The sequence below is a fragment of the Anabrus simplex genome, chromosome 6, assembly GCF_040414725.1.
Source record: "Anabrus simplex isolate iqAnaSimp1 chromosome 6, ASM4041472v1, whole genome shotgun sequence".
Lineage (NCBI taxonomy): Eukaryota > Metazoa > Arthropoda > Insecta > Orthoptera > Tettigoniidae > Anabrus > Anabrus simplex.
In genome coordinates, this window is record NC_090270.1 from 110,237,165 (window position 1) to 110,381,343 (window position 144,179).

At 41.1% G+C, this 144,179-nt stretch overlaps 2 protein-coding genes across 2 annotated transcripts in view; both read right to left on the reverse strand.

The window, feature by feature from the left end:
* Nucleotides 1-23,133: 23,133 nt before the first annotated feature.
* LOC136875883 (lactosylceramide 4-alpha-galactosyltransferase) lies at nt 23,134-104,133 on the reverse strand. The gene is made up of 4 exons (XM_067149503.2): nt 103,997-104,133; nt 74,743-75,305; nt 47,063-47,273; nt 23,134-23,682 (listed from the first exon to the last, which is right to left on the reverse strand). Exons 1-4 carry the CDS (start codon nt 104,027-104,029, stop codon nt 23,413-23,415), a joined length of 1,077 nt encoding a protein of 358 aa, XP_067005604.2. The 5' UTR covers nt 104,030-104,133; the 3' UTR covers nt 23,134-23,412.
* A 36,113-nt stretch (nt 104,134-140,246) lies between these two features.
* LOC136875522 (lactosylceramide 4-alpha-galactosyltransferase) overlaps nt 140,247-144,179 on the reverse strand; it is a 125,992-nt gene continuing 122,059 nt past the window's right edge. The window contains exon 4 of the mRNA XM_067149071.2: nt 140,247-140,921. Coding sequence (XP_067005172.2) covers nt 140,652-140,921 — 270 coding nt within the window. The 3' untranslated portion in view covers nt 140,247-140,651. The remainder of the gene's footprint in view (nt 140,922-144,179) is intronic.

Genomic DNA, 144,179 nt, shown 5'->3' on the forward strand with positions numbered 1-144,179 from the left:
TAGAAACACTAACCTAATGTCAGCATAATGTATGTTACTTAATCAATTTATGGTGAAGACCGTCGAGATACGGCAAAACCTCAAATAACCAAAATTGTAGGTCGTTACATTATCGTCCAGCGTGCCAAGTTTCAAGAGTGTAGCTGTCTGCTAAGTTGGCAAAATCATTTTTCAACTTGTCTAAAGCGGACGAAATTTGACATGAATCGAAACGTTCACCTCTTTCTTTCGTCAAAGTAGGCAAGATACCAGAAAATGCTTAAGACAGTAATGTAGACGACTAAAGGCGTACTTTGATAGTAGGTACCGTTTTGCCGCAATAAATTTCCAAATCAAAGTCTGCACTCTTTAGCGTGCACATTGCCTGGCTCTATATTATATATATAAAACCGTTTGGCTCATTGGCTGACATAAATATTTACCCACGTTGGCATGAGCTAGAAACTTGAAATTTTGGCAATATGATATCTATTAGGCTGTATTGTGGAAAAGTTCCAAATGTTGATTTTTGTTATTTTTACTTCCCTTCCCGTAAAATAAATTGTAGACGATATGTTGCAATGCGCCAGAAAATTAAAATTTGCCGCAGTTACAACTTTGGCCTGCAACCAACGGAGATACTCGAAAGAGCTCCATTGTTTAACGTTTTTATCTCCAGAAAATATCGAAATCTGGAAGCAATTTTCATTATGGTGCTAACTAACGTTTCGAGGATTTTTGTGGCTAAACTGTAAGTCCTACCGCCAATTGGATAAGACGTTCGGATCCCATCATGAAGAGATCTACAACTTCTCACCCGGGAATTTTAGTCGTATCTTGATCCCTTATGCCTTAGATAGAGCTGCATTTTTCAGATTTAACGTCAATTTTTTACATTTTCCGTAAATAATTTTACTGTGTTACACACTTATAAGACCGATAGATTCATGAAATTTAGCAGGCTCACTGGAACGTTCGTGCGTCACAGGTGAGCAAAATGCATGATTCTAGCACCCTGTAAAAATGGAAAAACGAAAGTAAAACATAAACACTGTACTCCTAATCCAAGGTTCTAAACCAATCTACGGTGAACTCGATGCAGATACGACAAAACATCAAATAACGGAAATATAGAGCGTTTCTACCACGATAAACCTAGCAAGTTTCAAGACTATAGCTCCCCGTTATATTAGGAAAATAATTTCTTACCTTGTGAGAATCGTACGTAATTTTCCCCACGTCGAAACGTTTAACGCTATCTTTTCTATAAATCGTGAATGTACGGTACGAGAAAATATTAGAGGACCAAACATGTACGCGAATATATGGGCCGTCTGGTGGCGCAATCCGTTTTTCGTAACGAAGTACCGGTTCGTCACAGTAATTTTCCACGTGAGCACTTATAATGTACAGGAATTGGGGGTCTTTCTATATATATAAAGACACAAGGCTAACTGACTCACTGTCTGACTGACATTAATGTTTGCCCATTTCCAGGTGAGCTAGGAACTTGAAATTCGGCAATCTGATAGCTATTAGGCTGCAACCCAAGTAAAAATTCCAAAAAGTTTAAATTTTTCATATTTAGCCTCCCTTCCGCCCAATCAAAATATCGGACTGAAATTTCGTGTTAGACCCTTCCAGACGAGCTAGGAACTTGAAATTCGGCTATCTGATAGCTATTAGGCTGTAACCCAAGGCAAAATTCCGACGAAAAGTTCAAATTTTTTATACTTAGCCCCACACCGAATCAAAATGTCGGACTCAAATTTCGGGTTAGACCCTTCCGTTCCAGATGAGCTAGAAACTTGGAATTCGGCAGTCTGATAGCTATTATTCTATAACCCAAGGAAAAATCCAGAAAGTTAAACTTTTCATAATAACCCCCACCAAATCAAAATATCCGACTAAAATTTCGTGTTACACCCTTCCGCCCAATCGAATTATCGGACTCAAATTTCCTGTTAGACCCTTCCAGGCGGCAATCTGATACCTATTAGGCTATAACAAAAGGAAAAATTCCGGAAAGTTCAAATTTTTAATATGAAGCCCCGCTAAAAAGGTCAACTTAAAAAAAATGATAAAACATCTCCGCCCAAAAAAATTTTATATTTAAACTACCCTCTGAATTTTAAATTTAAGAATTACCTTACCTTAAACTCAAATTTCGTGTTAGACCCTTCAAGCCGGCAATCTGATACCTATTAGGCTGTAACCCTAGGAATAATTCTAAAAAGTTCAAATTTTCATATATAGCCCCCCCCCCTCACCGAATCAAAATATGGGACTCAAATTTCGGGTTAGACCGTTCCATATGAGCTAGGAACTTGAAATTTTGGCAATCTGATGGCTATTACGCTACAACTCAAGGAAAAATTCCTAAAAGGTCAAATTTTATATATTTAGCCCCCACCGAATCACAATATGGGACTCATATTTCGGGATAGACCCTTCCGTTCCAGATGAGCTAGAAAATTAGCTCTTATTCTATAACCCAAGGAAAAATTCCAAAAAGTTCAAATTTTTCATATTTAGCCCCCCTCCCCTCCAAATCAAAATATCGGACTCTAATTTCGATTTAGACCATTCAAGATGAGCTAGGAACTTGAAATTTGGCAATATTATAGCTATTAGCCTGTTACCTACGGAAAAATTTAAAAAAATCACATTTTTATTTTTGCCCCCTTCGCCCAAACAAAATGGCGGACACCGTGATGCAGTGCCCTGCAAAATTAAAAGTTTGGCAAAGTTCTAGCTCCTAGCCTGTAGCCGACGTAGAAATTGCAATAAGTTAAAATATTTAATATCTTATCCAATAAAAATTCGAAATATTAAGCCAAATTTAATGACGGTGCAGGCTTTCGTTTCGAGCTCTCTTGTGGTCGAACGGTAATTGTTATCAATAATTGGACTGCACCTTCTCTTCCTAAAATGAAGAGATCTACAACTTTGTTCCTATGACTTTTTGTCGTATCTCGACTCCTACCTTAGATTGAGCTTCCTTTCCCCGGTTTTGGTCAATTTTGTTAAATTTACATAAATTATTTTACTGACTCACACATTCATAAAACAGATAGATGCACGAAATTCAGCACACTCCTTGGCACGACCATTGGCCATATGTAGACCCACCATCATTATTCTAGCTGCCTTGAATGTACGTAAAAACGGAAAGAATTGGTGGAAACACTAAGAAAATTGCAGCATAATGTATGTTTTTAAGCAATTTATGGCGAAGCCCACGGAGATACGGCAAAACCTCAAATAACCGGAATTGTAGGTCGTTTCATCGTCGTCCAGCCTGCCAAGTTTCAAGACTGTAGCTGTCTGCTACGCTGGCAAAGTAATTTTTTAACTTGTGAAAACCAGACGAAATTTGACATGGATCGAAAAGTTCACTTCTTTCTATGGTATAAATAGCGGAGGTACAACAACATCCAGGAGACATTAATGTAGGCTACTAAAAGGGTCGTCTGATGCCGCAATCCGTTTCTCGATACGACGTACTGTTTGGCCGCAATAAATTTCCAAATGAAATTATGCAATATTTAGCGTGCACATTACCTGGCCCTAACGGCAATCTGGTAACTATTAGGTTGTAACCCAGTGAAAAATTCCAATAAGTTTGATTTTTTAATTTTTACCCCTCCCCGCCAATCAAAATAGCGGATGCTATCTCCAGGTGCACCAGAAAATTGAAATCTGGAGAAATTGTAGTTGTTATGCTGTAACTGTTACCTTTTACCTCTCAAAAGTATCGAAATATTCAAGCAAATTTCATGCCGTTGCAGACCTTCATTTTGAAATACTTTCTGCCTAAACAGTAGTTCCAATCAAAACAGGATAGCACTTTCTGTCCCGGCAATGATGCCATCTATAAATTTGGCCCTATGAAAGTTTCAAGACTGTAGCTGACTATTAAGTGAATAAAATAATTTTTCAAGTTGTGAAAGATGCCCCAGATTGAAAACTTTACTCGTACCCATACAATAAATCGCCAATATACGATAAAATATATTAGCACCAAACACGCCGGCGGGTAAAATGTCCATCCGTTGGCACAGTGCGTTGGTCGATGCGACATACCGTTTCTCCACAGTCTATTTCGAAATATCCATTTGTAACGTGGGGTACCCGGGGGTACTCGAAAGCGAGTTATGTATATAAAACCGTTTGGCTCACTGGCTGACATAAATGTTTACCCACTTCGGCATTAGCTAGAAACTTGAAATTTGTCAATATGATAGCTATTATGCTGTATTGTGGAAAAGTTCCAAATGTTGATTTTTTGTTTTTGTTATTTCCTTCTCTTAAGGAAAATTGTGGACGATATATTGCAGTGCGCCAAAAAATTAAAATTGTTCGCAGTTACAACTTTGGCCTGCAACCGACGGAGAAATTCGAAAGAGTTGCATTGTTTAAAGTTTTTATCTTCAGGAATTGTCGAAATCTGGAAGCAATTTTCATGATGGTGCTAAGTAACGTTTCGAGGATTTTGGTGGCTAAACTGTAAATCGTACCGCCAAATGGACAAGACGTTCGGATCCCATCATGAAGAGATCTGCAACTTCGGTCCCGAGAATTTTAGACGTATATTGGTTCCTTGTGCCTTGGATAGACCTGCATTTTTCAGATTTAACGTCAATATCTTAAATTAATTTACTGTGTTACACACTTATAAGAGCGATAGATTCATGAAATTTGGCAGGCTCATTGAAAAGTTCGTGGGTCACATGTGAGCAAAATGCATTATTCTAGCACGATGTAAAAATGAAAAAACGAAAGTAATACGTAAACCCTGTACTCCTAATCCAAGGTTCTAAACCAATCTACGGCGAACTCGATGCAGATACGACAGAACATCAAATAAAGGAAATATAGAGTGTTTCAACCACGATAGACCTACCAAGTTTCAAGACTATAGCTCGCCGTTACGTTAGGAAAATAATTTCTTATCTTGTGAGAATCGTACGTAATTATCAGCACGCCGAAACGTTTAACGCTATTCTTTTCTATAAATCGTAAATGTACGGTACGAGAAAATATTAGAGGACAAAATATGTACGCGAATATATGGGCCGTCTGGTGGCGCAATCCGTTTTTCGTAACGAAGTACCGGTTCGTCACAGTAATTTTCCGTGTGACCACTTCTAATATAGAGGAATTGGGGGTTTTCGGGCGAGTATATATATAAAGCCAGAAGGCTGACTGACTAACATAAATGTTTACCCACTTCGGCATGAGCTAGAAACTTGAAATTTGCCAATGTGATAGCTATTAGCCTTCAACCTACGGAAAAATTAAAAAAATAATAATTTTTTTAATTTTGCCCGCCTCCCCACAAACAAAATGGCGGACGCTGTGATTCAGTGCCCTACAAAATTAAAATTTGGCAAAGCTCTAGCTCCTAGCCTGTAACCGATGTATAAATTGCTAGAAGTTCAGTTATTTAATATTTTACCCACTAAAAAATTCGAAATATTAACCCAAATTTAATGACGGTGCAGACTTTCGTTTCGAGCTCTCTTGTGGCTGAACGGTAATTGCTATCAATAAACGGATCGTACTTTCGTATCCTAAAATGAAGAGTTCTACAACTTTGGTCCTATGACCTTTTGTCGTATCTCGACCTCTTCCACCCTAGATTGAGCTTCATTTCCCGGTTTCGGTCAATTTTGTTAAATTTCCATATATTAGTTTACTGATTCACACACTCGTAAGACGGATAGATGCACGAAATTCAGCACGATCCTTGGCAACACTATTGGCCATATGTAGACCGAATTTAATTATTCTAGCTGCCTTAAATGTATGAGAAAACTGAAGCTATATGTGGAAACACTCACCTCATTTCAGCATAACGTACGTTTCTTAATCAATTTAGGGCGTAGCCCATAGAGACATGGCAAAACCTCAAATAACCACAATTGTAGACCGTTTTATCGTCGTCCAGCCTGCCGAGTTTCAAGACTCTAGCTGTCTGCTAAGTTGGCAAAAATCGTTTTTCAACTTGTGAAAAGCGGACGAAATTTGACATGGATCGAAAAGTTCACCTCTTTCTATGGTATAAATAGGGGAGAAGCCTTAGATGCCTCAGGGCAGTAATGTAGGCGAATAATATCGTCGTCTGATGGCGGAATCCGTGCCTCGATACGACGTACCGTTTGGCCGCAAGAAATGTGCATATGAAACCATAGATTATTTTACTGATGCACACACTTAAGACAGATAGATGCATGAATTTCAGCAGGCTCAATATGAATATTTACGGTAGTTTAACCGCTAATAGTTTGTTGCCAGAACAGCATCACTTTATGTATACTCTCTTTCCGATTGCCGTGACAAAATTAATCACCCTGAAATTTCTTAGCCTAACACGACTGTAGAATAGACGCCGTCGTTTTTCCCACATATGTTACCGTATCTTTGGCAGAAATCGGTCGCAGGAACATTTGTACATCTATGAAGGCATGAGATGTGACTCAATCGTGGCAGGTTTCAACAGTTTCCTATGTTAAGGTGTAACAGTTCAAATCCCGTTACAAGATGATATCTGTATTTTTATTATTGTATGATTTTATCTGTATTATTATTATTATTATTATTATTATTATTATTATTATTATTATTATTATTATTATTATTATGTCAGTATTATTATTATTATTTTATCTGTGATATTGTTACTATTATTGTAATTATCCGTTTTATTCAATTCGATTTTGCAATTGCCTGTTGCTTGCAAGATTGTACTTAGATGTATACATATATACGTATGTGTAGAATACCACTCAATACCTGTACAGTGAGAATTGTTGTATATATCAGAGATTGGGTGTGACGTTGGGACATTGTGCAAGATTAGTGGCGATTCTGCCAAGTCATCGCCGCGCCATGGCTACGGCATTGTATTTATTTAGATATGCGCTCACGGAGTTAGCCGCCTCCGGGCTATTTCACCACTGTATGTAATATTTGTCGCGTAGGTGGGAGTATGTCATTGTTATTTCTGGAGATTACGTAGCGGTGTCAACCAACGTCTATATAAGGTGGATGCATATTGTAGCGTCAGTCATTACTTATACGGATGCAGTACAGTGAAGTAGTCTACTAGATCAAGAGGCCTTAGTTGGACAGTCAACCAGTGTGAACGAGAGATGGTGAAGACTCAGTGAGCCATTATTGGTCATTGAGAGAGTGAGACCAAATGGTTGGTCCGTCACTTAGTGGAAGACGCGGACGAAAGGCTTACGAAGGAGTCAGAGAGGGCAACCCTGGACCTGCCAAGAGGTCATACCATATTGACTTACAAAGAAGTCAGATGATATGGAGAAGAAGCAGTCTCAAGGATGTATCACCACGTTAGGCGTGACACATCTACAGTAAACACCAGAGCAATGGATTACGTCGTAATTACACTTAAAGTGTTAAAGGTACAGTCAAGTGAATCAGTGAGGGAAATATTTCGTATAAATTGTTAAATGTCCGGTCAAGAAGAATTCAAATTCATGCCTAGTTTCTTTCAGTTGCAATGTCATAATTTCACATTCTCATCTGTTTTATCGCAACAAGACTCACTATTTTTTGATATATTATTTAAAGAATATATATTGTTCTATCAAACGAATTCATGGTTTCATTTCATTGACAGTAAAATATCTTAACCTCAAAATTAATGGGGAAACCGAACGCCAATCTCCTTTTCCCAGAACTTATATGGTATGTTGTCAAAAGTAAGCTTATTACCCCACACCCTAGAGATAGTCAAGAGTCTCATTCTATTATTGCTGTACTGAGTGACAGCTGGCGCCCTTCAAATAACGTATGTGTAAGTAAGCAGGTAACAAGTAAGTGTCAGTACAGGGTTCGACGAGTGTGTATTTTATTTAATGAATGTTAATTTTCAGATTTTCCATTATAAATGCAGATATTAAGATTTTTCAATTTAATCCAGTTTTATATGTTTGTAAAGTAAGTCAAACAGTTAGGAAGTTCTCAAAGGTCTGAAATTTTAAACGATCTGACAATCCACCTGCTAAACCTCCACGTGGAGAACAACAGATAGTAAACTACAATACCAGTTTCAATTTTAGAAAAGTGTATCGTTACAGAGAAAAACCGCCGTAGTTGAAATGATACGTTTCGAGAGACATGAAGTCTGTTAAGTAAGAGGAAAGGGGGAGAGAGAGACTATAATAGTCTAATTTTGCTTACTTCTACATCTCACATGAGAATATGGGAAGGTGCAGAGGAAATAAGGGAGGCTAAGTGAATCGTATGAGATGATGCAACAACTCTCCTCGTTACGCTGTTTCAACAGTAGATCAGCTACTCCAAAATATAATGAAACGTGATCTTGCTTCGTGGACACTTCCGGCAGTACCCGCCAATTATTCCTCAGAATGACAGAGCAGCTCTTCTCCAGTCAAGTTTTAACTTTCAGATACTGTAGCCCAAAATTAATGTTTTTAAACTACAAAATAATATATGAGCTGTAGATTTAACTTTAGTGTATGGCTCCTAAAAATCGGAAACGGAGAACTAGGTTAGTAAATCATTATCGAAATCCTACAAAACCATGTCGAAAAATATTGTATGGGATTTATTTACTTATCATCAAAGTGAGCGCTCGCGTTCAAGAAACGAACAAGTTAATGTCAGCAAGCCACAGGTTCTCAATAGTTGGACAGATGACCAAAAAACGTAGATTAGCACTTGCTGTGTGCAGTACGGTGACTTGAACTGACTTAATAAACGTTGTTTGTGCAACGAAACAAGATTGACTGTACTAAAGCTAGGCAAAAGTAACGTTCATTGCGAAATTCAAACGAAATTAGCTGCATGGAGAAAGAGTTTTATTCCAAGAATAGGTTTATCTTCTGATAATCCCCATACACCATTCTTTCTTAAACGGAGGCATTTTCCTCTAAATTTAGCCATCTCTGTTGTAATGTATAAGTCACAAGGACAAACTATATTAAAACAATGGAATAAATTTCTCCACTCCCATGTTGAAGTTAAGAGCAGCTGTATGTAGCTTTGTCAAGAGTACACAGATCTATATATCTCAAAGTACAACTTCCATCTACAACTGCACAGTTCCTGTTCTGATTCCATTCAAACATCGTATATGTAATATGGGAAGTGTAACTTTTATTCATAAGATCTATTAACAGACTATTTATATTATTACTTCCTAGTAATTACAATTGCCCATCTTCTGTAAGTCGTATTGATAAGATACACTACCATGTTTCTTATTTCCAGTTACTTAACACATAGTAAATTCGACTGTCGAAGACAGCCTTACGTTATAATTTAAAGCCCTAACCATGAAAGATTGCCCACTTGCACGTGACCTAGAAACTTCAAATTTGGATAAGTGATACCAACTACCATGTAACCTACGGAAAATTTCCAATATCTTCAAATTCTACATTTTTGCTGCACCTTGCACCGAGCTCGATAGCTACAGTCGCTTAAGGGAGGCCAGTATCCAGTATTCGGGAGATAGTGGGTTCGAACCCCACTGTCGGCAGTCCTGAAGATGGTTTTCCGTGGTGTCCCATTTTTACACCAGGCAAATGCTGGGTCTGTATCTTAATCAAGGCCACGGTCGCTTCGTTCCCACTCCTAGCCCTTACCTGTTCCATCGTCCACCATAAGACCTATCTGTGTCGGCGCGACGTAAAACAAGTTGTAAAAAAAATGGGAATCCACGAAAAACCATCTTCACCACTCCTGACAATGGGATTCGAACAAACTATCTCTCGAATACAAGCTCACAGCTGCGCGACTCTAAACGTATTATCTGCGCACTTTTTAGTGATAGATTTACACCCTAGTGCTGAAGCGGTCGACTTTGGTTATCTTCGAGATTCGTATTGGCAACCTTTGAAACACAAACTAAGAATCGCTTATCATCGCTGTGCGCCATCTGGCGTACACTTTAAGTACTCGTACTGTTGTTGTTTACACAGCAAAGCTAAACTATAGAATTCATGCTAGGAACACTTTTCGCAACGGGAAATGTTATATAGTATTAAATATTGTGTGTGTGACACAGTTGTTTGCTTAAAATAATAAAGGTTTATAAAATTCATATCGATCGATCATATTATCGATTCAATTCAGATTTCATTTCCATTCAGGTGGCAGTATTAACGGAACCCTTCTTACTTCTCCAACGAGTACAAAAATCTATCACTAAAAAGTGCGCGGATAATACAGCCAACTCGCTTGGTAAAATTATTTATTAAACTATAGGGGACATATACTTTTCATCATACTGGGATTACTAGCTGAAAGGTAACTTTGAAAAATGCCCATTATTAAATATAGCCTGATTTTAAATATTTATGGGACTGACGTCAACAATAAAAGTTTCTTTTTACAAGTTGCTTTACGTCGCACCAACACAGATCGCCAGGCTACTACAGCAAACACGCACTATCAATTAAGAAGGATCGAGGAAGGCCAGAAGGAGGAGTAACCTGCATGTACAACAACAAAATGGGTAGACTGATAGATACAATAATAGATGAAAACTTAGTAATCTTGAAAGCAGAAGAAATTACTATAGTAGGAACTTATATTAGTCCGTTGAAAAAAGTGGAAGACACTGTCGAGCAAATAGCCAAAATTCTAGCACTTACTGATAAGGACAAAAATATAATATTAGCTGGAGATTTTAACTGTCGTCTGGATAAACAGACTAGCAAAACAGATATCGTATTAGAAATGCTGCTCACGGAAGGATAACGTCTAATCAATAAAAGCGAAGAAGTCACTTACTTGGCTCCAAACGGTTCCAGTACCATTGATTTAATTTTCTACCGAGGAAGAAATATTAAATTGATAAGACATCAGATTATGAGAAATCAAGGTATTGCCGCACAAAGGAAACATCTACCAGTATCGACAAATTTCTTAATCAGACAAGAGGTTCCACACGAAACAGAGAATATACGCATAAGATCAAGAAATATAGACGAAAACAAACTCAGGGAAAACAGTCAAAGAATAGAAGAGACTCATCAGCTCATCGAGGAAGGTAATCTCGAAACAGCTCTAGATGCCATCAATGGAATAATAAGGGATTCTTTGTTCCACAAGAAACCTCGGAAGTCCAAAGAATGGTTTGATGAAGAATGCTACATAGAAAGAAGAAAAACGCTCAACTTGCTACATATAGCCAGAAGACTTAAAACTGTAATCACCTTACAAGCGTACGCGATACAACGAAGAAACTATAAACAATTACTGAAATCGAAAAGGAGCAACTATACCGAAATGCAGGCACAACAGAAAGCCCAAGAAGCTTTAAGAGATCCTTTTGTAGCTCTAAAGAAGAAAAGGGTGAATCCATCGAATCAAATAAACATGAATAATTGGGAAATCCACTTTAATAATGTACTAAATACAGGAAGACGAACATTAGCACTAGAAGTCGCAAAATGTTCGACAAAAAATCTAGAAATAACAATAGATGAAGTGACGAGAACAATTCAAGACACTAAAAAATACAAAGCAGCCGGTCCGGATGGAATTTACAACGAGAATCTAAAAGACACTCTACAATTGCTAGCACCTTATTGGACCAAGCTATTCAATAAATGTCTAGAAACAAGTAGAATTCCGGAAAGTTGGAGGACGTCCTACATAAAAATCTTATACAAGGGAAAAGGAGAGCCTGATGACGAAAACTCGTATAGAGGGATAGCGCTAGAGAACAACATCATGAAAGTATATACAAAAATCATTAATCAAAAACTTAACGAACTAATAGATGATCATCTTCCAGAAGAACAATTCGGTTTCAGGAAAGGCAGAGGAACTCTACAAGCTGTCGCTAATTTACTAATGAGGTGCAAGAAGCACTTAGGCACCCAAAAGGAAAATTTTATGCTATATTCATTGACTTCAGCAAGGCTTTCGACATGCTCAACAGATCAAAATTAATGGAAAAATTAGACGGCATGATTGGAGCAGACAACGAACTTAAGATTGTAATAAATAACCTTCTAGCCTATAATAGCGTGAGAATAGATGATGGGGTATCACTTTCTTCCCCCATCACTCAAACAAACGGTGTGTTACAAGGAGACCCCATTAGTCCTACGCTTTTTAACGTAGCTACAACAGACATCACAAGAATAACAGATAATTTGCCAACAGTACTGTATGCATACGCAGATGACATGATAATAGGTTCGAGAAACAGAGAAGACCTTCAGATCGCAGTAGATAGACTACAGGACTGGGCCGAAACAAACGACTTCCAGGTTAACAAGAACAAGACAGTCTGTATGGTCTTCAGAAAAGGAGGAAGAATAGCAGCGACAGATAGAATTTCATATCCAGGGGTAGATTTAACTACAGTAAATAATTTTCGCTACCTTGGCATCACTCTACAAACGTCAGGATCCTCATTCAAAATACATGTGAGGGAAAGAGCAGCAGCAGCAATAAGAGGAATTTACGATATGCAAGACCCAACCAAAATATCAATAGGCTCAGCAATGAAACTTTTTCATGCAAAGATACTACCCATTCTGACATATGGCATAGATTTAATCTGGGACAAATTATCAACATCTGACATAACTACCCTTGAAAAAGTGAAAGCTACCTTTCTGAAAAGAATATTAGGTATTTCTAAGACATCTCCATCTAGACTAGCTTATGAACTAGCTCAGGAGCCTTTCCTTATCGAGGACCTTAGATATCTTTCTGTGCCATCGACACCCCAAGCCACTGCTCACCTAAATCTAAGGTTAAGCAAAAGAGAAGAAATCTGGCCGGAGTTCTACGTGACGGATGCTATGACAAACAGAGACTGGATGGGCCCAAATAAGATCATGCGCAGCGCTATCAACAGGCTGGCAGTATATGGTTTCCATCATAAGCTATGCGTAAAAGGGATATATCACGATCCAAGCGACGAATGCGTGTGCAAACTGTGTGAGAAAATATGTGAACGATACCACTTCAATAAGTGTAGCAAAAGAGAAAAGTCCTTACATGAATATAGTAAAGAGTAGAAAATTTACATATGGCCATTGGCTGCAATAAAACTTTATTTTATATTTATGTTCTCGCGTCAACTCGCTTTGTTACTCGAAACATGGCTGTCCTTTCTGAAACTGCCTCCGCAAGGATCGCTGATGTCAGATATACAGCCGCTCTATGTTATTCTAGCTCGTTGCTTCATATTCTTTGTTCAAGATATACAATTTCCTTGTAACCTATTGATCTCGAAATCACACAGCAGCGCTGAAATTACATTCACATTATTTTTTGTATATATATATATCGTCTTTGTAACGAATAAGAAACTACATTCTTGTACGACGCGCTGTGAGCTGTTCCTTGGAGTTTTAGAAGAGAGGTTAATATTGCTTTACAAGAGCAGTGTTTTTATTAAAACTACATTTATTATCGAGGTAATTTAATTGAAACAAATCGGCCTGGAGTACAACTGACTGCAGACACTATCAACTTCTTCAATGATGTATTGGCAGCTGACTCTGAATTCCGCCCCCTTAGCTTATTTACCTGCCGGCCCCGTGGTGTAGGGGTAGCGTGCCTGCCTCTTACCCGGAGGCCCCGGGTTCGATTCCCGGCCAGGTCAGGGATCTTTACCTGGACCTGAGGGCTGGTTCGAGGTCCACTCAGCCTACGTGATTAGAATTGAGGAGCTATCTGACGGTGAGATGGCGGCCCCGGTCTAGAAAGCCAAGAATAACGGCCGAGAGGATTCGTCGTGCTTACCACACGACACCTCGTAATCTGCAGGCCTTTGGTTGAGCAGCGGTCGCTTGGTAGGCCAAGGCCCTTCAAGGGCTGTAGTGCCATGGGGTTTGATTTTTTTTTAGCTTATTTACCTATTGAATCCTTGTCACCTCTTCCTCTTAACAGGAAACATATTCAAATAATCCCTGCCGCTATTTCTAGCGATATTCCTGACATTGTTACTCACTACATTTGTGCGTACTACGACGGCACTATCATTCGCATATACGGCAGTCTGAATACAAGGACTTTATCTCCGATACAAGCTCAGTACATAAGACAGCTTTTCCCCAGCATAGAAGTTGTATTTGAAGATGTACAGCAACAGCACAATAATACCGATTGTGGATTCTTTGCAATAGCTTTCGCTGTATCACTTGCTCATGAAAGGAATCCCCCTGTGGGTGCGGGCGGTAGAATAACACCCACGGTATCCCCTGCCTGTAGTAAGAGGCGACTAAAAGGGATCCAGGGGCTCTAAACTTAGGAGCGTGGGTTGGCGACTACGGGGCCCTCAGCTGAGTCCTGACATTGCTTCCACTCACTTGGGCCAAGCTCCTCGCTTTCATCTATCCTATCCGACCTCTCTTGGTCAACTCTTGTTCTTTTCCGAGCCCGACGCTATTAGGTTTGCGAGGGTAGGGAGTCTTTCATTTTCACGCCCTTCGTGGCCCTTGCCTTCCTTTGGCCGATATCTTCATTTTTCGAAGTGTCGGACCCCTTCCATTCTTCCCTCTGATTAGTGTTATAGAGAGGATGGTTGCCTAGTTGTACTTCCTCTTAAAACAATAATCACCACCACCACCACCACCACCACCAATCATGAAAGGAAACCGTGTGATGAACGATACAATTGTTTAAAGTTCGCCGAGCATCTCCGCTACATATTGAACACTCAGCACATATCCCCTTTCCCTGTGCTTTCAGAGAATGTTGTTTCGGCCCGTCAATGTTTAACTAAGGCCTGTGGGGTGGAGCCGGCCTTCCCGTGTATTGTTCTTGGCGGCCGGCTTACCTGTGAGTTTCTGTGAGATTTCCCGGGAATGTTCTGCCTCCAGTGACATTGTGACATTTCTGGATCAAATTACGCGAGCTATAAAAAGGGAGACGAGCACCGGAGGGTCAGTCAGTGTTGGACTCGGAGTCAGTGTTGGACTCCGTGTGGGAGTCAGTGTTAGAGTGAGCAATAGTTGGGCTCCGAGGTGGAGTCAGTGTGACACTCAGTGAGTTGGAGTTCGGTGGCTGGGCTGAGGACGACAGAGGAGTTGGCTGTCGCTAGTGTCCCATCGAGGTCTGAACCAGGAGCTGTTGTTGTGGTGTCGGAGTGTCCAGTGAGTAGCTGCATGGGAGACGGCGTACGGGACAGAAGACTGTGTACTGCCCTAGAGTACTCTGTGTGTGTACTTCTGTGGATTGAGGACAGCTGTGAATCAGCGATTGAAGCAGTTATCGTGAGTGTGAGGATAATATTCGCGGTCGTGAGTATCGTCCTGCTGTTGGATAGTGTTGAGCTGTTGCTGTTTGTTGTTCACTTCATGTGATTGTATGAAGTACCGGACTATCATTGGAGTCGAACCCACGAACAGTCATCGTGTGTTGTATAGCCAGTGTTCAAATCCAGCTGTCTACGCACAGTGGCTGTAGGAGGTGACTGGACTTGCGGGAAAGTAAAAGTAAGGATTATAGACGTTCCCAGGTAGCGACCGGCCGCGACTCCCGGGTGTGTGTACAGGAGAGAGATTTGTAAATAGACTGGTAATTAGTGTGTGGCCATTCATAACTGGTTAGAATTGTTTGTGTTTAACTATGAGTGTGTGTGCGTTCATTAGGCCATCCTGAAATAAATTAGAGTAATGAAACAGATGGAGTTATGCATGTATGTTTAGTCGTCAGCCCTAAGGCTGGTTGGATCCTCAACAGCTCCGCCATCAGCTGTCATAAATTGCCTAGGCATCACTGAAGAGGCGTACTAGGGAAATGAGGAGTGAGGTAGTTTCACGTTGCTTTCCTCACCGAGCCAGCAGTTGCTATTACATATCAGTCTGCCCAGCCCCTGAAATCCCCCTGTGGGTGGGGGCGGTAGAATAACACCAACGGTATCCCCTGCCTGTCGTAAGAGGCGACTAAAAGGGGCCCCAAGGGCTCTGAACTTTGGAGCGTGGGTTGGCGACAACGGGGCCCTCAGCTGTGTCCCGGCATTGCTTCCACTTACTTGTGCCAGGCTCCTAACTTTCATCTATTCTGTCTGACCTCTCTTGGTCAACTCTTGTTCTTTTCCGACCCCGACGCTATTAGGTTTGCGAGGGCTAGGGAGTCTTTCATTTTCACGCCCTTCGTGGCCCTGGTCTTTCTTTGACCGATATCTTCATTTTTCGAAGTGTCGGATCCCTTCCCTTTTTCCCTCTGATTAGTGTTATATAGAGGATGGTTGCCTAGTTGTACTTCCTCTTAAAACAATAATCACCACCACCAGCCCCTGAAATGCATGCATTAACCGACCCTATGAGCAACATTTTCACGCTATTCATAGCAGGGACTGGCTGCATAAGGAATGGCATTACTAGTATCATTCATACCTCAGTCACTTTCATATTGTCAAAGCCAACGATGAGACTGAGACAGGTCAATCAAAGTAACAAAATTGCTCTAGCCTATACCAGAAGACATAGTGAACTGTGAACACTAGGTCCCGCCAGCAAAGGCATATGAAGTTATATTCGTAACAATTATCTTCAATAGTTGCTGAAGCTAATTTCAGTGACAGAGTCGTTATTCTCCGATTCCCAAGTTATATCGGTGGCCATCGAAGGAAATAAAATGCGACAAATTCGGATGTTTTCGCTTCTGACACGTTTAAGAACTCATACAGGTCAACATATCAACAGTTCGGGGTCTCTTTATCGAAGAGACGTTAAATAGAATTACTATTTATTGTCATTATTTTGTTATCATCCGAGCAATATAGAGGTAACATGAGAATGGGCTGAAAGTTGATCTGTCCGTATAATAACAATACTACTACTACTACTACTACTACTACTACTACTACTACTACTACTACTACATACATTATCATTATAGACTGTTATGCCTTTCAGCGTTCAGTCTGCAAGCCTCTGTGAATTTACTAAACGTCGCCACAATCCTCGATTTGCAACTAGTGTTGTGGCCTTATTTAGTTCTATACCTCTTATCTTTAAATCGTTAGAAACCGAGTCTAACCATCGTCGTCTTGGTCTACCTCTACTTCTCTTACCCTCTATAGCAGAGTCCATTGTTCTCCTAGGTAACCTATCCTCCTCCATTCGCCCCACATGACTCCACCACCGAAGCCGGTTTATGCGTACAGCTTCATCCGTCGAGTTCATTCCTAAATTAGCCTTTATCTCCTCATTCCGAGTACACACCTGCCATTGTTCTCACCTGTTTGTACCAGCTATCATTCTTGCTACTTTCATGTCTGTTACTTCTAACTTATGAATAAGATATCCTGAGTCCACCCAGCTTTCGCTCCCGTAAAGCAAAGTTGGTCTGAAAACAGACCGATGTAAATATAGTTTCGTCTGGGAGCTGACTTCCTTCTTACAGAATACTGCTGATCGCAACTGTGAGCTCGCTGCATTAGCTTTACTACACCTTTATTCAATCTCACTTACTATATTACCATCCTGGGAGAACACACAACTTAAATATTTGAAATTATTGACCTGTTCTAGCTTTGTATCACCAATCTGACATTCAATTCTGTTGAATTTCTTACCTACTGACATCAATTTAGTCTTCGAGAGGCTAATTTTCATACCATACTCATTGCACCTATTTTATAGTTCCAAGATATTAGACTGCAGGCTTTCGGCGCAGTCTGCTATTAAGACCAAGTCGTCAGCATAGGCCAAACTGCTTACTATATTTCCACTTAACTGAATCCCTCCCGTCCATTTTATACATTTCAGTAGATGATCCATGTACACTACGAACAGCAAAGGTGAAAGATTACAGCCTTGTCTAACGCCTGTAAGTACCCTGAACCAAGAACTCATTCTACCATCAATTCTCACTGAAGCCCAATTGTCAACATAAGTGCCTTTGATAATCTACCTTTAATTCCATAGTCCCCCATTATAGTGAACATCTTTTCCCTCGGTACTCTGTCATATGCTTTCTCTAGATCTAAGAAACATAAACGTAACTGCCTATTCCTCTCGTAGCATTTTTCAAATACCTGGCGCATACTGAAAATCTGATCCTGACAGCCTCTCTGTGGTCTGAAACCACACTGGTTTTCATCCAACTTTCTCTCAACGACTGATCGCACCCTCTCTTCCACGATGCCAGTGAATACTTTGCCTGGTATACTAATCAATGAGATACCTCGATAGTTGTTGGAATCCTTCCTGTTCCCTTGCTTATAGATAGGTGCAATTACTGCTTTTGTCCAATCTGAAGGTACCTTACCAACACTCCACGCTAATTTTACTACTCTATGAAGCCATTCATCCCTGCCTTCCCACTATACTTCACCATTTCAGGTCTAATTTCATCTATTCCTGTTGCCTTATGACAATGGAGTTTATTTACCATCCTTTCCACTTCCTCAAGCATAATTTCACCAACATCATTTTCCTCCTCCACATGAGCTTGGCTGTTTGCAACACCACCAGCAAGATTTCCCATTGAGAAGATGTTCAAAATATTCCCTCCACCTCTCCAGTGATTCCCTGGGATCTATTATGAGTTCACCTAAATTACTCAAAACACTGTTCATTTCCTTTTTCCTTCCCTTCCCAAGATTCTTTATTACTGTCCAGAAAGGTTTCCCTGCTGCTTGACCTAGCCTTTCCAGGTTATTACTAAAATCTTCCCATGACTTCTTTTTGGATTCATCAACTATTTGTTTCGCTCTGTTTCTTTCATCTACGTACAAATCCCTGTCTGCCTCGGCCCTTGTTTGCAGCTATTTCTGATAAGCCTTCTTTTTACGTTTACAGGCTGCTCTCACTTCATCATTCCACCAAGATGTTCGCCTTTGCCCATCTTTACAAGCAGTTGTTCCTAGGCATTCCCTTGCTGTTTCTACTACAGCATCCCTGTATGCCACCCATTCACTTTCTATATCCTGAACCTGCTTACTGTCTACTGTTCGAAACTTCTCACTAAACCCCCTGTGGGTGGGAGCGGTAGAATAACACCCACGGTATCCCCTGCCTGTCGTAAGAGGCGACTAAAAGGGGCCCCAGGGGCTCTGAACTTTGGACCGTGGGTTGGCGACCACGGGGCCCTCAGCTGAGAACTGGCATTGTTTCCACTTACTTGTGCCAGACTCCTCACTTTCATCTATCCTATCCGACCTCCCTTGTTCAACTCTTGTTCTTTTCCGACCCCGACGCTATTAGGTTTGCGAGGGCTAGGGAGTCTTTCATTTTCACGCCCTTCGTGGCCCTTGTCTTCCTTTGGCCGATATCCTCATTTTTCGAAGTGTCGGCCCCCTTCTATTTTTTCCTCTGATTAGTGTTATATAGAGGATGGTTGCCTAGTTGTACTTCCTCTTAAAACTACTACTACTACTACTACTACTACTACTACTACTACTACTATGTTTAATAAGACACCTTCACATAAGAAGTTTTGTTGAGTAGTAAGTAATCAGAGCAGGGTAGAGTAACTAAGAATAAGCCGCATCAACCCGTGAGGAATGGCAGAATTCTTTAAAAAAACGTTTACGTTCACACTGGGCAGAAATGTCTGCTGAAGATGAAAGAAAGAACAAAAATAGTTTTGAGAGCTAACCACAAGAGTCCTCCTTCAACATGGTATACCAATATGGCGGTCTTTGAATTTAGGTGATACAGCATGTAATCACAACTTTGCATAATGGTAACATAATTTCATTTTTCACGCACTAGGTTGTTCGGAAATAAATGGCGATCGATGGAACTGAAATACTTCTAGAAGGTCACCACATTATAGTCAGCTTTTACGCCATCCGACATGTAGCTGCAAAGCTAAGACGTATTTAATTGCTTTGTGCAACATGATGGACCAGTGTGAACATATCGTTAAGTAATAAAGCATACTGAACTTTTGAATAGATTACGCAATTTTACGTTTGAAGAATTTGTAGTTGAAGATCTGATTTTCCAAGATGAGGAAGGCAGAGCAAATGACGACGTTTAGAAGGAATATGTAGAGGCAAATTCATACACTTCTGGAACTTGTCGAAGAGTTCAGCGTCTATTACAACCACTTCTTGCCCTAAACAACAACAAAGAGAATTAAAATGGACAACTTGGTACCGCAGGAACAGACAGATCGTTATGAACAGCAGCGAGAAGTGAAAGTTCCAACTTGGTCGCATTATGAAGTATATTAAAAGTGGATCCTAAAGGTTGGATACTGATGAAAACGCCGAACACATTCAAAACCAAAACTGACGTCACACTGGAATATTGTTAATTATCTTGTTATCCATTATAAGTTCTTTCGTTCTGATGAACCCAGTACCGCTGCTACACACTGTTCTAAAATTGATGAAATGCAAATGCAGTTATGTAAAAAAAAAAAAAAAAAAGCAGGCGCCATCGGTCGGTAGGAAACGCCTTCGAATCCTACCAAGCAATGCTGTAACCCGACGTGACAAAAAGGTATGAAGGAAAGTAACCTGAAATATGGAATATTTCCGCGCTCTCTGAATAACCCTGACTGAGAACCAACAGCATGCCATTTGTATACTCATAAAGTCGCTCCGTCTAAGAATGAGTGCTCCAAAATAAGGATGCGCAATAAAGTGCTTTTCAGAAATTCACAGGCACACGGGAGCCACGTTTCTTCAGCGACTGGAATGTGTACCGATGGGAGATATATACCCCTCTCTGGGTGGGGGCGGTAGAATAGCACCCACGGTTTCCCCTGCCTGTCGTAAGATCCCTACTGTCGATCTCGTCATCCGCTTTATGTATGACAGTGGACTTATCAAGGGTATATAAATTACAAGTGTACTTTTACTCAGGGAACGTACATTTCCTTTTGATACCCTAGTAATCTTTTCCGCCTAATTCTATAATTGTATTTTGTTTTATTTTGTACTGCGTTTCAAAATTCTTTCGTTGAATAAATAATTTTGTTTTATATTTTAAATTTCTTTTCCACTAATTTGTTCAGAGAGGATGATTACCTTGTTGTGAAAAAATGAAAATGAAAACCTACGACCTGTTTTCCAGTCATTGAACGGGTCAGGGATGTAATGAATGAAGCAATATAGGCTGTTAGTACGATGGGGTCGCCACTCCCAAAGTGATTTATTAATGAATGATAGATGCTATGAAATTAGAATGGAGAGTGTTGCTGGAATGAAAGATGACAGGGCAAACCGGAGTACCCGGAGAAAAACCTGTTCCCCCTCCGCTTTGTCCAGCACAAACCTCACATGGAGTCCCCCCTGTGGGTGGGGGCGGTAGAATAACACCCACGGTATCCCCTGCCTGTCGTAAGAGGCGACTAAAAGGGGCCTCAGGGGCTCTGAACTTTGGAGCGTGGGTTGGCGACCACGGGGCCCTTAGCTGAGTCCTGGCATTGCTTCCACTTACTTGTGCCAGGCTCCTCACTTTCATCTATCCTATCCGACCCATCTTGGTCAACTCTTGTTCTTTTCCGACCCCGACGCTATTAGGTTTGCGAGGGCTAGGGAGTCTTTCATTTTCACGCCCTTCGTGGCCCTTGTCTTTCTTTGGCCGACACCTTCATTTCTCGAAGTGTCGGATCCCTTCCCTTTTTCCCTCTGATTAGTGTTACATAGAGGATGGTTGCCTAGTTGTACTTCCTCTTAAAACAATAATCACCACCACCACCTCACATGGAGTGACCGGGATTTGAACCACGGTATCCTGCGGTGAGAGGCCGACGCGCTGCCGTCTGAGCCACGGAGGCTCTTACCTCGTTGTACTTCCTCTTAAAACAAAAATCACCACCACCACCATGTCGTAAGATCACCCTGTGGGTGGGGGCGGTAGAATAACACCCACGGTACCCCCTGCCTGTCGTAAGAGGCAACTAAAAGTGGCCCCAGGGACTCTGAACTTTGGAGCGTGGGTTGGCGACCACGGGGCCCACAGATGAGTCCTGGTATTGCTTCCACTTACTTATGCCAGGCTCCTCACTTTCATCTATCCTATCCGACCTCTCTTGGTCAACTGTTGTTCTTTTCTGACCCCACGCTATTAGGTTTGCGAGGGCTAGGGAGTCTTTCATTTTCACGCCCTTCGTGGCCCTTCTCTTTCTATGACCGATATCTTCATTTTTCGAAGTGTCGGATCCCTTCGATTTTCCCTCTGATTAGTGTTATATAGAGGATGGTTGCCTAGTTGTACTTCCTCTTAAAACAATAATCACCACCACCACCACCACCTGTCGTAAGAGGCGACTAAAAGGGCCCCAGGGGCTGCCCCAGGGGTTCTGAACTTTGGAGCGTGGGTTGGCGACCACGGGGCCCTCAGCTGAGCCCTGGCATTGCTTCCACTTACTTGTGCCAGGCTCCTCACTTTCATCTATCCTATCCGACCTCCCTTGGTCAACTCTTGTTCTTTTCCGACCCCGACGCTATTAGGTTGGCGAGGGCTAGGGAGTCTTTCATTTTCACGCCCTTCGTGGCCCTTCTCTTTCTATGACCGATATCTTCATTTTTCGAAGTGTCGGATCCCTTCGATTTTCCCTCTGATTAGTGTTATATAGAGGATGGTTGCCTAGTTGTACTTCCTCTTAAAACAATAATCACCACCACCACCACCACCTGTCGTAAGAGGCGACTAAAAGGGCCCCAGGGGCTGCCCCAGGGGCTCTGAACTTTGGAGCGTGGGTTGGCGACCACGGGGCCCTCAGCTGAGCCCTGGCATTGCTTCCACTTACTTGTGCCAGGCTCCTCACTTTCATCTATCCTATCCGACCTCCCTTGGTCAACTCTTGTTCTTTTCCGACCCCGACGCTATTAGGTTTGCGAGGGCTAGGGAGTTTTTCATTTTCACGCCCTTCGTGGCCCTTGTCTTCCTTTGGTCGATACCTTCATTTTTCGAAGTGTCGGATCCCTTCCATTTTTCCCTTTGATTAGTGTTATACAGAGGATGGTTGCCTAGTTGTACTTCCTCTTAAAACAATAATCACCACCACCACCGGAGATATATATCGCTGCAGACGGAGACTAATTGGAATGAAGCAGTTGAGTTATCTCTCATTCAAAAAGTCAGTAGTAGTGTGAGGCAAGAAGAATCATTTATTTCCGAACAACACCGTATCATCATTTCCGAAGGACATGTTTTAACAAAGAATTATAAGATAAAATTCCACAGTGTCAGTCAAATTAAAAAATAAAGATTTTCGGAAGAATATTAATGTGCGTATTTCAGTAACTTACATTCTTATTGGTCTTAAAATAAAATAAGAAAACCCCCCAGAAATTTCTTGAGTAGAAAACCTAGCTATATAAAACAACAAGTGTATAGGCGCTGCATTGTAGCACCAGTGATGTGCAAACACTCATCACTGCATCTTCCTGGATCCGACATAGAATAGATGTGGATGAATCTGAAAAACAGAAGAACTTCGTAACGACGTGTGTCCAATATGTGAGGAAGGAAAGCACCGCCGCTCTCTTCAAAAGATTTTACCACAGTGCGAATACACTTTAGGACAAAATTTTTTCGCAATTTGGGCATAAGGTTGCCGTGACCCGACAGTGATGTTCTTTGCCACACTGAATTTGTTCCACAGGTGGATCGTCAAACTCTCGTTCAGTTTGGACATCGTCCAGTCTGCGTGCTTCTCATCGAAGTACAGGCTCCATTTCCGCCAATGGATCGGGTAGATCGCCGACGGCGGATGAACGGTGAATCCCCGGCATCGCTCGGGCGTCATGAGGCGAATCTGAAACAAGAATGTTCCCAATTTAATATTGAAATATTGAAATCTATCTTATATCAATAGGTACAACTAGGTACTTGGCACGTCCTTTGACAGGAGGGGAGGGCACGACATAGGGCAAATATAGAACAATTAAAGTATTTATTTATTTATTTATTTATTTATTTATTTATTTATTTATTTATTTATTTATTTATTTATTTATTTATTTATTTATTTATTTATTTATCTTCTTTCAAGGGGCGAAGTTCGGCAGCATGTCCCTCTTTTACACTCAACCACATTTACAATACTTTTCTGCTGAAATACAAAGGGCACTAGGAACGTTTTGCAGTACGCATAAACGGTTGGCTGGACACCCCTGTTATGGTGAGGGATGAAAAGGGAGGGGAGAAGGTGAAAACCGATCTAGAAGGCTGCAAGGAGCGACCTTCACACCAGCTGTTACCTCCCCCTGTGGGTGGGGGCGGTAGAATAACACCCACGGTATTCCCTGCCTGTCCTAAGAGGCGACTAAAAGGGGCCTCAGGGGCTCTAAACTTTGGAGTGTGGGTTGGCGACCACGGGACCCTCAGCTGAGTCCTGGTATTGCTTCCACTTACTTGTGCCAGGCTCCTCAATTTCATCTATCCTATCCGCCCTCCCTTGGTCAACTCTTGCTTTTTTCCGACCCCGACGGTATTAGGTTTGCGAGGGCTAGAGAGTCTTTCATTTTCACGCCTTTCGTGGCCCTTGTCTTCCTTTGGCCGACATCTTCATTTTTCGAAGTGTCGGATCCCTTCCATTTTTCCCTCTGATTAGTGTTATATAGAGGATGGTTGCCTAGTTGTACTTCCTCTTAAAACAACAATCACCACCACCACCACCAGCAGTTACCAAGCAGTGGGTTTGAAAGCAAGTTAAGATTAAGGTGAATATCGCGTAATTATCCGCTACAATTTTGCTAGTGGATTAACTGTTGATCAGTGCCTGGAGGAAATGACTCCTGTGCTGGGGAAAGACTGGCCACATCAGACAAGAATTTTCCACTCGTACAAAGAGTTCCAGAGGGGAAATTTTGGGGTTGAAGGCGATCCTCGTTGTGGGCGAAATTCTGAATCAGTGACTGAGGGAAGCATTGAAGCTGTGAGGAAAATGTTGCAGCAAGAGAGGCGGTTGACATATCGGCAGGTAGAAGAAACCCTCCACATCCCTGCACCAGCTATTCATTCAATTCTACACGACCATCTCCATGTTGAAAGGTTTGTTCCCTTTGGGTGCACCATTCACTTTCAGAGGAACAAAGGGTACATCGAGTGAAATGGTGCCGAAAAATACTATAACACTTTGAAAATGGGACTTCGCGTAACGTCAATAGCATCGTTACAGGTGACGAAACTTTACCCCCCCCTGTGGGTGGGGGCGGTACAATAACACCCACGGTATCCCCTGCCTGTCGTAAGAGGCGACTAAAAGGGGCCCCAGGGACTCTGAACTTTGGAGCGTGGATTGGCGACCACGGGGCCCTCAGCTGAGTCCTAGCATTGCTTCCACTTACTTGTGCCAGGCTCCTCACTTTCATCTATCCTATCCGACCTCCCTTGGTCAACTCTTGTTCTTTTCCGACCCCGACGCTATTAGGTTTTTGAGGGCTAGGGAGTCTTTCATTTTCACGCCCTTCGTGGCCCTTGTCTTTCTTTGACCGATATATTCATTTTTCGAAGTGTCGATCCCTTCCATTTTTTCCCCTCTGATTAGTGTTATATAGAGGATGGTTGCCTAGTTGTACTTCCTCTTAAAACAACAATCACCACCACCACCACCAGCTGTTACCAAGCAGTGGGTTTGAAAGCAAGTTAAGATTAAGGTGAATATCGCGTAATTATCCGCTACAATTTTGCTAGTGGATTAACTGTTGACCAGTGCCTGGAGGAAATGACTCCTGTGCTGGGGAAAGACTGGCCACATCGGACAAGAATTTTCCACTCGTACAAAGAGTTCCAGAGGGGAAATTTTGGGGTTGAAGGCGATCCTCGTTGTGGGCGAACTTCTGAATCAGTGACTGAGGGAAGCATTGAAGCTGTGAGGAAAATGTTGCAGCAAGAGAGGCGGTTGACATATCGGCAGGAAGAAGAAACCCTCCACATCCCTGCACCAGCTATTCATTCAATTCTACACGACCATCTCCATGTTGAAAGGTTTGTTCCCTTTGGGTGCACCATTCACTTTCAGAGGAACAAAGGGCACATCGAGTGAAATGGTGCCGAAAAATACTATAACACTTTGAAAATGGGACTTCGCGTAACGTCAATAGCATCGTTACAGGTGACGAAACTTTACCCCCCCTGTGGGTGGGGGCGGTACAATAACACCCACGGTATCCCCTGCCTGTCGTAAGAGGCGACTAAAAGGGACCCAGGGGCTCTGAACTTTGGAGCGTGGATTGGCGACCACGGGGCCCTCAGCTGAGTCCTAGCATTGCTTCCACTTACTTGTGCCAGGCTCCTCACTTTCATCTATCCTATCCGACCTCCCTTGGTCAACTCTTGTTCTTTTCCGACCCCGACGCTATTAGGTTTTTGAGGGCTAGGGAGTCTTTCATTTTCACGCCCTTCGTGGCCCTTGTCTTTCTTTGACCGATATATTCATTTTTCGAAGTGTCGATCCCTTCCATTTTTTCCCCTCTGATTAGTGTTATATAGAGGATGGTTGCCTAGTTGTACTTCCTCTTAAAACAATAATCACCACCACCACCACCTGACGAAACTTGGCTTTATTATTACGATGTCCCAACAAAATCCCAGATAAGGTGCGGCTGTTTGAAGATAAGGGTGCTCTTGTGACTGTGCGAAAGTCAAGGTCAGTGAAGAAAGGGGTGATTGCAGTATTCTTCACTAAACGGGGCATCCTGACTCGAGTTGTGCTAGGAACACAAAGGACAGTTACTGCGAAGCGGTACAGTGAGACTTGTCTGCCTCAGGTCATCCAGGCTCTCAAGCAGCTCCGTCCAAGGTCACGGCTCAATACTTGGCTCTTGCATCACGACAATACTCCAGCACATCGTGCTAATGTAACAATGGATTTTCTTGCCAAATCAGGGTTGACTGAACTTGATCACCTTCCATTCAGTCCTGATCTTGCCCCATGTGACTTCGCACTCTTCCCAGAAGTGAAGATAAAGCTGAAAGGGCGGCGTTTTGCATCCGACGAGGAGCTTCTAGCAGCATGGGATCAAGAGTGTGAAAATGTAACCGATGAAAAGTGGCAGAGTTGGTTCTGAGACTGGTTTCGACGTGTGGAGAATTGTATTGAGTGTGGTAGAAATTATTTTGAAACGTCTAAAGCGTTCACTTACATTGCAAAACTTTCCTAGTGCCCTTTGTATCACCTTGTAATTTAGCAGATGCTAACACACACGCTCTCACTCACACCTTTAAAGCAATTAAAATATTACACTGTACATTAACCAATATGAAATAATATTGCTCACGCACACATACACACACAAAACAAATGCAGTGTTGTATTTTTGTAACAGTTTGATTTATTTGTCTCTATAGCATGAGTTCTACAAGGCGTTTCACTCAAAGTGGGGCCGGTCGGCGAAGCGCAGCGGGTAGATGGGTGAGCACATGGCAACTCGCTTTGGGGCCGGGAGAGCGCCCGTATGAATCGCATGTAAATAACAACCATACATAATAACGCATAATCAAAGTATAATTTCTCACCTTGTCAAGATGTTGAAGTCTCTTACACCTGCATCCCCCCCGCCCTGTGAGTGGGGGCGGTAGAATAACACCCACGGTATCTCCTGCCTGTCGTAAGAGGCGACTAAAAGGGGCCTCAGGGGCTCTGTACTTTGGAGCGTGGGTTGGCGACCACGGGGCCCTTAGCTGAGTCCTGGCATTGCTTCCACTTACTTCTGCCAGGCTCCTCACTTCAATCTATCCTGTCCGACCTCCCTTGGTCAACTCTTGTTCTTTTCCGACCCCGAAGCTATTAGGTTTGCGAGGGCTAGGGAGTCTTTCGTTTTCACACCCTTCGTGGCCCTTGTCTTCCTTTGGCCGATATCTTCATTTTTCGAAGTGTCGGACCCTCTCCATTTTTTTCACCCTGATTAATGTTATATAGAGGATGGTTGCCTAGTTGTACTTCCTCTTAAAACAATAATCACCACCTTACACCTGCATCTACACATTTCTGGCTTCAGTGTGAGGGTTTGTTGATAAAGCTTATTTTTCAATTTTTTTTCCATAAATAAAAATCACGAACCGTAAGATCTGGGGATCTTGCGGGTCACAACGGTTTACTAATTACTCTATTGTCAAAAATTTCCTCATTTATACTTAATGACTCGTTAGGCGTATGCGCGGTTGCCGAGTCTTGCTGGAAATATCCAGACTGGCATTCACTGTCCATCAATTGTTAAAGAATGGTACGAGAATGTCATTCCTAAATCTCTGCCCAGTGATTGTGGTTTCAAAACGATAGGCCCTATTATCCTGTCTGCAGTTACTGCCACCAATACTCCCATTTTCACACTGTAGATGAACTCAAACAAAATATCACAAGAGAAATTGAGGTTATCTCGGTTGATGAACTAATGCATATGAATGAAAATTTCCTTAGATGAACTGTGTAGATGCAGGTGGAGGACAATATTCAATATCTTCTGTGACATGGTGAGAAATGATTATGCGTTATTATGCGTGCTTGTTATTTACATGCGATTCATAGGGGCACTCTCCCGGCCCCAAGCTCAGCGAGTTGCAATGTGCTCGCCCATCTACCCACTGCCGACCGGCCGGCCCCACTTCGAGTGAAAGACCCTGTAGACCTCTAGATGCTTTTATAGTCTTAAAGCAATCATGTGAAGCCCGTTATGTGCAAGTCTTTGTTAATATTCTGTCATGCGAGTGTTCAATAATACTGTTTAGTGATCAACGATCAGCATTTGGAAACATTTGACAGTTTAAACAATTCAGTGTTGTGAATTAACAATGTCCATAGATCACATTCGTCAGATTAAATGTTTAGTTATAGTATCAAAAGTGCCGTTACGGGAGGGGAAATAAAAACCTTGCCTAGGTCCTAGGTCTCTTGACCATTGTAATGGTAACGAATAATATTGTCTCAGTAGCAGTAGACCGACAGCGAAGGATAGGTGACGCGAACCGGTACACTCACAGATTTCAGCAAGACTGACTTAATTTTGACTACGTTACGCACAGCACCCGACGACCTACCATTACACTCTTGGTCTTCACTATCTCCAGACACCACATCATGTAGTTTCTTCCTATGGGGATGCGTTGAATATTTTAACAAAAACAGCCATTAATAACCAGAATGTGTAGAAACATTTTAGTGTTGGAGGAGATTACTGTGCCTTTCTTTAGTTCACATTAAATAATAAACGCCGTACCGATATATCTCCGTCCTGTTCCTGACACAACCTTCTTAACGGTACACCACAACCACGAACAGCTCCGATATCGCCGAACCGTTTGTGGGTAGCAGTAACAACACTTCTCGGGGCAGCAAACTGCGAGTCTCTTGACTCCTGGCCAGAGAGAAGGCGTCACCTTCTAAGGGGAGGGGAAATAAAAACCTTGCCTAGGTCCTAGGTCTCTTTACCAGTGTAATGGTAACGAATAATATTGTCTCAGTAGCAGTAGACCGACAGCGAAGGATAGGTGACGCGAACCGGTACACTCACAGATTTCAGCAAGACTGAGTTAATTTAGACTACGTTACGCACAGGACCCCACGACCTAGCATTACACTCTTCGTCTTCACTATCTCCAGACACCACATCATGTAGTTTCTTCCTATGGGGATGCCTTGAATATTGTGCTTACGTTCCACCATTATCCGCCTATGTGGTTGAGCTAACAACCAGAATTCCAGCCGCTGCGCATTTTGTAACTGAATATACTCTCAGACGCATTGGGGATGAATTCTGTTACCATCTTGATGTTATCTATGCTGCAAGTGGAGGAAACGTTGAACGCTTGTTAATTGTGGTGAACGGAACTTGAGGACTTACGTAATAGTATGCAATGTGTTTGGAAATGCGAACAGATTTGCATTAGTAAATATAAGTTTTGGAAGACGGGTAATTTATTTTGAAACGTCATGAATTATGCTCATTCAACAAGAGCAAATGTAAAAATGGTCATAAGAACACACTGAACTAAAGAACATAATCTGAACATTATATGAACACAACACATCCGGGTAATTTCAGAAATTTCAATAATTAAAATGAACGTAGAGAATTAAATGATGTAACTTGTTAAAAATACCGGTGTGAGTGGCTTAGACGGTTGAGGCGCTGGTCTTATCACCCTAACTTGGCAGGTTCGATCTTGGCTCAGTCCGGTGGTGAAAGTGTTCAAATACGTCAGACTCGCGTTGTCAGATTTACTGGCAAATAAAAGAACTCCTGCGGGACAACATTCCGTAACCTCGGCGTGTCCGAAAACCGTCAGAATGTAGTTTGTGGGACGTAGAAACAATAACATTATTATTGTTAAAAATAAAGAGCTAGGGTCTTTGGTGACATGTAGGGAATTCAGTATACGTACATAGTAAGAAATTTTTTATTTCTGTGCTTAAAAAAGCCGTGATGCCGAGGAATGATTTGTTGCACAGAGTGAGAAAAATGTCCATATGACCCCCTATTATACACTATGTATCACGAAAGGTGGAATGCTAATTTAGGGATACAAAACACTGGTATGTGTTTCGCAGTAGTCTCTGCATAGACGAATGAAACGCCAAGTTATGCTCTGAGTAAAGTTTGGCTCCATGGCTAAATGGTCAGTGTGCTGGCCTTTGGTCGAAGGGCTGCCGGGTTTTATTCCAGGACGGGTCGGGAATTTTAACTTCCATTTGTTAATGGTTCTGATTTCGGGACTGGATATTTGTGCTGTCTTCCATCATTAGAAATCATCTACGGTAGGGCCCAATCCTCATAGAAGCGCAGATCGCCTACAGGGCGTTAAATCTGCACTAGGTCCCTCCCTATACGCCAGTTTAAAATGTGAGTGATTTCATTTTTTGCTATTGGCTTTACGTCGCACCGACACAGATAGTTCTTATGACGACGATGGGATAGGAAAGGCCTAGGAGTTGGAAGGAAGCGTCCGTGGCCTTAATTAAAGTACAGCCCCAGCATTTGCCTGGTGTGAAAATAGGAAACCACGGAAAACTCTCTTCAGGGCTGCCGACAGTGGGATTCGAGCCCACTATCTCCCGGATGCAAGCTCACAGCAGCGCGCCTCTAACCGCACAGCCAACTCACCCGGTAAATGTGAGTAAAGAGCTGGAATCAGAGCTAAGGCTTTTTTGTGGATGATGTTATTCTGTATAGAATAGTAAATCATTTACAGGATTGTGGGCGACAACAAAAAGGAATTAGGAACACTCTCGAAGTAACCACTTTAGCTGAAATATTACTTTAAATGGTGTACAACATGCCGCGGTATGGGAAATATTTGCCGCATCTTCCACAAAATCGAAGTCTATATGACAGGAGCGAAGTCATTGTGCATACACATTTGATATGCTTTGAAAGCGAGTGCAGGAAACGTTAACTAGAATGTCCTGGTCTAAAAATGAATGTCCTGGAATCGATGTACCGTTGTGTCGGCGTCTTTTGACGGAGAATCTTGAATAATACACATCTACGAGGGCAGATCAGAAAATAAGTTGCACTTCCCAGTTATGCCCATTTATTACACCACCTATACAACAGCAACACGACTATAACGACATACACTGTAACGTCACTTTTCCACATAGTTTCCAAGAGACTCGAAACATTTCTGCGAACGCACAACCAACTTGTCGATGCCGGATGCATAGAAATTTCCTCCTGCGTTCTGCAACCACTCGGAGACAGCGGCATTCACCTCCTCATCGATCTGGAAACGTCGACCACCGAGCTCCGTTTTGAGCTTACCGAACAGATGAAAGTCACATGGCGCTAGGTCGGGACTGTAGGGTGGATGTTGCCAGACCTCCCACTTGAAACGATGCAGCAGTTCTCTCGTTTGGCGGGTCTTGTGCGTGTTTCGTTATCGTGCAACAAAATCTCACCGGCGCTCAATTTCCCCCGGCGCTTCTCTTTAATCGCTTTACGCAACCGGTGCAACGTTTTACAATGCTACGCCTCGTTCGGCATGAATTCCACGTGCAGCAAACCCTCCATGTCAAAGAACACTGTCGCCATAACCTTACCGGCTGAAGGTTGAACCTTGGCCTTCTTTCGTTGTTGTGATGAGGGGTGCACCAATTCCATTGACGTTCGCTTCGTTTCGGGGGTGAAGTGGTGGACCCACGTTTCGTCGCCTGTGACGATTCGCCGCAGAAACCAGTTGCCGTCTGCGGCATAGCGTTGCAAAAATGCCAGGGAGGATTGGAAACGTTGTCCCTTGGGCTCGTCGGTGAGAAGACGTGGGGCCCATCTTTGACACAGCTTACGATATCCAAGGTCCTCGTGAACGATGGCGAACACACTGCCATACGACATGTTCAGCTGCTTCGCGATTTCTCTCTTTAATGCGCCGGTTCTGTCTAATGATCGTATTCACACTGTTGACCCTTGCACGGGTCCTGGACATTGCGGGCCTGCCTTCGCGATGGTTGTCCGTGATATCCGTGCGTCCGGCTTCGAATTGCTGACGCCACTTTACGATACCTTGCCGGGGAATGGCCCGCTCCCCATACACAGCACTAATTTCGCGATGAATGTCCGTGCAATTCTTCCTTTTGGCCGATAGGAATCGGATTGTCACACGCACCCCATATTTGGAGTGAACGTCCAGTTGACGCGCCATTGCATTTGGGCGCTATTCACACAATACTAGACGAGACACCACAGCGACCTGCCTAACAGACGTGTGGGCAGTGTCTGTCCCTTTCTCCGCTGTGCCCACGTTTGCGACACACAGCGCGCTGCTGCGGCGCGTTAGTGCAACTAACCTTTTGCTACACCTACGTTCAGCCCAGTCTAGAACGAATACATCGACAAACTCCATCCATTAAGTTGGGTTCAGAATTGGGAACTAAATCATTACTGAACTACGGACTTTGGGTTGCATCGACACGGAATTCTTATTTTAAAACACACTTTCATGTACAACGTGAAGTACACAAATTACAAAGATATGGAGCGCGATTCCATAGAGGAATACCTCACATACAAATAATTAATAATAACAACAACATTAAACAAAAGTGAAAAGTGAAATTCATGGAGAAAATATCTAGATCCTTTGAGATTAAGAATGGCGTTCGTCAGAGCGACTGGCTTTCGTCCATTCTTTTCAAGTATGTTCTTGAAAAGGTCACCGTAAGAGGAGAAACAGACTGTCCAATAAAGATATCACTTATCCGAGCGAATCACAACATAAGTCAAAACATTCAAGTACTCAGGGGAAGCATTTTTTTTAACAATACGAATTCACCGATTTTACCAAATGTTGTCAAACCAGTCTATGGTTATAGAAACGGCGTTTCAAATAATGGTTTTGGTTGGCTTTTGTTTAATTCAAAACACGAATATCTGCTTTGGATTGCGAATGAAACTGACCCTATACCGACCAGGCATTATTGTATATGTAGTCCAGTAAAAACCAAAGCGTGCAAGACACATTTCTGTATTGTTAGCTAGTAGGATTGAATACTTCTCTTTAACAAATGCAGCTATCTAAAATCGCTACCAGTAATTCATTTAGAAGACAATAATGTTCACGTCCACAATAACAACAGAATTCATAGTATTACACATAAGACAAACTGACTTATCTGGTTGAAGCCACTTTATTCACAATATTCAAAATATTACGTAGCGCATACCTATCTACGAAATGTCACTGTAACATTTGTCCCAAATGGAACATAATTCCTTTTACACAAATAAAGTCGAAAATCTGCGGTAAATTAAGAAATAGTAAGGCAGCCCTGAAGATGGTTTTCCGTGGTTTCCCCATTTTCACGCCAGGAAAATGCTGGGGCTGTACCCTAATTAAGGCCACGGCCGCTTCCTTCCAACTCCTTTTTTTTTTTTTTTTTGCTATTTGCTTTACGTCGCACCGACACAGATAGGTCTTATGGCGACGATGGAATAGGAAAGGCCTAGGAAGTGGAAGGAAGCGGCCGTGGCCTTAATTAAGGTACAGCCCCGTCATTTGCCTGGTGTGAAAATGGGAAACCACTGAAAACCATCTTCAGGTCTGCCGACACTGGGGCTCGAACCCACTATCTCCCGATTACTGGATACTGGCCGCACTTAAGCGACTGCAGCTATCGAGCTCGGTAATCCAACTCCTGCGACGTAAATCCACTAGAAAAAAACAAACAAATATTTTACTTGTAGAGGATGATATGGATACATACTTTACTACCTCACAACATTTTTTTTTCTTCTACGTCGCAGCGCTTCCGTATGTGTTTTGTTTGTCTTACACTTCCGTGTGTGTAGTCTTTGCTCACTGAAGTTGTTTGCATTAATTAGGTGTCGTTTTCTTCATGTTGCTCACTCGTTTTGTGTCCTAACTCATTCATTAAATGATATATTTATTGGTCCAGGGATCATGCTATTTTCCTTTCAACAAAAGAGTAATATAGTTATTAGTCCAGGGAACATGCTATTTTTCTTTTTGAACTGCCCGCGCTAGTCAGATGGACAAAGATAATGATAACTCACAGACATAACACTCCCATTCGTCGGTGATCGCCCTGGACCTCAAGAAAGAAACAAAAGACGGCACGAGCAGCGGAATGCAACATAAGGGAGTCCTGTCTACGGCCCGTAAGTACGCATACATATTCTCTAGTTATTTCTCTAGTAACGACGATATTTCTTAATTTACCGCAGATTTTTCCACTTCATTAGTGTAAAAGGAATTATTATGTTCCATTTGGGACAAATGTTACAGTGACATTTCATAGACAGGTATGCGTTATATAACCCTTACCTGGTTCTTACCGGGAACTGTTTTGTATTCTTGAATAATATGGAAGTAACATGTGGCTATTTCTTCAGTATCATTACGAAATGACTTATCTTGTTAGTGTCAAAGGGTAGAGAGCACTGATCTTAACAGGTTTCTGCAAAAATTTACAAAACCGAAAAAACTGACTTATCTGACTCTCCCCCGAGATGAGTGATGTTAGACTGGGCACTGGATCCAAAACAGTGGACACCGACTGCTTAGCTTTTACGGCTGATGACATCATTCGCCTGTAGGTTGGAACATAACAAGAAGCAGCTGAAGCTCTAGGTCTCTAGAGTTTTTAGAAAAGAAGTGGGGTAATCACGTATGACGGTCATAATATCACTGCATTTCTTTCTTTCTTTTTCTACAGATTTTCCCACACCTGTGGCGTCGCGGGTGCTAACTGTGTGGCACATGTGGATTTGGCCCTGTTTTACGGCCCGATGCCCTTCCTGACGCTAACTCTATATGGGGATATAATCACTATTGCGTGTTGCTGTGGTAGTTGGTAGTGTAGTGTGTTGTGTGAATATGAAGAGATAATGCCACTGCATTTCTCGATAAAAAAAATACGGATAAAATCAAACTTTTCCTTTAATTTAAGTATAATTTTCTCTCATTGCATCAGAGGAAGAAGTCCTGAAATATCGGGTCAAACACACGAAAACAGCTTTTCACCGTTGTAATCCCACTCGTGAATCCAAATGAATAACCTCAATAGAGCAACTACACCAAATAATAGCCTGTGTCCTGAAGGTGTGGTTGTGGTGATTATTCTTTTACGAAGAAGTATAACTTGGCAACCATCCTCTATGTAACACTAATCAGAGAGAAAAAATGGAAGGAATCCGACACTTCGAAAAATGAAGGTATCGGCCAAAGAAAGACAAAGGCCACGAAGGGCGTGAAAATGAAAGACTCCCTAGGCCTCGAATGCTCTAATACCGTCGGTTCGGAAAAGAACAACAGTTGACCAAGGGAAGTCGGAAAGGACAGACGAAAGTGAGGAGCCTAGCACAAGTAAGTAGAGGGTAATGCCAGGACTCAGGTAAGGGTCCCGTGGTTGCCAACCCACGTTCCAAACTTAAGAGCCCCTAGGGCCTCTTTTAATGGCCTCTTATAACATTCAGCCTGTATCGTTGGTGTTACTCTACCGCACCCACCCACAGGGGTATTGAACCCGGATGCACAGATGGCGGGTTGATGCATGCTAACGGAAGGCATGTTAAACATTTTATGATTGTGTGGGAACGTCCTGTTCCTGTGTGTTTCCCATGATCAATGTACAATGTAGAGTTGTAGAAGATTAATTCTAACATGGAAATAAACCGTTTCCGGACTCATGTCCATATAACATATTTTCTTCTTCTGCGTGTGAGGGATGTGTCCTGAAAGTTTGGCCATAACTTATTGTTACACCTCTATGTATGTATGTATGTATGTATGTATGTATGTATGTATGTATGTATGTGGCACGAGGTTTCTAACACGTCCATCTACAAGTGTGTGTGACATTCTTTTCCAGGCTGAAGGGAAAATTCATTAAAAACTGAGCTCGTTTAGGTCGATGTGAGGCAATAATTTTTATGAGTGCCTTAACTCGATTGAGGCGATTTCAGTAGTGCCATCAGGAGCTGGCTGGTGTATTGAACACACTTTGGACATTATTCCTAAACTGGTCTACCACTATTTAAAGTGCCGATTCTTCCTCAGAGCGAGAGAAATCCGCAGAGATCTTCAAGCTCGACAATCTGCTAAGTCTACTTATAAACTAACAAAAGTGGCCTCAAACTAGTCTTGGGGGTAATTTAAGTAATTTACTTTATTTGAGGAAAGTGTCAGTGTTATTTGCAATCTGGTGTATGTTTAATGTTTTATGTGCTCTGTTTACAAACTTTTTTTAAGTATGTAAAGCACAATATTCCTTTCGCTTTTCGTAAAGTTCCATTTTATCTCGTGTGTTCTCTTATTAAAGTTAAAGGAATTGGGTGTTGTATTTGGTTATTTGCGTATCAGCGTAAAACAGCTGACCTTGGTGTTAGGCTCCACTAGCGCCGCTCTGCGGGAGCGCGCTTGAACTCGGTGAGTGATCTCACTAGGTATTCTATTCGTCATGGTTTCACGTAGCACTGGAGGCTGTAGTTTATTAAGTGGTATATCAGCTGGAGCAGGTCTCTCATCTTGCATTTCGGGAAGCAAACGTTGAGTCGACTTCTTTAGTGTTATGTTGCGTAACTTGCGAACGAATATCTGCAGGTAAAGGGTTTCACATAAAAGTTGCAATATAATACAGTTCTATCACTTTTTATGTAACACTCTTCAAAATTTTGGGACGCATCTTATTCGTTAAAAACGAGAACGACACACTATCTTACAAGCTTTCCAGACTTCTATTTCATGTAAAATTTTCTGTTAAGTTACGGACTAGTGGAAAAACAAAGGAGACTTAATGAGACTGACGGTTCCAGTCCCACCGCTGTCCTTAATGATCGGGCAATTTCTGTCTCGAAGTAGAATACAGTAACTAGGGGGCACTGATGAAAATGAGAATCTAATTGATAGAAGTGGTAAGGATGGAAAATGTGGAGAGGAGACATCTAAGAAGTAGAATACAGCATACCGCCGAATATAGGAAATATGTAAACAAACAAAAATAAAACATACTTGGTTAAATAAAAAATTAAGCACATAATTAATTATCCGAGGCTTAATGATGAGTCTTGAGTGCAGGATGGTGTGCGACATAAGGTACGCAGATAGGTTTTCAGATAAACGTGAGTTCTATTTCAACTGTTGATTTATTCTCAATAAGTTTGTTCACTATCGCCTCTGCAGTTAATATCCTCGTCAGCTTGTGCAACAATGAGGAAATTAACACCCCCGAGCACTACCTAGACCACTCACAGTTACCAATAACCATGGACACCACGTAGTCCAACCAGCGTAACCAATGACAATATAAACCGTAGTTCTAGCAGCATTCACCATGGATACAATGACGTTCTGTAATGAGTCACCGAGTAAGTTGTACTCCCCAGCCGGAAGATCGAAGATGAACGCAGTTACAGATGTTCCGTTTAAACAGAGTCCACAAGCAATGATGAAATTGTCTCTTGTCTCTACAGAGAGTCTACAAGTAAAGCTTGAACGAAGAACATTTCATTTACAAGTTATTAACACTCGGAGTACGTAGTTTAAGTTAGTGAATAACTAGCCGTAGAAATAAACACAAGTCCGTCGATTCTACAGAAAAAAAAGAAAAAAAACCCAACAACAACCGATTAGACACAACAAAAATAAATGCAAAGTTCCAAATGCCGTCTTGACCAATTAATGAGTACTCGCTGCAGTAAATTATCTGAGTTCGATGTTCACACCGCAAAATAAATCAGTCACAGCGCAAAAAGATTCACAAGTCCCAAGTAAGGTCTAGGGGGTAATAAACTAACACTCGTAGTACAAAATTACAAACTTAAATATTTACTCCGTAGATATAAACAAGTTCTCAAATGTAAGTCTCTAGCACTGTCTCGATTAGTTGTCGAATACCGACTTGGAATTCTTCAAACACTCCAAGCAGAAATAACGAATGTTAAAGTCGTAAACGTAGAAATAATTACAAAGTCCTCAAGTTGGAGATATTTACAAGTCCCCAACACGAGATATTTTTTTTATAAGTCCTTGACGTAAAATTATTACAAGTCTTCCACGCGGAAATATTTTTGGTCCTCGAGTACTGACTTGGAAACTAATCGAAGACTTCGAGTGTTACACGCCATGAAAACTTTTTATTCACGAAATGACACTGCCGATCGTTCACTTTGTTTCTCGCGCTAGCGGTCTGGCTGACAAGCGAAAAACCGAATGAATGCTCTCTTTGAGCCCATATTTCTTTCATTATTTTAGAGTGGACTTCCTTTCTTTCTTCAGACCACGTTGTTCCAGCCTTCTTCTTTAGTCTTTCATCTTGGTTTATTGTTATTTGCGAATAAGATCATTAGTAATTATGAGGCGTGCATTTTCCTTCCTTTGCGCTCATATTTCTTTCATTATTTTAGAGTGGGCTTTCTTTGTTTCTTCAGCCCAGGTGGTTCCAGTCTTCCTTTGTCTTTCATATTGTTTATTTGGGAATAAGCCCATTAGGATTACGCAAAGTACTTAAAATGCGTGTATTTTCCTTCCTTTGTGCCCATGTTTCTTTCATTATTTAAGAGTGGGCTTTCTTTCTTTCTTCAGACCACGTTGTTCCAGCCTTCTCTTGGTTTTATTCTCATTCTTATTCTTATTCTTATTATTATTATTATTATTATTATTATTATTATTATATGCGAATGAACCCATTAGTACTGCGCAATGTGTTTAAAAGGCGTGCATTTCATTCTTTTGCAGCGGGCTTCCTTTCTGTCTTCAGACCAGGTTTTTCCAGGCTTCTCCTTTGATCTTTCATTTTCGTTAAATTATCGATCGATTAACAATTTTGTTCGTTTAACAGAATGCCTTTAATCGATTAATCGAATTTTAATCGGATTCACATAGCATCCTTGAATGCTTTATTTAAACTTAGTTGTATTGAGGTGGCTGCACACCGAAAATGGCCGTACTTTGCTCTCTCCACTCCTAGAACGATATTTCTTGCTCTGACAGTGGAAACAGTGATAACTTTATCTTCCAACTCCCATTCACGAACTACGTATTCACACTCTTCTGTGCAGTTAGCGACATTGCGGTTTTCTCTGTGATGTTTAACGTGTAATGTTGAATGACGATAATGCACATTTGAATCAATCAAATGAGCTGTAACCCCCAGGTAGCTACGGTTAGATATGGAAGATCAAAAATCCCTCGCGAGATTAACAAATTCTGCTTGTTTCAGTAAATCTAATAATTTGACCTTTCTACGTCACACAACTTGTGCCTCCTTTTTTACCGTGTCTCTAGAGAGAAAATTGTAAGTGAGAAACGAGAGCTTCCCGCAAAACCTCTTCACTACAACGATCAGAGACATCGTGATATCCTATCCTGCACAATCATGCAAACATGGCGTCTACTGTAACGTACGCGTACGAGTGCTCTGTCTATATCTCGCAGAAACCGCATAACTGGTAGCATATTTGTCCTGCAAGTATGTACTAAGTCATCTAGTACAAGTGTGGTTCGCGTTGGACATAAATAATAACAGATATCTTAGAAGTGAAGCTTCCACGGTGTGAAGAATTATTTAATTTATTTTCCGGGTTGAACCGTGTTGTACTTGTACGCATATCACGTACAGTTTGCCGACGTTTCGAATACATTGCAGTATTCATTGTCAAGGCGACTGAAATACCCCTACTCGATCCGAGGTAATCAGTCTCCCAGGCAGAGTTACACTACTAGAGTGGCCTTGATCTTGGCCTTTTATATCCTAGCCTATCTGGCTGGCGTAAGCCCTGGCTGTCTCGCGAGGCTTCTGGAAAGTTTATGTCACAGCCAGGTAGTGGGGGCTTGCCCGCGCTGTTATGTAATGGGGTTGCGGCCCGTGTGTTTATGTTGTGGTCTGTATGTCTTAAGCTATGAATGATGGGCATCCAAGAATTACTGATTTTGTATCCTTCTTCTAAATTTATGTTATTCGGATGTTTCTTGATTTCGATAGCCTCGCGGATTTTTCTTTCCAGATTCCAAGGGATAGCTGCTAGGATCTTGGTCTTGTCAAATGATATTCCGTGCCTAGTTTCGCAGGAATGCTTGGCTAGTGCTGAAATATCTGTGTTTTTGTTCTTGGTGTGACGGATATGTTCTTTTAGGCGGGTGGAGATCAGACGTTTTGTCTCACCTACATAACAAGCTCCGCAGCTACATTCAATGTGATACACTCCAGGGGCCTGTAATTCTGTTGTGTCTTTTACTGGTGGTAGATAACGGGCTAGCTTACGGTGAGGTTTATAGATAGTTTTTATGTTGTATTTGTCCAGTATCTTGCCGATCCTGTCTGTAGTGTTTTTAATGTATGGCAGTATCGCTGTTTTCTGGCGGGTCAGTTCTTCTTTCCCGTTGTTTTCTCCTGCGGCGGTCTTTTCTTTCTTCTCTTCTGATTTTTTAAGGACTCGTCGGATGTTATTGAGCGAGTAGCCATTTTTCCTAAGGGTTTCCGTGAGGTGTTCTTTTTCTTCCTCGAGGTGCTCTGCGTCAGATATCGCTATGGCCCTGTTTACTAGTGATGTTAGGACAGCCTGCTTTTGTGATGGGTGATGATGAGACGAGGCGTGTAGGTACCTGTCTGTGTGAGTGGGTTTCCTGTATACTGCGCGACTCAGCGTCCCATTGGGGTTACGTATTACTAGCACATCCAGGAACGGTAGTTTTCCGTCTACTTCTATTTCCATGGTGAACTGAATATTTACGTGTATGGAGTTGAGATGGTCGAGAAATAGCTGTAGGTTATTGCTCCCGTGAGGCCAGATTACAAAAGTGTCGTCTACAAAACGGAGAAAACATTTCGGTTTCAGGGCAGATGTAGCTAAGGCTTTCTGTTCGAAGTGTTCCATATACATGTTTGCTATTATTGGAGAGAGTGGCGACCCCATCGCGGCCCCTTCAGTCTGTTCGTAGAACTCCCCGTTGAAATAGAAGTAAGTGGCGCTAAGGCATTCTTTAGCTAGTGTTGACAGGTCTTCTGGAAGTTTCTGATCTAATAGCGGAAATACTTCTGTTAGCGGCACCTTGGTGAAAAGTGACGTGACGTCAAAGCTTACTAATAGGTCCGTACTTTCAATTGATTGGTCCTTAAGGAGCTGGATGAAATGTCGGGAGTCCTTCACGTAGGTTTCAGTGTTTCCTGTATGTGGCTGAAGTAGTCCAGCTAGGTAGCGGGCGATCTCGTGCGTGGGAGAGCCTATAGCGCTCACGATAGGTCGCAGAGGTATGCCTTCTTTGTGGATTTTAGGCAGGCCATACAATTTTGGAGGTATCGGGTCCGAGGATATCAGTTTCTTCTGTATTTCGGCTGGGATACTGGAATTTTTTACTAGTGTGTGGAGTTTGTTCTTAATGCGGTTGGTAGGGTTCCTAATTTTTCTGTATGTAGAATCGGTGAGTAATTGTTCTATTTTCCGAGTGTAGTCTGTGCGTGTCATTATCACCGTAGCGTTGCCTTTATCTGCGGGTAGGATAATTGTTTCCGTATCTTGACGTAGTGTTTTTAGGGCATGAATTTCTTCTTTAGTCAAATTGGATGGCGGCGGCTTTGCGGATCTCAGTAGACATGATACATCCTGTCTGATCTCCTCTGCAGATTCGGTAGGAAGGTGCCGGATTGCAATTTCTACTTTGCTAATTATTTCTTCTACCGGTATACTATTCGGAGCTACTGCGTAGTTGAGTCCTTTTCTCAAGACCGAGGTAGTGGGTTCACTGAGTGGCTTATCTGTGAGGTTTACTATTACATTCTTCTTCAGTGGAGCAGGTGGTTCCGGTTTCTGTTTTTGTAAGAGGCGGTTGAATTTCTTGTTTTGCTTGGCAGTGGCTAGTTCCAGTGTACGCTGGGATTGTGTGTTGCTAATGCTGTCTAACGTGGTCCAATCATTGAGCGACAGAGTGCTGGCAAGTTGCAAGTGGAGATGAAATAATTTATTGTTGAGGTAGTCCAGAGTCTGTGACACAAGACAGACTCTGGACTACCTCAGCAATAAATTATTTCATCTCCACCTGCAACTTGCCAGCACTCTGTCGCTCAATGATTGGACCACGTTAGACAGCATTAGCAACACACAATCCCAGCGTACACTGGAACTAGCCACTGCCAAGCAAAACAAGAAATTCAACCGCCTCTTACAAAAACAGAAACCGGAACCACCTGCTCCACTGAAGAAGAATGTAATAGTAAACCTCACAGATAAGCCACTCAGTGAACCCACTACCTCGGTCTTGAGAAAAGGACTCAACTACGCAGTAGCTCCGAATAGTATACCGGTAGAAGAAATAATTAGCAAAGTAGAAATTGCAATCCGGCACCTTCCTACCGAATCTGCAGAGGAGATCAGACAGGATGTATCATGTCTACTGAGATCCGCAAAGCCGCCGCCATCCAATTTGACTAAAGAAGAAATTCATGCCCTAAAAACACTACGTCAAGATACGGAAACAATTATCCTACCCGCAGATAAAGGCAACGCTACGGTGATAATGACACGCACAGACTACACTCGGAAAATAGAACAATTACTCACCGATTCTACATACAGAAAAATTAGGAACCCTACCAACCGCATTAAGAACAAACTCCACACACTAGTAAAAAATTCCAGTATCCCAGCCGAAATACAGAAGAAACTGATATCCTCGGACCCGATACCTCCAAAATTGTATGGCCTGCCTAAAATCCACAAAGAAGGCATACCTCTGCGACCTATCGTGAGCGCTATAGGCTCTCCCACGCACGAGATCGCCCGCTACCTAGCTGGACTACTTCAGCCACATACAGGAAACACTGAAACCTACGTGAAGGACTCCCGACATTTCATCCAGCTCCTTAAGGACCAATCAATTGAAAGTACGGACCTATTAGTAAGCTTTGACGTCACGTCACTTTTCACCAAGGTGCCGCTAACAGAAGTATTTCCGCTATTAGATCAGAAACTTCCAGAAGACCTGTCAACACTAGCTAAAGAATGCCTTAGCGCCACTTACTTCTATTTCAACGGGGAGTTCTACGAACAGACTGAAGGGGCCGCGATGGGGTCGCCACTCTCTCCAATAATAGCAAACATGTATATGGAACACTTCGAACAGAAAGCCTTAGCTACATCTGCCCTGAAACCGAAATGTTTTCTCCGTTTTGTAGACGACACTTTTGTAATCTGGCCTCACGGGAGCAATAACCTACAGCTATTTCTCGACCATCTCAACTCCATACACGTAAATATTCAGTTCACCATGGAAATAGAAGTAGACGGAAAACTACCGTTCCTGGATGTGCTAGTAATACGTAACCCCAATGGGACGCTGAGTCGCGCAGTATACAGGAAACCCACTCACACAGACAGGTACCTACACGCCTCGTCTCATCATCACCCATCACAAAAGCAGGCTGTCCTAACATCACTAGTAAACAGGGCCATAGCGATATCTGACGCAGAGCACCTCGAGGAAGAAAAAGAACACCTCACGGAAACCCTTAGGAAAAATGGCTACTCGCTCAATAACATCCGACGAGTCCTTAAAAAATCAGAAGAGAAGAAAGAAAAGACCGCCGCAGGAGAAAACAACGGGAAAGAAGAACTGACCCGCCAGAAAACAGCGATACTGCCATACATTAAAAACACTACAGACAGGATCGGCAAGATACTGGACAAATACAACATAAAAACTATCTATAAACCTCACCGTAAGCTAGCCCGTTATCTACCACCAGTAAAAGACACAATAGAATTACAGGCCCCTGGAGTGTATCACATTGAATGTAGCTGCGGAGCTTGTTATGTAGGTGAGACAAAACGTCTGATCTCCACCCGCCTAAAAGAACATATCCGTCACACCAAGAACAAAAACACAGATATTTCAGCAGTAGCCAAGCATTCCTGCGAAACTAGGCACGGAATATCATTTGACAAGACCAAGATCCTAGCAGCTATCCCTTGGAATCTGGAAAGAAAAATCCGCGAGGCTATCGAAATCAAGAAACATCCGAATAACATAAATTTAGAAGAAGGATACAAAATCAGTAATTCTTGGATGCCCATCATTCATAGCTTAAGACATACAGACCACAACATAAACACACGGGCCGCAACCCCATTACATAACAGCGCGGGGAAGCCCCCACTACCTGGCTGTGACATAAACTTTCCAGAAGCCTCGCGAGACAGCCAGGGCTTACGCCAGCCAGATAGGCTAGGATATAAAAGGCCAAGATCAAGGACACTCTAGTAGTGTAACTCTGCCTGGGAGACTGATTACCTCGGATCGAGTAGGGGTATTTCAGTCGCCTTGACAATGAATACTGCAATGTATTCGAAACGTCGGCAAACTGTACGTGATATGCGTACAAGTACAACACGGTTCAACCCGGAAAATAAATTAAATAATAACAGATATGTCCGTCGAGAAAGTAAATAAGCTGATTAATGCTTTTGAAGCAACGATTAATGACTTTGAGGCGCGCCTTCAGTTGTTATCCAGCTCTGCCAACCCCAGGGAAGAGTCCCTAGACTTGCTGAGTCAGGATTTTCGAGACTTCCGAGGCGCCATCTCCTCCGAACTTGCCGTGCTGAAAGAAGAGCTGTGCAGGTTAGCACGGCAGCTCGACCATCAAGAAGAACTCATTGATGAAGGAGAGCAGCACAGCCGTAGAAACTGCCTCCTAATCTATGGAGTCTCCGAGGAACCGCGGGAGAACATTTACGAAAAAGTGAGGGAAACCTTCCGAACGAAGTTGAACGTGGACTTCACGATGGAGAGCTTCGACCGGTGCCACAGGATTGGGCGGCCTCAGCGCTCAGCAACTGACGTGGTATCTACAGGCAGGCGCCCTATAATAGTTAAATTTACCCGTTGCCACGAACGTGACCGAGTGTGGAAGGCGAAGCGGCTCCTGAAGGGCACAAAGGTACTCATCACCGAGTCCCTCACCAAAACCCGAAAGTGCATATTAAACCTTGCTAGGGATCACTTCGGGCCATCCCGCGTTTGGACCCAAGACAGACGTATCGTGATTCACCTTCCTAATGGGACGAAAAGATCCATCACCACTGTCGCGGAACTGGACAGCATAAAAAATCTGCGAGATAACAGTGACAATTAACATGAAACAGCACAGCTCGATAGTGCATCTGCTTGTTATTCATAAGTGTTTTTGTAAGTGTATTATGTGTGTGTGTATGTGTGTTTTAGTGGTAGTCAGTGTAAGCATTTATCAGGATGTCGAGGTAAGTTGTATGCTATTTCTGTTATACTATTTCGTTAACATTCCGTTATTCAGCTGATCCAGAGCTCTGTATCTGACACTGACCATGGCAGCATCCCCCCTCTCACCCCGTCACCTCTCACCAACGGCTTGCTCCTCAAACAGGCATTATCTCCCTCTACCAACTTACAGTGCTGCCATGTCAACGCACTCTCCCTGGTAGCGCATTTCGACGAAATTCAAGCCATAATGAGGGAAAATAATATCCATATTCTTGCTATTAGCGAAAGCCGGCTTACACCGAGCATACTCTCTGGTATGGTACAACTTGACCGGTATTCCCTCTTACGTCATGATAGATCCGATGGCAGAAGAGGAGGTGGAATCCGCCACTCTTACTTGGATCCATGGACGCTCATTTCCTGCTTAGGTATTCTACACCACCTAAATTCTGGAAGTTTGGACACCTATCAAAATAAAATTCTGGATGAATGCCCCCCCCCCTCCTCCAAACTGAAACCCTGGCTACGCTACTGGTTCGACACCACTAACTTCCGAATGAAAGCTGACAGTTACGTAAGCCTGCGCAGCCACTCGCTCGGTGCAGGAAAAATGCTTTTTCACCATGTTAGAGGAGGATTTCGAGCATGCGGTACAGGAAAATAGTCCTTCCCAAGTTCATAAACTATTCAAAGATCTAGGTCCAGCCGAGCAATCGAGTAAACTGTTTCACTGGACGCGCTTTAAAGACCTTCAAAACTACCATGGGGCATCTGAAAGCTTTGTTCGGTGCTTTTCACCAGAGCCACTGCAAGGAGAGTTCCTCCATTCTCATTTGTGTATGTTGCTCCTCATCTTCCCCAGCCTTTTCTAATTCGGTTTAGAATCCTCCACTGGCGACTAGGTCGGTGGAATCCAGGAAGCCGCTCGCAAGGATTATCCATGATATGATGATGTAATAAATTAGTTTGCCATAGGTACTGACGTTCCCAGCCATCCGTTATGAAGATGAATATAGTTAACTCGGTAAATGTATTCCGTGTTCTGGCATAGTTCTCTCAATTTCCTCGTTAACGATCGGCGAATCTAACATTAAGCAGTACCAGTCCCCAACAGTAACCAGATTTATGACTGTCTACAGCCGCCTCTACTGTGCCGATAGCAGATAACTCTTGACCAGTAACATGCTTGCTTTGTCAGTGATAGTCCACGGGGAGTACTTCGAAAGCGTGCCGGTCCTGGAACCGGCTCGCTTGTCAGTCTCCAGTGTTGCATAGCTGCACGCAGTCCTATCCAGTCTCACTGCTCGCTCTCAGAGGCTATATGGTTAAAACTGAGAGTTCACAACGCTGTGTCTCAAGCTGGGGAAATTCTGGCGCACCCCGCGGACAAGGAATGTAAACACAGCCAGCCAGTTAGGCTCCAAAAGCGTGCCGGTCGTTAACGAGGACATTGCAATAACAATGAAATCACAAATCGCACTCTGTCATATACTGTAGATCTTAAGACTCACCTCGTGCACACGGCACACCTTTCGGAGTACACGCGTGATGACGCCAGGACCATTATGACCCCATATGTCACCTCGAAATTCAGTTCGGAGATCCTTTACACATGCTGTCGCTATCTCATGACCTACGCCATCATGAGCGAAGTTCAACACTCCTGCAGCGATGTCCTGCAGCGACTCAGCGCCCGCGAAGTTGCTCATGCCACTCAGCGACCTGCGACACAAAAGAACAAAAATCCCAACATTAATTCTCAGTGATTTAGTTTATATTTGACACTAGCTGCCCTACTAGTTGACGGATTAGTTTATGTACAAGTGCTGCAGTAATGTCATCTAGTGGGGAAAAATGGCAGCTGAAGAGTCAGTGACTGTAATGTTATTGCTGATTAGTTTCAGGGGATCCCTGTAAAGATTAGTGGTAGAGTGTCGAGCTCCGGATCTCAAGATCGCAGATTCAAAATCGATAGCGGTACCATAAGTTATTCACAATTATGCCAGGCAGGGTTGGTTCCATCAAAAAGGCCGTCATGACCAAGGAAGGATTTATCATAATCGCACAACTTCGGACCAGGAGCTGTACCGTACACTAAATTCGGAAATCATCCTCATTCTCTCTCGGCTTTGTTCAGCTTCATCATATTTCATCATTTTGCCAAGCACTTTCGTATGAAAATACAAATTTAACATGTCTCATTAAATGTTACTTCAAATAAATTCCGGAAAGGGACATGTACTTCACTACATCCGTGCGAAGAATGGATACAAATGTTAGTATGGAGATAAAGTTGGAATTAAAGAGGACAAATTGCGGCAAATATTCATTTATAGGACGAGGAATAAGGGATTGGAATTATTTATCAAGGGGCATGTTTGATAACCTTCCATGTTCTTTGAAAACATTTAACAAAATGCGAGGTAAACAGCTGATACGGAATCTGCCATCTGGGCGCCAGCCCTAAATGTAGATGATTGATTGATTGATTGATTGATTGATTGATGTAGGGGACTCGTCTCACTGAATCTATTGCTACAATTTCTAAATAGACTGTTATTTTGATCACAATCAAACCATGTTATTAGTTCTCTATTTCCAATAAATTTAACACATTATATTCACTTTCAAACTCAGCACAATTACTGGAAGAACTTTCTCCGAGCTTGAGCTGTATCTGTGACTTCATCGTATTTGATGTGATTCAAAGCATTACTCTCAATGTACAATATAAAACTCGAAAGAAGTCGAAATGCGTTGAGAAAGTGTTGATCGCAGACAGGTTTTTAACTTCCTTGAAAACGTAAATGATCTCTCGCCACTTGTATTAGAAATTGACGACGTAAACAAACGTTTGAGATTGGTTTCCACAATTGGACATATTTCTTTCAAACCATCACTTTCCATAAGTAGCTATAGAAGTATTCCTGCCGAACTGAGGACTGGTCTTGTTCCACGAGACTCGCCAAACGACGGCTATAGTTCATCACAAAACTGTTTTCCATATCACTTGAATATAAACAAAGACGTATATGGTGTTTTAAGGCGAATACAAATAACGATTTCATCCTTAACCATCCAGCTGTACTGCACTCGACAAGCAAAGCATCCTGTACCGCATGCTCGAAATCCTCCTCTAACATGGTGAAAAAGCATTTTTCCTGCACCGAGCGAGTGGCTGCGCAGGCTTACGTAACTGTCAGCTTTCATTCGGAAGTTAGTGGTGTCGAACCAGTAGCGTAGCCAGGGTTTCAGTTTGGGGGAGGGGGGGGGGCATTCATCCAGAATTTTATTTTGATAGGTGTCCAAACTTCCAGAATTTAGGTGGTGTAGAATACCTAAGCAGGAAATGAGCGTCCATGGATCCAAGTAAGAGTGGCGGATTCCGGAAGCTGATAGTAATCTTCTTCTTATTATTCTACTTCTTCTTCTTCTTCCCCCGCCTTTCCCACATCTGTAGGGTCGCGGTTGCGAACTGTGTCGCACATGTGGATTTGGCCCTGTTTTACGGCAGGATGTCCTTTCCGACGCCAACCCTATATGGAGGGATGTAATCACAGTTATGTCTTTCTTTGGTGGTTGGTAGTGTAGGATGTTGTCTTAATATGAAGAGAAAAGTTTAGGGACAAAAACCCAGTTCCAGAGCCAGAAGAATTAATCAGACGCGATTAAGATCCCCGACCCGACCTGGAATCGAACCCGGGAGCCTCTGAACCGAAGGCCTCAACCCTGATCATTCAGCCAATGAGTCGGAGTCCGGAAGCTAATATTAATATACATTATATTGCACCCGCTCACCTCCTGATTCCCAGACTAGCCTTAATCTCAGGGGTGATCGGTTCATAAAATATAAAAGAAAATTAATAAAAAAAATCAAAATATATATCGGCGCACCAAATGAACACAGGGATGAACGGGACATGCAAATTAAGGTAACGAGGGACGGCTCATTCATGGATATAAATTATAGACTCCACAATATGGCTGGGAAGTCACAACTTAAATTTCATGGGCATACTGGACTAACTATAAAAAGATAGGGAAATTGTTTCCTATTGAAATTGCAATGAGGAGCAATTTATTAACTTATTTTACAAACTACACATGATGACAATTATTACATTGGGACACTTCCATCCTGAAAAATAAATGCCATTCTACTTGGATTTACCTCACTACTCTGGTAGTGTAAAACATTTGGTGAATTCGCCCCAATCGGTTACTGCGGTCGAATTCACATCCGTATGAGTGGACGTTTCATCGCTGGAGATCTTTCGGAGACGAAGGCATGACAGTAACTATTTACTGTCATCTCCTCGTTCCGTTTGGACATGAGACACTTCCAGTATGTACATTCTGGTGAGCCGGACACCCACCGTGGAAATGTTATCATCTCGAAAACGGGAATTTATAGTACGGACAAACTCTAGCCTATTATTTCCAGATTCACAAACATGCCAGGTAGAGCTCATTAACTCAAAGCCTATTTGAATATTTACACTTGTCAATACGACAAGACGTACGGAATTTTCATTACTATGCTCTGACAATGAAGTCATGTGCCGTCCGTGGGTTAATTCGTATCTACCGCTAACTCTCTCCCCCGTGAAAACCCAACATCTGGTTCTGAGCAGTTCGACACATGACGACTGTCCCTATCATATCCTCCTATGATTATTAAACAATATCATTATCATTCTTTACCTGATCATTATCATACCATTAATTTCAATTATAATCCTATATTTGATTATTAACATTTGTCATCTGGGATGATTATATGCCAACCGTTGCCGACGTTTCAAACGAAGGGTCGTTCTTCCTCGTAATTTATCCGCACAATTTAATGATCAGTTTCCTAATAAAATATTATTATTATTATTATTATTATTATTATTATTATTACAATGAATCATCGTCCAAAAAAATCTCAATTTCCTTTCATCAATTATTATTATTCTCAAAATACTATTGCAAGTTCTTCATCTTCTGCTTCTTCAACTTTTCATTATTATTATTATTATTATTATTATTATTATTATTATTATTATTATTATTATTATTATTATTATTATTATTGTTACCGTATTTTTGTGGTAGGTCGAGGTGAAAGAAGGTGCGGGGGTGAACGGGTCTCAAACTACGAAATTAAAGTTAATGTAAAATTTAACAAGGTTATATTCTCTTTTCAAAATCAAGAAATAACAAGCATGGAAGGTACAGAGTAGCAAGGCAACAAAAGAGCAACAACAGTATTTACAGGCTTTTGGGCTTCGAGCCCCGAACTCACAATTCTTGAGCAGTTAGCCCAAGCTTACATGTACATAAGGTTTAACAAAGGGGCAGAAAACCCCAATCACGCCCAGGAGCACTTGCTCCAAATTACACAGTAGACCTCCTAGAGGCACGCAGAAACAAATTTCAAAAGAGCGATCCGCTCTCAAAACTTTTAAGCCTATCAAAAGGCCACACCTAACTCGACCTTCAAGCTGTCCTCTAAGGACATAAACACAGGGGTAAAATACCCAACCTACTGAGGCCTATTAAGCGAGAAAAGGATAATTACATGGCCTCTAAAATACCAATGTGAGAGGAGGCGAACTGCACTCCTAATACATTTTGTTTTAAAACCTAATCCGGCTCTAGGCCACAAATGCAAGGGCTAATCCCATACTAAAGAGGTGACTTTAGAAAAAAACAATTTACATTACGTTAAAGAAGAATAGGTTGTGAAAAAGTAAGTTCACCTCAAAACAATATGAGTGGGAGCTCGAGAGGGTTAAGCACTCTCTATCCCAATATGAAGCTTAAAAGAGAATAGATACTAAGAGTCTTTACATTTTAGGGAAAAGTTACATGGTGGAAACGCTTCGGACCCGCCCCGAGAGTTAAACTGCTGAGCTAGCAAGAAAAGAAGTTATTAAATGGCCATTACCTGGTTGTTGAACTGCTGCCCGAAGAAAGAGGCGCTTCCCGCCCCCTGCTATGTACTTTACACACTGAAAGATGGTAGAGAAATGGCGCAGAGACCCTAAAATCAGCAGTTTATATACTCTCGCGGAAAGTTCGAGGCGTTTCAGGAAAGAAAACACCCGCCCACAATCATTTATTGGTTAGGGTTAAGCAGCATATCCAATTTGAAGAAGAAACACCTTATTGGTCGTAAATTAATTAAAGAAATTCGGGATTGGCTAAATACAAAACAAGGGGAAAGAAAGGGGTATACAGCCAACTTAAACAATAACAGAAAGAAATTTAACAAGAAACAAACTTTTGAAATAAAAATTTCTCCAAAAAACAGTTCTTTCACTTCGCACTAGGGTGCACTTTTGTAGTTCTTCAGTAGTGTCCTCTAGAAGAGAAAGTTCACACTTCTTACTACAGGTAAAACAAAAATACGTCAAAAATGACCCAGTTCAAAAACTCCAAAATTTCCAAGTAGTGACATCTTCTGAGAAACTTGAAAATTAATACCGTAGATAAAGTTCAGACTTCCTCCAGCAGATGAGTTTCAACTGGCGCAAATTTTAAATAAGCGGCGTGGAGGTGTACCGCCCGGTACAGACCTCCCCCCCCAAAAGTCCCTCCAGGGGTGACACCTGAAATTTGTTTGAAAATAAGGTCCAAGTTATGATGTTGATATGGAGATTAATTGCAGAAGCATTTATAAAAATTTTCTAAATTTGGTTTGATCCAGTTTCAAAATCCTTGTAGTAACCGTTGAAGTAATGTCTTTATGTTTGTAGGAATTAAATTCAGAAGAAAAACTTTTAATACTTGAAAGTGAAGAAAAATTTTCTAAGTCCACCAAATATTGCAGTAGAATTCCCAGGTGTAGTAATTGCTGATAGTAAATGTCCATGTAGTTGATTAAATTGGATGGCCAGACCGGCCGCTGCAGCTTGTGTCCAGAGGAGGCCGCTCGGGCCCCTCAAGTACCCTGAGATACCGCTCGCCCGCACTATGAGAGGAGTAGAGGTTTTGAAGCACGCCGCGCCCGCGGTGAACATATACAGGCTGCGGGCCGGTAGCAGATCGTGCGCCGCACATCAGCCTTGGCCGGGAGGAGGGCTCCGGCTCGCCGTACACAGGTTGGCCTCACTGGGGAAGGGCGGGCCCATACCCTGCCTCAGGAACGGTACGGCGCCGCGCTGCTGCAGGGGCACTGAAACATTAAAGCTCGGCGGCAGAATTTTGTTTGACCAGAATGATTTTTAGGGTACAGTCTCAGTGGAGGAGATGAGTGGCCAGCGGCGTGGAGATATTTATTTCATTCCTCTAAGACACTGTGTATTGTGGAGCAGGAGACGGGAGCGTGGTAATGGCCGTGACAAGGACAGGATGGCAGTTTAACTAATCGGGGAAGGTTTACAATCAATGGTTACAGACAAAGTAAACACATTCCAAGGGCGGAAGGCCTTAAAAGTGAAACCCCTCAAAAAATATAACATTCCTATTTCTTTCAAAATTATATGAAGCAAGTTAACACAGAAATTACACCGGTTTCATCTGTGACAGGTGAACCCTAAATATCCTCTCGGTGGCTGGATTACTTAACAATAAGGTAACGGGAGTAAGGAAATCGAGAATGATACACGGCCCATGAAATCTGGGGGCAAGCTTGCCCGCGGGAACAAAATTCTTGACCATCATCTGGTCGCCTACCTTCACATTGGTGGGTCTCCGTCCACGATCATATCTTTCCCTAACCTTTTCATGAGAGACTTTAAGATTGGCTTTAGCCTTCTTCCAAAGATCTTTAATGTTGTCTGGGTCTATTGTCTCAGGTAGAATGTCACTCAGAGACCAGAGGTTAGAGAGCGGCGTGTTGGGAACGAACTTAAACATCAAAGAAGCTGGGGTAAACTTGTGAGATTCATGAATCGCCGAATTCAAAGCAAAAGCTAACCAATGCAGGGACGTGTCCCATCTAGAATGATCTTCATGATGGTAGGGAATAAGCGCGGACCTGAGATTACGATTAACCCGTTCAGCCAGAGATGGTTGGGGGTAATAAGCAGAAGTTGTCACATGAAAGATGGACAGGTCAAAACAGAATTTACGAAAAAGATTTGATGTGAACGCCTTAGCATTATCAGACACAATATATTGGCACGGACCAAAAGAAGCAAAAATAGAATTTAGGCAAGTAATGGTGGACTGAGCGGTAGCCAGCTTAGTCGGAAATAACCAGGAAAATCTTGTAAAACCGTCTACGCATACAAAGATGAACTTGTTGGCATTTCCCTTTGACTGGGGGAAGGGTCCTACATAATCAATATACAGGCGTTCCATGGGGCGCGAAGCCTGATGCGAAGACAAAAGGCCTACCTTGGTGGATATGGTGGGTTTACTAAGCAAACAAGATTTACAAGCTTTTACTAGTTCACGGATTTCACCGTCCATACCCTTCCAGATGAACCTTTCACGAATCTTTTCACGAGTTTTAAAGATTCCAAGATGCCCCCCTAATGGGGTCTCATGATAGTACTTGAAGATCATAGGCACAAGAACCGCTGGAACGACAACCTTCATCATCTTATCATGCCTCGGAGGGCAACATAGAACACCATTCCTCAGTACATAAGGGACAACATGTTCCCCAGAAGAAAGGGTTTCCATTATCGGAGCCAGCGTCGGATCTTCACGTTGGTATTTCTCAATATCCCTAAAGAGCATGGGAGCATCTGTTAAGATGGCATTAACATCAAATAGTATGGACTCGGTAGGTGATGAACTGTCGACCGGTTCATGGGTCTCAACGTCGTTGGAAAACATACGGCTGAGTCCATCAGCAACAACATTTTCGGTACCTCTGATATGCCTGACATCGAATTGGAAGGCAGAAATACGGATGGCCCAACGGGCTATACGACCAGTACGACGCAGCCTACCAAAGACCCAGCTTAAGGCTTGATTATCTGTCTCCAGGTCGAATTTAACATGTTCCAGATAGAGACGGAACTTTTCTAAGGCAAATAAGACTGCCAAACCTTCGAGCTCATAGATGGAATACTTGGCTTCTTGAGCCGATAGAGTCCTAGATGCATAGGTGATGGGTCGCCTCCCTAATTCAGTCTCTTGAAGAAGGACTGCAGCTACTGCTGACGACGACGCGTCAGTTTGGACGATGAATTTCTTTGAGAAATCAGGCATAGCAAGGACAGGGGCATTACAGAGAGCTATTTTAAGATCTTCAAAAGCGGCTTGTTGAGAAGGTCCCCACTCGAATTTGATGCCTTTCCTACGAAGAAGGTTCAAGGGCGCCGCTCTATTAGCGAAATTAGGAATAAACTTCCTGAAGAAATTCACCATACCAATGAACCTGGTGATACCTTTAATGTCCTTGGGAGGTTTAAAATCACGGATGGCCTCTGTTCTAGAATGATCGACGGCAACACCATCAGGTGACACAATATGCCCTAGGAATGACATAGAGAGCTTAGCAAAGGCAACCTTGGACAACTTGACAGTTAACCCAGCCTTACGAAGGCGATTGAGAACTTCTCGCAGATGATCTAGATGTTCTTCAAAGGTCTCCGAAAATACGACGACATCATCCAAGTAGTGATACAAGTACTCAAATTTGATGTCGGAGAAGACCCTATCTAGCAGCCTAGTGAGTACAGCTGCTCCCGTGGGGAGCCCGAAAGGCACCTGGTTGTATTCATACAAATTCCAATCCGTGGCAAACGCTGTAAGATGTTTAGACTTTCCGCTAGGGGAATTTGATTATAGGCCTGATTCAAGTCCAAGATAGTAAAGAACTTGGCCTTACGAAACCATGAAAAGCAAGAATGAAAGTCCGGAAGAGGCACAGATTGTAACACCACCTTCCGATTCAGAGCCCTATAATCAATGACAGGCCTGAAGCCCCCTTGGGGTTTCGGGACTAGAAAAATAGGTGAAGAATACGCCGACTTAGAGGGCCTAATGATACCATCCTTCAACATCTGATCGATGATTTCTTTCAGAGCCTTCATTTTAGGTGGAGATAGCCTATAAGGTGGAAAACGGACAGGAATCGAATCCGTGACCTCAATTTTGTATTCAATAAGGTCAGTAACACCAAGAGTATCAGAGAACACCTCTGGAAACGACTGACACAACTTACGAATACTATCAGCCTGCTCCTCAGGTAGATGTCTAAGGTCTAACAACATCTCATCCTGGGTAGGCGAAATAGATGAACATGATGCAGAATTACATTTTAACAAGGGGATTTTACAATTGGACGCAAATTTGAATGTGCACGACTTACTCTGAAGATCGAGCACACGATCAGTGTGAGAAATGAAGTCCGCTCCCAATATTATGGGGCAAGACAAGTGCTTGGCCACAAACAATTTGATTTTCCATGTAAATTTAAAAAGACGAATACTGACCTGTAAAGAACCTAGAATTTCTAATGGAGATGAATTAGCCGAAACATATGGGATCGAAGAGGAACAATAGTCAGGAAGTTTACAAACAGATTTCAATTTTGCATACCATTCAGCCGAAATAATAGAACAAACACTGCCTGAATCTAATAGAGCTGTTATAGGTTCATTATTTAACTCAATTTTGAGAAAGGGGACCGGTGCGGGGGTATCCGCCGCAATCCTAAGACACTCTTTGGGGCATTCAAAAGATGGATTTGCAGATTGAACGTTCCCTGAATTTTCGATCTGTTTACCAGGGGCTGAGCCTCGGAAAGATGGATTAGTCGACTCAGCCGAAGCCACTAGTCACTTTGTATTATTGACATTGGTGGAATTTGCACCAGAGGTTGAGCAGGATGTGGTGCTATTTGAATTTGGGCAATTCTTGGCGATATGTGAGAAAGCCCCACATTTAAAACAGCCTTGCGATGAACCAGCTCCATTATTTGCCCTACTAGTTTTGACCAATGGACATTTATTGCGAAGATGGTCAGGCGACCCGCAAGCATAACATTTACGGGGTGTGACTGGTCGGCGATGTGGAGGCCGAGTATTACTAAACGAAGGAGGGGGTTCTTTCGCGACACGCAAGGAATCGGCGTATCTAACTCCTTCCGCTGAGACGGCCAATGCTTCAAGTTCGGAGAAGGTTTGCGGGCACGCCGCGAAACACAAATATGACCTATAGTATGGTGAAATGCCTTCCACAATAGCTTGTACAATCTGATCCTCAGGGAAGTGAAGAGCAAACACCCTAGTATAGAACTTAATGTCTTGTATGAAATCAGCCAGATTTTCATCCAATCTCTGTACTCGATAATAGTACTTCTGAATCAGAGATGACCTCGCGCGAACAGGAATAAAATTTGCAAGCAGATGTGCATGAAAATCTTCAATAGATGACTGTTCGTCAATGGCTCTTACTATTTTATCTGAGAGAATACCAATTGCATAAGGATAAATTATCTGTAAAATTTGACACGGAGAAAGAGAAAAAACAAGGGCATGATCTTGAAATTCAACTAAAAACCTTAAGAATGAAATAACTTCACTGGTGGTATTAACAGAAATCTTAGAGATACCTCTGAGCAACATTGCTAATGGATGAGGCAAGCTGCTGAACCCAGGTGACATAGTAGGTAAAGGTTTCAGTGGCAAAGAAGTTAGTTCAGAACGTACATTATTCAACGACGTACGGCGTTCAGACTCGTTGTCCGATGGGGCAGAGATAGTTTGAGCTCCAACGGTTTTCCTATTGACTTCTCCCTTAGGAGGCTCTTCCTCGCTACCTACATTCACCGTAGCGGGTTGATCAGTTTTGGGAGGAACTTCCCCAGTTAACAATTGAGTGACCTTACTAGATAATTCAGAAATATTTTCAAGCACCGTACTAGCTTCCTTCCTCTGAACGTCATTCAACTTCAGAGACAACAGATCGTTAACTCTATTTGAAAAATGAAATATCCTGGCTTGCACACGCTTAATTTGATTAGGAGAAGGATCATTTTCGTCAAAAAAACTAACTACAGATGCTAGCCCAGTAATATTCTCGATGATCGTGGAAAGAGAGTCGTCAATTTCTTTCTCTCCCAAAGTGGAGATGGAAATGGGCAAATCAAGGGACTCTCTAAGCTTGTTTGTGTCTACCGCAACCGTGCCTCCAGATTGCACATTTCTAATAGTCAATTCATAGATCAACTCCTCCTTGCGCAAATAGTTAAGATGGATAACATCGCGAGGGCCGGGCATGATGACAGAACAATTTTGAAACAGGACAAATCAAAAATTCCAGCAACTGAGAAAATTGTTAGAGTTCGGATCAAAGCAATGTTTAGTCGTCAAAAGGGGCTAAATTGAGACCCATTCAACCACGCTCTGCTACCACTTGTTACCGTATTTTTGTGGTAGGTAGAGGTGAAAGAATGTGCGGGGGTGAACGGGTCTCAAACTACGAAATTAAAGTTAATGTAAAATTTAACAAGGTTACATTCTCTTTTCAAAATCAAGAAATAACACGCATGGAAGGTACAGAGTAGCAAGGCAACAAAAGAGCAACAACAGTATTTACAGGCTTTTGGGCTTCGAGCCCCGAACTCACAATTCTTGAGCAGTTAGCCCAAGCTTACATGTACATAAGGTTTAACAAAGGGGCAGAAAACCCCAATCACGCCCAGGAGCACTTGCTCCAAATTACACAGTAGACCTCCTAGAGGCACGCAGAAACAAATTTCAAAAGAGCGATCCGCTCTCAAAACTTTTAAGCCTATCAAAAGGCCACACCTAACTCGACCTTCAAGCTGTCCTCTAAGGACGTAAACACAGGGGTAAAATACCCAACCTACTGAGGCCTATTAAGCGAGAAAAGGATAATTACATGGCCTCTAAAATACCAATGTGAGAGGAGGCGAACTGCACTCCTAATACATTTTGTTTTAAAACCTAATCTGGCTCTAGGCCACAAATGCAAGGGCTAATCCCATACTAAAGAGGTGACTTTAGAAAAAAACAATTTACATTACGTTAAAGAAGAATAGGTTGTGAAAAAGTAAGTTCACCTCAAAACAATATGAGTGGGAGCTCGAGAGGGTTAAGCACTCTCTATCCCAATATGAAGCTTAAAAGAGAATAGATACTAAGAGTCTTTACATTTTAGGGAAAAGTTACATGGTGGAAACGCTTCGGACCCGCCCCGAGAGTTAAACTGCTGAGCTAGCAAGAAAAGAAGTTATTAAATGGCCATTACCTGGTTGTTGAACTGCTGCCCGAAGAAAGAGGCGCTTCCCGCCCCCTGCTATGTACTTTACACACTGAAAGATGGTAGAGAAGTGGCGCAGAGACCCTAAAATCAGCAGTTTATATACTCTCGCGGAAAGTTCGAGGCGTTTCAGGAAAGAAAACACCCGCCCACAATCATTTATTGGTTAGGGTTAAGCAGCATATCCAATTTGAAGAAGAAACACCTTATTGGTCGTAAATTAATTAAAGAAATTCGGGATTGGCTAAACACAAAACAAGGGGAAAGAAAGGGGTATACAGCCAACTTCAACAATAACAGAAAGAAATTTAACAAGAAACAAACTTTTGAAATAAAAATTTCTCCAAAAAACAGTTCTTTCACTTCGCACTAGGGTGCACTTTTGTAGTTCTTCAGTAGTGTCCTCTAGAAGAGAAAGTTCACACTTCTTACTACAGGTAAAACAAAAATACATCAAAAATGACCCAGTTCAAAAACTCCAAAATTTCCAAGTAGTGACATCTTCTGAGAAACTTGAAAATTAATACTGTAGATAAAGTTCAGACTTCCTCCAGCAGAGGAGTTTCAACTGGCGCAAATTTTAAGTAAGCGGCGTGGAGGTGTACCGCCCGGTACAATAATTATTATTATTATTGTAACTTAACTGCTCGTGTAACACTACCGTTAGCGATATTTATGGTTAAATGCATAAGCTTTTACAATTTCGGTCTACATTGGCACTAAGCAATTGATTTAAGACAAGATTCACTTGGATTATTATTATTATTATTATTATTAAAATGGGAAGTTCGATATTTTAATCTCCACTCTTTAGAATTCAGTCACATATGTTAAATCCCGTTATGAACCACCAAGATCTGCTTTATATCGATTGGGACAACACGGTATTCGGTACCGCAACCTTCAGTTTCGTACTGCCGTTAATTTTATGGGGATACATGTCCTCCCAAGACACATCTCACAACCTATGGCACGTCGCCGCTGGGCAAATACCTCCAATGCCGGCGATTGCTAACTATTCCTTCCTACTCATTTGAAATCCAACTTTTTTTTTTACTGGAACTCTTCAAACATTTAATTCGTAAATTAATCCTCGGTGCGAGGATTCTACCACTCATAACACCGGAATCGGCATTTTATATCATCTTAGCCCTTGAGATTCATCTAATTCATCATTATAAATAGTACGGCTCAATTTTATTTCATGCCGGATTTTCGTCCATCATGACTTCCAACTCTAAATATGGGCTCAAACCACTCTGGGCTTTCAACATATCGTGACCATTCTAATTCACGTGCCTTTATCGCTTTGAAACAAATTTTAAAGGATAATATAAAGTCCTAAAATGTGAAATCAACAATTTATGTAAAATCAAACTGATTACCCGAATTAAATTCTTTAACGCTACATGTCATCTCCACATTGATTATTATTTGCACTAGCCAACTCACGAAGCACTATCATTATTACTATACTTTTAGTTGCAAACGCAGAAAATCTTATTATTATTAATAATAATAATTTACGTTCCTTTGCCACTCACAAAGCACTGCCATGATTATTATAAAACGCACAAATTATTATTATTATTATTATTATTATTATTATTATTATTATTATTATTATTATTATTATTATTATTATTATTATTATTATTATTATAGAACTTGCGAACACCCAAAGCAGATAGAACAGTATCATTATTATATTTATGACCTTCCGTACGCAACACAAATCTTACATACTCTGGCACTTTCATAATCTGGCTGTCTGGTAGCAAATATTCCTAACTAAAATTCAAATAATCACCGCAGTGATTGAAAATCAAGTAAATGGCGTAGCACAAAAATGAATTTAACACTTGAAATGAACTTAAATCAAAGTATTACAAACAGCATGCATTAATTGAAAGAAATATATCCCATATTTACAATATATACAACAAACAAATACTCAGTTAATTAATCTAACCCATTATTACGTTAATATACATTAGTTCGTCCGTCTAACAAAAAATAAAATCATGGATTCGGGAGGCGGACCATGTTAAGTAACCATAATTAATCTACATTGAACCCCGTTTAGTCGCGATAACATCCCCAAATATTAAATTTGTGTACTCATTCCTATGTAGAATTCCATTGCCTCGTAGCGGATGAGGAGCATCATGGCCCCATGGTAATTTTACTCGTACTTCATATCGCACTTTATAAATTTAACACAATAAAACACTTCTGGGCGACTACCCATGATTAATACCTTACTAGAGAATTTACACTAATTTATACAAGAATAAAAACACTTATAGGTGCCTCTAGACCCATTACATTTGCACAATTATTCTTCCTTGAGCCCGAATCACACGTCGTGACACATTACGACGAAGTGTCTTTTCATTCGAACCGGCGCGTATCGCGTTCTTCAATCCGCACTTCCTGAAGTGTTCGAAACCGTGTCGTGATCGCCTCGCACCTACAGTTCCCTGCTACAATAATTGTTACACCGTCTATCATGAAATATTTATTTCAGGCTCTGAACACTGCCTTCAAAAAGTATTATCGCCGTTCCTGTCGATCCTTTAAATTCCAACACATGAAATGTTGAGAAATGTATTAATTTCACATACAGTGATACTGATAATTTACACTCGATATACTGAATAATTATCACTTTCGTCTTCACCTTCATGACTACTAACGTATTTTCAACTCTAACAGAATCTATAATGCGTTTTCTAGTACTGAGTTAGAGAGTCACCGTGTCAGCGTATCAAATTATTTCAAACGACTGGTTGATGTGAAGCTCGACTGGTCACAACTGGTGATTGGTAACAACTGGTGACTGGTAACAACTGGTGATGTGAGGTCCCACTGCTGGTTATTTATAGACGATATGGTTTCTCCCCGGAGTCATCCGTGGTCGTCTCATAGGGAGGGGGGTTGGTTATCCTAAATCGGCATATTCAGGTGGATTTGGATCTCTTAATTTATCCCACTTAATAAACTGGCGATACACATTAATGTGTCGTATTCTGAACTTATATCGTTCGGTGATCATGGAAATATCACTTAATTCCTGTCCTCCACCTTTCACGCGCTAAATCGGCGTCCCTGATGGCGTGCTCATCTTGACCAATGGCGAGATAGCGTGGGTCATTTCCAAGAACTCATTACTTTAATTTATTACAATTACAATTAATCAACATGGAATGATATCACAAAAATCCCCTCTATTCAATTCTGTGGTTGGAATAATTTAATTATTGTTATCGGAGAAGCTAACTGGAGTTCACTCTGAGTTTCTCTTATGTTGGTTTATCTGCGAGCCTCTGATAAATTTTGCCATTGGTCAACACCGCATCGGTTACTTTAAAATCTCTTCGTTGCCACTTGACAACACAAAGTGCCTCGAGGCGTTGGAAATACTGGTACGTCATATTCTTCGTATCGGTGATGCACCTGGCCTCGCTCTTGTTCAGAAATAAATGCTCTTTCACTTCCTTGTAGTCATTACTTCTGTTGTTGTGAGCTCTAGATTTAATCCTCTTAACTTTTGACCAAGAATATTCTCCCCATAATGACAGGCTTAACTGTGGCGACGGATTGTCGTGACCACGTCTGGCAATGTCGAAATTCTTCTTTCCACACCAAACTGACACTGTACATAATTTAATATTCTGCATTTATCTTATAAAATTAAAATCATGAAAAGTAGGGCCTATATCATCCGGGTACAATATATACATTTCTTAATAAAAGTACATTCGTTAAAACTCCTGGAGTGTCTGGACTCCTTGGACGACACCCCCCTCCCCCGGCTACCTCTGTTAATCCCACCCCAACACAACTGCAGCATTTCATATATTCCGAGTACAAGTGAAATGAATGCAAGAATAAACAGTTTCAGCAAAAGTGCAATATTCTGGTTTAGAATAAATACGGTAATGTTATTATAATAATGGGCATGTGATAAGCAATAAACACGTGACATTTTATACAAATCATGCGGCAAAGAATAACACACACACACACTTCGAATACAGGTTCCTCACCCTTCTTGTCCATGGCTTGATGATGAAGCCAAGAGAATGATGGCCCACCGTGACTCGTTACTTCGACATTATAAACAAACCCTAGATGACACAAACTTCGAATCTTACCGCATCTTAAGAAATCGCACAAAGCAATTAATCAGAAATAAAAATGTATATATTTCCGGAATTTAGCTAACAACTTAAATTCTAATCGCGCATGGGACCAACTTAAAGCTCTGGGAATAGGAAAACATCAACAGAGACAGACAACTCCTGACAATCCACTTGACGAACTGAACGATTTCTTTAGTAGAATAAATATTCAACGTACCCCAATTAACTTCACCGACTCAGCGCCCTCCCCTCCAGCCAATCCACCATTCACATTTCACAGTGTCACTGATAATCAGGTTAAAAAGGATTTGTACTCGATTAAATCAAAGACTATATATGTAGATGATATTCCTATTACTTTTATACATAACATTATGGGTGCTCTCCTGCTTATACTGACGCACATACTGAAAGGATCCTTGGCGTGCGCGTTCACCGGACCTCACGCCCATGATCGCACGACAACTGGCCAGCCACAGAACGCCCCTGGTCAAAACGTATGAACTTTGGTGATGCATGGGAGAAGCATAGACAGAGATACCACGGACGAACATTCATAGTCTCTTCATCTCAACAGTGCGTTGTGTAGCGGTTGTTATTGCCGCTCTTGTTGGGTCCATCCACAAGTTATACATGGTACAGTGTGCCGAATCGAATATCTAAGTTGAAAGACTATTAATTTGCTTTAAAAATATGTTTTGTTTTAAAGGATCGAGGTCACTGACTTCATTTCTGGCGTCGTCCATGCCAGTTGGGATACGGAATTTTCATTTGCGCAAGCCTAAAAAACGCCGTACACGGAGTACGGCAGGACAGACCGAACTGCAATACACAACAAAAGGAATTAAATTTGTTTCATCCCCTTACTTCATTATAAAGTAAAAAAAATAAAAAAAACTTAATCCATTTAATTGAATTTGCTAATGAAGTGACGATACTTCATTATGTACAAAACTGTGAAACACGAAGTAATCTACAAAATATTTATTTGTACTACTACTTTCTTGGAATGGACATAGGCTTCGGCATAGGAATGTATTGATGGAAATTTTGGAAGGTAAAATATCAGGGTAACTACTCGTGAAAGACCAAGAAAGACATTCATGATGACATTTCTTGTGAACTCAGGATGCAGAAGCTATGTAGACGCAAAACGTACTGCACAGGATCGACGCAGCTGGAGAAGACTGATCGCAGGGACAAACCAGTCATTAGACTGAATTACTCGAAAAAGAAGAATAAAACTCATTTAGCTGGATAAAAACCTATAGGTTCCTTCTTTACTATCCGACTCCTCCGTAGAGGACAGACAGAAATTTAGAGAACATCCAGCAACTGCTTGCGTTTATCATTCCCGTCCGACCTTTCTCGATTAACTCTCGTACTCTTCTCAGCATGCCGGTATCATAAAGATGCTTCAAATATTAGGTAACAAGAGCATTTTTATTTTACGCCCCGACCTGGAACCCAGTGACTTCCATGTCTTCGTACCGTTGATGAAAGGCCTGGGTGGTAAGTAACGCAACGCCGTTTAGGATGCCGTCATAACGTGACTGGACGTGTACTTTTTGCATGCTGATATCGATGCCTTGGTATATCATTGGAACAAGTGCTTGGATAAAAATAATGACTATGCTGAATAGTAATGTGTACCACTGCAGTATTATTGTGCATCCTTATAGCTAAGTTATTTCCATACAGGCCCTTGGAGGGGTTGAAGGTAAAGGCTTCCACTATGCGTAACTTCGGCACTTAGTGGGAAGTGTGGTTAGCTCTACACTCGGCCGCCTTTGCTCCCAGGAATTAACCTGGTATTCATTTATGGCGCAGGCTTTGTGAACACAGGGCCACGTGCCACTCCAGAAGTAGAAATCTCGTTCCTTAAATTTTTCGACTTCCTGACAGAGAATCATAACCACATCCTTCCGGGTAAAGCCAGCACTCCTCTGTTGCCTCGGCTAGCCCTGTGTATCCTTGCAATGAGCTTCCGTTACCTTAACGGTTCAAGCTGTGTTGTAAGTTTGCAAGACAGGAAGTCTTACCTTAACTGTTCAAGCTGTGTTGTAAGTTTGCAAGACAGGAAGTCTTGATCCCTCGTTTCCTTCACCGATAACTCCGTTCTTCGAAGGGTCATCGATCTCTTTATTTTTCGCCCTTCTAATTATAGCGTTAAGAGGGGAATGTTAGTTACTTGTACTTACCTCGAAAAAATAATTACGGAGCGAAATGGCTGTGCGGTTCGGAAAGTGCAACTATAAGCTTGCAATCGGGAGATTGTGGGTTTGAATTACACTTCGGCAGCCCTGAAGATAGTTTCCCATGGTTTCCTAGCCCATCTTCGTGTTAGAGAGACATTGCACCATTAGGAAAAAACAAACAAACAAACAAACAAACAAACAAACAAACAAACAAACAAACAAACAAACAAACAAACAAACAAAAAACAAACAAACAAACAAACAATCAAACATTACAACTATATCAGAATTCCGACAGAATTATTTTAAATGCTATTGCAACTTAAGGTATATGAAATAAATAAATAAATACATAAATAAATAAATAAATAAATAAATAAATAAATAAATAAATAAATAAATAAATAAATAAATAAATAAATAAATAAATAATAAATAAATAAATGAATAAATAAATAAATAAATAAATAAACTTTCTTCAGGTTATCGCAGTTATTTTTGGGGTCGCTGGAGGTACCCGGGCTCACATTGGTTTCCGTCGGGGGATTTAGGTCGGGTGCTCTTCGTCACGTCACGTGATTTTTGACATGAAAATGTCAATCCAGAATTGACCGGCTTCGAACCTCAGCCTTCCACGTGGGAAGCCAGCAGCTAAGCCACTGAGATAATCACGCCCCATTAATAATAATAATAATAATAATAATAATAATAATAAACAATAATAATAATAATAATAATAATAATAATAATAATAATAATAATAATAATAATAATAATAATAATAATAATCGTATGGCCTCAGCTACCGTGTGCAGACATTTCAATTTGACGCCATCTGGCTGTCTGCTCGTCAATTTCGACGTTCCGTTTTACTCTAGGCCACCACTAGATGGCAGACCGAGTAAACCGAAACTCTCTTGGGCGTCTATGGCTGAGATTTTTAATGAATTTTGTCGAGTAAACACCAAATGTGTCACCAGAGATCTTTTACATGCCGACATCGTACGACATGGAGTGTCGAATGGACTTTTTTCCGCCCTTCAAAAATCCGACTACCTCTGCCGGGTTTGAACCCGCTATCTTGGGATCCGGAGGCTGACACTCTACCGCTGATCCACAGAGGCAGCTATAATAATAATAATAATAATAATAATAATAATAATAATAATAATAATAATAATAATAATAATAATAATAATCTAAAAGCAAGTCGGTCTGGAGAGATCTCTCTATATATAAATGTATAAAAATGGAAATAGACGTGAATTAATGAGGCATTTTCAGAAATTTCAGAAATTTTAAATTTGGTACCGGAGAAGCTAATGACCCGGTATCGAAAATTCTCAAAATTCCCCGAAGGGGGCACGCTGGGAGCCTTCAAATTTTTGGCTCAGAATAAGAACGCCGTCGTATAATTTATCCACAGCGACAACCTATAGGTTTAGTGGGCTTAAAATATTCCCCAAATCAAGATGGCGGCACAATTTGCCAGGCGAGCTAGAAAATTGAAATTTGGCGAAATTATAGCTTTTAGCCTACAAAGTACGGAAGAATTGGAAGATGTTCACATTTTTCAATTTTTACCCCCCCCCCCAAAATATCGAAATATGGAGGCAATTTTTAAATGACTGTGCAGACATTCCTTTTGAGCTATTTGTTTTCTAAACGGTAAGTCGTATCACAAAACGGATGGCACAACCTCCGTTCAATTAGGAGTTATCTATAACTTTGGTCCTACGACATTTTGTCGTATCTCTCTCAATTATACGTTAGATTAGGCTGTATTTCTGGATTGTTCGTAAATTTGATGATTTATACACGTATATTTCATTGTTTGATACACTTATACGAAAGATAGAGACATCAAATTTGGTGCGCACATTGGCACGATCGAAAGCCGCAAGTGGACCAAATTTCATGATTCTAGCTTATATTTACGTGTGCAAAAAGTAATGTAACGTGTTAAAAGTGTACTCAGTTTTCATCCTATCCGAAGTTTCGAACTGAATTTAATCCATAAATATGGGAGATACGAGAAAATGATTTCGACCCAAACATGTAGAAGAATGAAACGGAAGTCTAACAGAGCAAACCGTTTGTTAATATCATGTACCGTGTAGGAGTAGTGAATCTGGAAGTGGAAGTCTGCACTTTAATAAATTTAATGAAATCTCAATTACGGCGTGTAAACTAATTTATTTAGAAATCCTTATACGATGTAATAAACCGTAGCGAAGCACGGGGACATTTGCTAATAATAATAATAATAATAATGGCGTGTGGCCTCCTAAGAGGCTTAGTGCAGGTCTTTCGATTTGACGCCGTATAGGCGACCTGCGCATCTGTGAACATGGGGCCCTACCTATGATGAATTCTAACGATGAAGACGGCACACACTTCCAGCCCTCGAGCCATCGAAATTAACCAATGAAGTTTAAAATCCCCGACTCGGCCGGGAATTGAACACAGGATCCTCTGGATGAAGGTCAAGCACGTTAACCATTTACCACAGAGCCGGGCATAATAATAATAATAATAATAATAATAATAATAATAATAATAATAATAATAATAATAATAATAATAATAACTAATACGGAAACATTGTGGAACAGATAGGGGGTAAAGATGCCGGGGTGAATGGGTGGACAAGGAAATGACCAGAGCATTTAAGCTAAAGCACTAAATTTTGAAATTTTATTTATTTCCTTCTTTTTTCTTTTGATTTTAAAATTTGATAGATAATCTGAATGAAAAACAACAATTGTAATGATGAGCTCGTCAGCTCCCACAACAACAATGGCAAAGTAAAAAGTCAGGTTCAAAATTAGAGAGAAATTATCCATGTGATAATATACAAGGGATGAGCATAATCGTTCTGAACCAGTACACTTCTAAAAGAGCATGTTTGCTCCACTCATTTTCATTCTAGGAGACTTAGCTCCGAAAGGTTAGTGTAGTCCAGACTCTAAGAGGCACAAGCTTCTTACAAACTCCAATAACTGTATTTGCAATCACTTCTGTCTTTTACACACTCGTCTATCATTGACTACAATTTAAACGGAGGCAATGAGTGCCCATACTAAACGGCCTTAATGCAAAAATAAAAGATTTAACAATTTGGGCCATGAACAAAGGCTAGGAGACGAAATAATTGCTCTCCTTTTAGACAAACACTTAAACCCTAAATGGGCTTATGGCCCGAAGTTGCAGAGGAAAAGCCTGTACTACGGAGGGGTGACGAACGAGAATTTCATATGACGAAAGGAAGTGAAGATTTTAGAGGTTTAACAAATTTTAGTCACCCCCTTCCAAGTTGAATGGGAATCAACAGAGGGTGAACACTCTTTGTTCCCATAATTTACATGTTTCCCAGCAGAGATTTGAACAGAGTTCTCAGACTTGCCCAAAATTTACATTTAAACCATGACTTTAGGACTTTACATTACGAAAAGAAGTTTGAAAGCTTCGTCTCAAGTTCTCTGCCTGAAGCTATCACATGTTAAGAAATTTGTGCCATTACTCTGAGTAGTTCGGCCTTCCGAAAGACGACAGGCAGCCCTTGCCTCCTATTAACACGACGCACTCACTATGAAGATGACATTACGGTCCAAAAGCGCCCAGCTTTTATACTATCTCAGAGGATAAGTTCCAGAACTGTCTATAAATAGGCTGGATGCCTGTACACACTCCGAATTTTAATTGGCTAGAGAAAAGAACACAAAATTCCTGATTGCTTATTAACTATGGAAGAAGGAGCCCGTAGGAGTGTTGACAACTTTAACACATTAAAAAATCTACCAAAATTTCCTCTAGAATTAATTATCCTTAATCCCGCCAGAGGGGGCACATAGGCCGATGATAGAAACATCTAATGGTTGAATGTTGAAGTATCTTGAGTTATATTAGTTTGAGATTCATAGCACTGCCTTCTAGAAGGCGCGCAGTTCAACCGGAGGGAAAACGTGTACCCCCGGTACAACAACAAAACAACAACAACAATAATAATAATAATAATACCGAGCTCGATAGCTGCAGTCACTTAAGTGCGGCCAGTATCCAGTATTCGGGAGATAGTAGGTTCGAACCCCACTGTCGGCAGCCATGAAAAAGTTTTTCCGTGGTTTCCCATTTTCACACCAGGCAAATGCTGGGGCTGTACCTTAATTAAGGCCACGGCCGCTTCCTTCCCACTCCTAGCCCTGTCCTGTCCCATCGTCGCCATAAGACCTATCTGTGTCGGTGCGACGTAAAACAACTAGCAAACAAAAAATAACTTTCTCCCAATTATCCCACTTACTTTGAGCAGGAAGATTATTATTATTATTATTATTATTATTATTATTATTATTATTATTATTATTATTATTATTATTATTATTATTATTACTATTATTTTAAGGACGCTGGAAATCTCGTTTTTATCTTTAACTAGCTGTTACCCACAGCTTCGCTCGCGAGGATTTGGTAAGTTGATAAAAATTAATAGTTCCTCGGTACTGCACTAAGATATTATCTGAAAATCCCTAAAGTATAAAAACTTACCGAAAAATTGCATTTCATTTACCCCAGGAACCTCTTTGTAAACCACGTTTGTGGCATTCCCTTTGGGGGCTAAGATGACCTGACTACTGACAGAGCTAAATCTGGAACATACGACATGGAACTCTACATGTGAGAAACAGTCCTCTTTAAAGTCGAAAAAGAAAGGGGGTGTTTTTTCATTTCTAAAGGCGATTCCAAATACCTAATTCCACGTCTGTAACATCTTAGTTTTTGAGATATGAGTATCCTCATAAAGATAATTCAACTTCTCCTTCATTTAATTTCGACCTCCAGCTTAAGCTGACTTTCCGAAAACAAAAAGTACGTGTTTCTTCATTTTTTAAAGGGGATTACAAATACCAGTTTTCACGTCTGTAACGTGTTAAGTTTATGAGATATACTAATTTTAAAACTGCCCCACTCCTTGGCTGAGTGGTCAGCGTTGAGACCTTTGGTTCTCAGGGTTCCGGGTTCGATTCCGCACTGGGTCGGGGATTTTAATCACGTGTGATCAATTCATCTGGCTCGGGGACAGGTTGTTTGTGTTTGTCCCAACACTCTCCTCTTCATATTCACTCAACACACCACATTACCAACCACAACAGGAACATGCAATAGTAATTATATCCCTACACACGGGGTTGGCGTCAGGAAGTGCATCCAGCCGTTAGAAAAGGGTCAAATTCACATGTGCGACACAGTTTACACACGCGAACCCACAGGTGTGGAAAAAGCTGTAGAAGAAGAAGATACTCATTTGAAAAATTCACCCGCTTTTTATTTTATTATTTTACTATTTTTATTTTATTATTTCACCCCCTTAAGTGGATTTTTTTTAAAAAAGTGTGTTCATTTATTTTTAAAAGAGATTCCCAGTACCAGTTTTAACATTTGTAACATCTTCAGTTTCTGAGATCTATGAATCCTCATATAAAGAATTCCACTCCTTCCTCACTCCCTTTCACCCCCACCCCTGCCCTCACCCCTTAAGTGGATTTTCTGAAAAATAAATTTGTGTTCTTTTATTTTTAAAGGAGATGCAAGATACCAATTTTCATGTCTGTAACTTGTTAGGCTTTTGTGATATATCTTTTTGTAGATAATCTCGCTGCTGTAAGAATACTTGGAGCTGATGTTGCCATGATTATGGCAGTTCATTCCTTTATCCGATTCCTAGAGCACGGGTAGTGTGGTGCGAATATGTCCATAACCCGCTAGATAGGGCTTACCGAGGTCTGTTATTTGCGTCAAGGGGCTTAAATTGTGCTTTGTCTCGTCCTTGTACGACAAATTCGATATTTCGCTTATGGTTGTAGAGTAGAATAATGTTCGTGTGGCTATCGATAGCCATGCGCAGCTCTTATCAGGCAGACCCTCCAACGTAGCGGGGAAGCATCTGCGCGTTAGTTGGTGTAGGTTTGGTGTTCTGCATGGAGTGTAAATTGCAGGAATGTTGAGGACTAGAGGTGTGCAAACAGCCCAGTTCGTTCACTCACGCTCATTCGAACCTCATACGGTTGACTTGGAGCGGGTTGGCGGGTAAGGCGGGTGATGCCTTTGTGGACAGTATCAAGCAAGTTACGACGAACAAATTTAAAAAGGAGCAACGAAAGGAGAGTGGCTGACTGAAACGTTGGACACCATGCAAATATTTTAACGAAATATGCGTTGAAGTGAGCCCCCGTGGCTCAGGCGGCAGTGCGCCGGCCTCTCACCTCTGGGTTCCGCGCTTCAAATCCCGGTCACTCCATGTGAGATTTGTGCTGGACAAAGCGGAGGCGGGACAGGTTTTCCTCCGGGTACTCCGGTTTTCCCTGTCATCTTTCATTCCAGCAACACTCTCCAATATCATTTCACTTCATTTGTAAGTCATTAATCATTGCTCCCGGCAGGCTTCGGCAGCCGGCACGATTCCTATCCTCGCCGCTAGATGGGGCTTCATTCATTCCATTCCTGACCCGGTCGAATGACTGGAAACAGGCTGTGGATTAGCATTATCATGCATTGAAGTAATGCAATTACAAACTTACTACAAACATTGTGAAAACAACATCACACATCACATTAGCAGACACGGAACATTAACTTTCACCGTCTTTCACATGGTCACAAACATTCATCATTATTGTGTTGTCTGTTTTAGTACGGAGTGAATCAAAAGAACGTCTGTTACTCTACTTGGATTAAGCGAGCTCTTTTTGTCATTAAAAATGTTACCAGCTGAACTGAAATGTATTTCAGTTGCCGCATTGGAGGCTGGTATAGACAATATTTTCTTCGCTAGCAGAGCAAAATCTTGGATATTCTGTGCTGTTATTTCTCCACCATGCAAGGGGTTCATCATCACAAAGGCGATCTTTTAATAAACAAATTGTTGTAGTATAAATATCGACAATGTTTATCCGTCCATAGTCTGCGCTAACATTAACTTGTTTTTTAACATAGATCTAGGAACCTCTTCTCGAAACAACTGACACAGAAAACAGTTTGTATCTTACGCACAAAATACATCATTCCAGTTCAAAGTTAATTCTGAAGTCCCTCAGGGCTCAAATCTTGGTCCATTGTTCTTTTCATTATTTATAAATGACTTACCGAAAGTAATAAAATATTCAAAATGCTTACCCTTTGCTGAAGACCTAAAGATTTAAAAGCAAATTACCGGGTATGATGATGCTATGAAATTGCAAGCCGATCTGAACAACTGTTACAAATGGTGTGTTGCAAACAGGCTTTTTTCAATATTAAAAAGTGTTTTGTGATCACATTTTCTCGTAATACGAATATGACTGTGCATAACTACAGTATAAATGGTGAGATTTTGCAGAGGTGTAATTTAGTAAATGATCTGGGTGTTATGCTTGATTCAAAACTTTCATTCAACAGTCATATTCACAAAATTACAAATGATGGATTTAAACAATTAGGGATTATGATTAAAAATACTCGGGAACTTAGGGATGAAAATACTTTAAAAATCTTATTCAGTCATCTTGTTAGAAGTAAACTTGAATATGCATGTGTAGTATGGGCTCCTCAGTACATGCGTACAATTAACGAAATAGAAAAAATACAAAACAAATTTTTTCGATATTTATATTTTAAAAATATAACCGATCATCATATCATCGAAGAGTTTCTTATAGAACTCTATTAAATGAATTTGGTTTAATCTTAGCTCAACAGATATTTCCTTACAAGACAGGTAATGGAATATTAGATAATCAAGCGTTTCTTAAAAGAATCAACTTCAGTACCAGGAGGGTAACTCTTCGTTTGAGACAAACCTTTTACTGCCCCTTCTCAAGCACCTCAGATTACAAAAATCCACCTGTTGTAAAAATGTGTGAAGTGTCTAACAGAATATCTTCAGACAGCAGACAAATAGATTTTACTTTATCACTTCCTTTATTTTCAAAAATGTTAAAACAATATTTAAATTATAATGAATAATTTATTGGAGAAAATTAATTCAGCACTGAAATATGACGTATGTAATGCCACTATTATTTTTTAAATGTATATGTGTTTGTGTATTTGCTGTTCTTATGAATATTTTTCTTTTTTCTCTGCTTATTTGTTTTATCTTCCTTAACTTTAATATTTTATGTTTGATAGTTTATTGAAAATGTGTTTAAATTATTCGTAATTTAGTCAAGGCAATCTTGGTTTTTTTAATTGCTATATATTATTTTGTACATATAGGTACCATTTTTATGAAAATGAAAAATGAAAACCTACAACCTGTTTTCCAGTCATTGACCGGGTCAGGGATGTAATGAATGAAACATATCAATGGGTCGCCACTCCCAAGGTGATTTTTATTAATGACTGATAAATGCTATAAAATGATAATGGAGAGTGTTGCTGGAATGAAAGATGACAGGGAAAACCGGAGTACCTGGAGAAAAACCTGTCCCGCTTCCGCTTTATCCAGCACAAATCTCACATGGAGTGACCGGGATTTGAACCACGGTATCCAGCGGTGAGAGGCCGACGCGCTGCTGTCTGAGCCACGGAGGATCACAGTTTTTATAGTGAATGTATTTTGTACCATTCATTGTAATTGGGGATATACCCTGTTATGGATGTATTGATAAATAAATAAATAAATAAATAAATAAATAAATAAATAAATAAATAAATAAATAAATAAATAAATAAATACATAAATAAATAAATAAATAAATAAATAAATAAATAAATAAATAAATAAATGTATTTTGACGCACTTCTGTAAAATGTTTGGTTCGATATCACGTGGTCCTGGTAATCCGTACTGCTTCTACTCAGGTTTTGCTTTCACCCTGTCTTTGGACATGTTGGAAACGAATGTCGTAATGACAGCGAATGTGAACCAGTCGGAGCGAATGTGGTGGGTTCGCTCAGACTGTCCGGCACCAAAGCGGTCGGAGTACAGTCTGCTTAATTATTTTGGCTAGGGGAATGGTTGTTTGCGTTTGTCCGAACACTCTCCTCTTCGTATTCAGACAACACACCACACTACAAAGCACCACAGCAACACGCAATAGTGATTACATCCCTCCCTGTAGGGATGGCATCAAGAAGGGCATCCTGCTGAAAAGCAGGGCCACATCCACATGTGCGACACAGTCGCACGCGACCCCCACAATAGTGGGAGAACAAGAATAATAATAATAAGAAGAACACTATGTTACACTGGTTTCTTAATGGTAGAGTAGTAGAGTGCGAACAGGTACAGAAAACAGCGACTCCCTACGCCTGACAGCACACGTCCAGCTATCAGCATCGGAACTGTTATAGTCGACGTCAACGCTAGTCGTAAGCGGCCCCTTTAATGTTATACCAGTACTCAACTGTAGATATGAGGACGATATCCTTCCGCATTTGAGCACCTCCCCTCTTTTCCGTTCTCCATCTCTGCTCTTCTCCTGAACCTGGCGGTTAACGTAAGAGTCTTCTATATAACATCAAAGGGACAGCTTAGGACTTGAGTTGACTTAGAGTATACTTACTATGACCGGTGTGGACTTGGTCCAATGTGGACTGTACTTAACAGCGAACTAAGATAAAAAAATTACCTTCCACACCTCCCTCTCCTGTTCGGGCAATGAGCGAGTATCAAATTACACTTCTTACCTCATGACGACGACGTCGAGGTCCAAATAGGTTCCTCCGTATTTCCACAGCAAGGCATAGCGCATTACGTCGCTGGTGTGTTCCGCGGGGTACCGACTCCGCAACAACAACCCCCTTTTTGACAATTCTTCTAGAGGCGTGTCCTTCAAGTGACGCAGCAATTGCAGCTGTGATAAGTGCACTTTAGGGTAGGTGAATAGTTCACGAACATATACAGGACTTTCCAAGATGCTCTCCGTTTTCAATTCACACGCATGTAAAAGATACACTGAGGCACTCGGGTTCATAAGCGTTGCAGACTCCATCGCACAAGCCTGGCGAGGATTCAACAGACGCATACCCTTGTCCTCACTACATTTGGTCTGCACAAAGAAGATATTCTCCTCTCCTGGCACAGGCTCCTTAAACAAATCCTCACGTATGTCACTGACTGCTCTGATTACATTAACTAAACTAGCCAAATCGATGTTCGCGAACCACACAAATGTCAAAAGAAACACAAATACGACGAACACCGAAGCAATGCGTAATGTTGTCATCATTCTCCGCCACTTTGAACGACCCTGAAATGAAATAGAACATTATTATAAAATCTTCGGTAGAAGAAAATGCTCCTTACTTCTACGTTCGGATCACCAGAAATTGAGAAGAGAGTAGGGGAAGTCCGTGTAATTTGGATCTGCGTGTAATTTGGACCGATAATATTGGTATTTGCAAGTTTGGTCACCCCCTGTCTGAGGCAAGGTCAGAAAGACAGCCGAGGGTAAATTTCTTCTTGGAAGTTGTTTTGCTAATGGCCTTGAAGGGGGAAAACGAAAACAATCTTAATACTCACATTCCTTGTAACCTTATACGGTGACAAGTAAGGGTACTGTGAAGTAGTTATTTCAGCCAAGAGGGTGCTTAGCTTTTGCAAGTACTGATGAAATACCCAGCTAAGTGTTAACATAGTTTAATTCATACATTTCAAATGCTTTCTATCTTATTTAGTCTTTGATTAAATCTTTTTTGCATGTTGTTTAATTTTGGATTGCCCGAGTGTGTGTAATTTGGACCGTTGAAACAACTGTAATAATTATGTTTCTTAGTGGTTTTACTGGTGATTCTAAAAGAACTTGTCTTATAATTTGAAATGGGCCCCACAGTGTAGGGGTAGCGTTCTGCCAAGCGGAGGCTCTGGGTTCGACTGCGACCGGGTCAGGGATTTTTACGTGGATCAGAGGGCTGGTTCAAGGTCCACTCAGCCTACGCAATTTCAATTGAGGAGCTATCTGACGGCATTCTATGTGACAAGTATTGTGATGTAGATTGGTTTCAGTGCAGTAGTTGCAAAAAGTGGGCTCATGTAAACAGCGCTAAAGTTCAGGATGAATCGTTTTGCCATTGCCCTACATACGAAAAGTGACGATCAGAGTTCATAGTGTCGTTATTGTATAGCTTAGTATTTAATATCAAATTCATTAAATAACTTATAAGCGTTTATATTTAACACGTTTATAAATTACATGATCACCTGCCCCAAGTTACACGCTATTGGTGCAAATTACTTGATAACAAATTTTAGAATACACATTACTTTTAAACAAATCCTACAGATAATATTAACATTTATTTTCAACAAATAATTTGACACATTGTACTAAATGTCGTATATAAACATTTTCATTAAGGTCAATAGAGTTATGGACGTTTGAAGTTAAGTGGTTCATATTGTATGGATTTCCCCTATTAGTTTATTGTAATCCTGATTGTTTTGACACCAACATTTTATAATAACCCTTATAAATTTATGTTATGTCCGTCAAATCTTCAGCCCGCAGGCTGGTAGGATCCTCAAAATAGTAGCACGTAAGGCTATACTGTTGAAAGTAGTGCCCGGATATTTATATAATATCGAAATGCGTCATATGTGCATGAAATGTAGTGAATAACAGTGAAATATGTATTTAAATATGTAATAATCACAAAATATGTAATTAAATACGGTATGTAATCATCACAAAATATATCACTAAATATGTAATCATCACAAAATATGTATTTAAATATGCAATAATCACAAAATATGTAACTAAATATGTAATAATCACAAAATATGTAATTAAATATTTAATCATCACAAAATATGTAATTAAATATGTAATAATCACAAAAATATGCAATTAAAATGTAATCATCACAAAATATGTAATTAAATATGTAATATTCATAAAATATGTAATTAAATATGTAACCATCACAAAATATGTAATTAAATATGTAATAATCACAAAATATGCAATTAAATGTGTAAAATCACGAAATATGCAATTAAAATGTAATCATAACAAAACATGTAATTAAATATGTAAAAATTGCAAAATATGTAATTAAATGTGTAATAATCACAAAATATGTAATTAAATGTAATCATCACAAAAAAACATGTAATTAAATACGTAATGTTAATAAAATGTGCAATAGTAGACTATTAAAGCACTAAATTTACAAATATGTTCGTATATTCCTTTTATTATGACTTTTGGTTATAATAATGATGTATGCAATTCAATTTGCAACTCAAAATAAACACTTACAGACTATTTATAGCTAAGCACTAACTAATTAGTACTTAACTACCTCTATATCTACTATGTAGCATTTTGCACATGGGCTGATCGCCAGCTCCACATGCAACACACTACCTCTACTTAAAACTAAACTAACTACTTAAATACATTAAATATATACTAACTCTATCCTAAATCTGTCCCGCCGCGACATCACCACTGGTGAGGAACTCCTACCACCCTTCCCTGAGATGTCACGACCAGACATGTCTTACGAGGCTCGGAAACCGATACCTCACAGACCCCTTAAGCTGCCAATGTTATTTCCTCACCACTCCTTCATATAACAGCCCACATGTGTGCGCATTGCCCAGCTCTATATGTAGGCTGACACGCCTGTATTCTACTGCCGAGGCGGATTCCATAACTCGGTTCATTTTCGCTGTCTCATTGACAACTTACTTCCTCTATCCTAACACTATTCACTACCTTACTCTACTATACACGTGCAGACGTACCGAATCAACACTTTACCTTGAGATAGGTCAGGCCTACCTCCCACTCTTCCAACTCTACTGTACGTCAGCAGCCAAAACAAACTAACATAAACCAAAGTAAAAAGAAAACAGGCAGACAAACAACAAACAACCTCATTAGATGGAATACAGTACGGCTTACATATCAATGAAATGAATCTACTAATTAGAAATATACAATACCTAAGGAACAAAGGAACAAAACTGAACAAATATAAAAACGAAACAATATTCTAAACTTATAATTATTGGCGCCCTTACTTATTAGTGACTTAAACTCTATAATGTTCCGTGTCTGTGTATCAAAGTTGTTTTATGTGCATACATGGTTGCGAAACTTCGTTATTATTAACCCATAAAGAGATGATACTTCAGAGAGAAATACTTTCCGTATGTATTCTTTTACTGAATATAATCAATTTTAAACTTCCTATTCAGTGTACGGGTATGTGTGGTTTTTGTGTCCCATAATATCCCTTTAAACATGTGTACTCGTGCTGATTTCGCTCTTTCATTTTTTAGCAGCATGTGCCCCTTCCCTCATTCACCACTTTTATTTTTTTCTCCCACAAGCTTTTTACAATTGTCAATAATTTCGATAGTTTTCCTGGCCATCTCCATTCCCTGTTTATTAATTTGACAAGAGTATAGTACTCAGATTCTCTTTCCGTTTCATTTATCTCTTTCGCTTCCAAGTATTTAACCCGTAATGCTCTTGTACTTTCACACTGTCTCAAAAAATGTGCATTTCCTAACTCCTTTTCACACAACAAACATGTATTTGCAACTTCTGTAAATGCCTTATTTTTATAAACTCCCATCAACCACCATATTATTCCCCTGTATTCTCTTTTGGTTAATTTATCATGTATTATTTATACCTGGATATATATAATAATGAATTCCTCCAGAGCTTTCCTATTATTACCCTCAGCTCTTAGTCTTTGTATTTCTATATCTGCTACCCTCCGTGCCACTCTTCCACAGACTTTTCTTTCTTCTAAATCGTTGTCCCAATAGTTCCCCATCCCAATTCCTTCTAGTAATTTCTTAAGTTGCCCGCCCAGTACCCATCCTGATACCTCATTTGGTGTCGGTAAGCTATATCTAGAATTTCTCCCCCTCCTCCCCCTTTTAAAACTAAACCAATATTTCATTAGTCTCTTAATTATATCCACTTTTATATTAATGCCTGTACACATTAATCTTACTCCACCATTCGCTGTACATATTGGTAAGCCTGTAATTATTTTAATAAATCTACTAGTGACTGAATCGAGCATTACTATTTCCTTTTCTGTGCCCCAACTTCTGCACCGTATAGCATTTTGGATTTAATCACAGCGCTGAATACATTTCTTTGTACCCTAAAATCAATATTAGACATCCTGTTATCTAATATTCTTATAGTAGCTAGAGCTGCTACACCAATCAGTTTTGCCCTCTTGACGTTTCAGACCAATTTCCATTTCCTGATATGATAATTACTAAATATTCTAACTTTTTAACTACTTCCAGATTCACTCCTTCAAGATACCGTTTTTCATTTTTGCTAATTTTTTCCCGTTCTTGCGCACCATTACTCTAGTTTTCTGTGCGTTAATTATATTCCATTCTTTACAGTACTTCACGATACCATCAATACTTTTTTTAAATTGCAACTGGCGTTAGTGTGAACAGTAGTATGTCGTCAGCAAAGACAAGACCAGGAATATCCAGCTGTTCTAAACATGGCAGTGCTAATCGTTCCTCAACTTCAAATTCTAGTATATCGTTAATGAACAACAGAAATAAAATCGGTAACAATTTACACCCCTGCTTCAGACCCATTTTAGTGATAATCTCTCCTACTACTACTCCTCCTTCTTTGACTCTCACAGTACACTTTACTTCAGCATATATCTTTTCTATAGCCCTTATCGTTTTACACGGGGCGACCACGTGCTCTTGTTGGTAAAAAAACCACGTGCTTTTTTAACAGCGCTATCATCTTGACGGACCCTAACCTCACTTTTAAGGACAATAGAGCATCGCTAACCTCACTGCTGCCATCTTTACGGCGCTAAACCTCAAGGCTGCCACCGTATGCATGTCGTAGCGCGGAATTTAAAATCCAACAACAAAACATCGCTAACCTCACTGCTGCCTTCCTGACGGGGTTAAACCTCACTGTTGCTACCTTGGTTATACGCTTTTGTGTTAGTTTACTGTTAATCGCTAAGCTGTTAGCATCATCGAAGTAGCGAGTAACAAGTGTCTAGCAGATTTAAAGAAGAATGTGTTAGCAGAAGATAAAAGTCCGTCATAGAAAACCCTACTTCTAGGCATATTTGCAAAGAGTGTGGAAAAGCATTTTCCCGAAGCTATCACAAGGGACGTCATAAGATATCACGTAGGACAATTTTTCAATGCAAGCATTGTAGAAGCGAGTTCAAGAACGCATACAACGCTCAACGTCATGAAGTCGCGTGTAATGTACCTTCGTCGAGAACAAAATACAAAGAGTTCAACCGTATTCAAGCGAATACTGATTTATTTTTAAAAAGTACTCCTCTGCGAGAGATTTTTAATTTTCCCTTGTTGTCTAGGCCTGCTACAAGTTCTGTTACGAAGCACAAACTTCAAGATAAAGAGAGACAAGGTCATGATTATAATAAGGATAATGATTTTGATCAAAACAGTAGTAAAGGGAAGGTAGAAGAAGAAGAATATCTCAATGTTTTATTGCCATTACAGCTTGATGATTTTACTTCATTTCCTAAGCCTACTACACGTTCTGTCGCAGTGCAAACATCTCAAGAAGAGATGCAAGATGAAGAAGAAGAAAATTTCAACGCTTCATTGCTATCGAAACAAGTTAAGTTTGTACCTAGAAACGCTACTGCTAAAGCACGTGTTACATCAAAACAAGTCCCTACACATCATCTGTCTGCATATAGGCTCAAAGTTCACAACAAGCCTCTGTTACCCTATGTAGCATAAGATACTGTGAAGACCCCAACGTACTGGTAAAACTTTTGCAACTGTTAAGAGCCTATCATGCTGCTGGTTACACATAGTACAAAGCAGATATTTTTGAAATAGAGCATGAATTACGTCGTGTAGGTATTATTAAGTGATGGCTCTCTCTCGACAGTACAACAGCTTAAACACCTTCCTACAATCCCAGCGCTTACCCTCTCCTAAGACATCCTTCTGTAGTTTATAGTCGATCGAGTAGTTATGTTCGTATAGATTATTTTCCAACATTCTCCCTTCTTTAGGGTGTTAACTCCGCCTCTAGATGTAGAGCCGGTCTCAAGCCCGGATAAAGAGAGGAGAGGCACCCTAGCCCATTAGCCCTTTAGCCCTTTTGCCCATTAGCCATTTATCTTATTAGCCTATTAGCCCTTTAGCCCTACAAGGAATGTGCGGCAACCTGATCTTCTTACAACAAAGGTATCCCTGGCATGTTCTAAACACATGTTGTGTCGAGTGCAGTGTTCGATTCTAGTCTTGTTATTACTTATTTAGTGATATGAACACATCAAACAATGTTCTAAACGCATGTTGAAGTTAACAACATCGAGCACACTGTTCGATTCTAGTTTTGTTATGTTTCATTCACTTCTTTTGAAATCTTCACATCTAAACGTGCACAACTATGATGACGCCATCGCTGCAGCACATGCACACTCTTGCTTTCATGATGCATACTTATTGCATTCCTTTGCCTCCTGACTCTTGAGAAAACGATCAAGTCTAAACATGTACAATAACGTCATCACTGCAATACGTGCTCACTCTAGCCTTCGCGATGTGTGTTTAAACTTGTACCTTAACAGAGAAGGTCATAACAGCAGCCACCATCTTGTGTAGTAAACTCTAAGTGCTAATTAGCGTCGGGAAGGGTATCTTGTCGTAAACTAAGGATAGTCTCCTTCAAGATGGTAGATGAGAGGTTAGGTTCTCGTATGCACTAGAGTTGATGATAGTGAACGGATTTTTTCAAATTACCCGCCACCACATTTCAAAGGTATGTAGCTAAAGATAGCAGCACGGTGCCCTGTTGGTTAACGATGGCAACTGGATACAATTTAAAATTACCGCCACCACATTTCAAAGGTAGTAGCTAAAGATAGCAGCACGGTGCTCTGTTAATTAAAGATGGCAGATGACAGCTGTGTAGAATTTTTCAAAGTGCCCGCTACTACGATAAAGATGGCAGCACGATGCTCTGTTGATTAAAGATGGCTGCTGTCAGCTTGTCAAGAAAGCACGTGGGTTTGTTTCCAAAGAAGAGCACGTAGAAATTGCCGCCACCACATTTCAAAAGTAGTAGCCAAAGATAGCAGTACGGTGCTCTGTTGATTAAAGATGGTTGCTGTCAAAAAGCATGTCGAATTTTTCAAATTGTCCGCCACCACATTTCAAAGGTAAGTACATAAAGAGGGCAGCACTAAGGTTAGCGATGCAAGATGGCGGATGACAGCTGTCACGTGGAAATTGCCCACTACTACGATAAAGATAGCAGCACGGTGCTCTGTTCATTAAAGATGACAGCTTGTCAAAAAGAACGTAGCTTTGAAGAGCACGTTGACTTTCAAATTGCCCTCTACCGCACGCATAACAGCAGCCTCCATCTTGCACAGTAGCTTTTAAGCTGGCTTTCTTGATAAGAACCGCCGCCATCTTGCGCTAGCACCCTTAAGGTGTCTCATAAGGAGCCATGTATAGCCGCCATCTTGTCGCTGCCATCTTGTGCAAGCATCCCTAGGGCGTCCCATAAGAGCAGCAGTCATCTTGTGCAAGCACCCTTAAGCAGTCTCATAAGAAGCTATGTATAGCCGCCATTTTGTGTCCGCCATCTTGCGCAAGCATCCCTAGTGGGCCGTCTCAAGCCATCTTGTGCAAGCACTTTAAGCACTCTCATAAGAAGCTATGTATAGCTGTCGCCTTGTAGAATTAGATAGCTGTCAATGCCAAAGGGCCTAAGTAGGAACCGAACCGTTGATCTCATCATTAGACTACTTTTTTCTTATGCTATCATATTCCTGATACTGCGAACCCGGGTTTTAGGCAGAAAAATGTTGTCCGTTTTGTTCTACGACGCACCGTTTTCGAGATATTTAACATTTTGCATTTAAGCCCCAAATTTAATGAATCGAACCAGCACGGCACGTTAGCCTCTAAGCTAGCTTTATTGATAAGTGCAGCAGCCATCTTGCGCAAGCACCTTTTAGGTGTCTCATAAGGAGCCGTGTGTAGCCGCCATCGTGCGCAAGCATTCTTAGGGCGTGTCAAGCCATCTTGTGCAAGCACCCTTAAGCCGTCTCATAAGAGCAACCGCCATCTTGCGCAAGCACCCTTAAGGCATCTCATAAGGAGCCAATTATAGCAGCCATCTTGCGCAAGCATCCCAAGGGTGTCTCATAATAGCCTATGTATAGCAGCCATCTTGCAGCCACCATCTTGCGCAATCACCCTTAAGGCGTCTCATAAGGAGTCGGGTATAGCCGCAATCTTTTGCAATTGGCGTCAGGATGGGCATCCGGCCGTAAACTGAGGTTAGGCTAGCTCTCTTACGCATAAAAAGTTAGAATAAACCCCTCCAAGTTGGCGGATGTGAGGTTAGGGTCGCGCTCTTAGCCAGCGTGAGGAGGAGGCCTCTCCCGAGCGCGTGTGGCGGTGGTGATAGTGGTTGCTTCTGCGGGGAGCCGGTGGCGGTGGTGCCGGCGGTAGCCTCTGCGGTGGGCCTGCGGCGGTGGTGGCGGCTGAACCGTCCACTTATACTACTTTCCTTTGGTGAGAGTTTTATAGCGTTGAATCATCATCATCATCATCTGTTTACCCTCCAGGATCGGTTTTTCACTCGGACTCAGCGAGGGATCCCACGTCTACCGCCTCAAGGGCAGTGTCTTGGAGCTTCAGACACTTGGTCGTGGGATACAACTGGAAAGAATGACCAGTACCTCGCCCAAGCGGCCTCACCTGCTATGCTGAACAGGGGCTTGTGGAGGGATGGGAAGATCGGATGGGATAGGCAAGGAAGAGGGAAGGAAGCGGCCGTGACCTTAAATTAGTACCATCCCGGCATTCGCCTGGAGGAGAAGTGGGAAACCACGGAAAACCACTTCGAGGATGGCTGAGGTGGGAATCGAACCTACCTCTACTCAGTTGACCTCCCGAGGCTGAGTGGACCCCGTTCCAGCCCTCGTACCAATTTTCAAATTTCGTGGCAGAGCAGGGAATCGAACCCGGACCTCCGGGGGTGGCAACTAATCACACTAACACTAACCACTACACCACAGAGGCGGACAGCGTTGAATCAAAATCTTAAAAAAGCAACTAATATTACCGCACTTAAGTTAATGCACTGGATTATGTTTAAAACGCTGAGATTCTACGTTCAACATTACATGGGTATTTCTTCTTTTCCTCCCAGGTTCACAAATGTCAAATGACTTGACGGCGAGATCGCTATTAATTGCAGCGGCGGCGATTAGAAGAGGGGGCCGGCCCTCCCCCTCACTTTGTGGAAAACACACATTTTTATTCCATTTTAGCCACCTGAAACTAGAAATTATATGAATTATATATTTTTAAAATTATTTATACAAACTCCTTTGTCTTATCACATAATTCTTTCCTTTAATTATTACAAAAATGCCTAGTGGAGACACGCATAAAATGTCATTTGTCGCATCTAACCTATTCTTACAGCGCCACAGCAAGTACGTAGAGCAGCAGCGTGTACGTAGTAACGTGCTCTGAGGAAGGGTAACAGGGGTATATTTTTGCCAAGTCCATGGGCACTGAGATATTATTCACACGCTTGCAGAGCTTATTCATCAATATGGCGGTCTTACTCGGTCAATGTGTCTGTTACTTCGCCAGTACGCCTCCGTAGCGTAACGGTTAGTGTTATTTGCTGCCGTCCTCGGGGGCCCAGGTTCGATTCCCGGTACTGCCAGGAATTTAAGAATGGCAGGAGGGCTGGTATGTGGTTAAAATGGTACATGCAGCTCACCTGCAACGGGGGTGTGCCTGAGAAGAGCTGCACAACCTGAGGATGAGGACACGAGTTTACTTTACTTCGTCAGTGTGCAGTCATATACTAAATGACATTTTATTGTATAATCACGCCGTAATTGTATTTAACTGTAATACATGTGAAAGTTTTATAGCGTTGAACCAAAATCTCAAAAAGCAACTAATATTACCGCACTTAAGTTAATGCTCTGCCAACCTTTACTTCCTTGTCAAAATTCGCTCAGAGGACATCAAACACCATTTTTTTTTCAGTTGTTTATCAATTCTGATGCCCCACCCCACTTCTGATTCCCAATTGCCACCACTGATTATTTGCTTCATCCTTCAAGTGTCCAATCAACGGGAAAATACTGTAGGCGTTCTTACTCCAATTATGCTGTTTAACTTTCCATTCAAACCTTCCACAGCGTTGTTGGTGCGGTGGCGCTGCCCAACATTCCAGAGTTCTTTCGTCATATTTACAGTATGTTGTTCAACTCCTGTTCTAAAAAGTAATCGAAGAATGATGATAATTTCTCGTTCTGTGGAACCGTAGACATTATTTCCAACCAGCCAACAAGGTGCACACATCTTGCACGGAAGTTGCATATGAGTTCTCTCTGCAATCCATTAATCCAAATTCTTGAGTTTTTCTTCATACAACTGATTGAAAAGAAAGTTGCAACCAGAGAGCCGTATATTTGGAAACACATAGTAGAGTCATTAAGGTCGTAGACTGGCCGTCTAGTGTCGCTGTGGTGCCCTACAGCGTACAGTGACTCCATATGTACAGTGCGGCCAAGTCCAGTCCAGCAGCCATGTCTTAGCCAAGTACTCAATTAGCTAATAGATGAAGGAGAATGATATTATTATTGTTTCTATAAAGAATAGACTAGGTCAATGTTTTAAGATGTTATTTGTTTTGTTTATGCTGTATGTATATAGGCCTATCAGTATTTGTTATATTCAGCGTCTGACTACCTGAAGTAAGACTTCAAAATATAGATTTGTACGTGATATAGGTCTACAAGCCACAATTATTGCAGAGGTTAGAAATTCTGTGTCGGTAGGTATGCCTAGAATATTTATAATAACTGTGGCATAAAATAGTATGGTCATTGTCTTGAATAATCTATGTGATGACTGTAAAGTTAGCCTACATTTCAATTTTAAAAAGTATAATTACCATATTCCAGGTTACATGGTTTTACATATCAGATTATACAACGCAGTATTATCAAAGTATACATACAAATGTACTTCTTAAATACGACTTTTCGGTATGTACATAATCTTAACACACGCAGAAGAAAGAAAATAATATGATTAGTTAACCGATGGGTAGACCAAACTGTATTAACTAGCTCATATTTAAGTTAACATAATATAAGTTAGCATAATATACTGTACGACAGTCTTACCTAAGCAGCGGACGGAAGCAGACGTTCGGAACTGACAGTGCCGGTAGAGCGGGAGCGCAGTGTGTGCGGCGAGTGGGAAGAAAGACGGGAGGGAAGAGGAAGATGATTGGTGTGGACCAATATCGGGTGGTTATTGGAAGATGGCAGGGAAGACGGAAGATGGAAACAGCTTGGAGTGAAGGAGGTAAAGTAGAAACGAGAAAAATGGGTAAGATAATACAGGTGGCAGCGGTGATTATGGTACTGTTAATTATAGGGGGTTTGGAAACAAATCCCGGTCCGACTCACAGTGGCAATATGAACTGGGAAGACGTGGAGGTCGTAAGAAAAGTGGTCAAAGAAGTTGTAGAAAAGTTTGCCCGTTTGAACAGATTAAAAATGAGATGAAGGAACAAGTGAAAGAACTTGAAAATATAAGGCGATGGATACAGGGAAAAACGGAGGAAACAATGACCAAAGTGGAAACTAACGAGAGAGAAATTACATCACTCAAGACGAAAATAAGGAAGATGGGGGAAGAGATGGTAAAGTTGAAGTCGGCTGTAGAAAATGGTAAACAAGAACGCAGGAATAAATGTTTATTCATATATGGGGTGCCGGAAGAAAAAGGTGAGGACAAAGTGCTGACTATATACAAAGTGGTGGAAGTCATCCAAAAAATGATGAAAATCAATTTTAGCGAAGCTGATATTGACGATGTGGGAAGGGTAGGTAAAGCACGGGGTAACAGACCGATAAAAATGAAGTTGTTTTCCACCCTGATGGCGGAAATAGTGATAAGAGGAGCGGATAATACACAGGGAGTAAAAATTCGGATTAAAAGAGATATGGGAAGAGATGGGATCAAGAATATAAACACCCTGAAAAGACATTTGGTCCGGGCTCGATTGCAAGGGTTAAGAACCAACATCAACGGTCAATTATTAGTGGTAACCAATGGTCAATGGATCAAATATTGGACAGTCACGAAATTACGTGAAATGGAGCAAAATGAGAAGGAAGTGGTAATGGGGAAGAGGGTGGAAGAAATGCGAACTACAGATAGTATAGTAGGTGAAGACGGGCATGGAAACAAAGGAAAAACCAAGAAAAATAGGGCATTAGAAAAGAGCTCCCAACGAGAAGGAGACATCACGGTAGAGAAGATCCTACAGGTTATCGGTGAAGAGATGAGGAGGGAGACCAAGACGAGGATTGAGGAGATGAGGTTGGAGTTTGGTGCCAGAGACGAGAGGAAGAAACACGGAGTGAACGGGGGGGAGGAGGAACCACAAGACGTGACGAGTGCACACAAACGGAGTGAAATGGAGAAGACAGAAGCACGAGGTGGCTTGGCAAAAGGGAGGAGCTCGAGCCTGAAAGAAATGTGGGAGAAGACGAGTAACCTGGACGTAGGTGTAATGACAAGAAGTAAAAAAACAAGCAGTAGTAGCAAGTAATTGTTTAAGCTAAAGGGAATAGTGGAGGATGTGTGTTATTTGCAGATGCAATAAGAGTGAACAAGTATTAAATTAGCAGGAGGTGAACTGTGTGTGGATAAAAGTAAACAAGTGTAGCGAGGCAGTGGAATTCAAGAACGGACAATAGTAATGAAACGTAAGGAGAAAAAGTGCACAGCGACACGGCAGTGGAAGTAACAATGAAACGGGAGGAGAAACAGTGCTCAAGGACACGGCAATGGAGGTAACAAGATAGCTGGGTTTGCAATGTAAGTAGAATTACAGGAAGGTCAGTGCTCAGAAAAGATTGTGCTGAGTAACATACCAGGCCGGAAGAGATACGCCGCGTGTTTAAAGAACAGTCACCGTCTGCTTAAACTATTGTATCCTACATAGCAATATGTTATTGTGTAGGCACACTCCACAGCAATGTGTTATGGGTTTAGTTCGCACTCTACATAGGAATATGCAGCAATGTGTTATTGTTTTAGTTTCTGATTATTATACTCCCAGACTACATTTTTGCCACGGCCATCAGACTATGAATAAGGGTTGATCTCGGGTCAGGCGGCCGTGTTTAGTCTGCCTATTGCCATTTTTTTAATGATTATTATTATTTGTTTTTGTTCATGTGTCTGTTTGTTTACCAGGTGACAGTATTTTCCTTTTCCTTTTGTGAGCTGGTTTAGGTAAGATTTGTTATTTTTTCTCCACATAAATGGATCATATACATATTATGTAGATCTGGAGAAAGAATAAAGAATATTCATATTCATTCATAATATACTGTACCATTTTACTCGTTGTACTAATAGAAATACTAACGAAAACCTGCTACTCTTTAGTGGTGAAAACAAGAAACGGCCATGATCCCCGGGTGCTGTATAGTACTCCTTTAATGATGGCTACGGTTTGATCCCCGCAATGAGCAATAAATATTTATATCACTATACAATATAGTTTGAGAAAATACTACTTCCTGCTCTGTGAAAAGAAGCAGATTTCCTGGTCCCGGAGTACTTGTATTTAGGGCTCAATTATCGACCACCTGCGATGTGCGCCTAATTCTGTGCTCGGGTTTGGTTAGTACCGGTAGATATCCGCTGTATTTTAAACATTCTATTTGCTACTATCGGTTTAGCTAATGCATTGTTATTACTGTTATAATTAAATTCTTCGTTTTCTACCGTTCTTTCCAAAACTGTGGGGTTGGGGGTGGGAACTGTGTCACACATGTCCTGTTTAATAGCCGGATGCCCTTCCTGACGCAAATCCTATATAAAACCAAACCAAACCAAACCCCATTGCTCTACCGCCCTTGAAGGGCCTAGGCCTACCAAGCGACCGCTGCTCAGCTCGAAAGCCTGCAGATTACGAGGTGTCGTGTGGTCAGCAAGACGAATCCTCTCGGCCGTTGCAAATCCTATATGGAGAGATGTAATCACTATTACGTGTTTCTGTGCTCATTTATAGTATGGTATGTTGTCTGAATATGAAGAGGAGAGTGTGGGGAAAACACAAGCACCCAGTCCCCAAGCCCGAGCTATTAAAATATCCCACCTGACCGGGAATCGAACCCGGGGCACTCTGAACCGAAGGGCAGTACGCTTATCATTCAATCACAGCGTCGGACTGTTATTGTTATCATTATAATGAATGGGAAAACTCAACTTGATGCTAAGCGGCACTTATATCCACGCCCTCTGAGAGATGAATAGGCATAAATGCTTGAATTCGAGAATACATCAATCATAATACCTCATGCGGTGAAAATGATCGGGAATGACCTTTCCTGTAACCTTTGTTATGTACAGGTTTTAGATAAAACAGATATTTCGGGGATATTTGCTACACGGTAAAATCGCAAAAAACGTAAAAGATCGAAAATTATATCCTAAACAATTTTCGTTATGTACAGGTTTTCAATACGGCGAATATTAACGGAGAAATTTGACATATATTGTCTTGGCTTCCATTAAATTACTGACCCATTTTGTTATTTTTCTTATTACATTTGTTGTTTTTACGGAAAGAAAATGCTTTTTTTTACGGCGTTTGGAGCACCAAGAGCTCGCATCACTTGATGAGAACCAGGGGAACTCACGAAAGCGCCGGCCACAGCTCGATAGCTTAAGTGTGGCCATTATCCAGTATTCGGGAGATAGTAGGTTCCAACCCCACTGTCGGCAGCCCTGAAGATGGTTTCTCGTGGTTTCCCATTTTCACACCAGGCAAATGCTGGGGCTGTACCTTAATTAAGACCTCGGACGCTTCCTTCCCAGTCCTAGTCCTTTCCTGTCCCATCTTCGCCATTAGACCTATCTGTGTCGCTGCAACGTAAAGCCAATAGCAAAAAAAAAAAAAAAAAAACAGTACGGTGCGTGAGATTGAGTGAAAACGAAATATTCCGCAGCTTGCTCTACCTCCCAAGTGCTCCCTCGTACCGCGTGGCCTTGGCGGTTGCCATGACAACCGTAACGTCACCCGCGTACTTTCCTCATAGCGCATTGTGCTAGTGAAGTTGCCGGAAGATCGGAATGTCTCGTCTTGCCTCCGACATTCTGTGTGAAGTACGAGTACTTACGCATCGTGGTTCACTCGTAGTGTTGTGCCGTTTTATTTAAATATGTATCCTGTTTATGACATAGTGTGTATTTTATTATAAACATCATTTTCGCGTTGGAGAAACGAAGATCAGAATGAAGTTCTATGTTTTGGTCGCCCTACTGAATCACTGCAAATTTGTGCTACAAAAGAAGTGAAACATTCCGGTAAATCTTACAGCCTTAGTTTAAACGATCGTGGTTTAAGGAATTTCCATGGCTGTCCTCCTCTGCAGCTCTACAGAAGTTGTTATGTTGGCCCTGCTTGCTTTTTAGCAATAAAAATAACGTTTGGAATAAAGAAGGATTTTCAGCCCTTTTGAACATAACGCGTTCTTTACATAAGCACTCAGACATTGCAGAATATATAAAATGCCAGCTAGATTTGAAGACTTTGCAAAGAAACCAAAATACGATCTCTGATGCTCTGAAGGAAAATGCTACACTGTATATTGTACAGTTCATTGAAAATGTACGTTTAAAAAGGCTTTTCCTTTAGTTGGTAATTAATGCAGTGCTCTATTTAGGTAAGCAAAAACTAGCTTTTCGTGGTCATGACGAAACATTAAATTCAATAAATCGTGGTAATTTTAATGAATTGTTAACATTGCTGGTATCAAGGAGCCCTGCAGAAATACAAAACCAGTATTCTAAGATAAAAAAGTGTTTAGTGACGAATCAAAGAGTATTCAAGATGAGTTAATCGAGTGTATTTCAGAATAACTTACATCGATGATTTCGTAAAAAAAGAATTGACGTGTGCTGATTGTTTTCTGTTCGGGTGGACGATACGACAGATATCAAACAGGTGTCTCAGTGTTCTGTAATTGTGTGGTTTGTTAATGCTGACGGGGCTATAGGGGAACGTTTCTTAGGTTTCCATGATGTAAGTGCTGACAGATCTTCAGATGCTTTGTTTGATTTATTGGACAAAATTTTGGGACCATTCGATCACGAGCACAAATTAGTAGAACAATATTACGATGGTGCTAGCGTGATGTCTGGCCATTTAAATAGACTCCAGAGAAAGATGAAAGAGAAAGCTCCTCTTGCAGTATTTTTACACTGTTTGGCGCACAGATTAAATTTGGTCTTAAAACAGAGTTGTAAAACAATACGAAAATGTATATATTTTTTCATCAATTTCTAGAATACCATCCTTTTTTCCATCACTCGGCGAAGAGAACGTACGCCATTTCTGCTGTATTGGGGCCACGCATTCCAACCGTGACTCCTGTCCGCTGGAGCTCGAACTCCAAATTATTGAGTGTAATTGTGGATGACTGGGAAAAGCTGAAAGAAGTCTTCGAAAATATAGTTACCAGTGAACAGTACGGTGACAAATGTATTCTATTTGCAGAGGCTTTTTTCAGGACATGAACAGTTTTGAATTCACTTTTCTGGCAGTAGGGTTTCATGACTTTTTGTCTAACTGATATTCCTTATGATATTTTGCAAAAGAAGTCATTGGATGTGAACTACTGTATATCAGAAATAAGAACAACATGTGGTCTTCTAAGAAACAAGAGGACCGATGAGCATTTTCTAATTATATTTGAAAAGGCCAACAAAATGACGGATATGCGTTGAATCCGAGTGTATAGCGCCTTTACTCAGGACGAATGTGTTCAGATGTATCGAATTTTATATTTTGAAATTTTGGATAACATTTTGATGGATATTGATGGGAGATTTCGCGATTGTGAAAAAATTAAATTTGTTTGCTTAGCCGATAACACAAAATTTGAAGAATACAACACGTGCTTTCCTTCTAGCGCTCTTGCAAACGTGCAAAATTTCTTTGGATCTGTGTTTTCCAAGATGCATCGCTTAAGAAACGAACTCTGTATTGCACCCGATAGGTGCATGATCCAAGGACCACTGTTTAAGACTGGTCATTTAAATTGCAGACGCAATGCTATTTGAGGAAATAAATCACGAAATTAATTAATATCAATATCATTGAGATAGATGAAGTAAGTCTTTACAATTTATTCTATAGAATTTCATTATTTGCGATCTATCGCGCAACATCTTTCCTTGTCCAGCGGTGAGCCCGCAGAAGAGTGAAGCCCGTGAAGTCATGGGTGGGGCTGCAATCGGTGGTTCACTGTGACGTAACTTGAGAGAAGTCATCCCTATCTCACGTTCAAGAAAGCGAGGGGAGGCAAACTTTTTCGAAGCGAAATATGGGAGCCATCTTTAAATCAGCTTGACCAACTTGATTGTCTACGATTTGAAAATTAATAAAATCTGAATTTTGGCGTCGCGTTTCAATTTAGAAGAGATCATTATAATTGGGGCATTCATTTAGAGTGTATAATGTCCTCTTGGGTGATAACTTACGGATGGAGAAAGAATACTTCGTTATATCTGCATGAAAAATTACCAGGGGCCATCTAGTTAGTGTCAAAACACCTCATTGATGCGGGAGTTTATCCCAGAGTAGAAGGGGGAAACAGGAAAAACTTTAATTACAGGAGATCCTACGAAAAATAATCGCACGGATGTGTCTCATTCACATCAGGTGAATACTGGTCACCTAGTTGTCGCACTATTTGACCTCTAGTGGGCCATGGATAGGCCATATGCATATTTTAATTGGGGGAACTGCCTTCTTATAAAAAGCACTGCCAAGGGTGCAGCTTCTCATTCGGAACTCTCAGCTCACGGAGGGCGAAGCTATGTTTAGCTTAGCTCGTAGTAATTCTTCGTTTAGTGAATTGAAACCTAAAATTCAAGCGCAGGAGAGTAATTCGTGTGAATACTACATAGAGCTGACATACGTGACGCTACTAATTAAATATTTAAATTGTGTCGAATTGCGAACACTCAGTTCGACTTGTAAAATTATTATTACACGACCGTGTCGGTAGTAATAAATGAACAGTGGCTGAGAGATACAAGGTAATTCGATGCTGAACCACGGACTACAAGGTACTAATCCGAAATCGCGGCCGGACACCCGCGCTGAACGCAATCGGACGTCTTGTGGAAATAAAATAGTGACGTGTTCTGTGCCTAGGGAACTGCAAGTGACATCATCAATCGAGGACATGGATTTCCGTCTTGATGGTGAAATGGAGCTACCAGTGATCGCTTTGGTGCCAATGGATCAGCACTAAACCCCGATATGGACCATTCCAGCTGACAAGATGTCATCAGATGATAGAGAGAGTACTTTTCTAATTAAATGGCATGGATAGAAGGGGCGGAAATTATTTGTCATAAGCTGTCGCTATAATGCTAGGGATGTAACCTTATTTGAATGTAGAAGTGCCAAACATGAGCACGTAGTTTTTATTTTATTTTTATTAATAACAGGTCTGAGTGATTTTAATTGTAAATAGGGGAACTTTTGATTCTGAGAAATTTGTGTGCGGGAGAGGATTCATTTATTTAAATAATTTGGGAAAACCGTAGTTAGTTAATTCATCATAAGACCATTAGTTTCGTAAACTCAAGGACTGATAATTTAAGATAGGTGTAGTTAATCCAGTATTGGTAATTTCATGAATAGTAAGTATTGTAATTTAAGCTACGTAAGGAGTTCCAGAATTTCGAGAGATGCTCACAGGTCTGATACCCGAATCCCTCCTTTGAAATATTTAGCTAGGGATTGTTTTAACTTAAGTTTGGTTGTTTTGATCAGTTTGTTTTTAATTTAATTATGATTTAATAACCGTGTGATAATTTAAGTATGGTTTAATTATGAGTTAATTAGCGTGTGAATATTTAATTATGAATTAATTAGCGTGTGAATATTCAATTATGTGTTAATTACCGTGTGAATATGTAATTATGAGTTGATTACCGTGTGACAATTTAATTATGGTTTAATTATGAGTTAATGAGCGTTGAATATTTAATTATGAGTTGATTACGGTTTGACAGTTAAATGATGAGTTAATTACCGTGTGAATATTTAATTATGAGTTGATTACCGTGTGACAATTTAAATATCGTTTAATTGTGAGTTAATTATCGTGGGACTATTTAATTACATGGTAATTATGAGGAAGTTACCGTGTGATGATTTGATATGATTTAATTACCAGGTATGACCTAATTCCGATCTGATTGCGAGGTGTATTGCATCATTATTGCGTGCATGTGGAAGGTAAATCACGTAAGGAAGTCAGTGGACAGCTGAAACCAATAATAATGATAATAATAATAAAAAACAATAATAATAATAATGACGATAATGATAATAATTATGCAAATGTTAGTATCATAAACCGATGTCGTAATGTGAGATAGGTGTGACATACGAAGTCATGGGTTCGGCCATGAGCAAAATACGTGTTGAATTGAGGCTGTTTTATTCGAATTTGAGGCGGTTTGATGAATGAGGAATTGACCTCAGTATTATCGAGGTGTACCCCGGAACGACGTGTCTTTAAACAGAAGGTTTGTTTTGCCCGTGAAAGGTGAAGTTAATGACCGCCCTAGCAAGTGGGGGATGCTTGACCTTTTGCCTGATGTGGTTTTTTTTGTGTGAGTACGCCTCAAAGAAGGGGAAACTTTGGGCTGAAAAGCAAGGCCAGAATGAATGTGGCTAGTAGTTGGAATATTCAACACGGCAGAATAATATATTTGCTAATAAGCGACACGGTAATTGTTACTGATATTTGTTATATTATTATTATTATTATTATTATTATTATTATTATTTATTTGAGTCTAAATTAACTAGGGTTTTCAGCGCCAAATGTTCATCTTTGGGGTCATCAGATCAGTCCTGGACGAGTTCAATGGTATTCCCCAATGTTGGGATGAAGGAGGTATGCCTCACGTGATTTTTGTATATAATGTGCGATTATTATGATGCTTTGTGTAACATGATGTGTACGTAATTAGCGTCGGCGGTGGCTAAATCCCATCGGCAAGGCGAACTGTGTATTCCAGTGAGTCAATAAATAATCCACAACAGACGTAAAATCAGTTATGTACTTCATTTGTGTATATATGTTTCATTTCCGTAATCATCAGGGTTTTCATAAACCGAATGAATTAATTTAAACTGTATAGGAATGTGTTCTCATTATAGTTAGGTATGCCCCGTTTCTCCTACCCTGTATGCCGCTAAGATAATTTAAGATGACCGCATATTTGTTTTTACCCAGTATCGCTCTGTAGATTTCTCGCCGGAGCCATTTAGGGTAGGGGGTGGGTACACTATTTTGTATGCCGATGAAAAGTACAGACATGTTTCTACTGGAAAGATGTTCCAAATGCTTTACGAAGGTAAAGACGCTTATAAACCCGGGTGTTTGATCCATGTCAGTATAATTTATCTCATGGTATTCCGTTAGGGAAATAATTCGTGTGTTTTAGAATAGGCATCACTCAGACTTGTATGAGTGTCAATTTCATTTGTCTAATAACATGAGATAGCTTCAGTGTTTATGGTAAATGTTTCCGTTCACATTGCGTCATGGCATCTCACATCGCGATAGACAGTACTCGGATCTATCACACAAGACTAAAAGTCAATAAATAATCCACAACAGATGTAAAATCAATTATGTGCTTCATTTGTGTATATATGTTTCATTTCCATAATCATCAGGATTTTAATAAACCGAATGAATTTATTCAAACTGTATAGGAATGTGTTCTCATTATAGTTAGGTATGCCGCATTTCTCCTACCCTGTATGCCGCTAAGATAATTTAAGATGAGCGCCTATTTGTTTTTACCCAGTAAGATCCTGTAGATTTCTCGCCGGAGCCATTTAGGTTAGGGGGCGGGTACACTATTTTGTATGCCGATGAAAAGTACAAACATGTTTCTACTGAAAAGATGTTCCAAATGCTTTACGAAGATAAAAACGCTTATAAATTGTTCTTCCTTATTCTATCCATCTCATCTACTACTGCGTCAGTGGAAAGAAGCTCTTCTTGCCTAAAACGTATAAAAACATACCTCAGAAACGCAATTTCAGAAGAGAGATTTTCTTATTGGTGAATATTGCTATTCTGAAAGAAATACTTTTGCAGTTAATGAACAAACAACCATTCTATGAAGACATTACCGACTAGTACGCAGTTTTAAAGGACCGGAGGATCGACTTGATGTACAAAAAATAGGTGAGTTCAATTATTAAGAAAACAATTAATGGAAATATATACATATTCTCTACTACTATAAATTTTTCGGTTTCTAGCGTCAGTAAACAGCTGTGCGTCATAAATGAAAACACGACAAAATGTCCAGCTCTTCTCGAGTGTGCCGCGCTTCTAATTGTTAGTCTCCCGGTCAGATCTTATCTCTACTTTGCGTTGTAGAGCAAAGGCAGCCACATGGTTGCCGCGCTGTGACGTTACACAGCGCTCCGGTCTGCATACATTTTTGGTCACGTTGTGGACCCTCCACCAGTCACAGGTTCGAGGTCCGAGTACAAAACAACCAAAAAACACGTAGTATCTAAGTCTGTCGCTCGAAACCGAACGGGTTATAGCCCTTCACCATACTTTACAGCCACGAGCCGCCACTGAGTTACAAGAAGGATATTCCAGCAATCATTAATGAACAAGGGGAGTGTGTATGCGAGGATCTTCAATAGCCAGAAGTATTCAGTCAGCAGTATGTAAAGATTGTTGGTTACCAGGATTATGTCCAGATAGAGGAGTGACTAATACTAAAGGAGTATTAAAATTTACCTATGACAGCTGTGACATTTACAGTAAGAAAAGCAGCTGGAATTGATAAGGTTTCGGGGGATATACTAAAGACAAGGTGTTGGGATATAGGACGATATCTGGCATACTTATGTATTATTGTTTGCATGAAGGAGGTATAACAAATGAATGGAGAGTTGATATAGTATCCCCTGTGTATAAAAGAGAGGGTGATAGACATAAAGCTGAAAATTACAGGCCAGTCAGTTTGACATACATTGCATGTAAGCTTTGGGAAAGCATTCTTTTGGATATTGTTTGTAAAATTAATAACTGGTTTGATAAAAGGCAGTTTGGGTTTAGGAAAGTTAATTCCACTGAAACTCAACTTGTAATATTCAAGCAAGATATAGCAGATATCCTGGATTCAGGAGTTCAATTAGACTGTATCGCGATATACCTATCTAAGGCATCTGATAGGGTAGAGCATGGAAGACTACTGGCAAAAATGAGTACAATTGGACTTGACAAAAGAATGACTGACTGGGTGGCTATTGTTCTAGAAAATAGAACTCAGAAAATTAGAGTAGGCGAAGCTTTATCTGTCCCTGCAATAATTAAGAGGGGACTTCTTCAAGGCAGTATTACTGGACTTTTATGTTTTCTTATATATATCAAAGATATGTGTAAGGAAGTGGCATCAGAGATAAGGCTTTTTGCAGATGATGTTATTCAGTACAGAGTAATACATTAGAAGATTGTGAGCAACTGCAAAATAACCTCGATAAAGGTTTTATGATAAACGGGGTTAAAAGTCAGGTTGTGTGTTTCACAAATAGGAAGAGTCCTCTCAGTTTTAATTACTGCGTTGATGGGGGTGAAGGTTCCGTTTGGGGATCGTTGTAAATACCTAGGTCTTTATATAAGGAAAGATCTTCATTGGGGTAATCACATAAACATTATTGTAAATAAAGATTACAGATCTCTAAACATGGTTATGAGGGTATTTAGGGGTTGTAGTAAGGGTGTAAAGGAGAGGGCATATAGATCTTTGATAAGACCTCAACTAGAGTATGGTTTCAGGGTATGGGACCCTCACCAGGATTACTTGATTCAAGAACTGGGAAAAATGCAAAGAAAAACAGCTCGATTTGTTCAGGGCGATTTCCGACAAAAGAGTAGCGTTACAAAAATGTTGCAAAGTTTGGGCTGGGAAGACTTGGGAGAAAGGAGACGAGCTGCTCGACTAAGTGGTATATTCCGAGCTGTCAGTGGAGAGAGAGATGGCGCTGGAGGACATCAGTAGACGAATACGTTTGAGTGGTGTCTTTAAAAGTAGGAAAAATCACAATATGATGATAAAGTTGGAATTCAAGAGGACAAACTGGGGCAAAAATCATTTAATGGAAAGGGAGTTAGGGATTGGAATAACTTACCAAGGGAGATGTTGAATACATTTCCAATTTCTTTGCAATCATTTAAAAAAAAAATGTAGGAAAACAAGGGGTAGAGAATCTGCCACCTGGGCGACGCCCTACATGCAGATCAGTAGCGATTGATTGATTGATTGATTGATTGATTGATTGATTGATTGATTGATTGATTGATTGATTGATTGATTGACTGATTGAAATTGACGCTTGAACGTAGGGCGTAGGCTTCTTGATTGTGGGCGGAAGGCAAGAAAACCAATTTAAAAAAGCAGTTGTGGACATCTGTCAACAGTAGCGGCGATTGAGATTTAGAAGTTGGGTGGTGGGAGGGGGTAGAGGAGGAAGGTATAAGACTGCATAGACCACAAAGTCTACCGGGAGTTTGGAGAATATATTGTAGATCACCGGAGGCGGGGGTTGGGGGGGGGGGTTGGATGGTAGACAACAACATTAAAAACTGCAAATTTCTTTATGCTCTTTGAGCGAATTTCAACAGAGAGGTAAGGGTTTACAGTTTATCAACTTAACTGCGGTAATAAACTTTTTCTTGAGATTTTGATTCAATACTATACAATAAAACTTTCACCAAAGGAACAATTCAGACGTGCGCAACTAAGGTTTTGTGTATCAGATATTAATCGCTCTTGTACAGGCTGCTTCGCGAGTCTGCACAACTGCATTAGCTGTGGCATTGTACGAATCGGTTAGATGCGTCGAATTACATTTTGTGCGTATTTTCGCTAAGTATTTTTTATATTTTAATAAATGAAAGGAGTTAGGTAACAGAAGGCAGGGTCTATATAAATTTCTTTTTTTAATAATTCCTAGTTTTAGGTGGCCAAAATGGAATAGAATTTGTATTTTTCTCCACAAACTTTATGTCATGAAGAAACACGGATGGCTTGGAAAACAATCTTGGAGCTCCAATGCCTGGAAACATTTAGTGATGAGTCACATATTATTGCTCAAGATTACAGAGCAAGTGTTTTCAGACGAATCGTTCACGAACGAGTGAGAGCTGAGCATCTTGAACAGACTGTGAAACACCCTCCCAGAAAATTGTTTCGGGCGTTCTTCCCTTCAAGAGCCCCGTCTTTCCAATTGATGGCAATACGAATTAGGCACAGGATTGTTACATTCCTACAGACCTGTGCAGATGGTGAAAGATCGCCCTATGGGTGGGGGGCGGAAGATTAACACTCAGGGTATCCCCTGCCTGTCGTAAGAGGCCCCAGGGACTCTTAACTTGGGAGCGTGGGATGACGATCCAGGGCCCTTAGCTGAGTTCCGGCATTGCTTCCACTTACTTGTGTCAGGCTCCTCACTTTATTCTATCCTGTCATATCTACCCTGGTCAACTCTGGTTCTTTTCCGACCCCGACGGTATTAGGTTACGAAGCTTAGGGAGTCTTGTATTTCCACGCCTTTCGCGGTCCTTGTCTTTCTTTAACCGATATCTTCATTTTTCGAAGTACCGAGCCCCTTCGATTTTTTCCGTCTGATTAATGTTAATACAGGATTGTTGCCTGGTTCGACTCCATGGCTAAATGGTCAAGCGTTGAGTCCTTCAATTCAGAGGGGTCCCGCGTTCGATTCTCGGATGGGTCGGATATTTTAATCGCGTGTGATTAATTCTTCTGGCTCGGGGATTGTATGTGTGTGTCCCAAAAATGTCCTCTTCATATTCAGATAACACACCACACTACCAACTACTACGGAAACACACAATCACGATTACATCCCTCCTCATAGGGTTGGCGTAAGGAAAGGCATACGGCCGTAAAACGGAGCCAAATATACATGTGACACAGTTCGCGCCCGTGACCCTACAAGGTGTGGGAAAAGTGGTAGAAAAGGGGAGAGGATGGTTGGCTAGTTGTACTTAATCTTAAAACAATAATCACTACTTCCCTTGGTCAACTATTTTTCTTTTGCGACCCCGACGGTATTATGTATGCGAGGCTTAGGGAGTCTTTCATTTTCCTGCCCTTCGTGGCCCTTGTCTTTTTTTTACCGGTATTATTCTTCGAAGTATCGGATCTCTTCTCTTTCCCTTCTTATTACTATTAACGGGATGCTTACCCAGTTGTACTTTCTTCTAAAACAATAACCATCACCACCACCTCCACCACCACCGCCACCACCACTAAAATGTTTTCATTCCTCCCCTGAAGGCGCTGGCGGGCCTCTTAGACGGCGACTCTGTCTCTCAGGCCGTCATAATTGTTGCGGTGAAGGAGATGCTCGGAGAAGGTTGGCGGCCGTGGCCTATACTAGGAACTGTTGCGGCATTCGCCTTAGTGCAGCAGAATGGAAAACCACGGAAAACCATTCTCAGGACAGTCGACGGTGGGAACCAGCCTCTCTCCGTCTTCCGAATACAGGGGCGTAGAGCCACGGTAGAGCCGTAGCCACCGCTTCTCTGCTCGGTCGGAGTGCAGAGCTGTCGGTTCACGCACCAGCCGTGGCCACCTGTAGGCCGAATCCTACTCCTCAACCGCTGACACCACCACCACCACCACCACCACCACCACCACCACCACCACCAGGCATCATGAAGCCCTGACCAGAGTATTCATGAAGGTCGTTTTACGGAGACTGAACTATTTAATTTTGCCTGCAAAACATTCCAACGTCTAATCGAAGCAGAGAAGAATGTGAAAATGTGTTGTAACAAAGAGAAAATATGAAGCCGCTTGAGGATAACACACTGCTGCATACGGAACACATATGCACTGCAGTAGGATTTATTTATTTATTTATTTATTTATTTATTTATTTATTTATTTATTTATTTATTTATTTATTTATAGTTTGAAAACCGGACTAAATACCAGCCATTTTAGTAACGTTTTCATATGATTGACCCCTGCATAAATGAATATCCAAATCATATTAACTTAATAAACTAATTAAAGCATCAGCTAGTTCTTCTGATAAATCCGAGACAAAAAAAGTTAAACAGGACTTTTTTTACAAGTTGCTTTACGTTGCACCGTCACAGGTAGGTCTTATGGCGACGATGGGTCAGGAAATGGCTTGGGGTGGGAACATAGCGGCCGTGCTCTTTATTAAGGTACAGTCCCAGCTTGCCTCGTGTGAAAATGGGAAACCACAGAAGACCATCTTCAGTTTTAATTTACCTACTGTCGCTCTGTCGGTTTGCACGATGAAATGTGTCAGCTGTAACATCGGTTAACACTTTTGTCACGTTTAATGTTAGTAATACTCTAATACTTGCTACCTATCTCTCAAATGCTTAAGTCATACCTTTTATTAGGTCATATAGAGCTAGTTTTTAGGGCACATTTAGCTGGTTTTTAGGGCGCATTTGCTTGCGTATTTTGTACTTCTTTAGGTCTTACACTATTGAAGCCTACTAAAAAGGTTATAGACAGCTGGGTCATATTTCATAAAACTGGACAGGTGCGACAACTTCGACAATTATGTCCCCTGTCTGTCGTAAGAGGCGAATAAAAGGGACTCTGAGCTTGGTAGCATGACTTGGCAACCACGGGGCCTTTACCTGTCCTGGTATTGCTTCCACTTACTTGTGCCAGACTTCTCACTTTCATCTGTTCTATCCGAACTCTTCTTATTTTATGACCCCGACGGTGTTAGGTTTACGAGGCCTAGGAAGTCTCATTTTCACGCCCTTCGTGGCTTTTGTCTTTCCTTGATCGATACCTTCGTTTTTCCAAGTATTGAACCCCTTCCGTATGTTCCCTCCGATTAGTGTTAATACATAATAGTGGATGGTTGCCCATTTGTACTTCCTCTTGAAACAATAATCACCACCACCTTCATTATTCTCCCTACTACTACTACTACTTCCGTTGCTACTAGAGTAGACCTATACTATCCGCAGGACAATTTAAATAACAAAGCATTCGCCAAAATGAACTCTCAATTATGTATACATTACAGATGGCGTTACCTCCTGAATGGCAGTTGTACAAATTTGTAAATATTTAAAAAAGTAATGACATATCTGTTTCGTAACACTATAGAAACGTATCACCATGCTCACAGTCCAATTATCCTAATATCATAAATTTATATGTAAAACATTTAATCAGCCAGTATAATCCTACTGTAGCGCTATGTAGAGCCTGAAGACCCCATAGAGCGAGCTAGAGACCGTTGGATTATTTGTGAATACCCCGGAACGAAACGAACATTCAGTTCAAATTTACTGGCCAACACCCAGCGAGACAGAGAAACGAGATCGTGCGAGGGCGACAGAGTATTTTGAATTTGTCACGTGGAACTAAGTGTGTCAACTCTTCGTAGCCAAATACGAGGACTCCAGGCCTGACAGATAGTCAGTTGAACTATTGTCGCGGCCACGGAATTAGGCGGGTGAGGAAAACTGCGCTGTCGTCAGATATGGGAACGGCGAAGCGACAGATGGTCGAGAGTCGCTTACCCCTGGGCACGGATTGGCAACGCTGATCGTGCAGTGCTGTCAAACTGAAGCCCAACCGCTCCAGGCCACCTTACCCGAGTCATTACCTGTCAAGCAGCTGTTGAGCTCTCATCGTAAGTCCAGTTAAAAATGGATAGTGAATGCGAATTGATTTGGGCTCAAGTCAAGAGAGAAGTGGCAGAGATGAACAAAACATTCAAAATAAAGGGCGTAGAAAAACTCACGTCAGAAGCCATCGACCGTGTGACTGCTGCAGATTGGGAAAAGTGCTTCAATCGCGCGGAAGATGTTCAAACAGACGATTGGGCCAAGGAAATAGTAAGGGACGAAAGAAAGGAGCCATTCATCATCAGTGTAAAAGACGACTCGACAGATAGTGAGATGAGTGATGACAGTGACTAAGACTGCCTTGAAGCCAGAAACCGATTCTTACTTCATTGTAAATTAATGTAAACCTATTCTTTAAAGTAGTTCTTTTCCTATATTACTCGGTACAATATACAGTATTCAAATATTTATAATGTAATAAAACTGATACGGATTAATATGTAATCCGAAAGTATTTACGGGGTCTTGCAGCCTGTGCTGGTGCGCGCGCCCCGAAATGCCTCTGCTAGCGACATTTATATGATCGCTTTCCGGGCCATTTTCCAGGAAAATTACAAGACTCAAGGAAATATTTTTCAGATAAAAAATATAAGTCAGGCGATTTTTTACATTTTTCCCGCAGACAAAATTTTATTGGCTGAAGAAATACAAACTTGGCTACTTACTGAAATTTTCAATGCATGATTCTACGGATTTAAACGTACTCGTTCAAGATTTTATTTTTCTTAATAATTTAAAGTGGTTTATATGGAAAATAGTTATACCACTGGAATCAGCAGTCTTTTCTGAAGCTTGTAGTATAATTTGTCCCGAAACATTGTATGAAGTAACATCAGAAGCTTGAGAGAGAACAACTTGCCTCGCGCTCCGAAATGATGTGTTCAGTTAGACATTTCTTAGCCAGTTGCTACATAACCTTGGCAACAGCGTAATTTCTCTGACTCGCCTAATTTCGTGGCCGCGACAATAGTTATTTCTACATGAGCGCAAATTATAACATTCATCGGAGCATATTATGTGCCTACTTAACTTTTGAAAGGATATAATTTATTGTACCACTGTAGAGAGATACAAGCTTATTTTATATTTATGTACTCACATTCAAACATCCGTTGGGAATCCACCACCACATGACAAAGACAGGCTGGAGAGAGCTTGGGGATTCACCGACTGTAACGGAAACTGCCTTCGTCTACAAAAAACAGAGAGCCACCGAGCTCGTCCTCCTTGTTACCGTGTTCGCTCGTGATAGTCTAGTGCGCAGTCCGTACCGCTTTAAGTTAACCTCGAGACCGCGTGTCTTATCGTCGTACTAGAACAATGTGAAAGTAAACTTTATAATAAAAAGTAATTAGCACACCCGAGCACTGACTGTGCATTTGTAAAATATTATTGATATAATATGAGTCCCGATTTTTAGTGCGGTTCGCGCTACATATATTCTGCCAGATAAACTTGTCTGTGACTGGTTTCAAACCAATATTAGGCATTACTTATAACAAAGTCCACCTCTGTGGTGTAGTGGTTAGTGTGATTAGGTGCCACCCCCAGAGGCCCGGGTTCGATTCCCGGCTCTGCCACGAAATTTGAAAAGTGATACGAAGGCTGGAACGGGGTCTACTCAGCCTCGCGAGGTCAACTGAGTAGAGGGGGGTTCGATTCCCTCCTCAGCCATCCTCGAAGTGGTTTTCCGTGGTTTCCCACTTCTCCTCCAGGCAAATACCGGGATGGTACCAAACTTAAGGCCACAGCCGCTTCCTGCCCTCTTCCTTGTCTATCCCTTCCAAACTTCCCATCCCCCCACAAGGCCCCTGTTCAGCATAGCAGGTGAGGCCGCTTGGGCGAGGTACTGGCCATCCTACCCAGTCGTATCCCCGACCCAGAGTCTGAAGTTCCAGGGCACTGCCCTTGAGGTGGTAGAGGTGGGATCCCTCACTGAGGCCGAGGGAAAAACCGACCCTGGAGGGTAAACAGATTACGAACGAACGAACCTATAACGGAACTAATCTGCAAGTAAGAGATTTGTTAATGGATCTCGCCTAGGTCACAGCATTGTGTATTCAATTTGTAGCAGCCAGTTCCAGGACGATCTAAGCGCAAGTAAGAAGGAGACGGCATCAGAGATGGCAACCCAGGAGATCGAGTGCCCGACTTCAAGACTGGACATCCACAGTTACACCATGGTGTAATTCCAATCCGAGCTCCAGCTTGGAGCTGGAGGAAATCATGGAAGATTTTCTGATGAGTTAAACTTCATTTTTTGAGAATGACATATGATATAAGCTCATCTATATAGCCTTTTTCTTTGTAACTTCTGTAAATTTGAATATATTTCATTATATAATGATATGTCTTAAGAATAATGTTTTCATTTGATTTTAAAGTAATTTAACTTGGAGCTGACGACCCGCGTGTGTGATTTAATTAGCTTTGTTTAGAGATGGTATAAAGGGAATGATAGTGATTTTCTTACAGTATTGTTTTATATAATTTCACCAGCGCCATTTCTATGTGCTTAGATTTATGATGGCAGTATCGTCAAATTAAATTCAGAGGTGCGATCGCCTCTAGTACTCGTGTGGGAATAAGGGAAATAATTCCAGGCAGTTAAGGTTAGGATGTGCACGAATTTCTTTGCATGTAGCATGGCTTTCAGCACGGAGAAAGACAAGCGAGGTAATTTTCCACCATTCTGTTGAGATAAGATCCTTCAAATTAATTATGCAACAGACTAATCCGGAGTCGAGGGGAGTCTTGAACCCAGTGAGGGTGTAGTATGAGGCCAGAATGCTCCCAGAGAATTTAATACTACAGTTACGAGATAGGTATGAATTCAGTCGTGTGAAGCTTTTTTGAATAGCCCGTGAATGAGCCGAGATTTGAACCTGCAGTGTTCAGGATACTGGAAGCCAGGAGTGCTTGTGTAGAGTACGGGTGATGAGTGCCCTGAAGCAGCATTATTATTGACGCGAATATTGATTACAATCAGGGCTTATTTTTTGATTGCTTCCCTGCTATGCGAGCAGTTGGAGCGTGTTTTGTCAGCCTCGAAGGCAAGCATTTATGGAACGCGGGTTGGGCTTAAATGTTGGCTAACCATGACATAGCAGTGTGTGTGTACACTAGGTCCCGTTATTATTGTATCCCATGCGAAGGGGAGGTCTGCTCTGCTGTTTAAGCTTGTATCCCCTCGTCAATTCACTTTCTCCACAGCTGATAATTTTAGCCCTGACGTGGGCAGGACACAGCTTTTGATATCCCGTGCGCGTTACCTGAACATCAGACGACGATACAGAGTGTATAATTTTGTGTGTTTTCTTTCAGCTGGTGTTCAGTGTATTTTATCGTGATTTCTATTTGTATGTCTGTGACGTCTTGTCATTTTTGTTTGATCTGCGTTGTTAATATGTGTATACAGCGCGTGCTGAATTCTGGTCGTGGGGTTTCTGAACGTCACCATTTTATCCAGGCGAACCCCGTGAAGTTAAATTCAGTGCCTTTTGGCGGTATATTGTGTCAGTCCCAAGACAGTGCGATTTTGTGTATTTACTCGCCGACTTCATCGGTTTTTATGTGTTAATGTTGGGGTGGACAAGCGAATCTTATGATCGTATGCCTTATTGAATTGTACAGTTACTTTCAGCTTTAAGCAATGGGTAGCTTAGCTCATCTGAATATTCCGCGCAAATATGAGATCAACCGTATTTCTCCACTTACGAGATATTCTGACACGGGTTCGTGACCGATACTGGCGACTCACACTTGTGACGTCAAATTATTATAATCATGTTTCGCTTGAGTTCACGTGTTTTTGTTGTCGTATTTCTTAATGCGATTTGTTTATTAATTGTTCCAAACTTTACACCTTTGACTTCTCATTTAATTAAGATATGTGGCCTTGCACCTGTCCTATTTTGATTTAAGTAAATTCTAGATAGATTTTAAGACTCACTTTACTATCAGACGACACACACAGTTTCTCTGCTGAGCTAGGTCAAGATTTTGAGGACAGGGTAAGGTACATATTGTACCTTACAATTTGACAAAATCGGAAATATTGTTTACCAGTCAGTTCAAAAGTTTTATGAAAGAGACATTTGTAAAACTGTCGTTACAATATGCAAAATTATCATGTCAATTTTATAATCTTTTAAGTTTTTGTGAAGTACAAACTTAACCTATCTGGCAATTTTCTGTCACATGTCACCTGTAAAATTGTAATTTTTATGAAATAGGTCCCTGATCTGCAAGTGTAATATCGGGGGTGGCGTCTAATGTAGTGGGAAAATATTCAGTTTGCTTCACTTCATCTACAATATACTACATCACCCTTCCTGCCAGAACTGATGTAAACTCTTCGCACGTTTGAGAAGAAAGATATGTCTTCCCTTTTCATTTTTTCCATAATGTCTTTTTTGACAGCAATGACTTGTTTTAACACGTCTGTCCAATATTTCTGTTTCATGCTGAGATGTCAATTTATTGTATGTTCTCCGCATTAGTTTTCTTCTAATTTTTAAACACATTATCTATATTCAGCTGAATTTTCGTGGGCAGTTGATAATGTCTGGCAGTTTTTTCAGTCTTTAAATCACGCAGTAGATTTAGTAAGTTGCGATGTTCCATTACACAATAACCACGGGACACAACATACACTACCCTTGCTCTGAGAATATACCGTCAAGTGCCACCCTGTGGTAACACCTTTCGTTACTTCCTAGAAGGAACTAATGAGTCACTCGACAGGCGAGCTCCCAGCCGTCCTGGAGGGCATGGCTGGCATTTCCGAGTATTGTTCGCGTCGGCTGGCTTACCTGTGAGTTTCTTGGAGATGCAACGAGAATATTCACACATCGCGAACATTCTGGTGCACATCGCCCGAGCTATAAAAAGGGAGGCTAGCCGCGGACAGTCAGTTGTTGCTTGACTCCGGGACAGTATTGGACTCCGTGGTAGAATCACTGTGAGACTCGGTGTGTTGGGGTCTCATTGGGTTTCGTAAACTGTGAAGTTCCATTATACAATAAACATGGTGCACAAAACACTACCCCAGCTTTGAGAATATACTGTTACGTGGCAGCCCTGCCAGGGCGACAGAGGTATTCCCTGTCGCTAGAGTCCCTCCGAGTTGTGAACAAGGAGCTGTTGTGGTGCTGGAGTGTTCAGCTAGTGGCTGGACTGAAGGCGGCGTGCGGAACGGAAGATTGTGTACTGCATGAGAGAACGGTGTGTGTCTGTGTGTGTTGTGTGTGTACTTCTGTAGACTGAGGATGGCCGTGTGAGTAGATGTTTTTGACGGGTTCGGCCACTGCCACCGCCGCAGGCCCTCCGCAGAGGCCTCCGCCGCATTGACCTTCGGCAAGGCCATTGCCATGCTAGCTAAGACTGCATGCTTAACTTCATATCCGGCATCTTTAAGGGGCTTAATCTTACTTTTTACGCGTAAAAGAGCAAGCCTAACATAATAAGGGGGCCGTAACCTAGGTTTTGCGGCCAGATGCCCTTCCTGACGCCCAAGATAACGAGCTTAACCTCATAGACGCTATCATAGAAGGGCCTAACCTCAGTTTTACGACGAGATGCCCTTCCTGACGCCTAAGAGAGCGAGCTTAACCTCACATCCGCCATCTTGGAGGGGCTTAACCTTCCTTTTTACGCGCAAGACAGCAAGCCTAACCTCATGGAGGGACCTAACCTCAGTTTTACGCCCGGATGCCCTTCCCGACGCCAACTGCACAAGATGGCGGCTATTCATAGCTCCTAATGAGACGGCTGAAGGGCGCTTGTGCAAAATGGCGTCTATACGTAAGCTCTTATGAGACGGGCTAGGGGTGCTTGCGCAAGATGGCTACTGCTCTTAGGGGACGGCCTAGGGACGCTTGCGCACGATGGCGGCTATACACAGGCTCTTATGAAGAAAGCTAGCTCAGAGGCTACTGCACAAGATGGCGGCTGCTGTTATGAAGATCCTTATGCATGCAGTGGAGGGCAATTTGAAATTCCACGTGCTCTTCAAGGCCACGTGCTTTTTGACAGTTGTCAGTGGCCATATTTAATCAACAGAGTGCCGTGTTGGTATCTTTAGCTACTACCTTTGAAATGTGGTGGCGGGCAATTTGAAAAATTCCATGTGCTTTCTTGACAGCTATCAACGGCCATCTTTAAACCAAGCCACGTGCTCTTTTTTGTAAACAAAGCCACGTGCGTTTTGACAGTAAACAACAACGCATCGCTAACGTCAGTGCTGCCATATTGACGGCACTAAACCTCATAGTTGCCACCTCTGACATGCGGTAGCGGGCAATTTGAAATTCCACGTGCTTTTTTGACAAGCCACGTGCTTTTTGACAGCGGTCAGCGGCCATCTTTAATCAACAGAGCATCGTGCTGCCATCTTTACGGCACTAAACCTCATCCTTATGCATGTGTTGGAGGGCAATTTCCACGTAACTTTTTGACAGCTCCCATCTTTAATCAACAGAGCATCGTGCTGATACCTTTGAAATGTGGTGGCGGACAATTTGAAAAATTCCACGTGCTTTCCGACAGCGGCCATCTTTAATCAACAGAGCATCGTGCTGCCATCTTTAGCTACTAACTTTGAAATGTGGTGGCGGGCAATTTGAAAAATTCCACGTGCTTTTTTGACAGCTGTCAGTCGCCATCTTTAACTACATGCACTAGGCTTACTGCTACTTTGGTACGGAATTTTACAGGACAAGCAAGCAAGCTGCTACTTTTCGACACACCACCAGCAAGGTGTCCTTCTCAAAATACTATTAGCTTAGATTTTTAAACCAACATGCTGTTTTCAACACTCAAAGACTTTGTTGACATACTTAAGAAGTTGCTCTTGCCTACATCAAGTGTTCAGAACATGTGCAAGAGATACTTTTGTAGATAGATTCGAACAGACTAGAATCGAACAACAGGTGTTCAGAACATGTTTACTGCTTAGCAAGAGATATTTCTTTTAGAGAACTTAGTTTTTAAACCAAGCTGCTGTTTTCAACACTCTAAGACTTTGTTCACATACTTACGAAGCTGCTGTTGTGAACACTGTTTAGAACATTAGAAAGCTAACTACTAACGTGATTATAGTTAAGAGTGCTAGGTTAACCCACGCATTAGTCGCCAAAGGGAGTTACAGCCTCAAGTTTGAGGCTCAACCTAACTAGACATGATCCAGGGGCTTAGGTGCTAAGAGCTGACGGAGAGATTGAGTCTGAACTATTGCGGGGCTAAATTTAGGACGACCGAACTCGATAGCTGCAGTCGCTTAAGTGCGGCCAGTATCCAGTATCCGGGAGATAGTGGGTTCGAACCCCACTGTCGGCAGCCCTGAAGATGGTTTTCCGTGGTTTCCCATTTTCACACGAGGCAAATGCTGGGGCTGTACATTAATTAAGGCCACGGCCGCTTCCTTCCCAGTCCTAGCCCTTTCCTGTCCCATCGTCGCCATAAGACCTATCTGTGTCGGTGCGATGTAAAGCCAATAGCAAAAAAAAAAAATATTAGGACGTACGCAGAGATTACATCGGGTCTCGTTAGGGGCAATTTTTGGCTACTAAAGTCAAGTGGTAACAGGAAAAGTGTGTGTCAGGAGTTTTTTTTGTGGAGATATGAAATAGCGAGTTCAAGGCTTTTTTTACGTAGCATGCACATAACAGCAAGACACGGCACAGGCCAGTTGGAAGTATTTGCTGATACACGGAATACGAAGTTAATTGTTCGTACAAGTTCGCGACTTGGGTGTATACACACAGGAACTTATCTTCATACTGAATACCTAATGTAGTGCCGGAATATTCAGAAATTTATTTTAAAAGAACATTTAACCATTAAGATGTGTTGTATACAGATAAATCCATTGTTAAATATTAATAATTGTTCATATTCTCTCACTTCTAATAGGTAACAATGAAATATTTCGGCGGACTTGCTATTGAATGCCTTTGTGAAAAATTATGATAAAAATAACGGTCTATATTTGTTTACAAGCCTATTTAGGCACTTGACAAGCAATTTATGCTTTACACGAACATTTTCCACAGACTACCTTGTTGCACGAAGAAAATATGTCAGAGGTTTTGTTCTGTTTACAATTGGAGTTCACTTGACATTGTCCCTGCTTACGACTGTCACATTGAACCTGAATCTGAGGCTCAGGCTGAAGTGTAGGGAGTTCAATCAACCGGGATCTTGTCTTCACAAAATCAGATCTTAGTTCTTGTATTACTTCAAGAATATAATCATGTCAAGAGATTCTCTGTCCCGTAACTTCCTTGTAGACTGTCCATGAATTTATTGCTGCTAGATCAAGTGGGTTGTAAAATACATGTACAGGCCACCTTCGGCATCCAGCTCTAGTGGAGTATGTACGCGCCATTTGATCAACTACATCCACACCATACTTAGTTCCGTTATAAAATTCAGTAGTACTAGGGAGCTTCTTGTTATCTTCACTGACTTGAACGCTTGAGTGTAGAGTGCTTAGCAGAAGCACATTCTTGTTCACTTTTCCTTGATATACTGTGAGAGTAGTGTGATCTTCCTTCTGAAGTACGACAGTCTCCTACAGATTCATACGTAGTGCTTTGATTGACACCGGGATTTCCTTCCTCACTCGATTGATTGTTCCAACAATACTAGTTTTCTTCTCTTTCAGTCTCTCAGCTAACTTTACCGATGTAAAGAAGTTATCAGTGGTCACGTTACGTCCTTTCATGAGGCATGGGTCCATAAGTTTCGTGACATTTTCAGGCAGTGACTCATTGGCGGGTCGCATTTCGTCTTTCCCAAGATAAGGAAACCCATTGCACACATACTTAGAATCAACGTCTACCAGTAGCCAGAATTTTATGCCAAATTTATCTGGCTTGTTGGCCATGTACTGCGTGAACCTGCTCCGAGTTTTGCTGGGGAAGAGTTGTTCATCAGCTGTGACATTCGCTCTTGGTTTATAGCACGCATAATAATTCTCAATAAACATTCCAAATAGCCGAAGCCAAAGCAAATTTATCTGTCTGCAAACGAGTTGATCTAGTTTTACGGAGATCAAAGCGCAAATACCTTAGAATTTCTTTGAACCTGTTTCTTGCCATAGTGTTAGTGAAAACAGGGGGACCCCATAAAGAAGACCACATATGATCTACAGCTAGACTAGTAAGTTTATAAGCTCCACGGGCGTATAACAAAGCAATAAAAGCATCTAATTCTTCCAAAGAAATAGAACAATTTTTATCCGTTGTCTGTCTACGAGCTGCGGTATCTGTGCACATCTTCATATGCTTCAACAAGGATGCGTCAATGAATAAACGGCAGGCACTAACCTTGCTGTTAGTCTCTACGTTACGCTTAGCGTGAGAAGTATTCCCTGCTGCCTCTTTCAGTACATTCTGAGCAGCCATCCTTCCAGGGGGGGTCCCAGTACTCTCGACAACAGTCCAAATAGTTGTTCCATTATTACCACATAACTGATCCCCTGGTGCTAATGAAGAAGACTTTACCAGTTCATGACCTGGGCTCTCTACCTCTTCTACCTCGTCCCCTTCCTCTTCGAACAGGTTGCCTGCTGCTAAGAGATCGTGCTCTGCTGCAAGATTGATCACGGCTGGTTGAAGGAGTAACTGCGTCTATCGTAGGTGCGAAGTCCATTGTGTGCATATTTTCATCAGCCGAGTCACCATCACTATCCGACATATTATCACACTGTTGAGGTATAAAATCCTCATCGTCACTCATTGCGTCTATACCTGATAATGTATCTTCGTCACCTGATTTGTCTTCTTCTAGCTTTTCAAGTTCTGCTAATAATTGAACAGGAGTAAGATTTTGCCGCCGAGCCATTATTACGCACTATACGACACAAGGGACAGGCACTAACTCGTCCACTCGCAACCACTGCTAAGAGGCATATTATTTAGTTACACCATACGCCCCTATAGCGCCACTTGTAAATATATAACAGGAAGCAAGCAGTGAGCAGAATAGAGCTCTCCGTATCAAGGAAGTGAAGCGGTCAAAATGACCGCTTATGGCCTTCCTAGGTATAAAGGACAATATCGGTGTTCCCTTATTATGTACGGATTTACTTTTTGGCGTGAATGTACATAACCCTAAAAGATTAAAAGTCACAAAAGAACAACCTCATGCGTAAAAAATTACGAGAGTGGAAATACCTTGAAATTAGCTTACGGTGAAAATGACCACTCTGGCCGTTCTAGTGTTAAAAGTGTGGAACTTGGTATATATGTAGTTTTTACGTTCCCAGAAAAACAAACTAAACGTCCTAGGAAAAAGAAAACTTGGTTCTACGTCCAGCATCTTGAAAAAATGGCGGCCAAAACACTGTTTCAGCATTTTCCAAAAACGGCCCTTCTTATCAAAAAAAATGTTTTAAAACAAAAAAATGTAAAACTTTAGTTATTAGCACTTTTTCATGCCTCTGTGGTGTTGTGATTAGTGCGATTAGCTGCCACTCCCCCGAGTCCCGGACTCGATTCCCGGCTCTGCCACGAAATTTCAAAAGTGGTACGAGGACATGATCAGGGTCCACTCAGCCTCTGGAGATCAACTGAGTAGAGGGGATCGATTCCAACCTCAGCCATCTTCGAAGTGGTTTTCCGTGGTTTCCTCACTTCTCCTCCAGGGAAATACTGGTATGGTACCTAATACCGCTTCCTTTCCTCTTTCTTGTCTACCCCTTCTGATCTTCCCATCGACCTACAAAGGCCCAGTTCAGCATAACAGGTGAGGCAGCCTAGGCGAGGCACTGGTTCTCCTTCCCAGTTGTATCCCCTCGATGAGTCCGAGGGAAAACCAACCCTGGTGGATAAACGGATAAGAAAGTAAGACTGTCACAAGTTGTTTTACTTTGCGCCGACACAGATAGGTCTCATGGCGACGATGGGTTGGGAAAGGGCTAGGAAACCACGGAAAACCATCTTCAGAGCTGTCGACAGTGAGGTTCGAACCCACTATTTCCCGAATACTGGATACTGGCAGCACTTAAGCGACTGCAGCTATCGAGCTCGGTAAGAAAGAAAGAAAGAAAGAAAGAAAGAAAGAAAGAAAGAAAGAAGCACTTTCCCATTGAGCCATAATTTTAAGTATTTTACTTAAATACATTTTCTTCATCTATCACTGCAATGTTAGCGCCACACTTTTTAGCTGAAATTGAAATTTTATATCAATATTTCTGTACTAGCAAATGTACCCGTGCTTCGCTACGGTACTCTGCATTGTATACGGATATCGAAGTAAATTACTGCACATGAAGCGGATAAAATTCCTAAATTGGATGTGTCTTGGCCTTATCCGTGAAACAGCATTGTGAAATACATAGACGTTGTTTCCAATGTAAGTGTTATTTGCGGAATTGCGTTGATAACGGCAAGTCCACTTGTCTACTGCAATTCACAAAGAAGTTGGTAATTTTCTTTTAACGGCAGGCTCCATTGCCTAGTGCGCGGCCAAAATCGATTTGGGGAGGTTTCATTAAATTAGCAGACCCCTTTTCCTACTTTCAGATAGATTACAGTTGACGAACTTTTATTGTATTTGCAAGGACCTTCCTTACTGCCAGTCAAAAGTGAGTTGCGTTCTTATTATTATAATGGCAGACGCATTTTCTAATGCCAGTCAGCTTACTGCCAGTCATACCGAGTTGGTGAGTTTCCATTACAATAGCAGGCCACTATCTCTAACCTCAGTCACATTTTAGATGGGTAAATTTGTTTATAATGGAAGACATGCCTGCCTACTGACAAACAGGATCGGGTAAAAGATTTTTGAAAAAAAAAATGCACGCTCCCTTGTATTCTGCTAGCCGAATCGAGAAGGGAATTATGCACTAAAATAGTGCACAGGAGATGGAGGACGACCCCATTCCTACTGCCTGTCAAAGTCGATGTGGGGAGGACTGATTACAAAGCAGACGCCCTTCTTCTGACAGTCACTATCGATTTGCAAAGTATTTAATAACAATGGCAGACAAACCTTTTCTAGACCACTACAAATCGACGTCATTGAAAGAATATAGTCGTGATACGGAAGTATATGGATGTTTACCTTCATTTGCAGAATAACTGCTGCTAAACGGTACATCAAATCGAATAACGGATTGTACGATAAGACGCATGTTCTGGCCACATTTAGCGATCTAAATGGGTGGTCCTATGATATGTTCAAGTAACTCATCTATTTTAAGGTAGGATTGTTTTAGAAAAGTTGAATAGGGTGAAATTGGTGTAAGCTTTTCACATATAGAATTACTTTTCAGATATGTGACACCTTAAAACATACAATTTGGCACAAATACGGCTACTGGGTGGGCCAATATTCGTGTACAATTTGATGATCCTATCTTTCCTATAAGTGTGTCAAACAATGAAATATACTTGTAAAAATCAGCAAACTTACGAAAAATCCAGAAATGCGGTGAAAGCTAACGTATAAGGGAGAGAGATACGACAAAATGTCATAGGATCAAAGTTGTATATCACTCCGAATTGAAGCGAGATTGTGCCATCCTTTTTGTGATACGACTTACCGTTTAGTCAACAAATAGCTCAAAAGAATGTCTGCACAGTCATTAAATGTGCCTCCATATTTCTATATCTTCGGGGGTAAAAAGTGAAAAATTTGAACAACTTGGAATTTCTCCGTCGGTTAGGGACCAAAAGCTATAATTTCACAAAAATTTCAATTTTCTACCTCGTCTGGCAGGTTGTGCCGCCACCTTGATTTGGGGGGACGGGGGATACAAATTAGGAAATTCCTGAACATTTTTAAGCCCACGAAACCTATAGGTTGTCGCTTTGGATAAATTATACGACTGCGTTCTTATCCTGGGCCCAAAATTATTTGAGGCCCCCAGCGTGCCCCCTTCAGGGAGTTTTGAGAATTTTCGATTTTTCCAGGGATCCTGGGGTCATCAGCTTCTCCCGTACCAAGTTTCAAATTTCTGAGATCCCTGGAAGTACCTCATTAATTCACGTCTTTTTCATTTTTAAATATTTATATATACATCGCTCCAGACCGACTTGCTTTTATATATATAGATGACGGATAAACATGAGCACGTTGAAAAGAGATTCATAACTTCTAAACGGTGCATGATATTAACAAACGGTTTGCGCCATCAGACGCCACATTTATCACTCTACATGTTTATTTCTAAAAACATTTCCTCGTACCTTCCATATTTAGGGGATAAATTGAGTTCAAAAATTTGAAGAGGGTGGAATTTGAGTAATTTTTTAACGTTTTACACTATGTTTTGCCTACTTATGTATGAGCTAGAATCATGACATTTGGTCCACATATGTCCCTTGATTGTACCAATGTGCGCACCCAACTTTATGATCCTATCATTCCTATAAGTGTGTCAATGAAAAATATTTATATTAATCAGCAAATTTAGGAACAATCCAGAAATACGAGCAAATTTAACGTATAAGGGAGAGAGATACGACAAAATGCCATAGGACCAAAGTTGTGTTTCACTCCGAATTGAAGCGAGATTGTGATAACCGTTTTGTGATACGCCTCACCGTTTAGCCAACAAATAGCTCAAAAGGAATGTCTGCACAGTCATTTAAATTGCATCCATATTTCTATATCTTTGGGGGGTAAAAAGTGAAAAATGTAAACATCATAGAATTTTTACGTCGGTTACGGACAAAAAGCTATAATTTCACCAAATTTCAATTTTCTACCTCGCCTGGCAGGTTGTGACGCCATGTTGAATTGGGGGACGGGGATAAAAATTAGGAAATTCCTGAAAATTTTTAAGTCCACGGAACCTATAGGTTGTCGCTTTGGATAAATTATACGCCTGGGTTCTTATTCTGTGTCCAAAATTATTTGAGGCCCCCCAGCGTGTCCCCTTCAGGGAATTTTGAGAATTTTCGCTTTTTCTAGGGATCCTTCTCCCGTACCAAGTTTCAAATTTCTGAGATTTCCGAAAGTGTCTCATTAGTTCACGTTTTCTTTTCATTTTTAAATATTTTTATATACATCGCTCCAGACCGACTTGCTTTTATATATATAGATGACGGATAAACATGAGCACGTTGAAAAGTGCAGACCTCCAGTTCGAGATTCATAACTCATAAAAACGGTGCGTGATATTAACAAACGGTTTGCGCCATCAGACGCCACATTTATCGCTCTACATGTCTGTTTCTAAAACAATTTCCTCGTATCTCAATTATTTAGGGGGTAAATTGAGATAAAAAAAATTGAACATGGTGAAATTTGAGTAGATTTTTAACGTTTTACATTACGTTTTGCCTACTTATGTATAAGCTAGTATCATGAAATTTGGTCCACATATGACCAAGCTAGAATCATGAAATTCGGTCCACATATGGCCCTTGATTGTGCCAATGTGCACACCCAACTTGATGATCTTACCATTCTTATAAGTGCGTAAACGATGAAAAATACTTGTATTAATCAGCAAACTTACGAACAATCAAGAAATACGACCAAATCTAACGTGTAAGCATGACGAATATAAGAACCAAGTGTGATGACTCAACGAGTTCAAGCGCGCCCCGCCAGGCAGCGCTAGAGTGTGGTAGCTCCACATAACCGATCAGCTGGTCTTAGGAATGGTGACATAGGAAACGCATTACCCCGTAACTGATAAGTATATACACTGTATTTTATTTAAAAAATGAAAGATTACAATTAAAATACCACGGCAGAGAACAATGCAAAAATATCATACACGGAAATAAAGATCTACAACCTTCATCACATGTTGCGAAAAGCACAAGTTACTCGAGTGTACGTATACAATAATAACACACAACTCCCAGCATATTAAAACAAACACCAACTCAGTTTTTCGGTTAATGGACTTTCGAAAGTTTGCGTGAATATTTGGCGGATGTTCGAGATTGTAAATATCACCGGGTTTCTTTCATACTGAAGAAAAATCGGCACTTCAGATAATGATAAACAAGTGGGGATTATATCCATAACATGTTGAAGACAACAGCGAACTCCTGAAGGATCAACTGAAATTTTGTCTATAGAATCGATACAATCAAAAAATATTTCGCCCCACATCGATTTTGAGTTCAGTTTTTCACGAATTATTTTCTCGGTTTGGAAAAGAATGTCGCAATACTTTTCGAAGGGCGTGTTAAAAACACTTCATTATTGCTTGAACCGTAGTCTGTTACTTCGGAGAGAACTGAAAATGTATTTTGATTATTGTCACGTAGAGAACGGGCACAGGGCGAACACTTAATAAACTTAGAAGGAAGTATATGAATATTGTTACTTGGGTAGTAAAATAATAACTAACGATGGCAGAAGGACAAAATAACATGCAGTCTAGCACGAGCAAGGAAGACCTTTCTTACGAAAAGAAATTTACTCACTTCGAACACTGAAATAGGTATTAGAAAGATGATGATTGTTGTTTAAAGGGGCATAACCGCTAGGTCATCGGCCCCTAATGGTACGAGGTGCAACAAAATGAAAAATGAAAATTAAAACTTCAAAATGTATCGACTAGAATCTAAAACGAATGGTTATGAAAAGGTCTTTTGGGCATCAGAAAGCACAATAGGATAACTCAAATTTTGTTCAGCATTAGATTGACCTTTTAATTCTCCATTAGCTGATGCACTCCCATCTTCAATCTTGTTTCTTCTTTTCCTAGTGGTGTCTAGATTCTTTTTCCTGTTGGAAGTTTCACAGGACTTAATCATACTTGAAAGGTATTTCGGAAAATTAGGGAAAATGTGAGACACCGCTCCTGGATGTAATTTCCATCTCACAGGAGACATAACCACTTTTTCACCATTCATTATAAAATTATCTGATTTTACTATGAAATCATCAGTGAAATGAACTTGACAAATTCTACTATTACACATTAACACAGTATCCTTTCGTGGAACAGCTCTGGCCCATTTTTCAAATTTATTTATATCCTTCGGTGGTGAAAAGAATCTTAATACCATTGACTACTCTACCATAGCCTGACTTATAGCCAGACACAAAACAGTACGGCATGTTGAACTATTAATTTAATCAAGCCACATAACACACGTGCTTTAAGTGCACAACACACAATGAACTGAGTTTAGGAACTGAAAGCAAAGAAAATTCAACTTATAGACTTGAAATATCTCGCACAATAACATCTTCAGCACTTTCCTACACATGGCATTGCCGGTCTACTGAAGCACGTGTTGGATACCGTCGTTCGCAGTGCTCCCAGTGGCAGGTCCACAAACTACCGCGCTATAACGGTTGAGTCATCACACTTGTTATTATATTCGTCATGGTATAAGGGAGAGAGATACGAAAAAATGCCATAGGACCAAAGTTGTATATCACACAGAATTGAAGCGAGATTGTGCCATCCGTTTTGTGATACGACTTACCGTTTAGCCAACAAATAGCTCAAAAGTAATGTCTGCACAGTAATTAAAATTGCCTCCAAATTTCTATATCTTTGGCTGGTAAAAAGTGAAACATTTGAACATCATGAAATTTTTCCGTCGGTTAGGGACCAAAATCTATAATTTCACACAATTTCAGTTTTCTACCTCGTCTGGCAGGATGTGCCGCCATCTTGAATTGGGGACGGGGGAAAAATTAGGAAATTCCTGAAAATTTTTAAGCCCACGGAACCTATAGGTTGTCGCTTTGATAAATTATACGACTGGGTTCTTATCTGAAGTCCAAAATTATTTGAGGCCCCCCAGCGTGCCCCCTTCAGGGAATTTTGAGAATTTTCTCTTTTTCTAGGGATCCTTCTCCCGTACCAAGTTTCACTTTTCTGAGATTTCTGGAAGTGCCTCATTAATTCACGTCTTTTATCTTTTTTAAATATTTTTATATACATCGCTCCAGACTGACTCGCTTTTATATATATAGGTGAAGGATAAACATGAGCACGTTGAAAAGTGCAGACCTCCACTTCGAGTTTCATAACTTCTAAACGTTGCATGATATTAACAAACGGTTTGCGCCATCAGACGGCACATTTATCGCTCTACATGTTTGTTTCTAAAACCATTTCCTCGTACCTCCCATATTTAGGGAGTAAATTGAGTTCAAAAATTTGAAGAGGGTGGAATTTGAGTAAATTTTTAACGTTTTACACTAAGTTTTGCCTACTTATGTATGAGCTAGAATCATGAAATTTGGTCCACATATGTCCCTTGATTGTACCAATGTGCGCTCCCAACTTGATGATCATATCATTCCTATAAGTGTGTCAAACAATGAAAAATATTTGTATTAATCAGCAAATTTACGAACAATCCAGAAATACGACCAAATCTAAGGTATAAGGGAGAGAGATACGATTAAATGCCATAGGACCAAAATTCTGCATCACTCCGAATTGAAGCGAGATGGTGCCATCCGTTTCGTGATATGACTTACCATTTAGCCAACAAATAGCTCAAAAGGAATGTCTGCAGTCATTAAAATTGCCTCCATATTTCTATATCTTTGGGGAGTAAAAAGCGAAAAATGTGAACATCATAGAATTTTTCCGTCGGTTAGGGACCAAAGGGTATAATTTCACCAAATTTCAATTTGCTAGCTCGTCTGGCAGGTTGTGCCGCCATCTTGATTTGGGGGGACGGGGTATAAAAATGAGGAAATTCCTGAAAATTGTTAAGTCCACGAAGCCTATAGGTTGTCGCTTTGGATAAATTATACGACTGCGTTCTTAACCAGAGCCCAAAATTATTTGAGGCCCCCAGCGTGCCCCCTTCAAGGAATTTTGAGAATTTTCGATTTTTCTAAGTTTTAAATTTCTGAGATTTCTGAAAGTGCCTCATTATTTCACGGCTTTTTTCATTTTTAAATATTTTTAAATAAATCGCTCCAGACCGACTTGCTTTTATATATATAGATGACGGATAAACATGAGCACGTTGAAAAGTGCAGACCTCCACTTCGAGATTCATAACTCCTAAACGGTGCATGATATTAACAAACGGTTTGTGCCATCAGACGCCACATTTATCGCTCTACATGTTTGTTTCTGAAACCATTTCCTCGTATCTCTCATATTTAGCTGGTAAATTGGGTCAAAAATTTGAAAAGGGTGAAATTGGCGTACATTTTTAACGTTTTACATTACGTTTTGCCTACTAATGTATATGCTAGAATCATGAAATTTGGTCCTCATACGCCCCTTAATTGTGCCATTGTGCACACCCAACGTGATGATCCTATCATTCCTATAAGTGTGTCAAACAATGAAAATACTTGTAAAAATCAGCAAATTTACGAGCAATACAGAAATACGACCAAATCTAACGTTTAAGGGAGAGGGATACGACAAAATGTCATAGGACCAAAGTTGTATATCACTCCGAATTGAAGCGAGATTGTGCCATCCGTTTTGTGATACGACTTACCGTTGCCAACAAATAGCTCAAAAGGAATGTTTGCAGTTACTAAAATTGCCTCCATATTTCGATATCTTTGGGGGTAAAAATTGAAAAATTTGGACATCTTCGAATTTTGTCGTCGTTTAGGGACCAAAAGCTATAATTTCACCAAATTTCAATTTTCTACCTCGTCTGGAAGGTTGTGCTGCCATCTTGATTTGGGGGGACGGGGGATAAAAATTAGGAAATTCCTGAACATTTTTAAACCCACGAAACCTATAGGTTGTCGCTTTGGATAAGATATACGACTGCGTTCTTAACCAGAACCCAAAATTATTTGAGGCCCCATCGTGCCCCCTTCAGGGAATTTTGAGAATTTTCGATATTTCTAGGGATCCTTCTCCCGTACCAAGTTTCAAATTACTGAATTTTCTGGAAGTGCCTTATTAATTCAGGATTTTTTCATTTTTAAATATTTATATATTCATCGCCCCAGACCGACTTACTTATATATATATATATATAAATAGATGACGGATAAATATGAGCACGTTGAAAAGTGCAGACCTCCACTTCGAGTTTCATAACTCCTGAACAGTGCAAACGGTTTGAGCTATCAGACGCCACATTCATGGCTCTACATATTTTTTTCAAAACTATTCCCTCGTTTCTCCCATATATAGGGGGTAAATTGAATTCAAATTTTGAATAGGGTGAAATTTGGGTACATTTTTAACGTTTTACATTACGTTTTCCATAATTATATATAAGCTGGGATCATGAAACTTTGTCCACATATGGCCCTTGATCGTGCCAATGTGCGCACCCAACTTGATGATCCTGTCATTCCTATAAGTGTGTCAAACAATGAAAAATACTTGTAAAAATCAGCAAATTTACGAACAATCCAGAAATACGGTGAAAGCTAACGTATAACGAAGAGATATACGACAAAATGTTATAGGACCAAAGTTGTATAACACTGCGAATTGAAGAGAGATAGTACCATCCGTTTTGTGATACGACTTACTGTTTAGCCAACAAATAGCTCAAAAGGAATGTCTGCACAGTCATTAAAATTGCTTCCATATTTCTATATCTTCGGGGGTAAAAAGTGAAAAATTTGAGCATCTTGGAATTTTTCCTTCGGTTAGGGACCAAAAGGTATAATTTCACCTAATTTCAATTTTCTACCTCGTCTGGCAGGTTGTGCCGCCACCTTGATTTGGGGGACGGGGGATAAATTTAGGAAATTCCTGAAAATTGTTAAGCCCACGAAACCTATAGGTTGTCGCTTTGGATAAATTATACGACTGCGTTCGTATCCTGAGCCAAAAATTATTTGAGGCCCCCAGCGTGGCCCCTTAAAGGAATTTTGAGAATTTTCGATTTTTCTAAAGATCCTGGGGTCATCAGCTTATCCATACCATGTTTGAAATTTCTGAGAGAACCGAAAGTACCTCATTAATTCACGTCTTTTTTCATTTTTAAATCCTATATGTATAAAGCCACAAGGCTAACTGACTGACTCACTCACTGACTGACTGACATTAATGTTTGCCCACTTCCAGGTGAGCTAGTAACTTGAATTTCGGCAACCTGATAGCTATTAGGCTGCAACCCAAGGAAAAATTCCAAAAAGTTTAAATTTGTATAATTAGCCCCCCCACCAGATCACTCAAATTTCGGGTTATGTCTTTCCAGGTGACCTAGGAACTTGAAATTCGGCAGTCTGATAGCTATTAGGCTGCAACCCAAGGAAAAATTCAAGAAAGTTGAAATTTTTCATATTTTGCACCCCCCTTTCTGCCCAATCAAAATATCGGACTGAAATTTCGTGTTAGACGCTTCCAGATGAGCTAGGAACTTGAAATTCGGCAATCCGATAGCTATTAGGCTGTAACCCAAGACAAAATTCCAAAAAGTTCAAATTTTTTATATATAGCCCCCTCACCGAATCAAAATATCGGACTCAAATTTCGGGTTAGACCCATCCGTTCCACATGAGCTAGAAACTTGCAAATCGGCAGTCTGATAGCTATTATTCTATAACCCAAGGAAAAATTCCAAAAAGTTCAAATTTTTCACTATAGCCCCCTGCACCGAATCAAAATAACGGATATAAATTTCGTGTTACACCCTTCCGCACTATCAAATTATCGGACTCAAAATTTGTGTTAGACCCTTCCAGCCGGCAAACTGATACCACTAGGCTGTGACAAAATGAAAAATTCCTGAAAGTTCTAATTTTCATATTTAGCCCCCCCCCCCTCAATCAAATTATTGGACTCAAATTTAGTGTTAGACCCTTCAAGCCGGCAATCTGATACCTATTAGGCTGTAACCAAAGGAATCATTCCAAATAGGTCAAATTTTTCATTTAGCCCCCCTACCGAATCAAATTATCGGACTCAAATTTCGAGTTAGACACTTCCAGATGAGCTAGGAACTTGAGATTCGTCAATGTGATAGCTATTAGGCTGCAAGCCAAGGAAAAATTGCAAAAAGTTCACATTTTTTATGTTTAGCCCCCTCTCCGCCCAATCAAAATATCGGACTCAAATCTTGTGTTAGGCCCTTCCAGATGAACTAGGAAGTTGAAATTAGGCAATCTGATAGAAATTGGGCTGTAAGCCAAGGAAAAATTCTCAAACATTCTAATTTCTCATATGTACCCCTGCACCACCCAATCAAAATCCTTTGCCCCTCTAGCACCAAACAATTTGGCGGACGCCATGATGCAGTACCCTACAATATTAAAATTTGGCAAATATGTATTAGGCTGCAATCCAAGGCAAAATTGCAAAAAGTTGATATTTTTCATATTTAGCCCCGCTTCCGCCCAATCAAAATATAGGAAAAAATTTCGTGTTATACCCTTCCAAATGAGGTAGGAACCTGAAATTCGGCAATATGATAGCTATTAGGCGGTAACCCAAGACAAAATTCCGAAAATTCAATTTTTTATATTTAGACCCCCACCGAATCAAAATATCGGACTCAAATTTCGGGTTAGTCCCTTACGTTCCAGATGAGCTAGAAACTTGTAACTCGGCAATCTGATAGCTATTATTCTATAACCGAAGGCAGAATTCCAGAAAGTTCAAATTTTATACAATAGCCCCCCCCCCCCACCGAATCAAATTATCGGACTGAAATTTCGTGTTAGACCCTTCTAGATGAACTAGGAACTTGAAATTCGGCAATCTGATAGCTATTAGGCTGTAACCCAAACCAAAATTCCGAAAAGTAGAAATTTTTATATTTAGCCCCCCACCGAATCAAAATATCGGACTCAAATTTCTGGTTAGTCCCTTACGTTCCAGATGAGCTAGAAACTTGGAATTCGGCAATCTGATAGCTATTACTGTACTCTATAACCCAAGGAACAATTCCAAAATGTACAAATTTCGAATCAAAATATCGGATTCAAATTTCGTTTACACCCGTCCGCCCAATCAAATTATCGGACACAAATTTCGTGTTAGACCCTTCCAGCTGGCAATCTGATACCCATTAGGCTGTAACTAAAGGAAAAATGTTATATTTATCCCCCCTCCGCGCTCAATCAAATTATCGGACTCAAATTTCGTGTTAGACCCTTCAAGCCGGAAATCTGATACCTGTTAGACTGCAACCCAAGGAATAATTCCAAAAAGGTCAATTTTTTCATATTTAGCCCGACCACCGAATCAAAATATCGGACTCAAATTTCGGGTTAGACCCTTCCAGATGACCTAGGAACTTGAAATTCAGCAGTCTGATGGCTATTAGCCTGCAACCCAAGAAAAAATTCCAAAAAGTTCAATGTTTTCATATTTAGACCCTCCCCGCCCAATCAAAGTCCTCTGCCCCCTCCCCCAAGCAATATGGTGTACGCCATAATGCAGTGCCATACAAAATTATAATTTGGCAATATTCTAGCTCCAACTCTGTACCCGACGTAGAAATTGCAACAAGTTCAAGTTTTTCCGCCTCAATCAAATTATCGGACTCTAATTTCGTGTTAGACACTTCAAGCCGGAAATCTGATACCTATTAGGCTGCAACCCAAGGAATAATTCCAAAAAGGTCAATTTTTTCATATTTAGCCCGACCACCGAATCAAAATATCGGACTCAAATTTCGGGTTAGACCCTGCCAGATGACCTAGGAACTTGAAATTCAGCAGTCTGATGGCTATTAGCCTGCAACCCAAGGATAAATTCCAAAAAGTTCAAATTTTTCATATTGAGCCCCCTCCCCGCCCTGTACCCGACGTAGAAATTGCAACAAGTTCAAGTTTTTAATCTCTTATCCGCTAAGAAAATCGAATTATGAAGTCAAACTTATTTACTGTGAAGACTTTCGTTTCGAGCTATCTTGTGGCTGAACGGTAATTGCTGTCATAAATGTATTGCACTTTCTGATGTTAAAATGAAGTGATCTACAACTTTGGTCCTAAGACTTCTTGTCGTATCTCCACCCTTTCTACCTTAGACTGAGCTTCATTTTCCCAGTTTTGGTCAATTTTTGTTCAACCTCCATTATTTATTTTTTGATTCAATCACTCACAAGACAGATAGTACACGAAACTCGGCAGTCTGATAGCTATTAGGCTGGAACCCATGGAAATCTTCCAAAACGTTCAAATTTTGCTTAGTTACCCCCCCCCCAATCTAAATATCGAGCTCAAATTTCGCGTTGGACCTTTCCACATGAATTTGAAGGTTGAAATTCGTCAGTCTGATATATATTGGGCTGTAAGCGAAGGAAAAATTCCAACACGCTCCAATTTCCACATTTTTACTCCCCCCACCTCCACCCAATCAAAGTATCGGACTCAAATTTCGGGTTAGACCATTCCAGATGTGCTAGAAACTTGAAATTTGGCAATATTGTGGCTATTAGCCTGAAACGTACGGAAGAATTCCAAAAAATTCAAATTTTAATTTCTGCCCCCTCCCTCTTAAACAAAATGGCGAACGCCATGATGCAGTGGCTACAAAATTAATATTTGGCAATGCTCTAGATCCAAGCCTGTAACCGACGAAGAAATTGCAACACGTTCAAATTTTGAATACATAGCCCACTGAAAAATCGAAATATGAAGCCAAATTTAATGACGTTGCAGACTTTTGTTTCGAGCAATCTTGTGGCTGAACGGCAATTGCTATCAATAAAGGGATTGAACGTTCTTGCTTAAAATGATGATTTCTTCAACTTTGGTCCTATGACGTTTTATCGTATCTCGACCCCTTCTACCTTAGACTGAGCTTCATTTCTCCGGTTTTGGTCAATTTAGTTAAATTTCCATATTGTTTTACTGACAAACATACTCATAAGACAGATAGATGCACTAAATTCAGCACTCTCCCTGGCACAATCATTGGCCATATGTAGACCGACTTTCATTATTCTACTGCCTTTAATGTATGGGAAACTGAAGGAATATATAGAAACACTAACCTAATTTCAGCATAATGTATTTTACTGAATCAATTTATGGTGAAGACCGTGGAGATACGGCAAAACCTCAAATAACCAAAATTATAGGCCGTTGTACTGTCGTCCAGCGTGCCAAGTTTCAAGACTGTAGCTGTCTGTTACGTTGGAAAAATCATTTTTCAACTGGTTTAAAGCGGACGAAATTTGACATGAATCGAAATGTTCACCTCTTTCTTTGGTATAAGTAGGCAAGTTACCATAAAATGCCTAAGACAATAATGTAGAAGACTAAAGGGGTCGTCTGACAGCGCAATCCGTACTTTGATAGGACGTACCGTTTTGCCGCAATAAATTTCCAAATCAAAGTCTGCACTCTTTAGCGTGTACATAGCCTGGCTCTATATTATATATATAAAACCGTTTGGCTCACTGGCTGACTTAAATCTTTGCCCACTTCGGCATGAGCTAGAAACTTGAAATTTAGGCAGTATGATAGCTATTAGGCTGTATTGTCGAAAAGTTACAAATGTTGATTTTTGTTATTTTTATTTCCCTTCCCTTAAAATAGAGTGTAGACGATACGTTACAGTACGCCAGAAAATTAAAATTTGTCGCAGTTACAACTTTGGCCTGCAACCAACGGAGAAACTCGAAAGAGCTCCTTTGTTTAACGTTTTTATCTCCAGAAAATATCGAAATCTGGAAGCAATATTCATTATGGTACTAACTAACGTTTCGAGGATTTTGGTGGCTAAACTGTAAGTCCTACCGCCAAATGGATAAGACGTTCGGATCCCATCATGAAGAGATCTACAACTTCTCACCCGGGAATTTTAGTCGTATCTTGATCCCTTATGCCTTAGATAGAGCTGCATTTTTCAGATTTAACGTCAATTTTTTACATTTTCCGTAATTCATTTTACTGTTTTACACACTTATAAGACCGATAGATTCATGAAATTTAGCAGGCTCACTGGAACGTTCGTGCGTCACAGGTGAGCAAAATGCATGATTCTAGCACCCTGTAAAAATGGAAAAACGAAAGTAAAACATAAACACTGTACTCCTAATCCAAGGTTCTAAACCAATCTACGGTGAACTCGATGCAGATACGACAAAACATCAAATAACGGAAATATAGAGCGTTTCAACCACGATAAACCTAGGAAGTTTCAAGACTATAGCTCTTATAATGTAGAGGAATTGGGGGTCTTCCTATATATATAAAGCCACAAGGCTCATTTCAGCATAACGTACGTCTCTTAATCAATTTGGGGCGTAGCCCATGGAGACATGGCAAAACCTCAAATAACCAGAATTGTAGACCGTTTCATCGTAGTTTCAAGACTCTAGCTGTCTGCTAAGTTGGCAAAAATAATTTTTCAACTTGTGAAAAGCGGACGAAATTTGACATGGATCGAAAAGTTCACCTCTTTCTATGGTATAAATAGGGGAGAAGCTTTAGATGCCTCAGGGCAGTAAAGTAGGCGAATAATATCGTCGTCTGATGGCGGAATCCGTGCCTCGATACGACGTACCGTTTGGCTGCAAGAAATGTGCATATGAAACCATAGATTATTTTACTGATGCACACACTTAAGACAGATAGATGCATGAATTTCAGCAGGCTCGATATGGATATTTACGGTAGTTTAACCGCTAATAGTTTGTTGCCAGAACAGCATCACTTTATGTATACTCTCTTTCCGATTGCCGTGACAAAATTAATCACCCTGCAATTTCTTAGCCTAACACGACTGTAGAATAAACGCCATCGTTTTTCCCACATATGTTATCTTTGGCAGAAATCGGTCGCAGGGACATTTGTACATCCATGAAGGCATGAGATGTGACTCGATCGTGGCAGGTTTCATCAGTTTCCTATGTTAAGTTCAGAAATTTTAAACGATCTGACAATCCACCTGCTAAACCTCCACGTGGAGAACAACAGATAGCAAACTACAATACCAGTTTCAATTTTAGAAAAGTGTATCGTTACAGAGAAAAACCGCCGTAGTTGAAATGATAAGTTTCGAGAGACATGAAGTCTGTTAAGTAAGAGGAAAGGGAGAGAGAGACTATAATAGTCTAATTTTGCTTACTTCTACGTCTCACATGAGAATATGGGAAGGTGCAGAGGAAATAAGGGAGGCTAAGTTAATCATATGAGATGATGCAACAACTCTCCTCGTTACGCTGTTTCAACAGTAGATCAGCTACTCCAAAATATAATGAAACGTGATCTTGCTTCGTGGAGACTTCTGGCAGTACCCGCCAATCATTCCTCAGAATGACAGAGCAACTATTCTCCAGTCAAGTTTTAACTTTCAGATACTGTAGCCCAAAATTAATGTTTTTAAATTACAAAATAATATAAGAGCTCTAGATTTAACTTTAGTGTATGGCTCCTAAGAGTCGGCAACGGAGAACTAGGTTAGTAAATCATTATCGAAATCCTACAAAACCATGTCGAAAAGTATTGTATGGGATTTATTTACTTGTTGTTTGTGCAACGAAACAAGATTGACTGTACTAAAGCTAGGCAAAAGTAACGTTCATTGCGAAATTCAAACGAAATCAGCTGCATGGAGAAAGAGTTTTATTCCAAGAATAAGTTTATCATCTGATAATCCCCATACACCATTCTTTCTTAAACGGAGGTATTTTCCTCTAAATTTAGCCATCTCTGTTGTAATGTATAAGTCACAAGGACAAACTATTGTACCCTATAGGGCATAAACAACACTGCATAGTCGATCTTACCTTCTTACCTGTTATTTGATGAATGCGCCAGCCCAACTGCAGTCGGCAGGAAAAAGTCGTTTACTGGGTTCTTGTGAACGAGAGTAGGGAGATAAATAAATATTTGTTCTATACGTATGCTTACGAAATGAGGAACACAAACGCATTTACTAACATTTTGAGTCAAAGTTGTGTATTCTTAAACTAATATTTTCCTTTCTTTTATTTTACAATTATTGCACTAATAGTGCTAAAATGGATGCCCCAAAGGCTCCCATCATAAATCCACAGATAAACATTAAAAAAATATACAATAGCTGGCTGATGTCGTGCGGGAGACGATAAGTGAACCAAAGAAACAAATGTGTCCTTACACGGAACAGCATCGCTGTACCTACAAATAAAGTATATGATGCCAGGTTGAGAAGTTGTCCTGCAGAAAAAAAGCCACAAAAAAGTCCCCATACATAATTTTGGGAAATACACACAACAAAATAGTAAGTTTGAATCTACAACTACAGGCATATCCTTTCCAATCTCGCATGAAATGTATGTTTTATGGATATGAACCAAGGTCCATTAAACAAACGTTATATTTACAAAATGTACTGATTAAGCTAGTTTCCTTAGTGCCCAGTTACTACCTAACACACACAATTAACAAACAAAATAAAGAAAGTAAGAGAGAAAGAAAGAATGAATGAATGAAACCGCCGTCGCATGCCTGTCTCGCCTGCGAGAAAGAATTCCTCACACCACCGTCCTTTTAAAAATGGCGGCGAGGCTCCCTGCTGTGCGGGCAGGGGAAACGACCTCCAAGACTCAGCCGTGAAACACACCCTCACAACAACAAAAAAATAAAAACATAGCCTAGTGTCCAAGCATGCAGAGCTCCTCGCCCTTGCTTCTACACATGACGAGAAATAGCCACATAATGAGTGAGGGATCACATACATTTTTTTAACTGTCCAACACCCGTGACAGACCGCCCCGGGTCTCGATTATACCATATGGAGTATAACATTCCGTTATTCACATCAACCTCGCCGTCAACCCATGCGACGAGTTCCAGCTACCCTCAAGTCTAGGGTTCAGTCCCTTACTTGGCAGAATATGAGGGATCGCAAATATTCGTGACATAGCCTACGGTGTAGTTTCATTACACTCACAGTTAAATCAAACTCAATACAAACACGAAGTAAACGATTAAATCCAGGCCGCATGCGTGCTCTACATTATGCAGACAGATTCCCTTCGCAATATAATGGTACACTATCATTAATAACCCATAATTACAAGCAGATATCATCTGATGCCGGGCACTAAGAAACATTGATCTAAGCTCGTAATTAAGCTTCCCTACGACTATGTGTACAGCAACACTATCATTTAAGCTATCTTAATCCTTGCTTTCTATAAAAATAAAATAAAAATGTATATGCCTTACCCTAAAATATATAAAGAAAATACCTCAATAAATGGCCTAATGGGCCGTAATCATATTCCCTACCATATTTACAAATTAATTACCGTATTTCTGCATAACAACCCCCCGACCCTACACATATATATTAATTATAGTTCACTTATCTATCATCTTGGAGACCTCTTCCTCACCGTCCGGGTTGACTGCGAATGCTTAAGCAGTCATGGTGGCAGCGTTGTCCCAGATCGATCCCTTAGGTCCAGTCTTCCAGTGTACCACGTTTATGATGTCTTCTTCCGTCTGGGTGGCCCGTTGGTCGTCTTCTTGGGGTCGTGGACGGCAGTTCGTAACACCAGTCTCCTGCACACCTCACCGCTCTTCACTAAAATGAAATACTCAGTTGATTCACAGCACACCACCTCCCGATCTATTTATTCCCTTTGACATGGGCATCAGTCCTGGATATCTGGAATCTCGAAACTGACTTTACTATTCCTGCTCCACTAATCTAGTCTTCTACATCTGACCGGAATAATACCAACTATCCTAGCTTATTGTTATCGGTATTCTTTCGCCCGTCGCCTCTCCTCTCTCATCGCCTCATAATGAAAGTCTACACAGATAGCACTCTTTGCGTCAAATACTTAAACACTCGCGGTCTCACTGCACACGTCTACATATTGTCATTTACTTAAATTGCTACCGGGAATTTTACAAATCTCGAAGCTACTGAATCAAATTATCGCCACAACACTTATTAGTCACAATCTTTGTCTTAGACAAAGGTTTCTGGCGCGAATATCAGCAGAGACGCGACGCGCACGGACAGCGATCTTATCATGGACTGAACACCTCCTTCCACCTTTCTCTGCTCTTATAGAATCCAGGAACCCACGCGACGCGCTGGGAAGTCCCGGGAAACAACTTGAGATTGGCATGTGGCCTCGAAATATTTTCTCACTGTAGTCGGCCTTCCACGTAATTATTTATTCGAATATATATTAATAGACTTTGATGTACCTATGGCTTCGTAAAATTCTGGCACTGATTTCCATCCTTTTACTTTCCTGGGAAACCTTCAAATATAGGAATTACGACTCAATTTCCGTAATGTGGTGAGCCTGTCTGTTCCCGCTGAAAATCTCTGTTAAGATGGCAGGTCTCTCCCCCAGACAAAATCCCATCTCTCTTTCTTTCTTCCTCATATATTCTTTCTTCGTCACACATGACCACGCCTCGCCTCGGGAATCCCCTTCAGTTCCCGCGCTTGGTATAGCATCACGCCTTTGCAGTTAGCGACCTGCTGCGCATTATTTTATCAGCGTTAAATATCCATTCTTATAATTAACAGAATGGTACACTATATTAAAACAATGGAATAAATCTCTCCACTCCCATGTTGAAGTTATGAGCAGCTGTATGTAGCTTTGTTAAGAGTACACAGATCTATATATCTCAAAGTACAACTTCCATCTACAACTGCACAGTTCCTGTTCTGATTCCATTCAAACATCGTATATGTAATATGGGAAGTGTAACTTTTATTCATAAGATCTCTTAACAGACTATTTATATTATTACTTCCTAGTAATTACAATTGCAGATCTTTTGTAAGTCGTATTCATAAGATACACTACCATGTTTCTTATTTCCAGTTACTTAACACATAGTAAATTCGACTGTCGAAGACAGCCTTACGTTATAATATAAAGCCCTAACCATGAAAGATTGCCCACTTGCACATGACCTAGAATCTTCAAATTTGGATAAGTGATACCAACTACCATGTAACCTACGGAAAATTTCCAATATCTTCAAATTCTACATTTTTGCTGCACCTTGCACCGAGCTCGATAGCTACAGCCGCTTAAGGGCGGCCAGTATCCAGTATTCGGGAGATAGTGGGTTCGAACACCACTGTCGGCAGTCCTGAAGATGGTTTTCCGTGGTTTCCCATTTTCACACCAGGCAAATGCTGTGTCTGCATCTTAATCAAGTCCACGGTCGCTTCGTTCCCACTCCTAGCCCTTTCCTGTTCCATCGTCCCCATAAGACCTATCTGTGTCGGTGCGACGTAAAACAAGTTGTAAAAAAATGGGAATCCACGAAAAACCATCTTCACCACTCCTGACAATGGGATTCGAACAAACTATCTCTCGAATACAAGCTCACAGCTGCGCGACTCTAAACGTACAGCCAACTCGCTTGGTAAAAGTATTTATTAAACTATAGGGGACATATACTTTTTATTTTACCGCATCATACTGGGATTACTAGCTGAAAGGTAACTTTGAAAAATGCCCATTATTAAATATAGCCTGATTTTAAACATTAATGGGACTGACGTCAACAATAAAAGTTTCTTTTTACAAGTTGCTTTACGTCGCACCAACACAGCTAGGTCTTATAGCGACGATGGGATTGGAAAGGGCTAGGAGTGGGAAGGAAGCAGCAGTGGCCTTAATTAACGTACGGCCCCAGCATTTGTCTGGTGTGCAAATGGGAAAACACGTAAACAATCTTCAGGGCTGCCAACAATGGTGTTCGAACCCACAATGTCCCGATTTCAAGCTCACAACTGCGCGCCCTTCATCCCACGCCAACTCGCTCCGTGTACAATGAACACTGCATAAAATTCACGAACACCAATCAAATACTGTATTCACAACGCCTGTGGTAGGTACGTTTGAGTGAAATAGGCCTATATCAAACCATTCCCTAAGCACATGAGGAGTCTTCAGGACCATTATGGAGAGAAAAAGAAGAAAGAACCTGAATATCAAACTTCAATGAATCATACACCAACACAAGATGGCAACAAACATGAACTTTTAACGCCGAAGATAAACATGTACCAAGAAATCATCAGTTACGATAAGTCTGAAAGAAAATGAACACTATCAATCATCTTACTCCGATTAGTTCAGCCATACGCTGAGCATACGGCTGGCTGGCATTCTCGAAGCGAGAATCTATCTTTTCACTTCTTAAAACTCACGACATTCAATCGCCACGCACAATCTCCACGTCACCTCATCATATTTATGTTCTCGCGTCAACTTGCTTTGTTACTCGAAACATGGCTGTCCTTTCTGAAACTGCCTCCGCAAGGATCGCTGATGTCAGATATACAGCCGCTCTATGTTATTCTAGCTCGTTGCTTCATATTCTTTGTTCCAGATATACAATTTCCTTGTAACCTATTGATCTCGAAATCACACAGCAGCGCTGAAATTACATTCACATTATTTTTTGAATATATATATATCGTCTTTGTAACGAATAAGAAACTACATTCTTGTACGACGCGCTGTGAGCTGTTCCTTGGAGTTTTAGAAGAGAGAAGTTAATATTGCTTTACAAGAGCAGTGTTTTTATTAAAACTACATTTATTATCGAGGTAATTTAATTGAAACAAACTATCTATCAATAACCAAGCTATTCCTCAAATATGGGTGAGAGATTTCTTTACACTGCCGCTACACGTTTATTTTTGGGACAGACTCTGCTTGATATTCGGCCTGGAGTTCAACTGACTGCAGACACTATCAACTTCTTCAATGATGTATTGGCAGCTGACTCTGAATTCCGCTCCCTTAGCTTATTTACCTATTGAATCCTTGTCACCACTTCCTCTTGACAGGAAACATATTCAAATAATCCCTGCCGCTATTTCTAGCGATATTCCTGACATTGTTACTCACTACATTTGTGCGTACTACGACGGCAATATCATTCGCATATTGGCAGTCTGAATACAAGGACTTTATATCCGATACAGGCTCAGTACATAAGAAAGCTTTTCCCCAGCATAGAAGTTGTATTTGAAGATGTACAGCAACAGCACAATAATACCGATTGTGGATTCTTTGCAATAGCTTTCGCTGTATCACTTGCTCATGAAAGGAATCCCCCTGTGGGTGGGGGCGGTAGAATAACACCCACGGTAACCCCTGCCTGTCGTAAGAGGCGACTAAAAGGGGCCCCAAGGGCTCTGAACTTTGGAGCGTGGCTTGGCAACCACGGGGCTCTTAGCTGAGTCCTGGCATTGCTTCCACTTACTTGTGCCAGGCTCCTCACTTTCATCTATCCTATCCGACCTCTCTTGGTCAACACTTGTTCTTTTCCGACCCCGACGCTATTAGGTTTGCGAGGGCTAGGGAGTCTTTCATTTTCACGCTCTTCGTGGCCCTTGTCCTCCTTTGGCCGATATCTTCATTTTTCGAAGTGTCGGACCCCTTCCATATTTTCCCTCTGATTAGTGTTATACAGAGGATGGTTGCCTAGTTGTACTTCCTCTTAAAACAATAATCACCACCACCCCGGGAATGTTCTGCCTCCAGTGACATTGTGACATTTCTGGATCAAATTACGCGAGCTATAAAAAGGGAGACGAGCCCCGGAGGGTCAGTCAGTGTTGGACTACGTGTGGGAGTCAGTGTTTAGAGTGAGCAATTTCAGTAGATGATCCATGTACACTACGAACAGCAAAGGTGAAAGTCTTGTCTAACGCCTGTAAGTACCCTGAACCAAGAACTCATTCTACCATCAATTCTCACTGAAGCCCAATTGTCAACATAAGTGCCTTTGATAATCTACATTTAATTCCATAGTCCCCCATTATAGTGAACATCTTTTCCCTCGGTACCCTGTCATATGCCTTCTCTAGATCTAAGAAACATAAACATAACTGCCTATTCCTCTCGTAGCATTTTTCAAATACCTGGCGCATACTGAAAATCTGATCCTGACAGCCTCTCTGTGGTCTGAAACCACACTGGTTTTCATCCAACTTTCTCTCAACGACTGATCGCACCCTCTCTTCCACGATGCCAGTGAATACTTTGCCTGGTATACTAATCAATGAGATACCTCGATAGTTGTTGGAATCCTTCCTGTTCCCTTGCTTATAGATAGGTGCAATTACTGCTTTTGTCCAATCTGAAGGTACCTTACCAACACTCCACGCTAATTTTACTACTCTATGAAGCCATTCATCCCTGCCTTCCCACTATACTTCACCATTTCAGGTCTAATTTCATCTATTCCTGCTGCCTTATGACAATGGAGTTTATTTACCATCCTTTCCACTTCCTCAAGCATAATTTCACCAACATCATTTTCCTCCTCCACATGAGCTTGGCTGTTTGCAACACCACCAGCAAGATTTCCCATTGAGAAGATGTTCAAAATATTCCCTCCACCTCTCCAGTGATTCCCTGGGATCTATTATGAGTTCACCTAAATTACTCAAAACACTGTTCATTTCCTTTTTCCTTCCCTTCCTAAGATTCTTTATTACTGTCCAGAAAGGTTTCCCTGCTGCTTGACCTAGCCTTTCCAGGTTATTACTAAAATCTTCCCATGACTTCTTTTTGGATTCATCAACTATTTGTTTCGCTCTGTTTCTTTCATCTACGTACAAATCCCTGTCTGCCTCGGCCCTTGTTTGCAGCTATTTCTGATAAGCCTTCTTTTTACGTTTACAGGCTGCTCTCACTTCATCATTCCACCAAGATGTTCGCCTTTGCCCATCTTTACAAGCAGTTGTTCCTAGGCATTCCCTTGCTGTTTCTACTACAGCATCCATGTATGCCACCCATTCACTTTCTATATCCTGAACCTGCTTACTGTATACTGTTCGAAACTTCTCACTAAACCCCCTGTGGGTGGGAGCGGTAGAATAACACCCACGGTATCCCCTGCCTGTCGTAAGAGGCGACTAAAAGGGGCCCCAGGGGCTCTGAACTTTAGAGCGTGGGTTGGCGACCACGGGGCCCTTAGCTGAGTCCTGGCATTGCTTCCACTTACTTGTGCCAGGCTCCTCACTTTCATCTATCCTATCCGACCTCCCTTGGTCAACTCTTGTTCTTTTCCGACCCCGACGCTATTAGGTTTGCGAGGGCTAGGGAGTCTTTCATCCCCCTGTGGGTGGGGGTGGTAGAATAACAGCCACGGTATCCCCTGCCTGTCGTAAGAGGCGACTAAAAGTGGTCCCAGGGGCTCTGAACTTTGGAGCGTGGGTTGGCGACCACAGGGCCCTTAGCTGAGTCCTGGCATAGCTTCCACTTACTTGTGCCAGACTCCTCACTTTCATCTATCCTATCCGACCTCTCTTGGTCAACTCTTGTTCTTTTCCGACCCCGACGCTATTAGGTTTGCGAGGGCTAGGGAGTCTTTCATTTTCACGCCCTTCGTGGTCCTTGTCTTCCTTTGGCCGATACCTTCATTTTTCGAAGTGTCGGACCCCTTCCATTGTTTCTCTCTGATTAGTGTTAAATAGAGGATGGTTGCTAGTTGTACTTCCTCTTAAAACATTAATCACCACCACCACCACCACCACCACCGGAGTCTTTCATTTTCACGCCCTTCGTGGCCCTTCTCTTTCTTTGACCGATACCTTCATTTTTCGAAGTGCCGAATCCCTTCCATTTTTCCCTCTGATTAGTGTTATATAGAGGATGGTTGCCTAGTTGTACTTCCTCTTAAAACAATAATCACCACCACCACCCCAGGGGCTCTGAACTTTGGACCGTGGGTTGGCGACCACGGGGCCCTCAGCTGAGAACTGGCATTGCTTCCACTTACTTGTGCCAGACTCCTCACTTTCATCTATCCTATCCGACCTCCCTTGGTCAACTCTTGTTCTTTTCCGACCCCGACGCTATTAGGTTTGCGAGGCCTAGGGAGTCTTTCATTTTCACGCCCTTCGTTGCCCTTGTCTTCCTTTGGCCGATATCCTCATTTTTCGAAGTGTCGGCCCCCTTCCATTTTTTCCTCTGATTAGTGTTATATAGAGGATGGTTGCCTAGTTGTACTTCCTCTTAAAACTACTACTACTACTACTACTACTACTACTACTACTACTACTACTACTATGTTTAATAAGACACCTTCACATAAGAAGTTTTGTTGAGTAGTAAGTAATCAGAGCAGGGTAGAGTAACTAAGAATAAGCCGCATCAACCGTGAGGAATGGCAGAATTCTTTAAAAAAACGTTTAGGTTGACACTGGGCAGAAACGTCTGCTGAAGATGAAAGAAAGAACAAAAATAGTTTTGAGAGCTAACCACAAGAGTCCTCCTTCAACATGGTATACCAATATGGCAGTCTTTGAATTTAGGTGATACAGCATGTAATCACAACTTAGCATAATGGTAACATAATTTCGTAAATAATTCTTTTATTCAGAGTTTCATTTTTCACGCACTAGGTTGTTCGGAAATAAATGGCGATCGATGAAACTGAAATACTTCTAGAAGGTCACCACATTATAGTCAGCTTTTACGCCATCCGACATGTAGCTGCAAAGCTAAGACGTATTTAATTGCTTTGTGCAACATGATGGACCAGTGTGAACATGTCGTTAAGTAATAAAGCATACTGAACTTTTGAATAGATTACGCAATTTTACGTTTGAAGAATTTGTAGCTGAAGATCTGATTTTCCAAGATGAGGAAAGCAGAGCAAATGACGACGTTTAGAAGGAATATGTAGAGGCAAATTCATACACTTCTGGAACTTGTCGAAGAGTTCAACGTCCATTACAACCATTTCTTGCCCTAAACAACAACAAAGAGAATTAAAATGGACAACTTGGGGCCGCAGGAACAGACAGATCGTTATGAACAGCAGCGAGAAGTGTAAGTTCCAACTTGGTCGCATTATGAAGTATATTAAAAGTGGATCCTAAAGTTTGGATACTGATGAAAACGCCGAACACATTCAAAACCAAAACTGACGTCACACTAAAATATTGTTAATTATCTTGTTATCCATTATAAGTTCTTTCGTTCTGATGAACCCAGTACCGCTGCTACACACTGTTCTAAAATTGATGAAATGCAAATGCAGTTATGTAAAAAAAAAAAAAAAAAAAAAAAAAAAAGCAGGCGTCATCGGTCGGTAGGAAACGCCTTCGCATCCTACCAAGCAATGCTGTAACCCGACGTGACAAAAAGGTATGAAGGAAAGTAACCTGAAATATGGAATATTTCCGCGCTCTCTGAATAACCCTGACTTAGAACCAACAGCATGCCATTTGTATACTCATAAAGGCGCTCGGTCTAAGAATAAGTGCTCCAAAATAAGGATGCGCAATAAAGTGCTTTTCAGAAATTCACAGCCACACGGGAGCCACGTTTCTTCAGCGACTGGAATGTGTACCGATGGGAGATATATACCCCCCTCTGGGTGGGGGAGGTAGAATAGCACCCACGGTATCCCCTGCCTGTCGTAAGATCTCTACTGCTGATCTCGTCATCCGCTTTATGTGCGACAGTGGACTTATCAAGGGTATATAAATTACAAGTGTACTTTTACTCAGGGAACGTACGTTCCCTTTTGATACGCTAGTAATCTTTTCCGCCTAATTCTATAATTGTATTTTGTTTTATTTTGTACTGCGTTTCAAAATTCTTTCGTTGAATAAATAATTTTGTTTTATAATTTAAATTTCTTTTACACTAATTTGTTCAGAGAGAATGATTACCTTGTTGTGAAAAAATGAAAATGAAAACCTACAACCTGTTTTCCAGTCATTGACCGGGTCAGGGATGTAATGAATGAATCATATATAGGTTGTTAGTACGATGGGGTGGCCACTCCCAAAGTGATTTATTAATGAATGATAGATGCTATGAAATGAGAATGGAGAGTGTTGCTGGAATGAAAGATGACAGGGCAAACCGGAGTACCCGGAGAAAAACCTGTCCGGCCTCCGCTTTGTCCAGAACAAACCTCACATGGAGTGACCGGGATTTGAACCACGGTATCCAGCGGTGAGAGGCCGACGCGCTGCCGTCTGAGCCACGGAGGCTCTTACTTCGTTGTACATCCTCTTAAAACAAAAATCACCACCACCACCATGTCGTAAGATCCCCCTGTGGGTGGGGGCGGTAGAATAACACCCACGGTATCCCCTGCCTGTCGTAAGAGGCGACTAAAAGGGGCCCCAGGGGCTCTGAACTTTGGAGCGTGGGTTGGCGACCACGGGGCCCTCAGCTGAGTCCTGGCATTGCTTCCACTTACTTGTGCCAGGCTCCTCACTTCCATCTATCCTATCTGACCTCTCTTGGTCAACTCTTGTTCTTTTCCGACCCCGACGCTATTAGGTTTGCGAGGGCTAGGGAGTCTTTCATTTTCACGCCCTTCGTGGCCCTTGCCTTCCTTTGGCCGAAATCTTCATTTTTCGAAGTGTCGGATCCCTTCCATTTTTCCCTTTGATTAGTGTTATACAGAGGATGGTTGCCTAGTTGTACTTCCTCTTAAAACAATAATCACCACCACCACCGGAGATATATATCGCTGCAGACGGAGACTAATTGGAATGAAGCAGTTGAGTTTTCTCTCATTCAAACAATCAGTAGTAGTGTGGGGCAAGAAGAATCATTTATTTCCGAACAACACCGTGTCATCATTTCCGAAGGATACGTTTTAACAATGAATTATAAGATAAAATTCGACAGTGTCAGTCAAATTCAAAAATAAAGATTTTCGGAAGAATATTAATGTGCGTATTTCAGTAACTTACATTCTTATTTATCTTAAAATAAAATAAGAAAACCCCCCAGAAATTTCTTGAGTAGAAAACCTAGCTATATAAAACAACAAGTGTATAGGCGCTGCATTGTAGCACCAGTGATATGTGCAAACACTCATCACTGCATCTTCCTGCATCCGACATAGAATAGATGTGGATGAATCTGAAAAACAGAACAACTTCGTAACGACGTGTGTCCAATATTTGAGGAAGGAAAGTATCGCCGCTCTCTTCAAAAGATTTTACTACAGTGCGAATACACTTTAGGACATAACTTTTTCGCAATTTGGGCATAAGGTTGCCGTGACCCGACAGTGATGTTCTTTGCCACACTGAATTTGTTCCACAGGTGGATCGTCAAACTCTCGTTCAGTTTGGACATCGTCCTGTCTGCGTGCTTCTCATCGAAGTACAGGCTCCAATTCCGCCAAGGGATCGGGTAGAACGTCGACGGCGGATGAACGGTGAATCCCCGGCATCGCTCGGGCGTCATGAGACGAATCTGAAACAAGAATGTTCCCAATTTAATATTGAAATATTGAAATCTATCTTATATCAATAGGTACAACTAGGTACTTGGCACGTCCTTTGACAGGAGGGGAGGGCACGACATAGGGCAAATATAGAACAATTAATGTATTTATTTATTTATTTATTTATTTATTTATTTATTTATTTATTTATTTATTTATTTGTCTACTACGGACTTTGGGTTGCATCGACTTAGAATTCTAATCCCCCTGTGGGTGGGGGCGGTAGAATAACACCCACGGTATCCCCTGCCTGTCGTAAGAGGCGACTAAAAGGGGCCCCAGGGGCTCTGAACTTTGGAGCGTGGGTTGGCGACCACGGGGCCCTCAGCTGAGTCCTGGCATTGCTTCCACTTACTTGTGCCAGGCTCCTCACTTCCATCTATCCTATCTGACCTCTCTTGGTCAACTCTTGTTCTTTTCCGACCCCGACGCTATTAGGTTTGCGAGGGCTAGGGAGTCTTTCATTTTCACGCCCTTCGTGGCCCTTGTCTTCCTTTGGCCGATATCTTCATCTTTCGAAGTGTCGGATCTCTTCCATTTTTCCTCTCTGATTAGTGTTATATAGAGGATGGTTGCCCAGTTGTACTTCCTCTTAAAACAATAATCACCACCACCACCACCTTAGAATTCTAATTTTAAAGCACACTTTCATGTACAACGTGAGCTCGATAGCTGCTGTCGCTTAAGTGCGGCCAGTATCCAGTATTCGGGAGATAGTAGGTTCGAACCCCACTGTCGGCAGCCCTGAAAATGGTTTTCCGTGGTTTCCCATTTTCACACCAGGCAAATGCTGGGGCTGTACCTTAATTAAGGCCATGGCCGCTTCCTTCCCACTCCTAGCCCTTTCCTGTCCCATCGTCGCCGTAAGACCTATCTGTGTCGGTGCGACGTAAAACAACTAGCAACAATTGCTGGATACTGGCCGCACTTATGTCACTGCAGCTATCGAGCTCGGTCTTCCAACTCCTAGGGCCTTTCCTATCCCATAGTCGCCATAAGACCTATCTCTGTCGGTGCGACGTAAAACCACTAGAAAAAAAGAAAAAATACTTGCAGAGAATGATATGGATACATACTTATTTCCTTACAAAAGGTTTTTTCTTGTACGTCGCAGCGCGTCCGTATGTGTTTTGTTTGTCTAACACCCGTGTGTGATGTCTTTGCTCACTGAAGTTGTTTGCATTAATTAGGTGTCGTTTTCTTCATGTTGCTCATTCGTTTTGTGCCCTAACTCATTCATTAAGTGATATATTTATTGGTCCAGGGATCATGCTATTCTCCTTTCAACAAAAAAGTAATATATTTATTTGTCCAGGGACCATGCTATTTTGCTGTTTGAACAGCCCGTGCTAGTCAGATGGACAAAGATAATGATAACTCACAGACATAACACTCCCATTCGTCGGTGATCGCCCTGGACCTCAAGAGAGAAACAAAAGACGGCACAAGCAGTGGAATACAACATCACGGAGTCCTGTTTACAGCCCGTAAGTACGTATATATATATTCTCTAGATATTTCTCTAGTAACGACGATATTTCTTAATTTACCGCAGATTTTTCACTTCATTTGTGTAAAAGGAATTATTGTGCTCCATTTGGGACAAATATTACAGTGACATTTCATAGATACTGTAGGTATGCGCTATATAACACTTACCTGGTTCTTACCGGGAACTGTTTTGTATTCTTGAATAATATGGAAGTAAAATGTGGCTATTTCTTCAGTATCATTACGAAATGACTTATCTTGTTAGTGTCAAAGGGTAGAGGGCACTGATCTTAGCAGGTTTCTGCAAAAATAAAAAATAAAACGAAAAAATTGACTTATCTGACTCTCCCCCGAGATGAGTGATGTTAGACTGGGCACTGGATCCAAAACAGTGGACACCGACTGCTTAGCTTTTACGGCGGATGACATCGTTCGCCTGTAGGATGGAACATTACAAGAAGCAGCTGAAGCTCTAGGTCTCTAGATTTTTTAGAAAAGAAGTGGAGTAATCACGTATAACGGTCATAATGTCACTGCATTTCTTTCTTTCTTGTTTTCTTTCTTTCTTTCTTTCTTTCTTTTTCTACAGATTTTCCCACACCTGTGGCGTCGCGGATGCTGTGTGGCACATGTGGATTTGGCCCTGTTTTATGGCCGGATGCCCTTCCTGACGCTAACTCTATATGGGGATATAATCACTATTGCGTGTTGCTGTGGTAGTTGGTAGCGTAGTGTGTTGTGTGAATATGAAGAGATAATGCCACTGCATTTCTCGATAAAAAAAATATGGATAAAATCAAACCTTTCCTTTATTTTAAGTATAATTTTCTCTCATTGCATCAGATGAAGAAGTCCTGAAATATCGGGTCAAACGCACGAAATCAGCTTTTCACCGTCGTAATCCCACTCATGAATCCAAATAAATAACCTCAATAGAGCAACTACACCCCATAATAGCCTGTGTCCTGAAGGTGTGGTTGTGGTGATTATTCTTTTACGAGGAAGTACAACTTGGCAACCATCCTCTATGTAACACTAATCAGAGAGAAAAAAATGGAAGGAATCCGACTTCGAAATATGAAGGTATCGGCTAAAGAAAGACAAAGGCCATGAAGGGCGTAAAAATGAAAGACTCCTTAGGCCTCGAGTGCTCTAATACGGTCGGGGTCGGAAAAGAACAACAGTTGACCAAGGTAAGTCGGATAGGACAGACGAAAATGAGTAGCCTAGCACAAGTAAGTGGAGGGTAATGCCAGGACTCAGCTAAGGGTCCCGTAGTCGCCAACCCACGCTCCAAACTTAAGAGCCCCTAGGGCCTCTTTTAATCGCCTCTTATAACAGGCAGCCTGTATCGTACCGCGCCCACCCACAGGGGGATTGAACCCGGATGCAATGATGGCGGGTTGATGCATGCTAACGGAAGGCATTTTAAACATTTTATGATTGTGTGGGTACGTCCTGTTCCTGTGTGTTTCCCATGATCAATGTACAATGTAGAGTTGTAGAAAATTAATTCTAACATGGAAATAAACCGTTTCCGGACTCATGTCCATATAACATATTTTCTTCTTCTGCGTGTGAGGGATGTGTCCTGAAAGTTTGGCCATAACTTATTGTTACACCTCTATGTATGTATGTATGTATGTATGTATGTATGTATGTATGTATGTATGTCACCCGGCGGCTCCCGGTTCGATTCCCGGCCGGATCTGGGGTTTTTAATTGTAAATGATTAA

Coding starts and splice junctions, on each gene's coding strand:
- LOC136875883 (XM_067149503.2), bottom strand. CDS start 104,029: ATGTGGTGGTGGATTCCCAACGGATGTTTGAAT. Junction 47,274..74,742: donor CTCGACGTCGTCGTCATGAG/GTAAGAAGTGTA, acceptor TTTGTGTCGCAG/GTCGCTGAGTGGCATGAGCA. Junction 23,683..47,062: donor AGGTGTGCCGTGTGCACGAG/GTGAGTCTTAAG, acceptor TTCTTGTTTCAG/ATTCGCCTCATGACGCCCGA.